This window comes from Ornithorhynchus anatinus, chromosome 8, assembly GCF_004115215.2.
Source record: "Ornithorhynchus anatinus isolate Pmale09 chromosome 8, mOrnAna1.pri.v4, whole genome shotgun sequence".
NCBI classification, from domain to species: Eukaryota; Metazoa; Chordata; class Mammalia; order Monotremata; family Ornithorhynchidae; genus Ornithorhynchus; species Ornithorhynchus anatinus.
Window position 1 is genome coordinate 17,461,050 of NC_041735.1, and position 136,155 is coordinate 17,597,204.

Consider the following 136,155-nt stretch of genomic DNA (forward strand, 5'->3'; position numbering starts at 1 on the left):
TCCCATGTAGGATTGGGAACGTGTGTCTGAATATGCCTCAACAATTAGAGGACTAGATACTCAAACCCGCTTCTTGTCAATCTGGGACAGTGGATTTGTTAATGCTTTTGGGATCTAAAGCTAATCTCACTGACTGCCCCATACTAGGGAAAGGTTCGCAGTCCAAGAAAGACAGATGGGCTTTGTTCTCTTGCGTGGAAGCCAGCACTGCTCCAGCTGCCAGGTGGTAAAGCACAACCCAGACACTGAACAGAGCTGTGATGAGCTGCAGGAGCCAGCATTTCGGCAGCTTGGGATCTGAGGGAATTTAACGAAATCCCTCCCTGCACATGTCTGTCTATCTCGGCACAATACAGCGCCTGTCACTTTAGAAGCCAGGTTCTCCAATGGGAGGGCTAGTCTCTGAGTTTTTCACAGCTAATTATCCTTTATTTATAACCCTGCTGTTTTTGAGATTTCCCCTCTGACAATAACTAGAAATTTCTCAGGTTAACTTCTCTTAATTATCTGTCACCCACTACGATACAAATACATGACCGTTTAGCATTTTTTTGTATTTTGTCAAGTGACTAGTACAAAATCTGGGTTGAGGCTATTATTTTCCTTTCTTTATCCCCTTCCTTTTCTCAATTCCTGTAAATCTCCCATCGTTCTCCTCCCCTCCCTTCCCACTCCCCACCTCCCCACCTCTCCTGTATGATCCTCAACATTTCTGTTGTTTGCTTCTTTCTCTTGCTACTTACCAGTATTCCTTCTTACCAATGTTTGTCCCCTCTCTGACCTTGCATTTCTATTCCTTTACTCCCTATATCCTTATTGTTCCTTCTTTATTACTCCTCTCCTAATTGAACTTCTCATTCTCCTCTTCATTCTCTCCTTCATGGAAAAAGCATGTTCCCAGGCATCAGAAGACCTGGATTCTAATCCTGGTTCCACCACTTGTTTGCTGTGTGACCTTGGGCATCTTCTCTGTGCCTTGGTTTCCTCAAATGTAAAATGGGGATTCAATAACTGTTCTCCCCTGTACTTAGACTATGAACCCCTTTTGGACCTGATTATTTTGTATCTATCCCCAGCACTTAGCACAATGCTTGGCACATAGTAAACACTTAACAAATACCAAATTACTATTATTTTCATTATTATTATCATTACCCTTCCCTATTTATGTAACCTCTGTGTTCTTTCATGTGACCTTCTCTTTTTCTGCCTGATTATTGTCTCAAAACTCTTTTTGTCTCTCCCTCTGCCTGGGAGAGTCCTTCTATATTCTGTCTCCCCTTCTTTTCTTGCTTTTGCACATTCTTTCCTTCTCTCTCTCTCTCTCTCTGTCTTTGTACTCCTCAAGGGAAGAAGAGTTGGATGTTTTTAGTCTTTCCTAGTGCTGTCTCTATTAATTCATTTCAAGTCTTCCCTGTACTGTCTACACCAAAATTAATTTCAAGCTTTATCCAGAAATAATTTTACACATATTTTGTTGTTTTTGCAACAAATAAATTCCTGAGAAAAATGTAATAAGCAAAAACCACAAACCAAAGGGCCCTACAGTGCCTAACATATTGCCAAGTACACAAACAAACAAGTCCTTCCAGGCCTTTCATACCACAGTATTTCACCAACTTTTAATTTAAGCCTATATAAGCAATGAAGATAATGCAGGGTAGTCCATGAGGCAACCAAAAGACCTTTCAAACTCTGAAATGAAAGAAAAAATGGAGGAATTTTAAAGGGACTCTTTCTAAACCCACTCTCAGGACTTTTTGTTTTTTGATAGTGCCTAATTTGCAGTGGAAACAAGACAAGAATCAATATGTAGTTCATCAAAACCACATCATTGGCTTGTTTGTTCAAGGAAATCACTACATAGCAAAGCATTCCATCACAGAGTGTAAAGGCCATATCTTTCCATACCAAATAGTAGTTCTTTTGAAGTTTTTGCTGCTCTCTGTTTCAGACTCATGAGTTAAGCCTTGGACATTTCTAATTGGTTATTCAGGAAGAAACTTTATTACATTTAAGAGCTTTATCATCCATGAGGAAATATACCCTGCAGGTAAATTGAGCTAGAATAAAAACTCTTTAAAATTCAGTTTTCAGCTGGGGATCTGTACCTGAGGAAAAAAATCTGGCTATAAATTGCCACTCTGCCACTGGCCTAAGGTGAAGTAATGCTTTTGGACAGGTGAATAGAGAATGCTGATTTCACTTCTGATTGCTACCTTGGTATCTTCTATAGGGAGGTCGGATGGCATGTTTCCCTTAGCAATTACATTTTTATTTTTCATGAGACTTTTTTATACTTTGTTATTCTTTTTCTCCAGAAACTACAGCCAGGGGCACACTATCTGTTTTCCAAAAAAGCCCTTTCTTAGCTCTATGGATCTGGTCATCTACCCAGAGTAGATAAGAGCAGGTCTAACCTGCCATTTGCTCACAAATAAGTGGAAACAAAAGAGTTGCTTGAAGATTGCACAGAAAAAACAAATCAAGTAATGAGACAGAGGTTAGCAGCTATGGCTAAATCATCTTGGTGTCTGGAAATCAGAGTTTTTTGGTTTGTTTGTGTTTTAATGGTATTTATTAAGTACTATGTGCCAGGCATGGGGCTCACAGTCTTAATCCCCACTTCACAGATGAGGTAACTGAGGCATCGAGAAGTCAAGCCCAAGGTCACATAGCTGACAAGTGGCGGAGCCAGGTTTAGAACCCAGATCCTTCTGTCTCCCAGGCCCATGCTCATTCCAGTAGGATATTCTGCTTTTACATGCAGAATTTGGGGAGAAAGGAAGGGAGCCTCTTTTTTGGACAAAAAATTTGGACTTTGTCTCTGAGAAGAGAGTCAGAAGCCTGAGTTCACTCTCTCAGCATACTCGTTTTGCAAACAATGACTTGCCAGGGTGTTCCTGGTGAGCCTACCCTGATGTGTCTTATTATGACATTTCCAATATTTTAGCTAGATAATAATAATGTGGCATTTATTAAACATTTACTATGTGCCAAGCACTGAGCTACGCACTAGCGTAGATATAAGATAACCGGATAGGACACAGACCCTGATCCACATGATGCCTATAGTGTAATGTTTTTCCAGGCAGGGTCAATTTGTACCGCTTTAGAATCTACAGGTAAAGTGCTTTGGAGGGTGAGTATTGCTTTTTCCTTCAATAAGGGACTTCTTTAGGGAAATTAGGCAAAGAGCAGCATCTATTCTTAGCCATTCCTCTGCTTAAAGACTGCAGGAATAGACTTCTGGAAGCTCTGTCATCCCTGGAAAACTGTGTCCATTTCCAGAAATTATTTTCCTCCATTTCAGATTTGTATTCTGAGTTTGTAGCCCTGTTGGTGACATTATAATCATTTCCCAGAGCAGACGGGTATAGCAGAGTGCTCTGTTTTACTCTCCTTGTTTGATAAGCTGGAAAAGAGAAATGAGCTGAAATTTTTTTTTTACAAACAAGAGCTATCTTCAGTAATAATGAGCCTCTATGGAGATTTATAGCTAGAGATAAGTGAACAGCAAACCAGAGGATATGTCACTGAAATAAATACCCTTTTTGCCTTTTGATTGTAAACACATAAACATGTCTGAAGTATCTCTTGGCTATCACACTGCAATGATCTCTCTGTAAAGTCAAAAAATGTGAGACATCAGATAAATGCTGTAATATTCTTTAGACATTTCATGAAGAAACTCTCATAAACTGAATATAAACACCACTTCCCTGGGTAGCAACACTGCCATAATGCAGGAGGTGTATATTAAGAGTGCTAAACTTTACAGATGATAGACATTTAGCCAACAACAATTTCGAAACCTAGATCTAGGAACACCTGTGCACAGTGAAAACTCAGTTTAGTGAGACAGATGGTGTGTAGTGGATGGTTGATAGATAAATGATAGATGGCATGTGTCAACCTAGGGATGCATAAAGTAAAGGTCTGCCTGAATGATCAAGTTGGGTGGGCTGTCTCCATTGACCAAGAATTTGCAAATCAGATCACTGCCAAATCTCCCCTCCATTTTGTACTGAGTAGAGATAGAGTCATTATCCACCAGGAAGCAGTCTCTTTGCCAGTTATACTTTACAGTAGGACTTCCATTTTAGTTAGGATTCTATCAGTCAGTGACAGTAATACCAATAAAAATGATAATAATAATAGCACTTGTTAAGCACTTGCTATATGTCAAGCACTGTTCTAAGAGCAGGGGTAGATACCAGATAATCAGGTTGAACACAGTCCCTATCCCAAATGGGGTTCACAGTCTAGGAGAGAGTAGGATTGAATTTCCATTTTACAGATGAGAAAACTGAGGCACAGAGAGGTTAAGTGACTTGACCAAGATCACACAACAGATCAGGGGCCGAGCTCAGATTAGAACTCAGGTTTTATGACTCCCAGGCCCTTTTTGCAGCGCACTATACTAAACACTTGGTAGAGCACAATCCCTTCAAAAACAGGGATCAATAGAAAGAAAATCTGATGCTGGGACAGCAGCAGGGTCTAGTGGGAAGAGTACTGGCCTGGGGATGAGAGGACCTGGGTAATAATCCGGACTCTGCCACTTACCTGCTGTGTGACTATGCAAATCACTTAATTTTTCTGTGCTTCTCTTTCTTCACCTGTAAAATGGGGACAAAATACCTGTTCTTCCTCTCCTTTAGACTTTGAGCTCCATGTGGGACAGAGATTGGGTCTGACTTGATTTCCCTCAGCACTTAGTATGGTGTTTAAGGCATAACAAGCCTTTAACAAATACAATTATTACTATTATTATTTGGGGGCTGAATTCCTGCAGAGTTCCTAATGTTGGTATTTATTAAGTGCTTACTATGTGCCGAGCACTGTTCTAAGCGCTGGGGTAGACACAGGGGAATCAGGTTGTCCCACGTGGGGCTCACAGTCTTAATCCCCATTTTACAGATGAGGGAACTGAGGCACCGAGAAGTTAAGTAACTTGCCCAGAGTCACACAGCTGACAAGTGGCTGAGCCGGAATTTGAACCCATGACCTCTGACTCCGAAGCTCGTGCTCTTTCCACTGAGCCACGCTGCTTCTTAGTTCCTGATGATGCCACCCATCAACTACCTTAGAACTATGAGTAAATCTCTTTATTTGTTGGTTATTAAGCTCATTAATAATACATATATTCCTTTTTTATCATTTGGATCACTGTCTCAACCCTCTTTACCTATGGTAGGCTTTGATATTTATGCCAACTTGTTTCAGGGAATCTGCAACTGCCATAGGCTGCCATGTTGGTAGGGTAGCTGTTGCGATAATCCATCTCCTCCCCGTCCTGAGAGCATAGATGTTGCCAAGTTGATACCCAATTAAATACCCAATTAAAACCCCACAGCACTTAGGTACATATCTGTAAGTTATGTATTATGTATTATAAATTATTGATTAATATTAATGTCTGTCTCCCCCTCTAGACCATAAGATAGTTGTGGACAGGGAACGTGTCTACTAACTCTGTTGAACTGTACTCTCGTGTACTGTACACGAGAAGCAGCGTGGCTCAGTGGAAAGAGCATGGGCTTTGGAGTCAGGGCTCATGAGTTCGAATCCCAGCTCTGCCACTTGTCGGCTGTGTGACTGTGGGCAAGTCACTTAACTTCTCTGTGCCTCAGTTCCCTCATCTGTAAAATGGGGATTAAGACTGTGAGCCCCACGTGGGACAACCTGATTCCCCTATGTCTACCCCAGCGCTTAGAACAGTGCTCGGCACATAGTAAGCACTTAACAAATACCAACATTATTATTATTATTATTATTACTCTCCCCAGACCTTAGTACTGTGCTCTTCACACAGTAAGCGCTCAATAGATATCATTAATGATGATGATGAAGAGAAGCAGCATGGCCTAATGGATAGAGCACGAGCCTGAGAATCAGAAGGACCTGACTCTGTCAGGGACCTTGAGCAAGTCACTTCACTTCTCTGTGCCTCAGTTACCTCATCTGTAAAATGGGGATTAAGACAATGAGCCCTAAACGGGACAGGCATGGTGTTCAACCTGATTACCTTGTATCTACCCCAGTGCTTAGTACAGTGCCCAGCACATAGTAAGTGCTTAACAAATACAGTTATTATTATTATTATCCCAAGAGTGTATTCCCATACACCACTCACCCACACATGCTGGTGGCTTGTCTGGGTTAGAGAACTGGGAACTGCAGAAAGTGTTAAAACATTTGCCAAGAAATCAAAATAAACATCCAGACTGTCAAACGCCCAAGTCCCCAAATCAATAGTATTTCTCAGAAATCTCTTGATTTCCTTTATTCTTGATGCCACAAAGGACTTCTTGGGCATTTTTGTGAAGTGACTTTCTCTTGGCTGACCAGCAAAGCAATCCTGGCATAGCTTGTCTGTATGTGCAATGCATCTCCTCGGGGTATGCATTTCAGGCTCCACTCTACATCCCATTAGCTCTCATTACTTTTCCTTAGCTGGCTTTGTGACACTTATTGAGAAGCTTGTGTCCTTCCCACCAAATCAATTTCCAAACTTTTTCCCTGGCCACTCAAACTTAGCCCGTAGAAATCATTTCTCTTATCTGTGGCTTAGAAATCATATACTCCACTCAGAAAAGGAAAAGGCAGGTTGTTGTTGCTGCTTTCATGCTTTTGAGATTTCTCACTATGCCACATTGCCCCCTCTGCCTGGGCCCCAACAAACCCTCTTTAAGAACTGCATTTAAGAACTATTTGTGTTCAAATCATTAGGCCTCAAAACATCCATTTATCCCATTCCCATTTACCAGTGTCATCCCTCTCCATCTACTCCCACTGCTCCTAACCTCACTAGGCTAGAATAATACAAATGTCTTTTTGCTGCATGTATACTTTGACATCCCCTAGAGCCTTAGCTTTCCATAAGGGAATCAAAAAGGATTAAAAAGGAGAAAATGGGCTATTATGATTTATTTAGACTTATTGCCTGATTTATATTATCCCACTTTGATTTCTTTTAGTTCCTTTTAGGTCCCAATGTTTATTTCCTAGGTGGCTCTAGGAGGATAGAGATAGAACTAGGCTAAACATTTAACTTATAAATAGACAATGTCTATAGACTCTTAGAAAAATGTCCTTTGGAAAAACTCCAACACAAACACTTTTCAGAAATAACATCAGTTTCTCATATTAACAGAGTTTGATGCCATTTATCTCCCTAATACATTGGTCCTCCATTTTGTGGCTAATGGGAGAGCACAGATTATTGCGAGGGAGTGTAGAGTAACTACATACTGTGGTCCGATGCAACTAGCTCCTTAAATGAAGCAATCAGAGAACGGGCTCCATGAGGATCCCAAGATTTTCCAGTGTTGATTAACTTCTAGAGAGCAGACTTCAGCTCTAGTATATGCCTATTCTGATCTAAAACTTCTCAACAAACCTGCCACTATCTCTCTGCTTCCTCCAGCTTCCTGTGACTCCTAGTGTGGTTTCTAAGCAGCAGGACTAAGACCAAACTCTATAGTCTTTGTCTTCTGTCCTCTGACCACTCTCCTCTCCCCTCCTCTTTCTGTTTTCAGCATATACCTGAACACCAAAAGCCCTTAGAAGGATTCCTTAGCTAAAGAAAACCAAGATGTTACAGTGGCTTTGAGATTGATGTGGTAACCGCTAGGTGGGCTTTTCATTTGTATTTCCTTATCCCCAGGCACTGAAAGGCAGACTCTGCTTGTATTTCCGAGCTGACATCCATTCAGCCACTTGGATGAAAGACTCCTTAATAGCTATTTAAACTTCAAGATAGACATGCAAACCAGGAAAGAGGCTTCAGCACTTTATTTTTAGAGACTGGAAAAAACCTCTACATAGCTGGGAGGTTTAATTTATTTAAATATTGTCTACACAAATGTAAGTCATGCTAGCTAGGGGGCCAGTATTTTTACCATCTTGGGGGCTTTTTAGAGTGGGCTAAAAAAATTCACGTTTTGCCAAATTCTTCCCTCTTTTACTCTCCCCACAAACCACGTACTATAAATGCAAAGAACAGAGAATGATAAATAAATTGAAGCTGTCTCCAGAAAAGAAAACAATTAGCACCAAGAGTCTGGGTCCTAAATTAAAACAGAAAATCTCATCTTTAATTTCTCTTTGTGGCTCTAAACTTAAAATGCTGTGACATAGCAGTAAACAGGTACAGAAGCCTGATTGGCTGTGCCTGCAGCCATCAGAGATGGTATAATTGTTTTGGTCCAAAGATTTCGGGAAGATCATGACTCTGAGGGAAAGAAAGAAAACAATTACCAAATACCCATAGGCAGCAAGAGCAGGCTTTACATGCACAGGACGAGGACAGGATTCTCTATCATGCACTGGTTTTTATCTGCCGTATTAGCACACGCTGACAAAAATACTATTGTCAGTTGCATTATGTTTGTACATGAAAATAGTTACTAGCACAATTCCATACATAGGTTTATTGTAAAGAGACAAAATAGAACAAGGAAGAGCACTGGACCCTAACGGTAGGCTAATTGGATGATCATGGACCCATCTCTTGCCCCTTTCTATGAATAAGATCACCTCTCCTCCTTCCCATTTCATGGCAAATCTAGAAAATTAACAGATATAATAGGACCCTGAGCAATTTGTTATTAAAATTCAAGGAAGCTCATTTAATATCTCTCTCTGTATTCCCCATTGGTGTCTGGGGCAGAAATTACACCCTCCTGTAAAGGAATGAAGACATTGGTCTCTGTCTGTCTATAAGATTAGCTATTTTACCTCACTCTCAATTCTCCCAAGCATTCAACCTAGTGTCTGGGCTCTTCCATTTTACAGAAGAAAAAACTGAGGTGATTATTTAAGGTTATGATTATTTAAGGTTATGTTGGAAGTCACACATTGAGTCAGTAACAGTTCTGAAATGAGAATTAGGGCTCATTCCCCTTAAGCTTCCCCCCTCCATTAATACCTGTAGCTTAGCTTATGGAGCCCTGTTTAAAATGGTCATGCAAATTAGCATTGCTTAACCTTTCTGCATCTTCCCCAGCTAGGGCCAGAACCAGAAGGGAAATTTGGGAGGGCTACAGAAACTTAAGGTTTTTGGATGAACATAATTTTATTAATCATAAAAATTGTGCAGCATGATACTTAATGAATATTATCGTTATTTTTGTTATTAATATTATTTCAACAGGAACCTAATTTCACTACCTTAAAATAAATAGCATTATGCCATTGAAGGACTTGAGAAAGATTTGGCCAGCTAGCAAACATTTGAACCTATATGTAAGATTGATTTAGGAAAAGGTTCTGCAATCACTGACAACTATCTTTCTGATGCTGAAGCCTGCCAGCTTTCCAGAGGAGAAATAAAAGGTTAAGAAGAAAGGCCGCTGTTACATTTAAATTGTTCAGGGTAGTCACAAGTGAAACACCAAATTGGAAAATGGATGAAGGGAATAAACTTTTTGCTTCCTAGAGTGATAATTGATGTAATTTGACTCTTTCTTTACAAATTGAACAGATGGAATTATTTGTTGCTCAGAATTAGATGAACTATTTGTGTGTTTGTCCCTTGCCCAAGAGCAATTCTAAAAAATATTTTTTTTCCTCTCCAGGTAAATAATTGGCAAAAAGTTTTCTCTCCCCATTCCACATTAACTGGAGGTTTACTCTCTATCAGCTTTAAACCTGTGCCTCAAATAAATTGGTGTACTCCTTCAGAAAGCAATTAAACATGCATTTTGCTAATCAAGCTGAATATCATTAGTAAATTTAATTTTTTCGACATTAAAGGGCAGTTAAACATCTGAAATGGGTCCTTGTTGAGAAGTTAACAATCTTGCCCTTGACCCATTTCTTCCACAAAAAGAGATGTTTTGTGTTACATCTTTTCTCTAAGTCTTAATACTCAGAATTGATTTAACATGTGTATGGTTTTACCAAAGGTTAATACCGAGCTATTGTTGGCTTGAAATGTTCTTAACATTTTCCTTACAAACTAGTCTACTCAATAATTTCACTGAGAAAATGAAATTTCTCCAATTGAACAATCTGCAGAAATGGTGTAATTAGAAGGCTGCTGCCCCTCAACACCAATTGAGATGACTCCAGCCCAGGAAAATTCATTTTTGTCAGTAGAAGTGTAGCCATTTACCCTTTCCTTAGTCTCTTAAAGATGCCCCCACAAAAAAAGATAAAAACTAGAGATGTTATTGAGGTGGCTGAAATAGACAATCTAATATGGGGAATTATAAAGAATATGGTGGAAGTGATTCACTGGAGAATTTGGTAGGCAATTGGGAATGGAAATAGCTGGGCAATACAGTATTTATCATATTTATGCTCTTACCTGTAGATAATTGGAAGAATGACTGAACCTAATTAACTACCCTCTCATTTTTAATGTCTTTTCCCCTTCTCCATCAGTTCCCTTCTTCTTCAGAGGTGGAGAATATTTTTATGATCATTGCTTTAGTTAACCTCCTCAAAAATCTAAATTCCTTCCAGAAAAAAAAGCTTCCCCTATTTTCAGACTGTTTATCTAGCAAGTTTGTTGGATGGATTTAGCGATGAGAGATTAATTCTCTTTTTGATTAAATTCCTCTATCCCAAGGGTTTTCCCTCAATTATCCTTTTAACTATAAAGCTGCAGTGTATGCTCAGGCTTAGTAGCACTTTAAAGGAACAATATACTTACTTTACAGCTTTGTTTCCTGTGGACAATTTTTTTTTCTCAATATAGAATATAGGTACATGTTTGTGGGTCAATATGGCCAAAAGAAATAGTGTGAGTTTGTGAGTATTTTTACACATATGTTCATCTTCCCTTTGGGGAGGAAAGACCTGAATTGCAGATCATTTGAAATTTGGAGTTATATGACCTGAGGATTACAGACCAGAGAAGGAGAATGAGTTCCCTATATATGGCTGTTTTTCACAGTATCAAAGGCAATCCCAACAGCAGACTCCAGGGCCCTGCTCTAGCTGCTTCTCCATGTTTATCTAAAAATTACTCTCAGTGATAGACAAGCCAAATGAATTCTGTAAAGTGATTTTCTAATCTACGAACTCATCATGCCTTGGAGTTTAAAATTAAATCAAAAGAGAAAGATTTTTTTTCTCCTACTGGGAAGGACAAGTCACATCTGAAGAGATGCAAATGGGACTGCTTATAGCAGTCTAGATAGTCCTGTTGCTAAGGCAACGAACAACTAAGAGGTGACCCTCTAGGGAAGGTAGGTATTCTCTCCTACCTCACCACTTGGGAGGAACGGAAGGTTATAATAGGAACAGAATTTGTCCCACCCGGATGACATCCCAGGGTTTAGTCCAAAGCCAACTCATGTTTATAGGGTATGATCAGGGCAAAGAATATATTGAAGAAGAGATCAGAAAGCTTCATCTTTGACCTCATGAAAGGTGGACAGTGAGCAGAGACCACCCCTCACCTTGATCAGTGGGGCTTCAGAGAGTCCAAATGGCTTTTCAATTTGTAAGCGAAGCAGAATCAGGAAGTTATTGTAAAGCCACTGGATCTGAACTTTTCTGAGATTCTAAGACTGTTTAGATCTAGAGAAGATGAGAAGAAAATGAATGTGCCTTGCACTAGGGGTTTTTTTTAACCTATTTTGTTCTTGAGTTAGGGTATGGTGGAACTGTTTTTGTTGGGGGTACACCCCTATCCATTTCCCCTCTACAGTGTTGAGCATGGGATCAGAAAGTCCTTGTTGGGTTCATGTAATTGAAGCCCAAGTTATTTTCCCTAGGACTTGATTAGAGGTCTCTTTCGAGTCATGTGGTGATGGATATCACCTTGTGATTCTAGTGTACTGTAGCTGGTAAATACTCCAGAGAGTTGAGTGTAAGCCCAACTCTCCTGATATAATATGGTTCTGGAGAAAAGTCTTGGCCCAGGAAGAACAAACCTTACAAGAGTTTTCTGTGAAGACTATCCCTCAGGTCTTGGCCTGTCAGGTCACCTTTCCTGAAGAGATTGGCCACCATTTTTTCCCTTTACTTCTGACATCCTCGTTATTTATCTTTGACTCTCAGAGGAAGGGTGTTAATATTGTCATTACTTCATCTTTTGAAAGCTTCGTATTTGCTCCAAGCTTTCCTGAAAATTACCACAGTAAGGCTTGGATCTTATCTTTAAGGAAAAATACTAATTTTGCTAAATGTCATCTTGTAAGGAACAAAGTAAAGCTACAGAATTATCCTTTCTTTGCTGGGGTTAGATGGCCACACATTCTTCTTTCTCCCATTCTGTCTTTTTTCCTGTCTCCAACTTTCTTCTAGTTTTCTCTTCCTGTTGCAGTCATCAAGACTCTGTACTCCTGAACATTAAGGATGTAGTTCCAGGTGTCTGGTCAGGGGCTCATGTGACTTGTCTTTGTGTGTAAGTGTGAACATGTATACGTGTATATTTGGTTTTGGGTCCTGGGTGTAAGTTTCAGTATCTTGTCATTGGTTATGGATTTTTTATTGAGACATTCATTTGGAAAAGGTTTCTTTTTTTCACATTCGTGGCAGTTAATGTGTCTGGCTTGGTCAATTGGGGAAGCTTTGTAATCAAATATTGTCAAAGTCTAGGTCTCAGCTTGCAGCATTACTAGGAATGAGTTAATGCAATTACCTCTCCTTTGTACCTAAAAGTAGGGGAAGGTTGGTATTTTGTATATACAGGTGGATCCACGTTCAGTTTGGGCAAAACATGAAAGAATACACTTTGCCCCAGGCTTGAACTCGAAATGAATAGGTACAAATGTACAGGTTACTTTTGTATGTTGTCCACAAGCACTTAGAACAGTGCTTGGCACATAGTAAGCACTTCACAAATACCATAATTATATATCATTATTATTAATAGGCATATCATTCATTTAACTCTGCCCTTTTTTCCTTTCTAACACTTAGCCTTTGTTCTGTAAGGATGGTCTGGGCCAGGATAGAAAAATAACACATTGGTCTTCACTTATAGGTTCCTAGCTTTTACTGCAGCAACAGAAAGATTTCACATAAACAGCCAGAGGTGCTTTTGGAGTAATGTCCAGGAAACCAAGCCTCCAAGCTGGGAGAGGCTGAAACTAAATCAAACAGAAAGTGAACACCAAACTAACGGATATATGCACTTAACTAAAAGAATGGAAAGAATAAAATGGGAATGAAACTTGTTTGCTGGCTCCTGTAATTATTTTTTTGGTTCCTATTACTCAAATATTTTGGATTTCAGCAAAACAAATGCATACGGTGGTTGGGAGAGGGGCCATAATTAGCCACTAACCTGTATGAGTCTCAGTGCCATCGAGTCTATAGCTATCTCCTTCAGAGCATAAGAAATGTCATTTGTGTCAGATCAGTGGTGTAACCAGCCTGGTATTCAGACTCTGAAAGAGGCATGAGGATCCTTGGAAGAACTGTGTGATGGCTGCCTTCCTTGGCATCAATCTTAACTTTTATAAGGATATAAAATCCATGCATTTTGTCTCTAGGGTTACTTTAGTAATCCATTATAAATAAGTCATCCTTTAATGTAGCCAAATCTCATTTGAATTACTATCTTTATTTGTTTGCCACCTATGATGTAAAGAAGTATTTCCTAGAAGTTCAATGGCATCCCTTCATTCTGATGTTGTAAGATATGAAGAACATTAAACCTGTGTCTACTATATCTACCCTCATGATTTTGTAGATTTGGTCATGTTTTTTAATGGCATCTGTTAAGAGTTCACTATGTGCCAGGTAGCATATTATGAACTGGAGTAGATACAAGGTAATCTCACTCTCCATTTTATAGATGAGGTAACTCAGGCACAGAGAAGTTAAGTGACTTGCCAAGGACACACAGCAGACACATTTTCTCTAAGCCTGTGCCTTTTCACACTGAAGAGTCTTAACCCTTTCATTTTATCTTCTTAAGGAAGCTTCTCCATTCCAATAATCACCTTTGGTTATCATGTTCTGTTTCTTTTCTGTTTTGCCCTTTTTAAGATAAAACAATCCAGCCTGACCACAGTGTTTTATACCTGTAAATGAGCCAGGGTTTCAGGTAGTGTCAAGTTATGCTTTTTGTTTTGTTTTCCATCTCCTCCTTGTTGCCCTTAAACAAGTACTAAGTAAGTATCCACAATTCCCACACACCAATCACTCAGTGGCCTCACAGGTACACATGTACTTTGAAATATAACTATTCACTCAATTGATGGTGGACCTCATGTATAAATTCTACAGAAGTCACTGGTTATTTGATTTAACAGTTTTCTCGTTTTGTTTTACATTTTGCTTCTTTCTGCATAGTTGAATCTTTGAAAATGAGTGGCCTTTTGCAGAGAACTTGAATGGCTTTCATTCTATTTCCAAACCAGCTACTGGTGATTGAAAGATTTCAAGCAAATAGCTCAAAATGCAAAATGAGGATGGCAAATTCAATACCTTTTCTTTTATTTTTCTGTCCTCTTGTCTGACTCATTCTCAACCATCCATCAATGAATTCAAGTCAGCAATATACTGTTCTGTTCTATCTAACAGGTTAATCCTTCTCTCCTCAGAAGGTTTCATCATCATCATCATCGAGTCTGTCCTGTATATATCTGGTTTTCCCTGTGGAAAGTTTTTTACTTTCCAGGGCTTAATTGATTAGGAGGAAGGTGCAACTACTGCCCTGTCCATGAATGATGTAGCCCACATATTTTGGTTTTGCTTCATCTCATAGTTTTATCCTATCTGCTTTCTGATTGTTGGGGGTTTTTTTGTTGTTGTTTGGAATGGATTCTTGAATTAGGATTTTGCATAAAGTTCCCTCCATTATTCTTTGGGGTATAGTCACCTCTGTGAAGATTATCAATTAAAACTATGATTCTTATACAATATCACTTACAGTAAAAAGGAAGGCAAAAAGAAGAAGCAGAGTCCCAGTGTAGCCTAGTAGAAAGAACTCAGGCCTGGTAGTCAGGAGTCCAGAGTTCTAATCCTACCTCTGCCATTTGCCTGCTTTGTGACTTTGGACAAGTCACTTAACCTTTCTGTGTCTCGGTTTACTCATCTGAAAATAGGAATTGAAAACCTGTTCTCCCTCTCCTTTAGATGGTGAGTTCCATGTGCATAAGGACTGTGAGTGATGGCATTTAAACCAGAGCTTGGTACAAAGTAAGAGCTTAACAAATACCATTATTGCAATCAAAATAATAATAATAAACCATTATTAATAATAAAAGTATTCTTTTCTTTTTTATGGTATTTGTTAGCACTGTGCTAAACAATGTTCTAAGTGGTGGTGTAGGTACCTACTAATTAGATCAGATGTAGGCCCTGTTCCACATGGGCCTCACAGTCTAAATAGGAGGAAGAACAGATATTTAATACCCATTTTACAGTGGAGGAAGCTGAGGAACAGAGATGTTAAATGACTTGCCCAAGGTCACACAGCATGCAGTTGACAGAGCTGGGATTAGAACCCAGACCCATGTGCTTTCCACAAGGCCATGCTCCTTCCTCATTCAGCAATAATTATCTGATTTTATGAGTCAGATCCAGAATATTTTCTTCTTCCTAAGGGTATTCACATTTGAATGTGATGGTCATTCTGACTCTAAACTTTTAAGAGTTAGGAAGGTTTCAGAAATAGGCTGGTAGCCCTGTGGTAGTGGACCAAGATCAACAGCACAAGCAGAGAAGGGAGAATGTGAAACATTAGTCGGTAAGTCATTAAATCTTCTAAATAAAACTTACTTGTTGATTAACAAGACTTGTAGTGGCTGAATTGCTTCTCAGAAAAGATATACAAAGGTCTTGTGCATTGCTGGAACAAGGTACATATAGTTTTCTATTTCTTTCATTTCTTCATTATTTTCATGATTTGATCCTTCCGGCCAGCATTCATTGTAAATCCATTTAGTCCTTGAGAGATTTAGCTCGAGCTCAATAGCATATGATCTTTTCTTCATTTTTTGCATTTTCCTCTCCATCCTCTTGCATGGTTTTCCAGTATAACAGCCTTATTTTCCCAATCAAATTCTCTGAATTGTGACTTCTTTGTACTGTAAACAGCTTCCCTGAAATTATATCCCCTTGCCTGACTCCTCTGGGAAGGTTATATTGCATGGGCTGTTGAACATGATGATCTCAATGTACTCGTCCCTTCTAGGTTCTCTCCTCTAAACCTCTATTGAGCCGATAAAGGTGAGCCAGAGCTTAAGTCTCCATGCTGGAGTTTTGGGGCCTTTGACCCATCTCCCAGTCAGCAGCAAGGGGGAAAATGAACCCGCTTTAGCATCCCACTCTGCCCAAAATGGCAAGGATGAAATCCAAATCTTGGGTGGATGATCACACTTCTCCACTTCTTGCTTTTTCCACTTCTCAGAAATTACAACCCTCCCTGGGGATCATGAATGGGAAGAGGCAACAGTTTCATTCAAAACTCAGATGCCTCTAGGTAGTGTGTTTCGATACACAGCCCACTAAGTGGTGCTATTTGTTGACAGCCGTGAGCCCAGAGTGAAGTGGTTTGCTCACAGGCAATATCTCCTTGAACACCGGATCAGTGGCAAATAAACACTAACTATTAGTTATCTTGGTGACTGCCTTTACCACTCTACTCCAATATAACAACTGGTCCTAATATATTTAAAACAAGATTAAGAAACTTTTGTAGTGTTCACTGCAGGTAGGACTAAAAGTCAAAATGGATTTAAACCAGAGCAGGTAGAATGGGGATGAGGAACAGGACCATGATATTTTAAGGTGCCTGGTCATTCTGATAAGACTAGGCTGTGGACTGTAACTGTACTGTAGGTTTTATTGCAAAGCCCATTATACAGCAAGCTTTTCTGTTAGACTGTAAACTCCTTGAAGGCAGGAATTGTGTCTACCAGGAGTACTGTATTTACCCAAGTGCCTAGTACAGTTCTCTGCACAAAGTAAGAGCTTAATTAATACCACTGATTGATTGACTAGACATTACACATGTGGTGGGGAGAAGCAAAACACTTCAAAAGCACTGTGGGGTGCAGGTGAAACTCCAGCTTACTCTGCAGTCCCAACAGTAAGAGGGTAATGACCACAGAAGCATGGCCTATTGGCTACAGCATAGGCCTGGGAGTCAGAAGGACACAGGTTCTAATCCCGGCTCCGCCACTTGTCTGCTGTGTGACCTTGGGCAAGTCACTTGACTTCTCTGTGCCTCAATTACCTTGACTGAGCCTCATGTGGGACATGGACAGTGTCCAACGTGATTAGCTTGTATCTACCCCATTAGATACAGTGTATCAATGCTGTAGTACAGTCCTCGGTACATACTAAGTCCTTAGCAAATACCACAATTACATTATTATTATTATTAAGTGAACAGTCTTGGCAAGAGACTGTGTTCTGCCAGCCCAAAAAGTGGGAGCAGCCCAAGCATGGGTCAGTTTTCAGGATCAGGTTCACTCCTGGCATACACACCGCTAAGGGGCATCCCACCCTCCACCCAACTGTGGAGACGTTAAGCAAAGAAGAAGCATCTTTTCCAAAATAATTCAAGCCATAACAGGTACACTGACACTTACCCTTTTGCCAGTGCACCATTCTAGACCTTTTTGCTTTTACTAATTGCTCTCCTAAGTTAAGGATTGAAGATGGTAAACTGGAAGAACTAGCTGGAGCTTTTGGTTTTGGTTTTTTTAATATGCTTTCTGTGATTTTTCTCCCTGGTGTAGCCAGGCCAGCATTAATAAAAGGAAGTGGAAAATTAAGATTCTTAGTTGGCTAATTCACCTAAAAGTATGTCACTGAGAAAAGGGTAGTTTTAAGATTTGAATTAACCAGATTGTTGTACAGACTTTATAGTCTCAGTTGAACTACATCCCTCTCTTCTTGGGTACAAGAGGATAATTATAATGTGTGCACATGTGCAGTTGGGCAAATGAGTTCACCTATAGGGGTGAACTCAGGGTAATGTTACTGTAGTGGCTCATTGCAAATGGAAATTAGCTCACATAGCTTCACCTTCCATGGGCACCAAGTCATCAGTGACCTTCTTCCTGCCAAATCCAAGAGCTCCCAATCCACCTTGATCTTCCTCAATCCCTCGGCTACCTTTAAACATTGTCAACCACCCCTTTCTCTTTGAAACATATACAATCTTGGTTTCAATGACATGTTGTTAAGTCCCAATAGCTCAGCCACCCCTCCCTGGCACCTCATCTTTTTCAAGCAGGCACCCAAGGGCAGCCGTGTTACACAGAGGCAAAACATGTTGGCGCTGGGAAGACCAGAAGGGAGAGTTATCCCATTCCCTGCATGAATGAGTGCTAGTTATCCCAGTGTAGGTTTACACATGCCAAAATCCCTCTTCTCCCCACTTACAGCAGGTAGGGCCTGGGACACCAGGGAGAATCAAACAACTTGTATGTTTTTTTTTAACCATGGAAACGAATCGCACTCTCAGGCATCCATGTAATGAAATGAGACTCTCTCATTAATGTAGGTTTTAGCCTCTCAGTCTTTCTCCATGCTTCAGAAAATAAACTTATTATTAAAGCTGCAGCAGCAGAAACAGCAGCAGAGCAGTGAAACCAACTCAAAGACTCTCACCAATCGAGTGGAGAAACTGGGTGGCAAAAGATTTCCCCCCAGAGAGTCCACTGTGGATTGTTTTGGGTTATTTTTATTTCAAATCTGACAAGGCATCAGGCAGTCAGCAGTGGATGAATCAGAAATCTGCCAAGTGTGTTTATAGCTTATTAGTTGGTACTTTAATCAAATATAATATAGACACAGTGCTCTCAGGGGTCAGTCCCAGGACTATTTTATTGACAGCTTTCAGAATTCTTAAGAGAAATTCTGCCTGGGGAAATTAGAAGAGAAGCAGGATAAGTAATGTCAAGGCAAATAGTTATGGAACCTGAGATTTTTCTTTTTTCTTATTGAAACACTGTAGGTCAACATGAATTCGGCCTGGCAGAATTCTGTGTGGGATTTGAGCTCTGGGGAAGTCTTAAGTCCCTAGTAGTTTTCATAGACAATGTCTTCCTAGTGACATTTTTCTAAGTGATTTTAAGTAAATGTCTTGGAATAATATTTGTGGTAAGTCGCCTTTTGGTTTTATGATTTTTTAAGCCACATGTGGACCCCTCCCAAAGTCCTTGAAAAGAAGACCAGCTTAACTGAAAGGTCAGATTTCCTCAAAAACATACAGCAAGGTTTAAGCCAAGGTTTCAGTCAGTAATGAGAGAGTGTGCCATTTTCAACTCCATGTGTTAAAACCAGCTTCATTTTCAGAAAGTGTTGTGGTTGTGGTGGCTGGATGAATGTTCAAAGGCAATTCTCTCAGTTCCCTGGTGACTGATGTGAAATCACTAGAGATACACCGTAGGTTTTTTTTGGTGGTATATATCAGGGGGAGGTGAGAAGGGTGTTCCCCAAGTTATTCTGAGGAAATGGAAACTTGATCCAGAGCTGTGAAAATTTTGAAATTTTTAATCCTGAGTCCTGCTAACTGCTCCATTATCTGTGTTAATGAGGGGAGAAGTGATTTAAATAATACAAAAGCCAGATACCAGAAATCAGGAAGAGGTAATTTGGGCCCTTAGCTGGACAGAGGGAAGACAGAGACTGGAGAGAGCCACTGTTATAATTCTGGATTCATTCATTCATGCATGCATTCAATCGTATTTATTGAGTGCTTACTGTGTGCAGAGCACTGTACTTAGCACTTGGAAAGTACAATTCAACAACAGAGACAATCCCTAACCAACAAAGGTCTCATGCAACAGGATTTTAGCCCCTTACACATTTTTAAAATTCAAGAATGAAACAGGGTAAGGTCTTCATACTTGACAATTCATACTTGACCCCCTAGAATTGCTTGTTCGGTCTTCAAGAGCCAAAAGGTGCTGTCCACTTGCCTTTATCAATTTTCATCTCTGCTGAATTGCACCAGATTAGTAGCTATTTTCTTTTTCTTTAATTGGCTAGAGTCAGATACAGCTAGCAGTGTAAGACAGGCAGATAGATTCCTTATCTTTTCAACTTGTCAATAGATTTGCCTTGTGCATGGTTTAGCCATCAGAAATTGAGCTGGGAGACATCTAAGGGAGGGGTTTCAATGGCAAGCCTGGAGGAAAGGAAGGGAAGTGTGACAGCCAACGCTATTACGTTCCTTTTACCATGGGAATATTGGATTTGGGAGCGGGAAAGGAAGGGGTAGAGGGAGAGAAGCATGAAGCCAAGGAACTTCTGCTTCACGGAAGGTCAGGGTGCCTGACATGTTTATGGCTGGAGAATCTAAAAGAAAATGCCAGAGTGAATGTTAAGTTAATGAAATTCAGGCCAGTCTATTAAGATAGTCTGTGGCATGAAGAGAAAGTGCAATAGCGTAAAGTACCTACTTCATTCAATCGGAGAGGCCTCGTCTTAAAGTATATTCTGCAAAAGACAAATTTAAGTGAACTATAAATGGCCTGTAAAATCACTGACTTTAAGCCAACAACTTTCAAATGGCCCGACCGGAGTTTTAAACCTTAAATGAAACTATGTTTTCAAAGTAACGATCCTGCTTCCATTTTCGCGGCAATTCTATTTAGAGGAGGGATGAAGAAAAGAAAGACGCGGAGGTCGAGAGGCGGGGGGAGGGAGGGGACGGAGCAGGGGGAGTCGAGGGATATAAATGGTAGGAAGCGTGTCCCTCGTGGGAGTGGCCAGGGATGCTGGAGTTTGGGGAGGAGACGCGATGAAGTAGCTCGGAGCCAACGGGAAGGAGGCCGATCCGCCCCCGAATTCCCGGGCCTGAGGCAGTTAATAATAATAATAATAATCATGGTACTTGTTAAGCGCTTACTATGTGCCAGGCTCTGTTCTAAGCGTCGGGATGGATACAAGCAAATCGGGTTGGACACAGTCCCTGTCCCATGCGGGGCTCCCAGTCTCCATCCCCATTTTACAGATGAGGGAACTGAGGCCCAAAGAAGCGAAGCGACTTGCCCAAGGTCACAGAGCAGACAAGTGGCGGAGCCGGCGTTAGAACCCATGATCATCTGACTCCCCGGCCCGTGCTCTATCCACTACACCAGGCTGCTTCCACTCCCACAAGAGTGGGTGCCCAATCCCCTCCTCCTCCTCTCTCTTCCGAGCTCCCAATGTCGAGGCCCGCAGAGCCTCCTCCTCTCTGTGCGCTGCACTCTGCGCTCTGCGCCTTTCTTTCTCCGCTCCTGGGGCGCTTAGTGCCTTGGACATTTCGCTCCCCGCAGCCTCTCCACTCCGGCACCTTTTACCCTTTCGATTCTGCATCCCCCAATCCGCTGGGCATCGTCTGTTTGGCTCTCTGCAGTTTCCGTGGAGCCGGAGCCCGTGCCACTCTCGTGTCTTTTCCCGGTTGAAGCCCCCTCTCCCATCGCAGCTCGATCCCCTCTTGGGCCCGTCCCGTCCCACGGGTGGAGTAAGAGCAACAGATTAGTTCTCCCTCCACCCTCCAACCTCAGGAAACTTCTCCCTTTCCGGACGGCCATTGTCCAGGCTCCCCGCCCTGAGCCAGGGGGATGGGTCAAGCCAGCCTGGCTGTCCTTTCTGAGTCTGGGGTCACGGAGAGCTTAGAACAGTGCTTGGCACATAGTAAGCGCTGAACAAATGCCATCATCAACATTCCCCTGGGTCAGCAATTGAGCTCCCATCCCCACTCCCTTCCTAGCGCTTAGAATCATAATCAGCATCGTGGCATGTTAAGTGCTTACTATGCGCCAGGCACTGTACTAAGCGCTGGGGTGGACACCAGCAGATCGGGTTGGACACAGGGCCTGCCCCCACGTGGGGTTCACGATCTCACTCTCCATTTTACAGATAACTGAGGCAGAGAGAAGTTAAGTGATTTGCCCAAGGTGACACAGATGACAAGTGGTAGAGCCGGGATAGCCGGGATTAGAAGTGCCAGCGTTTAGAGCATTGCTTGGCACATAGTAAGCGCTTAACAAATTCTATCATCATCATTCACCTGGGTTAGCAATTGAGCCCCCATCCCCACTCCCTTCCCACCGCTTAGAACAATGCTCAGCGCTTAGAACAGTGCTTGGCACATAGTAAGCGCTTAACAAATTCTATCATCATCATTCACCTGGGTTAGCAATTGAGCCCCCATCCCCACTCCCTTCCCACCGCTTAGAACAATGCTCAGCCCTTAGAACAGTGCTTGGCACATAGTAAGCGCTTAACAAATGCCATCATCATCATTCCCTTGGGTTGGCAATTGAGCCCCCATTCCCACTCCCTTCCCAGAGTTTAGAACGGCGCTCAACGCTTAGAACAGTGTTTGGCACATAGTAAACACTTAACAAATTCCATCATCATCATTCCCCTCGGTTAGCAATTGAGCCCGCATCCCCACCCCCTTCCTGGCGCTTAGAACAGCGCCTAGCGCTTGAAACAGGGTTTGGCATATAGTAAGGGTTTAACAAATACCATCATCATCATTCCCGAGTTAGCAATTGAGTCCCCATCCCCACTCACTTCCCACCGCTTAGAACAATGCTCAGCCCTTAGAACAGTGCTTGGCACATAGTAAGCGCTTAACAAATGCCATCATCATCATTCCCTTGGGTTGGCAATTGAGCCCCCATTCCCACTCCCTTCCCAGAGTTTAGAACGGCGCTCAACGCTTAGAACAGTGTTTGGCACATAGTAAACACTTAACAAATTCCATCATCATCATTCCCCTCGGTTAGCAATTGAGCCCGCATCCCCACCCCCTTCCTGGCGCTTAGAACAGCGCCTAGCGCTTGAAACAGGGTTTGGCATATAGTAAGGGTTTAACAAATACCATCATCATCATTCCCGAGTTAGCAATTGAGTCCCCATCCCCACTCACTTCCCAGCGCTTAGAACAGTGTCCAGCGCTTAGAACAGTGCCTGACACATACTAAGCGCTTAACAAATCATCATCACTCATTCAATCGTATTTATTGAGCGCTTAATGTGTGCAGAGCACTATACTAAGCGCTTGGAATGTACAATTCGGCAACAGATAGAGACAATCCCTGCCCAACAACAGGCTCACAGTCTAGAAGGGGAAGACAGACAACAAAACAAAACAAGTAGACAGGCACCACTACCATCAAAGTAGATGAAGAGAACCATAGATAAATTCACATCATTAATAAAATAAATACACCAATAAATATGTACAAATATATTCAAGTGCTGTGGGGAGGGGAAGGAGGTAGAGCAGAGACAGGCAGTCGGGGCGATGGGAAGGGGAGGAGGAGCAGAGGGGAGGGCTCAGTCTGGGAAGGCCTCCTGGAGGAGGTGAGCTCATTTTGCTGGGTTAGCAATTGAGCTCCTGAGGATGGACGGGTTGCAGGAGTCGGGCGGGAGAGGCTAGGAGAATAGAGGGAGTAGCCTGGGATCTCTGGCTCTGGGGTCGCTCCCCACCCCCATCGGTGTCTAGAGAAGAGCGTGGCTCTGTAGAAAGAGCTCGGGCTTGGGAGTCAGAGGTCATGGATTCGAATTCCAGCTCTGCCACTTGACAGCCGTGTGACTGTGGACAAGTCACTTAACTTCTCTGTGCCTTAGTTACCTCATCTGTAAAATGGGGATTAAGACGGTGAGCCTCACGAGGGACAACCCGATTACCCTGTACCTACTCCAGCGCTTAGAACAGTGCTCTGCACATAGTAAGCGCTTAACAAATACCAACATTATTATTAATACACTCCCGGAGAAGCCCTATTGGTGCAGCACAAGGCATGGGGCTCGGCTATATTCCAAGCGCTTAGTACAGTGCTCTGCACATAGTAAGCGCTCAAGAAATACTATCGAATGAATACTGTCGATTCTTCCGTGGGAACCAAACCTTAGCTTCCCGCCGTCAATCATCACTTAATTCCTTGCGCTCCGCAGCGGCCGGAGCGGTGGGCGACGCCGGAGACCCCCTATTCCCCCGCTCAGCCTCGTCCTCCCCGCAGGCGCTTTCTTCCCAAGGGGGTACAAAAAAAAAAAAAAGGTGGAGGGGAGGCTGCTTCCCGGACACTCGTGGCTGCCCCTCTGCCGAGCTCGGATTCTCTGTTGGCTTTTGAATTAACCGGCCCGAGACAGGGCGAGGTGAGCGCTGGGACCAGCAGCGAGTTGTGAATGGGCCGCGGTGGGAGAGTCTGGGGCTCGGACGGCTCCGCAGGAATCTCATGAATGAAAGAGGGACTGCATGAATGAATGGACGGATGAGTGCGCGCATACACCAGTGAATGCATGCCTAATACTAATAATAAGTGAATGCATGCATAATAATAATGAAGAATAATTATGGTATTTGTTAAGTGCTTACTATGTGCCAAGCCCAGTTCTAAGCGCTGGGGTAGATACAAGGTAGTGAGGTTGTCCCACGTCGGGCTCACACAGTCTTAATCCCCATTTTACAGATGAGGGAACTGACGCTCTGAGAAGTGAATCGACTTGCCCAAGGTCACACAGCAGAGGAGTGGCGGAGCCGGGATAAATGACTAAATGCAGGAGTACTTGAATGGACGAAGGGGAGGCAGCCTCCGCGCTGGAGGGCCAGGAGAAGGAGCGGGCAAAGGGAAGGGAAAAGGTTGAGGGAGGGGAGAAGAGACAGGGTCGAACAGGTGGGTGCGAAGAGGTGGCCGCTGAAGGCTCCCCTCCACCCCCCCGCCAAAGACGGCACCCCACATTCCCCCCGACACACACATATGCCAGGGAGAAGGGAGGAAAACGACAGCTTTTATTGTCAGTTTCTTACACCGAGCTCTGGCAGCGCAAGCATGCTGAACTCCCTGCCCTGGGCCAAGCCCGAGCTCGGCCTGGGCCGGGGGAGCTGCTGGGGTTTGGTTCGAGAGGTGGGGCTGGGAAGGGGCAATTTGGACTCTTTGGACCCGGAGCTGGATGCTCCGCACATAGAAAGCGCTCAGTAAATAGTATTGACTGAATATAAATCTCCCGGACAGGCTCACGGAGCCGGAGCCGACACCCCTCTTTGGGAAGGGGGAGAGGACGGGGAGGGAAGGGGGTGATGGAAGGTGAGGTGGCCTTCCTCTGTGTGTGTGTGTATGTGTGTGTGAGAGAGTTTTGGGGGGCTTAGGGGGAGAGGGGTGTATCAGTGTGGGGTGTGATGCAAGTCTGGAGGGGTGTGGAGCGATGGGCTTGTGGGTCCGCTTCTGAGCGCGGATGAGCGGATCCTCTCCGAGCTGCAGACTCCTCCCCACTCGGGTTGGCCGGGGGCGAGCATCCCCTCCAGAGCCCATCGGAAGACGGCCCCTTCATCTTCCTCCCCCTCCTCCTTTTCTTCCCTCCTTGCTCCTCCTCCCTCTCCTCCCCGCGCTGCCTTAAAACGCGCCCAACTTTCCGTTTGACCAGTGAGTTGCCGGCAGGTTCTGCAAGAAGGCGCTGCTGTCCGAGGTTGAGAAAAGGCCGGTGGGGAGGAGGAAGGGACGGAAAGGGAGACCCAGGGGCTCGCCTCCCACCCTCTTCCTCCACGCTCTCGGCCGGAGCCCCTTCCACACCGGCCCGGGATGCGCCCCAACGCCACCGCCTCGGTGTCCCCCTCGCCCGCGGCGCCAGGCTCTTTCTCCCTGCAGCCGTCGGGGATGACTCCGGCCGGGTACGGCAACGCCACGACCAACGTCTCGGAACCCCTGGTCCGGGGCCCCCCTCAGGAGGATGACCTGGACGTGAACACGGACATTTACTCCAAGGTGTTGGTCACGGCCATCTATCTGACCCTCTTCGTAGTGGGCACCGTGGGCAACTCGGTCACCGCCTTCACCCTGGTGCGCAAGAAGTCGCTGCAGAACCTGCAGAGCACCGTCCACTATCACCTGGCCAGCCTCGCCTTCTCCGACCTGCTCATCCTCCTCCTCTCTATGCCCATCGAGCTGTACAACTTCATCTGGGTGCACCATCCCTGGGCCTTCGGGGACGCCGTCTGCCGGGGCTACTACTTCCTCCGCGACGCCTGCACCTATGCCACGGCCCTCAACATCGCCAGCCTCAGCTTGGAGCGCTACATGGCCATCTGCCACCCCTTCAAGGCCAAGAGCGTCATGTCCCGCAGCCGCACCAAGAAATTCATCAGCGGCATCTGGCTGGCCTCCTTCCTGCTCGCCATCCCCATGCTCTTCACCATGGGCCAGGTCAACGCCAGTGTCGACGGACTTCGCCCTGACGGACTCATCTGCACCACCATCGTGGAGACGTCCACGGTCAAGACTGTCATCCAGGTGAGTCTCCAAAGGTCTATCCTCTTTATCGGTATCCTCCATGGTCCTTTCTGTCTTCTGCACTCCGATGGGCTTTTTGGAAGGCAGCAGACTGATTAACCTGACAAGGGATGTGCATTCCCCTTGTGAGGAGGCCCCACTGACCCAGGGATTTGGGGGATGGAGTGTGGGGTGCCAAGTAGGCTAAACTTTCCAGCCTCTCCCCACCCCTCTTGCAAACCAAGCTTGACTTCCAGGGACCCATGGGGCTGGGAAGCAATCAGGGTGGAGCAAAAGTGAGAAGCGAGTACATCGCCCGGCGCTATCCTTGCTTTCTCTGCAAAAGGCCCTGCCTCATGGGAGAAGTGAGTCAGTCCTACTGCTCTTTCACAACTTGAAGGTAGGTTTCCAGGGATGTGAGGTTGGTAAGTTCCCCATCACCCATGCAGTGTGGCCAGCAAAGGGAATGGGGCTCTGCGTTTCCCCCACTACATGCTACACTGGGACTTATTCCTTCTCTGAACTTCCTTCTGACCCTTGACACCCTTGGAAACAGGAGAAACTGCAACTGTTGCCTCTCTCCCTGTTCCCTCCCCACTCTCCAGACTTAGGTCTTGGGTCTGAATTCTGATAGGAGAGTTAAAGCCCTACAGTATCTCAGAGCCCTTCTGAGTATGAAACCTTCCAGTGCCAGTAAGTGCAAAACACCTGAGAAAGCCTCCCAGGCTCTCAAAAGAGAGGACACCAAACTCCCAGACCGTATTGTCATTCCTCTTGAAATTCTCTTTCCTTCTATGCTCCACCTTTTCCATATGAAATTAGGGTTTCTGATCAAATAATACAAGCCATTTCCAACCCTCCCCACTGCCTCCACCCCATAAAATCATGCTGGTCTACTTCTTTGGATCATAACCCATTTTGTGTCTCTTTTTTCACCAGAATATGGTTGTGCCCCCAAGAAGGGGGAGGGGAGGATCAGACGAGGGAGGGGAGGATCAGACAACATATAAACGATAAGTTACGGTATTTGTTCTAAGTGCTTACTATGTGCCAGGCACTCTACTAAGTGCTTCGGTCGATCCAAGCAAATTGGGTTGGACACAGTCCCAGCCTGCCATGGGACTCACAGTCTCAATCCACATTTTACAGATGAGGTAAATGAGGCACAGAGAAATGAAGAGATTTGTCCAAGGTCACACAGCAGACAAGTGGCAGAGACAGGATTAGAATGCATGACTTTCTAACCCCCGGGCCCATGTACTATCCACTATGCCACACTGCTTCTATTCTCAAAGTACAGAATATATTGATTTGTTAGCTGTCAGCTCAGAGTGAACAGTAAATTCTCAATAACTAAGGATACTTCTGATTCCAGGAGAAACCCAATCAATAATCTGAAGTGACAGAAGAAAAAAAAATGTACAAATTGTCTCCAAAGGTTAATTTTCAGACTGTTCTCACTAGGGTTTTCTCTTTAATTTCCATTTTCTTCAGAAAAGCTTTACCTCCTACCAGATAGTAAGTCAAAAAATGCAGGGTTTTAGTTACTGAAATACTTCTGAGGTTAGTGAGTATTGACAGCAAATGGGCATCATATCACCTAAGGTTAACTATCAATCCCACTGGAACTCGGGCAGTGCGGGGAGATTTGAAGTAAGTTTCTGAGTATCTCTCTAGAGAACAGTGTTTTCCTGAAGATGTCCTGAAATTCTTTGGCTGAATATTTTCATTTAAACCACATCACTTCTCAAGTATTAGCAGGATTCATCCACTGTCTACTAAGACAGACCTTACCAAAATGTTCTCTGGTGGACATGTCAGCTGTCCCAAGGAAGTTTATGGAATTTGGTCATGGGTATTAGAAAATGGTAATCACATTTAGGAATGACCTGACTCAGTGATAAGAATACTGAGCAACTTGAATAATTACTGCTTAATATAGCTGAATACTTATGGGCTATTTAACATAACCAGAGAGAACATTGTGTGGTGCCAACCAGACAAAGCAGGACATTCATTTTATGATGTAGTTGGTAATCTATGCCAGTATTTCCCCTGCATGCCTGAGGTTCTGGAATTTATGAACAAAGATTGGGTGGCCCCAGTATAAAAAAAAAGTGATTTAATTGTTTTCACAGAAAGGAAATGAAAACCTGCCCATACTGTGCAATTAACAAAAAGAATAATTGAGGCGTCATTGTTTTAGTTGGCAGTGACCTTGTGAGATCATCCTGCTGTCTCTAGGCGGGATTGTACGTAAACCACCGTGGGTAGGTGACCATTCATTCTCAAGATCTCCAAGGAAGGACTTCCTCAGCTTCCCTCTGTAACCTGTTTCAGTATTTACTTCCCAAGAAGTTTGAAAGCCCTCTGCTGTAATTTAAGACCATTATCTTGTTCCAGGGGATCTTTACAACTTTACTGCAGGGCACCCAAGTTTGGGGTTCTTACTTCAATATTTCCTTCTCCCCCAAACCTGAGTTAAAGCTTCTAGACTGTATGTTCATTGTGGGCAAGGAAAGTGTTTACCAACTGTTATATTGTACTCTCCAGTATTTAGTGCAGTGCTCTGCACATAGTAAGCACTCAATAAATATGATTGATAAATTCTGATGGCTCTAGTCTGGGCTGGTGGAATCAAGCAATCAGTGTATTTTTGAGGATTTGCTGTGTGCAGAGCACTGTACTAAGTGCTCAGGAGAGTACAATGCAACAGAGTTGGTAGACATGTTCCCTTCCCATAAGGAGCTTACAGTCTAGAGGAAGGGCCCTGAAGAGGAGAGCTCATCTCCAGTGTTCCCTTTAGTTATCTATTTGCCCAATCCCAAACAACTCTTCACCCATTTTGAGGTGAGGAAGAAGTCAAACTGCTCTCTCCTCTTCACTTCCTTCTCTCTAGAGACACCATAAAAAAGCTTGCCTCCTTTCTAGCTCTGCAAAGACTCTTCTGGGAGAGAGAAAGAGACAGAGTAGAAAGAAGGGCAGAGAGTATGCCCCTGAGTGAAGGGTGGGCTAGCTCCTCACTCTAGGCTTCAAGGCTCTACATCACCTTGCCCCTTCCTACCTCTCCTCCCTTCTCTCTTTCTACCACCCACCCCGCATGCTCCGCTCCTCCGCCGCCCACCTCCTCACTGTCCCTCAGTCTCGCCTTTCCCGCCGTCGACCCCTGGGCCACGTCCTCCCGCGGTCCCGGAACGCCCTCCCTCCTCACCTCCGCCAAACTGATTCTCTTCCCCTCTTCAAAACCCTACTTAAAACTCACCTCCTCCAAGAGGCGTTCCCAGACTGAGCTCCTCTTCTCCCTCTACTCCCTCTGCCACCCCCCCTTTACCTCTCCGCAGCTAAACCCTCTTTTTCCCCTTTTCCCTCTGCTCCTCCACCTCTCCCTTCCCATCCCCACAGCACTGTACTCGTCCGCTCAACTGTATATATTTCCATTACCCTATTTATTCTGTTAATGAATTGTACATCGCCTTGATTCTATTTAGTTGCCATTGTTTTTACGAGATGTTCTTCCCCTTGATTCTATTTATTGCCATTGTTCTCGTCTGTCCATCTCCCCCGATTAGACTGTAAGCCCGTCAAACGGCAGGGACTGTCTCTATCTGTTGCCGACTTGTTCATCCCAAGCGCTTAGTACAGTGCTCTGCACATAGTAAGCACTCAATAAATACTATTGAATGAATGAATGAATGAAAAGGTAGCTGAAAGAAAGGAGACACTGGTCCTGGGGGCATCTTTTATCTTCAACACTTACTGTGCTTCTAGGAGTCTTTGAGGCCCCTTAGAATCATGGGACTTAGACCAAGGCAGGAATTTTGGCTTTCAGATGGGCCTGGCTCTGAACCTGGGTTCAGATGACAGGGGAGGAAAATGATTTGGTAATATCTGTTACAGTTAATTTATGATTTTTCAAGGGCCTGATTACCCCTAAAAGTTGTGGATTCATTGTAAGCATCCTGAGGGAAAGGTCTGTGCCTAATCTCTATGCCTAGATGAATTCTGTGCTTATGCACCCTGTGCCCACTCCATAAGTACTTGTTGACTGACCAAATTTTTCAGAATTCTTGCTGCTTTTCTCCTACTGCCAACCCATTTCATATCCATTCACAGAAACTGAAAAGAAGGTGAAATCCCTCAAGACAGTGCATTTTGCTCCTTGGCAACACCTCTGATAAAAGGAGATTATCAGTGAATTTAATTTATTCTTCTCTTCTATTTACCATGGAGGGTTAGTCTTTATGGACACTATAAAATTAAACTCCAAATTCCCCCTGTTGTCAACATCAGCTAATAGAGTAGCCTAGGAATTAAATGAGGACCCACAAGTCTTGAGGTTCATTTGCCATACAGGGGAAGCCAGTGCAGTACATTTTTGAGGGGCTGGTTTCTATGGGGGTTTCTATGACTCCTGGACATTAAATTCCATGAGAGCTGAAGAGCAAATAGCCAAAGGAAAATGTAAAACCACTTGCTAGGATACCTGGCATTGTATTAACAAGCTGTGTATTTGGGGAACTTATAGCTGATTTGGGCTTAGAAACCAGCGAAGCATGATGCTGGAAGAAAAAAAAAACAAACCTAGGTGAGACCTTGATTTTTAATCATGTGCCAAGCTCATTAGTCTGAGTACATTAGTCAGTACAGTTGCTTGATCCACAACAACGCAGAGCAGTCAAGGTCCAGGGTCATGCCTGACACACTTTGTACCTTCCTTTTTTCCTCCCTTAATGAATCAAATGGATTTGAATCAAGGCATCATTGCATTGGGAATGATTGTATTTATTCTCCAAGTGAAAATAGCCCTACTGACCTCTTTACTTTAAGGACTGGAATGGACAGTTGTGGGTTAACTGGTCATAACTGTATGATTTTCAGTCTCCCTAACACATGTCTAGAATAGTAATTATCTTCCTGAAAACAGTTATCTGAACACCTTCTACTGGAGCCTACTCAGTCATGGCACAAATGATTTCTTTTAGAACTGTGCTGGCATTTATCAAATGTACTTAGGTACTTGTGTTCTTATGCACTTTTGTACTCTGTATACTTATGTTCTTTGTGTGGGGTAATGGCAATATTGATCATTTTATTTTATCATCAGTAAAAATGGAGTGCCTCCTTTCTTTTTTTTAACGGTATTTGTTAAGTGCTTACGTTTACCAGGCACTGTACTAAACGGAAGGGGCAATGGGCATTTCTGGCAAGTGGATTTCTAGGTGGCTGATAAAGACAATTAGCCACAATATTAACTCTTCCTCTCCCCATCACCTCCCACTGCATCATGATTCTAGACCACAGAAGACCTACCCAGTCCTATTAACAAAACAGCATCTCTATGTCCTAGAGATGTAATCACTAGGGCTGCTTGGGGTTGTTATCTAATTGCTGCTATTACCTATGTCTTTTTGCTGCCTTTGAACATGAAAGGCTGAGACTTTGTGATTCATTGATTTTTTTAATGATGATTAATTATGAATCCGGTATACTGGATCCTTCAAATAAATCCAGTCACAGGGAGTCAGTCAATTTTTTGGATGGTTTCATATCCTAGGTCAGAATAAGACTATTTCATGTAGCCCAGTATACAATGAATAAAGTATTCTATGGAATACTGGAAATCTGCGAATATATCTATATTTCTTCTGTCTGCAGAACACCTGAATGCAGTGTTCAATAAGTGGCAAAAGTGGATACTATCCCTGTGCACTTTCTTTGTATACGGATACCTATACTGAATTGGAAAATATTTACGTTCATGTTTCTGAAAAGTTCACATTATATAACAATTACAGATAGAGATGTCTTTTGGCCCATGAAAATACAGGATAGAGTAAAACTATTCACCTAAGAGAATCATAATGCACAGAGAAAATAGTCTCATATCCAAATTTCTAATAAATGTATCTGGCTGCAGTCATACATATCAGAACACAACTCAAAGGTTAAATCTGACACATATTTGCAAATCCATAGGACAGGTTTATTTGAATGGCATGTGATAGATATTTAGAACAGTACCCAGAGCTTAGAACAGTGCTTGGCACATAGTAAGCACTTAAATACCATAATTATTAATATCCCAGAAGGAATCTATATCCATTAGTTCCCTAGATCATTAGCAACAGATTGGATCAATACGAAAATCAGTTTCTTTATGCACTGTTTATCAGTTTCTGACCCATTCAAAAGACAGATAAGACATATTTCTACACTAAGGGGTACAATGCATTGAATTTGGTTTCCCCTTAAAGTGCGTATTTGCATTCTCAAAACTACTGGCTGGAACCATGTTTCAAGCTCCCTCAGATTTGTCATTTTTGCAATGTGGGGGGAATGTAGTTCCATCCTCCAGGCCCGCAGGTTCCAGGTGACCACAGTTTCTCAGCCTTGGAAATACATAACAATATGAGCAATGTCATGTCAGATCAAACCCCTGTCCATCCAGCCTGTCTCCAAAGGTGACTACCTAATTTTTTATTTATCAACTTTCTCTGTTTCATTTGGAATAAGTGTTAATAGTCTTGAAAAATCAGTCAAGAAAAATTAGCATTTATAAAGCATTTACAATGTATGAAGGATTGTAGTAAGAACTGGGGAGAACACTTGGACATTAATTCAGAGCTGGTCCATGACCTATAAGGGGCTCATAAAAGCATTGGTGGTGGTGGGGTGTCATTCAGGAAAAAATATGAGGCTAAAGTCAGTAATTCAGAAACAAAAGCAAAAATTGTTAGTTCATTACTCCCTTGAAAAGATGTAAGCTTGTTGATGTCAGGGAATACGTCTACCAAATCTGTTGTGTTGTAGTCACTCAAGCGCTTAGTCCAGTGCTCTGCACTGGGTGAGCAGTCAGTAAATATCATTGATGATGATGTTGAAGATTGGACCTTGTCTCTTCACTGCTCCAGCCAGGGTAAAATATTCCCCGTGTTCTAAGATTATGAAGGAAAGGTTCTCCTCCACTTCTGGAATTTGGGAAATATCCTCTTCCAAGGCAAATGGGAGGATCGTGATGACTACCCCCATGAGGGTGTGGGAGCACCTGATGTCATGCTTCCGACTTGCCCTTCATAAAGAATATGGGAAACTTGTCATTTGCTTACCTCATGTGTCTTTCTGTTGCTTATTTCTTTTGCTTTCAAAGGGGAGATTTCTAAGGAAGTGTATTATTTTTTCTAATGAGAATGGTATTTATTGAGCAGTTATTGTGTGCTGAGCACTGTAGTACTAAGTGCTTGTGAAAGTACCGTACAATAGAATTGGTAGATTCAATCGCTGCTCTCAAGGAGCTTACTAACTCTGTTTTGGGGTTTACTCGTTTTTAAGAAAAGTACCTAGGATGAAAGATTGATTTCTGGCCGGTGTGCTATGTCTTAGCTGGGAGTGACTAATACTTACTTCATATTTACTTCATACCTAACAGTCATCCTTGAAGCTGGGAAGAAATGAACTAAGTCGTTGACAGTTGTGGCTTTGTGTCACCTCACAGATGCTTGTACTTTGGTGATTCTTTCATCCTTCTTGGGATGATTTTGTATAAGAATATTCTTCCTAAATAAGAGCTGGAAGCAGAGGAGAAACAAAAAGGAGAAATGCAGTGGCATAATAGCTCATTTGAATTTTTTTCTCCATTAGCTAAAAAAAGAGAATGTGATGGAGATAATTTCATTATCCAACGTGCAAGAAAGAAATCCTGTTTGTTTGTGCTAGTCTTTATGAAGCTCTTTATCTTTCCTTTTGCCCTTAAAGTGTTTTCCCAGGCTACCGTGGGAGCCAATAGCCAGTTCTTTCACTTGCTGACATTTAAATAGACTCTTCCCTTTCTCTTGTCCAACGTGAATCTTAAAGGGTATCATTTTGTATAATCACAAAGGAGTTCTGAGGACAAAATACAGGTGCAGAAAAATGATGCTTGCAGGTCTCTAAAACACCAGGCTTACCAAGTAATGGCACTGTGTCTCAAAGCCCAGGTGTTTAATCTTGAAAACATTCTCTCCTCACATTTCTCCCCCAGGCTGACATATTTATGGTCTTATTTTTAAAGAAAAGAGAAGCCCATTTTTTAGGTTAGTTTTCAGGCCTTTCACAATCTTCCTCCAGAATTCCTTCCATATTTATTAACTAGAAGAAAAGTCAAATCCACCCTGCAGGGTATCTAGGCCCCTCATAGGGGAGCCATTAGATTTGCAGTGAAGAAATGTGATTTTTTTTAGTTAACAAAAAGTCATGGACCAGAGGAGGGCTAGATTTTACACAGGCCTCATATAGAGCATTTTGACTTTAAATGTGGCCTTTCTTTTTTAAAGGAAAAAATATTAATTCTTCCTCATTTTCTCACCCACAGATCCTGATCCAGTCATTTTAATTTATAAGCCTCAGTTTCCTCCCTCTACAGTACTCTGCACCAGAGGGTACACAATGCATTTTATTGACTGGCAGAGAGGCAAAAGAACCTTTTCCCTTATGTTTTAAACATATTTTATATTGTACCATTTTTAACCTCAACCACTCTGAATTACAACTCTCCAACCCAAACCTTCTAACTGGCCATCTCAACAACTTCCCCATCACCTTGAACAACTTCTCTCCCTGCACAGAGAACTCAGGTTTCTTGACTCTTTTCACTTAGCTCCTCCACTTACCCAAGCCATCATGCTCCACTTGGACTCCCTTCCAGAACTCCCCTCTCTTAATGCTCAAATCCAAGCCCTCGCTACCACCCTTTCTAATCAATTCAACTCCCTTGTATCTCAGTTGATCTCGCACTGCCAAATCACAACCTTAGATCATCTCCACAGTATATGTTTGTTGCATTCCTCCACCCACCATTAGTGGAAATCCAGGCACCAGGCAAACCTCAACTGCTTCAAATTCATCCTTGCTTGCCTTAACTCTCTCCTCTCTTCTAAACAACACTATTTCTCCTCCCTCTTCGACTCCCATGCCTGCTTTCCTCACTATTTATTCCAGACCTCCATCTCCCTCCTGAAACCCCTGATGCCCACCCCTGCCCCGATGATCTCGCCACCTATTTTGTTCACAAAATTGAAACGATTAGACACAAACTTCCTAAAGTTCCACCCCCACCTAAATTCTTTCTCTCATCCTTCCCAGACATTTCTCAAAGGGAGATCTTCTGTTTGCTATCAAAATCTATGCTCTCTATCTGTTCTTCCAACAGTATCCTTTCTCAGCTTCTAAAGACCCTTGCTCTCACTCTTCTTCCCTCTCTGCCATCTTCAACTGCTTACTCTCTGATGGTTCCTTCCCTTCAGCCCTCAAACATGCTCACAAGGCCCTATGCTAAAAAAATCCCTCTCTGGTTCCCACTTATTCTCTCCAAATATCACTCCTGTCTCCTTAATGCCATCCCTAAACATAATAATAAAGATAATTGTGGTATTTTAAGCGCTTATGTGCCAGACACTGTACTAAGTACTGGGGTGCATACATGCAAATCAAGTTGGACACAGTCCCTGTCTCACATAGGGCTCACAGTCTTAATCCCCATTTTCAGATGAAGTAACTGAGGCACAGAGAGGTGAAGTGGCTTGCCCAAGATCACACAGCAGATAAGTGGTGGAGTCAAGATTGGAATCCATGTCCTTCTAACTTTCAGGACTCTATCCTGGACTATCAGGACTCTATCAGGACTCACTAGGCCATGCTGCTTCCTGTCTGAACTCCTCAAAAAGGTTGCATACTGCCACCTCTCCTTCTCCTCATTCCCCCTCTTGATCCGCTACAACCTGGTTTCCTTCTCCTTCACTCTCCTGAGACTGGATCCTGGAATGGTCAACTCACCAACACTGAGGCAATATACAGAACACAGCCTCATTAGATGGGATTTGTTAGAAGAAAAAGATGATAGCAGGATACACAAGCAGCTTCTGATTGGGGAACTGAAAAGGAGCATCTGCAAGCAACGAGGGCAGAACAATTTATTTTCATGACAAAATTAAGCCTAGTCTTAAACAGTGTGATGTAGCAGTGGACTATGGGACTACCACCACAGCTGATAGGCCAGTCAGTTAGGCAGTCATCAGGAGCAGAACTGTTCTTTTTGAGCAAAGTTTTAACAAAAATCAGCATATGAAGAGTCGGTCTTGAAAAGACAGTCTGCCAGGACAAGCACATCAACTCAACAAGAAACTATATGATTGTAAACTAAATACACATGTACAATGAGGATTTAAGCTTCATTAGTGTGTCATTTGGAGATGGGAGACAACTATAGTCATGGTCCACCCAACTCAGAAAAGGATGGGCATAGAAAGAAATAGTTTGAGAGAAAAGGGCCTTAGTGCTTCTTGTTCCCCATCTGAAGCTCTGGGTTCCTAACTATTTCTGTACCTTATGGCTTTTCTCAGCATTTCCCACTAATATTCCTGAAACTGATTGGTTATAACACTTCTAGGTCTCTTTCAGTGTTGCCTGATGGAGAGACAGTGATAAAGTAAATGAAAAGTTATTGCATCAGACGCTTTCCATGTCAACCTCTTAATAACCTAAATATTAGCCTAAGTATTCATCCTTGTAAGTTCATGTTAATCCATACTAATGTGAGTTTAGAAGCTCTTTAAATAGTCAAAGTGTGGTCTTATCTATTTATATCAGTCCTGTTTGAAATATGATAAAGTATCCAGGGTTACAGAGTGGGGAAAGGAGTTTCTAACTTTAAGTTAAATAGCTGGCTATAAAGTGCTTTCAAATAGAAGTTTGGATTAAAAATTGGCAGACTGAACATGGTTCAATTAAGAAATGTTACCAGAAGTAACAGGAGCACAATTTCAAAGTACTATTTCAAATCTAAACTGTACTCTTCTACTGGGCCTGCATTTTTTCTCCTTTTGTCATAATGTTTTAACAAGTACAATGTCATGAAATTACCAAGCTATGACTTTCCTGTTGCATTTGTCAGAGGTCAAAGTCAGTTTTGGTTATGTGACTTCTGAAGTTTTTAGAAATTCAGCTCATCTAATTAAGGGCCAAATTTCTAATATTTTTAAGTTATTTCAAATCTTGGTTTGGGGGGTATCCCGAGGAAATTGTCAGTAAAGGAATGTTAGAGTCTGTTTAGAAAATGGAAAGGAAAACTTGGGGAAGTTTTGTTTCTTAATCAACCATTGTTATTTATTGAGAGTCTCAATTGGACATTCAGTATAATTAGATTCCAAATATTGCAAATATTTCTATATCTGCCTCTTATATTAGAGTGAAGTTGCTTATGGTCAAGGAACAAGTCTTGTGCTTCGGTTGTATTTCTCAAGCACTTAGTAAAGTGCATTGCTTTCAGTAGGCACTCAATAAATAACATTGTACAAAACACTATTACTATTTGTGCAAAACACCATATTAAGTGCTTGGGACAGTACAATGGAAGCAAGACAAAAGTTCCCTGCCCTTCAAGGATCTTACATTCTAGTGGAAGACACAGGCAGAAATTATTTACAAACGTGGAAATAACAGGAAACACAGGATATAACAAGTAATAGACAAACATTGCCTTAGAAAATATATATCTATCTATATTTATATATATTTAGTTATGGTGGATCTCTAAACTATAGAATAGCTGCAGAAACCTTCAATCAATACCCGTGTCTTCATTATCCAGGAACCAAAGACCCTAAACACCTGAGGCAGGGTTTATTGGTCCACTGAAGACTGTTTTCTGCAAAAACTGGGTGTATTTCCTGATACTTTTTGCAAAGAACGCCTCACTCTTCTATGGTGTTTACAGAATAACTCACTTCACTTGGCCAATAGAAGCAGCAGAATCAGCAGTTACCTCCCTTACTCCAATCGTCTAGGACCAAGGTAATTTAACATAAGATCAAAGCATCAGAGCAGACATTTGAGGTAAGACTTCTTATGGCCAATCTGCTTTATGCTCTCCAGAGAATTCTTTAGTAATGAAACCAGGTTCAGTTCCCTAGAGACTGGAAAGACCTTGCTATCAAATAGGACACAAGTTACCAGAACACCTTGGTGGAGTTTTTTTATTTTCTGAAGTAACTGAAATTATCTTTTTTCTATTTTTTAATAAATCAAAGACTTACCTCTTTAGTTATTCAGCCACGATTCTAGGATCTTCTTGTCATTTCAGTAAGCCCTCTAAAATTGATTTATCCTAGGAGACAAGTCGGAGGTGGCTGGAGGTGTGTGAAGAATGCTGTACACAGCTCTTTAAATAAATGAAAACTGAGCTAGGGCACTCTAGATTTAATCTCAGGGTAGGAAGAATCATTTTCTCTTAACAGTATGTAAAATAGAAGCAAGAACTAGACATTTTAAAAGTTATCACCAAACTGAAACCTGGGACTGAGTCAGTCCCTCCTTGAGAAGAAATGAGGTTCTGTTCTCAGGAAACCCACAATTTCAGGCCATCAGTGGAATGACTTGGGAACTAATCAATCATCTTGGGGGAACTGAAAAAGTGAAGGTGCCTCCCTCAGCTCTTAACTCCCTTAGAGATTTACATACACACCCTCACTCTTGGTTTAGCCAAGCAACATCCCCATCACCAAGTACCATCACCATGTACATATCTATAAATTATAAATGATTTACATATATCAACATCTGTCTCTCCCTCTAGACTATAAGCTCACTTTGGGCAAAGAACATGTCTACCAACTTTGTTGTATTTTACTCTCCCCCCAATGCCTCATAGAGTGTTTGGCACACAGTAAACACTCAATCAATACCATTGATTGATTGATCAATTGACCATTAACAAATATTTATTAAACTTCCATTGTGTGCTCAGAACAATTCCTAAAACATAAATAGTCCTCTGGAAACTTGTATGGAATAATAGGACCCTTGCACATAAAAATTCATCCTTTAAAAGTTTTGAGGTCAACATATCCACTTGTTTCTAAAAAAAAAACAACCACCAGTAATAGTCTCAATTTCCCCTCTTTCTCACTCTCCCCTTTCTTCAATTTTAACAGCTTTTCATCACTGACTGGGGACATGGGTGGCCTGATAAAGCAAAGTGCCACTGCTTTAGGGTGCATTCTCCATTTTTAGCTGTCTCTGTTTGGAGCTGTTAAAGTAACTATGGGAAACAGGTTTTGTTCTGCCAAGTTTAAATAAGAAACAGGAATACTTAAAGATGAAATAAAATGAATCTGATGAAATAAAATGAATCTGAAATAAAGATGAAATAAAATGTTCTTAAGAGTGCATTACGAACATCACACAGCAATACTTCTTAGGCAGTTTGAAAAAGTTGATAGTGAACATTTGGTTAAAATTCAGAGTAGGGAGCAGCACTTTCAGAAACCCTATGATAAAGGGACAAGATGAAGCAGGAATTCCATAAGCTCATAGAACAGGATGGAATCTGGAGAAATGATCTAAATTCTGTTACCATGGCAGCACACTGTCTATCCATAAAACGATAACATGTATTTGGAAAACTGAATCATGGAAACTAGTATGTACTTTGTGAGGCTGTCAAAGTGAGTAGCAGTATGGCACCAGACTTCAGACCAAACTGAAGATATGTGGAACTTTATAGTTACTCTCATTAAGGTTGTGAGACCTGGACCCACCAAAAAAAGCCACTTCCAAATTCTGGATCAGTTTCATAATTGTTTCTTTTGGACTCTATTCAACATATCCAACAATGATTGAAGTCAGTCTGCTAGTACTGAAGATATTCTCACCTCAACTCAGCTTCACACTGTATGGAGAATGAGAGACAGTTATAATACCTAAACAGCTGTTTTATGGTGAGTTGAATTAGAGCAACCAAAAGCAAAGGGGCAGCATGAAACATTTTAAGGATGCCATAAAGCACAGTCTTTAACAATGTGGTGCCTCTGGTGAAAGCTGGAAGACCACTGCAGCCATCAGGAAAGAAGGGTATGACTCAATCGAGAAAGGAGTGGATTTTTGGAGCAGATGCTTGGAGGGAATCATTGAATCAATCAGTCAATTAGGGGTATTTATTGAGTGCTTACTGTGTGCAGAGTACTGTACTAAGCATGAGGGAGATTACAATACAACAGAGTTGGTAGACACGCTCCCTGATCACAAAGACAAGGGGAAAAAGAAGAGTGTCAGGCACTGAAAACAACAAATACAACTGCACCACAAAGGAGTGCCTTTATTTACACAGTGTGGTAGGAATGCTGTTTCTCCATTAGCATCTTCAGCCACATATGATCTCCAAGGTATACCTGTCAGATACTGTACTAATTGCTGAGGTAGATGAAAGTTAATTAGGTTGAACATAATCCATGTCCCACATGGGACTCACAATCTTAACCCCCATTTTATAGATGTAGTAACTGAGGCACAGAGAAGTTAACTGACTTCCCCAAGGTCACACAGCAGACAAGTGGCAGAGGGCAGATTAGAACTCAGGTCCTTCTGATTTCTAGGCCTGTGTTTTATCCACTAGGCCACATTGCTTCTCACCATTAATTAAATGTCACTATTAATGGCATCCTCTTTGATTTGAAGATGTCGTACTTTAGCCTAATTGTCCAGGCCTGTTAACCTTTCAATCAATCAAAATCAATACCATTTGAGTGCCCTATATGTCCAGAACACTCTACTAAGCACTTGGGAGACTACAATAGAGTTAGTAGACAAGATCCCTGATCTCAAAGAGTTTGCCTACCAATTCTACAATCATTTCTATCACATTTCTCTGGACTTTGTCCAATTTTTTCACATCCTTTTTTAAATGTGGTATTTTAATGGTTAAAGAAGTAATCAGATTCCCTTGCCCCACCATCGACATGTTTCTCAAATGCTTTCTAGAAACCATGAACCTCTCTTCCTAGGTGCTCTAGAAAATGAGCTTTCTGTGAACACATTTCTGCCTTTAATAGCAACAGACACAAACACTAATACTTGAAACCTGGTTCTGTCAGAACATCAATCAACTACAAATTTCTCTCTTTGAAAAATGATCAGCATCTTCTGTTAGATAAATCATCAAACACCAAACACTTGAAGGCAAATCATGTAAAAGCAAATCCTTGAAACCTTGAAAATCTGAAATCAGTCTGTCTAAAAAAACATTTTTTTAAAAAAGTCTTTGGAGGATGTAGTGGAAACTTCTACTTTACATTTTTTGGCATTTTTTTGAAACTCAGAAAAGTTTATGATTTGGTTTCTTTTCTACTGTTTTTCATTAGATCAATTTTAAGGACTCCATTCAAGTATAGAGAAATCTGGGCTCTAGTTCAGAATTTGCCTGTGTGAGACCTCCACTTAGAACAGTCAGAAATGAAATGTACCTATGAAATGAGACAATGAAGAAACTTTTATTGGTCCCAATCCTGGTAATATTTAAGCAAATTTAATTGGAAATTGCAGAGTCTATATTCCATCAGTTTATTTTATTATTAGTTCTGGTTTTGATTTTTTAATTTTTTAAAAAAGCCAACCATTCTGGAAAATCTTCAGAGACCATAACTAAATCTGGGGTTTCAAACGGAAAAATCTAAGCTCATCACCCACAGTTGTGGTCAACAATAAGAAGGGTAGGAGATAAGACAAGAAGTATTTTGTACCTTCAAAGTTCTGTTATTAAGCTCTCCTCAAGAGCTTCCATAACAATTTTAAAAATGAGAAAATACAGAAAAGAAATGAAGGATTTTTTTTATCGCTTCTCCTTGGGTTCAGTTGGAAGCATTAAAGATGCACCATATGCTGATTGTGGACTATGATATCAATGTGAGTATTTTTAATAGATTAAATATTTTCCTTTTAAACAAGCTGTCAGGGAAATTAATCATCTGAAGCTTAAAATGGTACTAACTGTATTCTAGGACCAGTAATTACCTGGAATTTTCTGTTATGTTTAAGTATCTGTGCACTGAGTTTCTCAAGCATAGTGGGGTAAAACCTCAGTTTTCTACTATCATTGTAGTTCTGCCATAGATTTTTTCTTTCCTTTTTGTTATTGAAACAATTATTGAACAAGATCTTTCTTCATTTTAGAGGGTTTGCTCCTCTGCTTATGAAGAGTTCTCACAATAAAATATCAGGTATAATTATAATAATAGTATTTGTTAAACCTTTACCAAGTGCCAAGCTCTGGAAGAGGTACAAGAAAATCAGATCAAAGTCCCTGTACCACATATGTTCACAGAATAATAATATTGATAGTAATAGTAATAATAATATTTGTTAAGCACTTACTATATACCAAGCAATGTAGCAAGCTTTGGGGTAGACACAAAATAATTAAGTTCCACATGGGGCTCACAGCCTAAGTAGGAGGAAGAAGAGGTTTTGAATCCCCATTTTACTGATGAGGGAACTGAGGCACAGACAAGTTAAGTGATTTGTCCAAGGTCACACATCAAGTAAGTGGCAGAGCCAAGACTAGAACCCAGGGCCTCTGACTCCCAGACTTGTGCTCTTTTCACTAGGACAGTCTAAACAGAGTGAGAAAATGGGTATTTAGTCCCAGTTTTACAGATGAGGAAACTGAGGCCCAGAGAAGTTCAGCAACTTACTTGTCCAAGACCTCACAGGAAGCAATTGGCAGAGCTGGGATAAAGGGAATATGATCCATTGATTGAATGATTGATTTTCCAACTTTCTTCCAGTTCTCTGTAGAGAGGGAACAATTTAATAGTATCATAATAACTCAAATGATGCAGCACAGCACTGGACTGTGGGAAGCAAACAACCACATATACAGTGGATGAGATTTAAGCAGCAATCAGAAAGAGGGCTGCTCTTTTCAGGCAGTAACTTCAAGAAAATCAGAATTATGAAGGCAGAATAAACACCTAGGCCAGACACCAGAAATGAAACGTCAGAGCAAAGCATAATCTTTACATTTGCCCAGAGAGAAAGTATGCTAAAGTTAAGCAGTGCACGCCTATATCTCCCATCAGTTACAGTCTCTCCAAACATGAAGAAGCAAAATAGATGGCCTCTAAATACTTGATGACTATCAGAGAAAAAAACATTCCATATCAAATGCAGTGAAGAGTTACTGAGCCACCCCTACCCTCTCACCCCTGCCCACAGAACATGAAATTTCACTCTTTGTGATCATAATATTCCTTTATTTTGTAGCTATTGATATCCTATCCTGGCAGACCAAGGCCATGATTCACAGAACTTTCTCTCTATCCATTCAAGGATTAGTGAGTAAGCTCCCTGTGGTGATGATAGCAATAATAACTATTTTTAGGCAACAGAAATAGTCTAGCATTGTTCCATCCGCCCTTACATGACTTCCAAGGTAGGAGTTTTGTAATTTCTAGGGTTCCAGAAAGGGCAAAGGGGTATGTTTCTAGTTAATGTATTTGTTTCACTGACTAGTTATTGAATAGTCACCAGTAGTTTCCTTGGCCAAAGCCTGAGCCTCTACTGTTAAAGACAGAGCATTGCTAGATCTCAAACCAGCAACGTTTCCCATTTCAGAGCTCTGAGATATTCAACAGAAGGGTTTGGATGAAAGAAAAATGTATTAGGCTAGAGGCTACTCACACACCATGAAATAATAGGGTTGAACCCAGGAAGATGGCATTGGAGCAACTGCATTTACTTAGAGGGGAGTTTTTTTGGCCTCCATTAATAAATATTAATTCTAGACTAGCAGTTTCATTTGCTCACATTCTATTGGGCTAGGAGCCCAAAATATATTACATTTGAAAAAAATTCACAATTGTTTTGGCTTCCCAGCTGCACATCTTGAATGGCTGATGCACTGCTTGAAATTGAAATGACCCAGACACATGAGTTCTCACATCTTGTCATGTTGGTGCTTGGAGACTCTCCACCCTGCCCAAAAAAGGAAACCCTGCCCCACATGATCAAGTATCACAATTTCCTACAGAGACTTGAACCTCATCATTTCTAAACTCGTTTCTTCAGTCATGTCAAGGGCACTTGTGATCACTGAGGCCTAAATTCTTGACAAGTTAGAAAAAAGGAAGCATTTTTAAGCTATCCAAGAACAAAAAAAGATCACTTGAAGAAATGCCTTAAACGATTCTGAGCATGGTGCTCAAGAAGCCAAAGGACATTTTAACAAACTTTCAAACTAACTTGCATTTAAAGAGACAATATGCATACAGCATTTCAGCACCAAGGACTTTACTTTTTTTCTCTTTTCTTCTTTTCCCAGTGAATATTTCTCAATCATTAACAACCACAAAACTACTATGAAATTAAGTTGTACCAGATCATTAAAAAATGATGGATTTTCAAAAATCAATGCATACTTTGAAAACAGCTAATGTCTGTGACAAAATTCTGCTTTGGTCTTCCTGTCATACAGAATCTTCACTTTTTGATTGCCTGTTTCATTGGTCTTTGATTAGTTACAATAAAAGATGACTACCAAGTCCATTTTCATTTTTTGACAGAAAGAAGAATCTATTAATTCCTGAATCTAAGAGACAGCCAATCTTAGAGAATAAAGCTCATTATCCAATGATCTGGTTTTGTGGATATCACTTCTAAGACTCTGAGTGGAATTTTCCCAACAACCTCCCTCTCTGCTTGTGAGCCAGTGTGAAAAATATATAACTTGATTTCAGGAACAAACTTCATTTTATTGATTCCGTCTGCTTCTTAGACCTCTAACAATGTCTCAAATATGACCCAGTTATCATTAGGAGGATTGGATTCTAGAATTTTTTGATGCATTTCAGAAAAGTAGGATTCAGTGAGCCCCATGTGGGACAGGTACTAGGTCCAAGCTTGGAACAGTGCTTGGCACAGAGTAAGCACTTTACAAATACCATAAAAAACTACCAATGAATCAATGCTATTTACTGAGCACTTATTGTGTCCCAAGCACTGTAGTAATAATAATAATAATTGAAATATTTGCTAAGTGCTTACCATGTGCCAAGCACTGTACTAAGTGCTAGGGTAGATCGAAGACAATCAGGTCAAACCCTATCTCTGTCCCCCATTGGGCTCACAGTCTAAGTAGGAAGTAGGACAGGTATTGAATCCCCATTTTACAGATGAGGAAACTGAGGCACAGAGAAGCTAAGGTCACACAGCAGGCAAGTAGTGCACTGCAATTAGAACACAAGACATATGACTTCCAGGCATGTGTTCTTTCCACTAGGCTACTGTACTAAGTGCTTGAAAGATGACTTACCTTATATCTACCTAAGTGCTTAGTACAGTGCTTGTCACATAGTAAACACTTAACAAATTCCATTATTAATGCCATTATTAAATAGGTTTAAGTCCTATAGAAATAAAAGGTATTTTTGGGGTGTCCACTTTTTTATGGTATTTGTTAAGCACTTATTATGTCCCTGGAACTGTTCTAAGCACTAGGCTAGGATTACAAAGTAATCAGGTTGGGCAAAGTCCATGTCTTACATGGGTCTCACAGTCTTAATCCTCAGTTTACAAATGAGGTAACTGAGGCACAGAGGAGTTAAGTGACTTGCTCAAGATCACATATGGCAGGCATTTGGCAGAGCCGGGATTAGAATCCAGATCATTTTGACACCTAGGCCCATGCTCTATCCATTTGGTCATGGGGCTTCTCAATTATCCTGTTCATAAAGATAATAGTCAGGGATATGGCCATAATTTTAAACATTTTTGATCTGCAATAAAGACATTCTCAGTAATTTATCAATGAATGTCTTGAATATTCCAAAGATATGTTATTAGGTATTTGGTACATTCTGCATTAGTGATATTGTCTGAGGTATTAAGACCACAGTGGCCAAACCACACTAGATTCAGAATGGGCAATGTAGGAACTACAACAATCTTATGCAAAAATTAGTCATTTTAGGCCCAGCTTAGAAGTAATAAGAGGAAAATGAGGAATAAAAAATACTGGATGGATAGGGGGAAAAAATTTCTTGCTGATGTGCTTCACCTGACAAGTGATTCACAACCCCAAATGACTCATTAGTTGTACAAATCTCATTTCTTTTCAAGGGGGATATTATGCGCCTTGACACTCAAGAGAAGATATTAAAGCTAAAAGACTGTGGCATGGAGATCTTTAGAGCAAACATCAAAGTAACATTTTTATTCGGGCCCCAGAGACAAGATGATCACCTATCCTGATTTGGCATGGCAATATCCAAATTTCAAGGTCTATTCTGCCTCCTCTGGAACCAAAAAACCTTAGAGGAAGAAAATTGGAAGGGGTCACATAGAGAAGAAGCAGCTTGGCTATTTGGATAGATAGCACCGGCCCTGTGTGGGTAAGAGGGGGCTGGAGACAGACAGAGGGAAGGAGTGAAGACTGAGTTGCTCACGGATGCCATCTTATGAGGAAGGGTCTAGGGATCTAGGGCTTGGTAGGCTTCCACAACTACTGAAAACAAGTGAAAGAGAAAGCAACAATAAAAGAAGCAGGTGAGTGCTACTTCTGTCCTTTGGTCCCAACTGCTCCCCTCTCCTCTTAATACCTCTCTTCTTTCTTTTTCTGTGACTATTGTTTTCCCCTGCTTTCATTTTATCTTTCTCCCTTTTTCCTTCTCTCTTTGGTTCTCTGACTTTTCCCCCTTTTCTATACCTCCTGCTCCATCCCCTACCTCTCCTTAAGTGACCTAGTTTCTGGTTGTCTTACCCATATAAGATAGAAAGGGTGTATTTAAATGATCCAAAGCTGTTGTTTTTTGCTTCTAATACCTGTATCTTACTAGCTAATCCTGGAGTTTATGGTCCAGCTACTTCAATCCTTACTTTGTTCAATGCAGTGCAGAGTGAGGTTTTTGTCAAATGAGGTGTGATCGATTATAGATTTCCTTGAATGTAAGGCCCTCCTTCCTCAGTCTGGGCTTTTAATCACTGGAATTGAGCCATGACAAGAGCAGGCCTTACAACATCTGATCTGCCAAAAGCATGTTTATTTTAACAGATTAACATATCCTGTACCTGGGATTTTACCAGGGGGAATATGGGTAACAAGAAACAGAGCATTTCACCAGAGATATTAATTCATTAAATATATACAACACTTCCTGGGAAATATTTAACTTCTTATGATGTTATTCATCCTTAATATTTTATAAAAAATAAATAGACGGCAAGTCTTTAGAGTCTGCTCTCATTTATCACACAGAAAATATCAACATCCTAATGCAACTCAGATTGTGGTTGACAATGTCATTACTACAAATTTGAACTTTTATGCTAGAAAAAATGTCCAGATTGTTTTTTCCCATAAAAGAGCCAACCTCACCATTTCTAGGCTACAAGTCTAGTCTTCTGTTTGGACATGTTCGCCTCTTTTCAAAATGAAAGGAAACATCATCTTATCCTTATTTCCCTCTACATGTCCTTGGCTGGGGTAGGGGGGTATGAATGCCTGACTTATCAGTAAATTCCAAGATTGACTGATTCTGTATTCTATTTGAAGTTTTAGGGCATATTTTTACAGTTCTCCAGCACTTTTGTATTTTGATCCTTGAGACCAGTTTTTGCCATTCTGTTATTTCCCTTTACCAAAGGAGTCAATATATAGGTGGTAGTGACATTCCTACTTTGATTTATTGCTTAGCATTGTATGTTTTAAAAGATAAACAGTAAATAAAAATAAATTCACTGAATCCTTATACAGTTTTCAGGTTCATTTTCAAGGATATTTATGAGCATGGCGGAGAGCAATAGTTTTTAAGCCCATCACTAAAATTCAATTCTGGAGTTCATAGTGGAGTTTCAGTTCCAGCAGAGTATGCTTGAGACCAGATGGAGACAAGTCACTCCCTATTCATCTGAAAGTGAGCAGCTTGCTTCTGCCACCGATAATAAACAAAAATAAATAATGCCCTTTTCAATTACTAATAATAATAATAATAATAATGTTGGTATTTGTTAAGCGCTTACTATGTGCCGAGCACTGTTCTAAGCGCTGGGGTAGACATAGGGGAATCAGGTTGTCCCACTTGGGGCTCACAGTCTTAATCCCCATTTTACAGATGAGGGAACTGAGGCACAGAGAAGTTAAGTGACTTGCCCACAGTCACACAGCCAAGTGGCAGAGCTGGGATTCGAACTCATGAGGCCTGACTCCAAAGCCCGTGCTCTTTCCACTGAGCCACGCTGCTTCAGAGTCCCATGCTCTCATGGATAATTCATTTTCCAGCAATTTAATCCAAGAAACAACCTCTAAGTATTGGAAGAGGCTCCAACAATCAACAGAAGTAGTTGTTTCAGATTTTTGATTAGTTTTTCATGCTGATAATCTTTACTGAGCAATGGCATACAGTTTTCACTCCTTCACAGTGCAGTTAGTTTTAAGGAATGCAGCTGAAGAAACCAATAAAAATTAAAGGTGATGTGACTGTAGGACTGTGTTCTTAGGGCTTTTAGTAATTTGAATGAGACAGCTGAAAATAAGAACAGCTTTCTAGATTAGTTATCCTGAAAAACTGAATCAAAAGCTGGTATTATTGCAAGGATTTCTGGGAAAATCATACCTGTTTCTCTCTCCCCACCCAGGGAAACCAGAAATCTATGTGCTGTGTAATCAATAACCTATGTGGAGCTTAAATGCCAGAGTTACAAATGCCTTATGTCCAACTCAACTAAAAAGCCTCAAATGACCTGAAGATATGCACCAGTTTCAGCTCTGGAACCAAATGTTTTAATAAATGTCCCTGGGACAAATTGCTTTGAAAATTAAACTAAAGGCACCCTGCCAGTCTAAAACTCCGATGATCACTTTTTCTGGATTTTCATTCTTTGGCATATAGAAAGGATCTGAAATAAATAGAGATCAGATCATCTGGGCTGAAGGCTGCCATTTGAGTAATCTCAGTTTAGAAATGAAAATGAATCAGCATTCCTGTTCTGTTCCTCCAGAAAAGGAGCAATCAATCAATGCTAGAACATCTACTGGGTGTAGAGTACTGGATTAAGCCCTTGGGATGATACCATAGAATTAGTTGAGATGATCCCTGTCCATAAAGAGTTTACAATCTAGTGGGGGAGACAGACACTAAAATAATTCACAAATAGGAGGAATTAACAAGAGGGAATACGGACATGACTTTAAGCTTAAATAAAAGAGTATGTAAGATAGGTCTAAAAGTGCTACAGGAAGTTGAGAGGACTTACATTGCTTTGTGACACAGAATGCTGAAGTGGCAGTTGGATGATATAAACTGGGGAGAGTAGAACTTAATCTGGGAAGATTCTCTCCTCTGCAGTCTCGCATTTCCTCCTACCTTCGGGGCATCTCAACTTGGATGTACTTCCCAGAACTCAAAACTGTCATATCCAAAATAGATCTCCTTATTTTCCCACCCAAAATCTCTCCTCCTCCCGTTTTTCCCATCACTGTAGAAAGCACCACCATCCTCCCTTCAATCTGTCACCAAATCCTTTTGGTTCAACCTTCACAACATCACTAAAATCTACCCATCCCTCTACATCCTAACTGCTACCATGTTAATCCAAGTACTTAAACTATCCTGACTTGATTACTACATCAGACTTTAGGCTGACCTCCCTGCCCCGTCTCTCCTCACTCCAGTCCATACTTCACTCTGCTACCCAGATCATTTTTCTACAAAACCATTCAGTCCACGTTCCCCACTCCTCAAGAACCTCCAGTGGTTACCCCATCCACTTCCACATCAAACAGAAAGTCCTCACCATAAGCTTTAAAGCAAGCACCTTGCCCCCTTCTATTCATTCAATTCGTTCAATCGTATTTACTGAGCACTTACTCTGTGCAAAGTACTGTGCTAGGTGCTGGGGACAGTACAATATAACAATAACAGACACATTCCCTGCCCACAATGAGTTTACTGTCTAGAGGGGGAACTTTCCTACCTTACTTACCTTCATGATTTCCTACTACAATCCAGCCCACCCACTTAACTCCTCTAATGCCAAACTACTCACTGTACCTCAATATCATCTATCTTGCCTCCAACCTCTTGCCCACATCCTGCCTCTGGCCTGGGACACTCTCCTTCTTCATATTTGGCAGACAATCACTCTACTCACCTTCCAAGCCTTGTTAAAAGTACATTTTCTCCAAGAGGCCTTCCCCGACTAAGGCCTCATTTCCTCTTCTCTCACTCCCTTCTGCACTGCCCTTGCACTTGCACTGCACCCGACTCCAAAGCCCATGCTCTTTCCACTGAGCCATGCTGCTGCTCAAAATTCACGAAGGCCCCAGCGAGATTTGAACTCGCGACCCCTGGTTTACAAGACCAGTGCTCTAACCCCTGAGCTATGGAGCCTCCAAATATAAATATAATATAAATATTTGGAGCCTCCAAATATAAAGGTAACTACAGTAGTTAAGCACATGACCACGACTCAATAGAAAAATGAACCAGGAAGAAATTCACCTGGAAAAATGGTGATAATATTAGTCAGAGAAACCAAGCAGAACATTTTGCACAGGACTAAATTAGCCATTGCTCTCCTTGCCTCTGGGGATGGATCATTTATCTCCAGGGGTGAACTTAGTCTTACTTCAGCTGAAGAAGCAGATGAGATGGGAGTGAAATAAACCTGCAGCAATTTTAATTAAGGTCCCTGAACTTCATCAGACAAGTTGGCACTTGGTAATACTAGTAACGGATCCATTAGATTGGGTGAGCTGCTGGTGTCAGGAACAACTTCTCCTGAGTCAGTTCATAGAAAGCAATACTTTGTAAAAGTGCTCTAGCTGAGAATAGCATGAAATATCCCTGGACTGCCTTGGTGTGCACTTGTCAGCTGTACAGCTATTTTCAACATATCCCAAGATTCCAGTGCCACAAAGTGGGATCCAAAACAACAGAGTCTTCCATTAGGGTCGATGGATGAACGTGGGTTCTGAGATTTCAGGATCTAGAACCTGAGCCAAAGAATTGATGAAAGTGCCATTGGTTTGTGCTGCTGCACAAACTTGTCTCTCAACTCCGCCAGTCTCAGGCAGGGAGTTCAGTGAGCAAGTAGGCAGGCAGGGATGTAGCATATTGCAAGTGCACATCTAGTCTTCGCCCATATTAGCCAGCTACAGGCAGAACTGGGCCAAGAACCAGGTCACCCAATTCATAGAGCAGTGCTCTCCTGAAACCCTTCCTTCCTACCTTCTACTCCCTTGTTCTCTTGACAAGGGGCAGACTCCTATCCAGTGCTGAAAGTAAAAAAATTTACAAGCCTGGGAATCAGAGGTGGGTTCTAATCCTGACTTTGCCACTTTCATTCACTCATTCGTTCATTCAGTCGAATTTACTAAGCGCTTACTGTGTGGAGAGTACAGTACCAAGTACTTGGGAGAGTCCAATATAACAATAAACAGACACGTTCCCTGCCCACTTGTCTATTGTGTGATCTTAGGCAAGTTTCTGCACTTCTCTGTGTTTCAGTTTCCTCATCTGTAAATGGGGATTCTATACTTGTTCTCCCTCCTACTAAAACTGTGAGGCCAATGTGGGGCAGGGGCTCTGTCTGACTTAATTTGCATCTACCTCAGTGTTTAGTACATTGTTTGGCACATAGCAAGCACCTAACAAATATTATTTTTATAATTATTATTAACTGCTGAACGGAACTCATGGATGGCAAGCAAGTTTTCCTGTTGATGGGAAAGAGAAAAGATGGAAAGCCATCCACTGAAAGAGATGCAGGGCATGGCCAGGACCTCAAAGAGGAGTACAATGGAAGAAGTGGGGTTTGGGCTGCTTGTCCCCAAAGAGACAGCAGATAGCAAGGTATCCTTTCACCTGCCTGGTTCCAGATGGACAGGATTGCTTCCCCAACCCTGTCCAAACTCTCCACTGTCCCAGAATGTCTGGTTCCAGCTTACTTCCAGCACTGAGCCCATTTGTACTGATGAGGCAGGCATGATCTGATTTACTTATATCTACCCCAGAGGTAAGTACAGTGCTTTTTTTTAAAAAATGGTATTTGGTAAGCACTTACTCTGGGCCAGACATTGTACTAAGTGCTGGGGTAGATACAAGTTACACAGGTTGGACACAATCCATGTTCCACAGTCTTAATCCCCATTTTATAGATGAGGTAACTGAGGCACAGAGAACTGAAGTGACTTGCCCAAGTTCATACAGCAGACAAGTGGCAGACAGAATTAGAACCCAGGTCCTTCTGCCTTCCAGGCCCATGTTCTATCTACTAGACCTTTCTGCTTCTCAGTAATTGGCATTAGTTGGCATCCCCATTTTACAGATGAGGTAAGTAAGGTCACACAATAGGCAAGTTGCAAAGCCAGGATCAAACCCAGGTCAATCAATCAATCACATATAATGAGTGCTTGCTGTGTGCAGAGCACTGTTCTAAGCACTTGGGAGAGTACAATATAACAATATAACAGAGTTGGTAGTCACGTTTCCTGCCTACAAGTTTACAGTCTAGAGGGGGAGACAGATGTTAATATAAAGAAAATGTATATCCTATTGGGCTCAGAAAGGGGCGAATAAAGGGATCAAATCAGGAAATGGAGGTTTAGTCAGAGAAGTCCTCTTGGAGGACTATATGCCTTAAATAAGTCTGAAGGATGGCAGAGTCCATCTGACTCCCAGGCCTGTGCTCTACCTACTAGACCATGCTGCTTATCCCTCTTGGAAGCCAACTCTTCCCTCTTTGAAGTCATCTATGGAAAATTAAAATGCTTTTTCCGTGTCCTCAGTTCCTGTTGTCCCCTTTGCTCATCAGCAGGAAACATCCTCCCTCTTTTGTTTTGCCATGAACTCGGGTTGATTTTCTCTCCCCAAAGTTGAGTACAATGGCTTCACATCCCTGATGATACAATGGCTTCACATCCCTGATGACTGGGCAGCCTCGATACTGGAGTTAGTACAGGGTCCAGGTTTGTGGTTTCCTGGCAGAGTGGAGAGAGGTACTCTTAAAGTAACTTCCCAAAAGACTCAACTCCAAGGCTCCATGTGAAAGGATAGGAATGGACCTTGCCTTCAAGGTGGTTACTATACAAAATGGGAGAAAGGCAGGTAACCCTACACTAATATATTTAATTCCTATCCTCTGCCTTTATGGATATGAGCTATACATTTCATTTGTATAGTCAATTCCTTAGTTATTTTAATCCTAATTAATTTGAGTTATTTCCTGTTATATCATTTTTCTTCCACCTACCTCTATTTGCAAATATTTTTTGGCTATCTGTCCACCCCATTAGATTGTCAACTTTTGAAAGGCAGTGATGGTGTTATTTTCTTCTGTTTGACACTCCTGAGTGCTTACACACTTAGTGGAAATTTAATAAATATGATTGATGATCATATAGTAATTACTATGATGAGTTAAAAAAGAGAATCATTGATAGGCTGGTGGGTTTAAGAATTGAGGGGGTTAATCAGGGTAGATTTCCTGAGGTTGGCTGTCCTTACCTGTAGTTTATTTAAAGGAAGGGTAGAAAGTGGTATCATGAACAGGAGAAGCCACTGTTTAAGTTATGATTGGGTCAGAAAAGTACAGACCATCCACACCTTTCTCCTGTCAGATCTTTGTCTAGCCCCCACAATCCATCACCTACTTTCTTTATGAGACCCTGTCTGGCAATATTCTCCTGAAAAGTTCATCAACTAGTTTAATAGATCATGCTGTGGTTTATCCCCACCCCATCTTAAAAGCTCCTTGAGGATCAGGTGAGCTGGCCATCAGTGAGGTTGGTTTCTTCTGAAGTCTGGTAAAAGATGGCCTCTCCTTCAACGTCAGAAGTTACGCAGATGGTGAGTGGAAGACAGGGAAACATATCGCTAAATCCCTGCAGATTCCTGGCTTCTATTTCTTTTTCAGGGTCAGGGGAATGACATCTTTGAAATGGAAAAGGAATAGAAGAAATTTCAGCTCTTATTTTAATGAGAATTATATTATCTTCAGCCAAACTGGGGATGGGGAGGAACAGAGCCAAACCTGGAGAACAGGACTTTAGTGTCATTATACAACCCAGTTTATAGTGTTTTCCCTTATGTTCTCTAGTTCCTTCTAGAAGCTGCCCACATTGTTATCCATGCATAATGGTTCAGCCACCACCTTTCCTTTCTTCCTCAAATTGCTTTATGTCAGGAACTGTTTTATTAGCCTCTCTAGCATCAACTGCACCGCCTGGGTGTCTTCACCACTGAAGGGCTATTTCATAAGCACGGTGGGGTTATGTGACCAGTTTGATTCATTCTTCTGGCCTGGGGAATTTACAGTTTCCAGCTTCCTTTTCTCCCCAACCCTCCCCCCTTGCCTTTTAATGGTGTGTGTTAAACGCTTATTATGTGCCAGACACTGTACTAAACCCTGGGGTAGACACAAGGTTAGACATAGTCCATGGCCAAAATGGGGCTCAAAGTCTTAAACCCCATTTTACAGATGAAGTAAATGAGGCACAGAGTAACTATGTGACTTGCCCAAGATCACACAGCAGACAGATGGTGGAGCTGGTATTAGAACCCAGGTCCTCTGACTCCCAGGCGCATGCTCTTTCCAGACTAGTACACACTGCTTCCCTTCTGTATATATCCCTTGTTTGAGGGTGAATGAGTGGCCAAGCTCCATAAGTGTTGAGGGACACTGCTCCTGGAAGAGTGGCCATTTGGGGATTGACATAAGAAGGAGTTCTGGGGCAGTCAGTCAATCATATTTATTGAGTGCTTACTGTGTGCAGAGCACTGTACTAAGTGCTTGGGAGAGTACAATACAACTGTAAACAGATACATTCCCTGCCCACAATGAATTTTCAATCTAGAGAAACTTGTGGGATAGGTACCCTACCCACCTGATGACAGAATACTGTGAAACCTGGCAGGCTCCTTTTTCCATTTAACCTTTATTGAGTTTTCAGATTCAGAGGACCTCAGTGACTATTTCCTTCCTTATTAAACTCTCCTTACTTATGCCAGGCCCCACCCTTGATAATGATGAACTAGCTAGCACCGAGAAATAGTCACAAGATAATAAAGAAGATGGCCTCTCAGTTTCTAAGTTATAATTCCCTTTTTTTCCTGTTGTTCCCTTTTTCCACTCATTACTTTTATACTCCTCTTTTGCAGAAATTCTTAACTTGCACATCAGAATTCCTGAGTTTTAAAAAAGAAAATGAATGGCATTCATTAAACACTTACCATGTTCCAGTCACTGTACTAAGCATGGGTACAAGCTAATCAGATTGGAAAAGTTCCATGTCAAACGTGGGGTTCACAGTCCTAATCCCCATTTTATGGATGAAGTAGCTGAGGCACAGAGAAGGTAAGTGACTTGTCTGAGATCACATAGACGACAAATGGCAGAACTGGGATTAGAGCACAGGTCCTCTGACTCCCAGGCCTCTGCTCTTTCCACTAGTTCAAGCTGCTTGTTTAATGGCCTCTCCACTCTGTGTTAGTAGATGTAGTTTCTTATACACAAACACACACGTGTGCACATAACAGACTTCCTCTCTCAATAATGAAGTGCACACAGAAGACAAATGAGGTCCCTTGAGGAATGGGGTGGATGATAATGCTCTCAGACTCTCCCAACTCTCCAGAAGTCAGGCCTCAGTGACTGCAGTATCTGGGCTGTCTTGGGAAATCCCTGTCAAATCTGCTTGCCTTCAACTTTGGGGCTTTGGGCAAAGGCATCAGGCAGGTGAGATGGTGGTGATTTCAAGGCCCTCCCAGAGAAGCTGTCCTCTCAGCCTGCTTGAGCCTGAAATCTTCTAGGCTCAATTGCTTAGCTCCAACTCCTCCCTTGACCAGTCTCTTAGTCCTTCCCTTTGACTCTCAGCATCGTTACTGGGTACATGCAGAAAAGAAGATGCACATGCATTCTGAGGACAGATGCCCTAAAGATGCTCTTTATAGAGACTGGTTCTCAAGAGGGACCCTAGAGGGATGGGGCTATAGTTATACCCTTAGATTCTCTTAGGAGAAAGGAGGGTAAATAGGAAACATGCATAAAGGTGTTGAGAGGCATGCTATGGAGAGATGAGGAAGAGAGTAGGACATCGAAAATTTTGTGGGGACCTGAAACTTTTGCCAAGTGAAAGAAGCTTTTAACTTGTCTGTCAGGCTGAGTCAGTTCACTCATGCAGAATAAGCACATTTGTAAGGTAGTGTATAGGTATCAGTTTTTGGTTATGATAGTTGTCATTGAAGTCACTAACAATATTTTGATCTGAAAAGTAAATAAATTGTGCATGACAAATGTTAAAGTGAGAGATGAAAAATGTATTAGTTGCAGAAATGCAAAAGGATGTATCCATTAAAAAAAAACAATGTGAACTTTGAGTTAATGTGCAAGATACATTCTTCACAGGATAACAGACCCTTTTGACAGGGTTGATTGAGAAACGCCTGTTAATTCTCAGCTGTTTGTGCTTCATTTAGTCCAATCAGGAAAGCTGGCTGAAGTTACCAGACCACACTTATAAACCTAGATCTTCTTGGAGATTAGAAAATGTTATTTTTGAATAATTGTGGGTATTGTCCCGTGAAAGTTCTATACATGCTCCAAATGCCACGAAAAATGCATCAATGTATGGAGTGAAACCCATTGCTAGTAACCAGGCAGATCTGAATTCATAGCAATGAGAGTATGCCTCTTTAATCACTCAACATTTTAGGTTCACTGGTGCAAATCAACCATCCCAGAGCACTCAGCCTCAGGCTTTGTAAGCGGCTTTTAGGATCTGTGATAAGTACCCTCTGGGGACTCCAAGCATGTAAGATTGCTGGTTACATATAAGCAGACACTCCATCATTCTGGGCCAGCTAGAGAATCACATCAAACAGTGGGTTCTCCAAGCAGCCGAGATGGGGATGGGCAACTCTGAGCTTGCCATACTTGGGAGCACTGACAGGTGATCTTTCCTGGGACCCAGAGGAAAGGATTGAGAAAGAACTGAGAAGAGAAAACCAGCTGGCTTTGGCTCATTCTCCAATGCAAAGTTCTCAAACCCACTTGCTCTAGGAGGCAAGTCAGGTCATCCATTCATAGTGACCTTAGCATTTACATTCATGTCGTGCCTCATGCATATTCTTGACATATTAATTTATCCTTATTTATTTAGCTATTTGTCTTTTCAGACTTTTACTATCTAAAGCCTGCGGCAAATGGCCTAGTAGAAAGAGCATAGAACTGGAAGTCAGAAGATGTGGGTTTAATAACCCAGATGTGTGAAGGTGCCTGCTTGCCTGCTATGTGAATTTGGGCAAGTCATTTATCTTTTCCATGGTTTAGTTTTCTCATTTGTAAAATGGGGATTAAATACATTCTCTCCCTCCCCATGTGGGACAGTACTGTGTCTGCTGTAATTGTATTACATATGCCCCAGCCCTTATGTACAGTGCTTGCCACATAGTAAGCACTTAATAAATACCACAGTTCTTATCATTACAGCCATAGCATTTTACTACTATTTTGTGTCTATCAAATGGCTCAGATACAGGGTCAGCTTCTTGAAGGCAGGACTGTATGTCTTATTCACTTGTATTTTCCCAAGTGCTTAGTGTAAATACTCTGCACACAGTGAGCACTCAATAAATATTGATAGATTGATTATATCATCTGCATCAATTTACTGAGTAACCTCAGGAAACACTTCCAAGCATTGGGAAGTCTTAACCATTTCAGAAGGTTGGGAGACTTGAAAATGAAGTGCTTGTGCTGAAGATACTGGTGGTGGGAAGTCACTCTGTCAGGGTTTATACCAAGCCAAGGAAGATCTCAACCTAATATAATAAGACCATATGGAGCCATCTCCGTTTGAGGTTTAATTTTCTATTTTTAATCACTTTGATATATTTCCCAAGTGAAAGAGATCCAATTAGAATTTTAAAGAGAAAGAAAATATTGACAACTGCTGACATGCTACATCACTTTGAGATACAAGGGCAGAGACCCTCCAAGTTTCTGTCCTCCTCCCTTCAGGCAGGGTTTATTAAATCATTTTGATGGTTTGAGAAGGAATACTTAAAAAAAATTACATCAATATGAGAGAGCATATCTGATGTCAATTTTCCTCTCTCCCCCAATACTAAAATCTCCTCTTACTCATCACCTGTGCTTGTCCCCCAGCCTGGAAGTCTCTCCCCACATAAATCCAATAAGGCACAGCTTTCCCCACATTCAGGGCCCTCCTAAAATTCTGCCTCCTCCAATAAACTTTTTCCAGTTAGTTGCTTGTTTTGTTAAATAAAAAAATGGGATTTGTTAAGAGTTTACTATGTATCAAACACTGTTCTAAGTGCTAGGGTAGGTACAAGTTAATTAGGTCAGGCCCAGTCCCTATCTCTCATGGGACTGATAGTCTAAGTAGGAGGGAGAACAGGTATCCCCATTTTTCAGTTGAGGAAAAGTTAAGTGACTTGCTCAAGGTCACAGCACACAATTGGCAGAGGAGGGATTAGAACCCAGATCCTTCTGACCACAAGGCCCATTGTCTCTCCACTAGGCCATGCTTCTGCTTCCCAGCATTCCAAGTCATACAAACAACAATAGCAATCTCTAGCTCCTTTGGTTTACATCCATCCTGAAAATTTTTATATATTTGATACTCAATTTCCTTTGATTACTCCACTTTTTTAAAAAATGATATTGTTGAAGGCTTGCTATGTGACAGGTACTGTACTAAACGTTGGGGTAATCAGATCATTAACAAGATAATCAGGTGAGACACAGTTCCTGTCCCACATAGGGCTCATAATCTTCATCCCCATTTTACAGATGAGATAACTGAGGGATAGAGAAGTTAAATGACTTGCTCAAGGTCATACAGCAGACAACTGGAAGAACTGGGATTAGAACCCAGGTTCTCTGATTCCCAAGCCCATGCTCTTTCGTTGCTCTCCCTTGCAGATATTTTCATATCTATTGCCTCCATTCTAGTGTAAACTCCCTGTGGTAGAGAATGTGTGACTTGCTCATCTTGCACTTTCCAAGTGCTTATTACACTAGTTTGCACCTAGTGGGAACTCAGTAAATCCAATTACTACTACTCTACTACTACAGCCCAGCCCACCCACTTTGCTCCTCTAATGCTAACCTTCTAACTGTGCCTCTATCTCATCCATCTGGCCACCTATCTCTCGCCTATGTCCTGTCTCTGGCCTGGGATACCTTCCCTCCTCATATATGACAGACAATTACTCTCCCCCACTTCAAAGCCTTACTGAAGGTACATCTCCTCCAAGAGGCCTTCCCTGACTAAGCCCTCCTTTCCTCTTCTCTCGCTCCCTTCTGTGTCACCCTGACTTGCTCCCTTTATCCATCTCCCCTCCCAACCTTATAGCACTTATGTACATACCTGCAATGTATTTATTTATATTAATGTCTGTCTCCCCTCTGGACAGTAAGCTCGATGTGGACAGGTAATGTGTCTGTAATATTGCATTCACCCAAGTACTTAGTACAGTGCTCTGCACACAGTAAGTGCTCAATAAATATGATTGACTATTTCTATTAAGGCAAGGTGCTGGGCCTGTCACTAAGGTTCCCTGCTTCATCTTGGTAATGGCTAATCCCAGCTCTGCCAATTGTCTGCTGTGTGACCTTGTGCAAGTCACTTAACTTCTCTGTGACTCAATTACCTCATCTGTAAAATGGGTGATTCATTCATTCATTCACTCATTCAAGATAATGAATAAGGGATAAGACTGTGATCCCCGTGTGGGACAAGGATTGTGTCTAACATGATTATCTTGTATCTACCCCAGAGTTTAGTATAGTGCCTGACATGTAGTAAGCACTTAAAAAGCTTGTCTTGTCTTATGCTATTGAGTCAGCTCTGACCTATAGCAATGCCACAGACATGTCTCTCCCAGAACCCACCACCTCCATCTACAATCATTCTGGTAGGGTATCCATAGAGTTTTCTTAGTAAAAATACGGAAGTGGTTTACCATTGCATCCTTCCGCGCAGTAAACTTGAGTCTCTGCCCTCAACTGTCTCCCATTCCACTGCTGCCCAGCACAGATGAATTTTGACTTAGAGCAGATTGCTTTCCATTCCTTAGCCACCGCCCAAGCTAGGAATGGAATGGGTATGCCTCTGCTTAACTCTCCCTCCCATAGTCGAGACTGGTAGAATGCTGGAAACTCTCCAGGTGAGACCCTGAGAGGAGTACTTAACAAATACCATGAAGCAAAACAAACAACTAATAATGGAAAGGCCTCCATATTTCAACAGGGAGTTCAAAAGCAAGTTTTCTTGTGTAAATTGATTTAAAGAATGATCAAAGCTTTTGGCTTTAGCACAGAAAAAAAAAGACAGTAACAAAAACAAATTTGATTTTTCACCTGGTGGTCTCAGGGTGTTATTTGCTGCAAACAAAGGAGCTGATGATTGTTTGGGGAAAAAAAAATAAAACACATACATACATACCCCTTAAAAAACTCAGTGCGGGGAGATGAATATTTATAACAACATTGGACTTGCAAATTTCAAGAATTTAAATGCCATAAACAGTGTTTGTAAAATCTTTTCAGAAGATGTCAGAGTAAATTAATCTTGATTACTAGTCATAACAGCGGAAAATTATCATCTTCAGTTTTCTGAAAATTCCCAAGAACCAAGCCCCCTTTGAACCATTGCCCTTTAAGTCAAATATGCTAGACTGAGGAAAAATAATTTTAATTTAAAAAATGACTGCTTATCCCCTAGAGAACTAATTAGTGAAAAGCACATGTTCACACCTGAGCACCTTAAATGAGGCTTTTCTTTGCAGAGATTTTTTTTTTTTTTGCGCCCCGGGGTTCTGCTGCCCAGGTAAGCACCACCCTGCCCTTTTGGGGAATTCAACCTTGCATTTAAAATAGCCAGTCGGAAAAGTTCTAGTAACATTATCCTTTTTCCTGTGTCTTCCAGGCCAAAGTTCTCAAGTTCAAAACCAGGTCAACACAAGCAAATTGTTGTTTGCTCCCTTCAGAGTCCAGAGAGGAGTTATTGTTTCTATAACATAATTTCCATATTAGAGAAGGAAAAGTACTGCTGTGTTCGCACATTAAAACAACATGTCTCTGATGCAGACCTAGCTCTCACCAAGCTTTTGCTCAGCCCACTGACATTCTGTCTTCTGTAGGAAGTAAAGTCGTTCCTTGTTTTCCAAGCTGGGAAGGTTAATGTCCCCTGGTACACTAGTGTTCAAAGCCAACTTTTAGAAATATTGCCAATTTCATTCAGATTTATGCAAATCAATATAATTATCGCACAATGGAATTTGAAAGGTGTTTCAGATTTGACAGAATCTTTTGCTTCCTTCAAAGGCCTATGGCATTTAAGTTAGACTTCAGCCTTCTGCAATAAAAACCCCCAGCATTACCAGCGCAAAAGCACTTGGAGTTGAACAAATGAACCAATTATGTCTTTGTGACAAACACATGATTAGGATGGAGATTAGATTCCATTCATGGGTGGATGGATTGTTCAGAGAAAAATCATAATGAATCCAGTCAGGCAGTTTTAGTGATTGAGTCTGATCTATCCAGAAGTCTGTTTAGAAAACAGAGCTACCTCCTTAAGGGTAATATAATAATAATAATAATAATAATACCTATTCCTGTAATAGTATCTTTTCTCTGTGACATTCAAAAGCTTGCAAGCCTCATTCTACTAATCTCCAAAATGCCTCTGTGAAAGAAGCAGGAAAACTGTTGTACCTTCCTTTAAAAGTAAGGAAAAAACTGAGGCTCAGGGAGGTTCAATGTTTGCCTAAACTGGCATTATAAATCTAAACAGAAAGAGGTACCACGCCCTCTCACCGCCCCCCTCCACACACATTTTGTATTTATTAATTCAAAACGTTTCCCTAAATTCCAACCATAATCCAGAATTGGTTTTGATTCAGAAGTATTGTAAACATCCTAAATGAATACATTTTCCAGACTGGTATGTTCCACAGGGGGTAATTATTTTTGAAAATCCAGTATTTGTGAAATTCAGTGAAGCAACGCAAGACTAGCATTCAGTGATTACCACAAGAACCCTCTATTATTTTGTCTACTTTGGAATTTCGCAGATTAAGAAAAAGCACAGTCTAGTTCCTGAAACCTGAAAGTGGTTTGTAATTAAATAACTTGTCATCATAGACTCACTTTTCTAACGAAGTAGCTCAGCCCCTTTCCTTCCCATACAAGAAGGGCATATGCAAGACATTGAGTGGGGTATCGCCCTAGAGCGGTTTTGCACACAAACCTTACATTTGAGTCCCCTGGCTTCCATGACATCTTCTCAGGGACCTATGGGATTTGTGATGGAATGAGCCAGATTGTCTCCCTTGCCTTAAATCCTTCTGTGGAAGTAATTTAGTTGTTTTCTCTCTTTCAGCAACTAGGGAACCACTGTGCACATCAGGCAGTATGGACCAAATTGTACTAACTTAGTCTGCTTGTCCCGGGAAAGGATGAATTGGTCTTCCCAAGAGGCTAATTCTCCTGCAGGGAGGTACTTCAACACTGGGGGTTAGAAATGAACCCCATATATATTCCTACATTACCATCAGTTGGGTTGGGTTTATCTCAAGGTTCTACCTGACACAAATGGAAATGTCTTTGATTAAACACTGTGGAGCCCAACCTGGAGAACCTGCAGCAGAGAGTCAACTTGGAAACTCAAAAAGGGGAATGCCAATAATTGACTATGTTTTCTTAGGGCAAGTGGGACAGGAAAGCCTTCCTGAAAAATTCACTGGAAACACTGAAGGTTCCTGTATAAAAAAAAAAAATTAAACAAAACGCTATTTGACAGCCCTCTTTTATCGATGATATCAGACAATATCAATGGTCAATGACTTGGCTGAATTATGGCATGAGTCAGTTCTTTGAGGAAACCGTAATCGTTATTACTAATGTATTTGTTAAGTGCTTACTGTGTGTCAAGCACTGTTCTAAGTGATGGAGTTGATACAAGTTCACTAGATCAGAGACAGTCCTTGCCCCCCATGGGATTTACAGTCTAACTAGGAGGGAGAACAGGTAATGAATCCCCTTTTTACAGATAAGGGAGTTGAGGCACAGAGAGTGAAGGAATTTGCCCAAGATCACAGACCAGGCAACTGACAGAGCCAGAATTAGAACCCAGGCCCTCTGACTCTTAGGCCAGTGTTCTTTCCTCTAGGCAATGCTGCTCTTGTGGTTTGTTTACACTCTGGGATGACTCCTCACCAGAGAAACTTTGGCTTCTTTCATGAAGCATCTTAGCAGTGTCCCTTACCCCCCTACCCAAACCCATAGAGAAGTAGCGTGGCTCAGTGGAAAGAGCCCGGGTTTTGGAGTCAGATGTCATGGGTTCGAATCCCGGCTCGGCCACTTGTCAGCTGTGTGACTTTGGGCAAGTCACTTAACTTCTCTGTGCCTCAGTTACCCCATCTGTAAAATGGGGATTAAGACTGTGAGCCCCACGTGGGACAACCTGATTCCCCTGTGTCTACCCCAGTGCTTAGAACAGTGCTCGGCACATAGTAAGCGCTTAACAAATACCAACATTATTAAACCCTGAGCCCATGGGATGAAGCAGGTATTCTCAGTGTCTGGAGGCCAAGACACAGAGAGGTCAGGAGTTGCCCAAGGCTACATAACAGTCTTCGATGATGCCAGGAATGGACCCTAGACTGAATGACTCTTGGGCTTGACTCAGTCTTCTAGGCAGCACAGAATCTTTTTACTGCTAGTTAAGATCATGAATTATAAAGAGCATTGATCCCCAGACTCTCTTACACAGATCACTTAGTTGTGTGGTTTGGGAACCAAATATGAAGTATCCTAAAATCAATAGCTTTTGGAGTACATTCAAGCCTATGGTGGAATACTTTCCCGATGGTAGTCGATAGCTATTCTCTGTATCTCCAAGGCCAAGGAAAGAGGCAATGAGTTGAGATTGCAGCAAGAGTGATTTAGGTGAGATCACCGGTGAATGAACTTAATTATAAAGGTCAAAAGATCCTGGGCTTTGCTACTGTATCGTTTTTGTGGAATTTTAGGGAGAATACAGAGAATTAACTGGCTGAGATGGTTTATAATAATGATGATAGTACTTGTGACATGCTTACTATGTGTCAAGCACTGTTCTTAAGTGCTGGGGTAGACACAAGGTAATCAGGTTGTTCCACGTGGGACTCACGTTCTTAATCCCCATTTTACACATGAGGTAACTGAGGTTCAGAGAAGTTAACTAACTTGCCCAAAGTCACACATGTGACTTTATGTGCAGTGTTGCAGTACTGGGCAGTACTGAGCACAGGCCTGAGAGTCAGAGAGCCTGGGTTCTATTCCTAGCTCCACCATTTGTTGGCTGTGTGACCTTGGGCAAATCACTTGACTTCTCTGTGCTTCAGTTGCCTCATCTGTAAAATAAGGATTAAATCATATTCCCTCCTAGTTGGACTGAGAGTCCCATGTGGCCAGGGATTGTGTCCAACCCACATATTTTGTATCTATCCCAGTGCATAGAACAGTGCTTGGGCCATAGTAAGTGCTTAACAAATACCACTTTTTTAAAAAAGCAGAGGAATGAACTAGTTGACCTATCAATCAGTCAATAGCATTTATTAAGTACCTACTCTGCCCAGACCACTGTATTACAATAGAGTTAATAGATACTATCCTTGCCTTTGAGGTATTGTTTAACAGAGGACCTCTCAATCTCTTTCCCACCCCTAAGATTTTATGATTTAGTGCATGGTAATAACTGATTGTAATATATTTAGGGATGAGAGAGGGAGAGAGACTGAGAGAGAGAGAGAGAGAGAATCCAAGAGACCAAGACCAAAGAAACCCAGGCTCCAGAATATAATGATAATAATTATAAATAATAATTGTGGTATTTGTTAAACACTTATTTGGTGCCCAGCACAATATTAAATGTTGGGGTAGATTCAAAATAATCAGAACAGACATGGTTCCTTTCCCATAGGATGCTTGCAATCCGGAGGGGAGGGAAAACAGATGTTTAATCTCCCCTTTATAGATGAGGATACTGAAACACAAAGAAGTTAAGTGACCTGCCCAAGATTACACAGCAGCCAAGTGTCAGAGCCAGGATCAGAACCCAGGTGTCCTGGCTCCCAGGCCCATGCTCTTTCCACTAAGTCACACTGCTTCTAATCATCTTTGTGTACAACTAAACAACTTGTCTTCAAGCACCTTAACAGTGACTCTTCTTAGGAGAGAGCACCGGCAGTAGTACAGATACAAAAGAGAAAGTTTCAATAAGACCAGTTTTAATAGAAAATATCACGAAACAACCCAACTTTTACTATCAAAGACTAATAAAATGATAAAAGAAATATTCATTTTAAATTTTAAAAAGGGAATGGAACCTGGAAATGCCTCAAACATTTCCTGAACCTAAAGAAATTCTTTCCTGTGCATTTCAAATTATTTCCCCTAGAATTTCATTTTGAGTTGATTAGATATTCGGAGCCCCTTATAGGCTAATCTTGTGACAGACTGGCTTTTATCTTTCTTAGTACAATTTTATGTTCTTGGGTAGAGAAATCGTCATACCCTAAGGTCAGGCTTACCATATAAGTCTCTTTATAGCGATGAAATGAGAAAAATGTTTTCAATCTTTCTGAGCTTCCTTCCCTCAGGTCAGCAGCTTGGTGCACCATAGTAATTACTCTGGGGAGCTGTAGGGTTCTAATTAACAAACTCTTACCTAGATTGCAGTCTTTTTCTCTAGAAGTGACCATCAAGGAATGCTAGTCACAGGCTATCGGGTGTACCTAAAACTTCTCAGCCATCTGATTTCTTTGTGCCAGGCTTACCGGCACACACAAGAGTGTGAAGCATGTAGCGTAAGACAACCCTTTATAAGATATGGAAGTGTGAGTCCTCCTGGCAGGAAAACAATAGCCATCTCCTCAAATCCAAAGAGACCCAACTTTCCCTGACACTGGGAAGGGTCCTAACATATAATGCCATTATTTATCTGATGGAGGATAGGAATCCTGGTGAATGAATCCAAGGGACCACCTTCTTAGAGCTGGAAACTGAAATGAAGGCAATTCAACTGGAGGTAGAGGGCACAGAAGAAACACTAACTTAATGAGCCATCTCAGAAGGATTTGTCTCTCAAAAGGATTACCTATTCCAACCATGGACTTAAGATTAAGGTTGTGTTTACATTTATTTTCTGGAAAATTCAGTCCCAGAACAGAGATCTGGTCTCAATTATCTGGATATTTCAGGAGAAGGTATTCTGCACAGTTTCAACAGCTAAATATTCAATCAATCAATATTATTTCTTGAGCAACTATTGTGTATGGAGCTCTGTACTTAGCACTTGGAAGAGTAGAAGACATGATCCTCCATTCTGATCTCCCAACCTCCTGTCTCTTCCTGCTTCAGTCTATACTTCACTCTGCTGCCCGGATTATCTTTCTACAGAAACACTCTGGGCATGTCACGCCACTTCTCAAAAATCTCCAGTGGTTGCCTATCAACCTTTGCATGAAGCAAAAATTCCTCACTATGGGCTTCACAGCTCTCCATCACCTGGCCCCCTCCTACCTCACCTCCCTTCTCTCCTTCTACATCCCAGACCGCACACTCGGCTCCACTGCCACTAACCTCCTCACTGTGCCTTGTTCTCGCCTGTCCTGCCGTCGACCCCTGACCCACGTTCTACTCTGGCCTGGAATGCTCTCCCTCCTCACAGCTGCTAAACTAGCTCACCTCCCCCTTTCAAAGCCCTATTGAAAGCTCACTTCCTTCGGAGGCCTTCCTAGACTGAGTTCCCTCCCTTTTCCACTGCTCCTCCTCCCCTCCCCATCGCCTCCCTCCCTCCCTCTGCTCTACACCCTTCCCTGCCCCACAGCACTTGTGTATATTTGTACATATTTATTATTCTATTTATTTTATTAATAATGTGTATATATCTATAATTCTCTTCATTTTGATGGTATTGATACTTGTTTTGATACTGTCTACTTGTTTTGTTGTCTGTATCCCCCTTCTAGACTGAGAGCCCGTTGTTGGGTAGGGATTGTCTCTGTTGTCAAATTGTACTTTCCAAGCACTTACTACAGTGCTCTGTACACAGTAAGAGTTCAATAAATACAATTGAGTGAATGAATGAATTGTTCGTAAAGAGTTTACAGTCTAGCTGGGGAGACGAGCAGAAAATAAGAGGGAGAAGTTGCCAAATAATATAGTATGTAAAGCAATATGTACAGGGATCATGCCTACCTATTATATTGCATTTACTTTCCCAAGCATTTGGTACAGTGCTCTGCACACAGTATGCACTCGATAAATAGCACTGATTAATAGTGAGTGCAAGTATGCTCGGTGATGAAAGCATCCATCAGGATTATCCTCATAGAAACTGATGTCTCCAAAGATCAACTCAGGAGCAGAGGAGAGAAAGAGTGAAAGGTGCTTAACTTGCTCAAAAAAGCTAAGGCAAGCTCAGGGTGGTAGGTGACTTCAACTATTAATGATAGTGGGTGGTAGAGATGTCTGACATGGACTTCAAAGGAAGAGAAGATGAGAGATGAAGGGGACATATAATGATAGGAAAACAGCATTGGATGGTAAGAAACAACATGGCCTTGTGGAGAGCACAGGCCTGGGAATCAGAAGGTCCTGGATTCTAATCCCATATCTGCCACTTGTCTGCTGAGTGACTTGAGCAAATCGTTTAACTTATCTGTGCCTCAGTTACCTCATTGGTAAAATGGGGATTAAAACTGTGAGCCCCATGTGGGGCATGGACTGTGTCCAACCTAATTAGTTTGTATCTTCCCCAGTGCCTAGTATAGTGCCTGACATGAAGTAAGCACTTAACCATTACCATAAAAAGGTGACTTTTCCATTATTTATATTGAGTTGGGAGGAGTGGGGGAAGGTGAGGTCTCCCTGGGATAGAGAAGCAGAGGATCCAGTGTCACCAGGTAAGAACAGATGTGGAATGAATGGTGGATGTGGAAGAGTGACTGAGTCGGGAACTAGTCAGAGATGAAAGGGAGTTTGCCCAAAATAGAGTGAGGATTCCTTAGGTCACATTTAGATGGGGCATGGGTGCAGCTGGCAAGGGGGTTTGCAAGAGGTGGGAATGGGTTAGATGAGAATGAGACAATGGGTTGCAATGTGGGATGGGTGGTTTGGGGCAGTGGCAAGAAAGGACAGGAATAGGGTGAGCACAGAGTGGGAAATTCATAAGTGATTCTATAAAAATGAACCAGAGTACACAGGATTTAGGAAATGCAATTTTAGTGAGGATCCTCACTGTAATTTAAAAGCTTCCAGTTACTCAGCAGTTTGAGAACTGGAGAAATGGAGAAAGGATGCATTTAAAGGTAAAAGTAGCAATGATGAAACTATAAGAGCTTATATTAATGGTGTAAGGCCTTTAAAATGTCTGGAATGTATTTTTTATTCTTAGAAATTACTATATTCTTAGAAAGAGGGAGAAACATATTTGTAATATTGAAAGTGACACACTTCATTCAAGTGGGTTGCAAAAGTGATACCACCACTTACTCTGGCCTGACAGCTTGTTTTGTTGAAAATGCTTTAATGGCAAGTTGGTATATTGAATTTTCCATATTTTCTCTAAGGTTATGTTAAAGTACCCAGTCTAAGCATTTATTTGGCAGGTGGCATGGAAAATGGCATCATTCTAACCATTACTGAATGTGTCTTAGGTGAAGCAGAATAAATCCCATTTCAATCAAGAGTCATGTGCTCAAAAAAATGGGTCATTAATTAATCATTTGCCTGATAGAATGTGAAGAAAGCTTTTTCAAGAATGAGGCTGATAAAAACCTACACTAGAATGTAGTTGTTTATAGGAAGCAGAATGAAGTAGTTGAAAGAATACAGGCCTGGGAGTCAGAAGACCTGAGTTCTAAATCCTGCTTCACCACTTGTCTTTTATGTGACTGTGGGCAGGTCACTTCTCTTTGCCTTAGTAACTCAACTGTAAAATGGGGATTATTCTATGAGCTCCATGTAGGACAAAGCCTGTGTCCAATCTGATTTAGCTTGCATTATTATTATTATTATGGTATTTGTTAAGTGCTTACTATGCGCCAAGCACTGTTTTAAGCGCTGGAGTAGATACAAGGTAATTAGGTTGTCCCATGTGGGACTCACGATCCTAATCCCCATTTTACAGATGAGGTAAGAGAGGCACAGAGAAGTTAAGTGGCTTGCCCAAGGTCACACAGCAGATAAGTGGCGGAGCCGAAATTAGAACCCAGGTCCTCTGACTCCCAAGCCCATACTCTTTCCACTGAATCACGCTGCTTCTCTGCTGCTTGCATCTACCCCAATATTTAGGACGGTGCTTGCCACATAGTAAGTGCTTTAACAAATGCCATAAATGACAAACAACAAAATAAAAAGATAGAATGGAGGTGAAATGCAACCAGCAGGAATTCTGTACCTGTGAAAAATGATCAGATAACCCTATACAGAGATACAATGAGGAAGATAGACCTGGAGAGATTTGCCTGGTTCAGTGTCAGCTACTAGCTGGGTGAATGTGTGCACCAAGACTGATGGACACCTCCACCAACTGGGATCATAGACTTCATAGCTTCCTCTAGTCAGCCCCTGGAGATGGTCAAAGGTTCTTCTTGCTGCCTAATCTGACTTCTCCAGCTCTAATTTGAACCCACTGAACAACTCATGTTCAGCACTCCAAGAACCTGGAGAACTCAAAATCCTCTTGGCTAAAACACTTCAGGTACTTGAAGTCACCCATACATTTCTCTTCTACAGGCTAATTTATTCCAATTATTTTAACCTTTCCTCGTATGACATTTTCCATTTAGGCCATCCTTTTTAGTCACTTTTCTCCAGATTCTCTTCAGCTTCTCCATGTGTTTTTTAAATTGCAAGTGATCAAAACTGAAAATAATATGCAAATAAATATCTGAGAAGTTCAGAAGGTTTGGAAGGAATAGCATCCTAGATCTGCCCCTGCCTAATCTGGATAATATAGTCCATATTGGTTTTCAAAAGTTGGCACTGCACAGTTGACTTGTCCTGCTTAAAAATGGCCATGGGCCCAAATCACCTTCTCCTGAATTGGTCTCTAATCAGTCTTTCTCCAGACTTAGATTCATCTTTGTTTTTTCACCCTTGACTTGTTCTACTTTATTATTATTAATAGTAATAATAATAATAATGGCATTTGTGAAGCACTTACTATATGCCAAGCACTGTTCTAAGTGCTGGGGTAGATACAAGGTAATCAGGTCATCCCATATGGGGCTCAAAGTCTTAATTTCCATTTTATAGATGAGGTAACTGAGGTACAGAGAAGTTAAGTGATTTGCCCAAAGTCACACAGCTGACAAGGGGCAGAACTGGGGCCATTGTGCCTTCCAAAGTGTTATCAACCCTGCCCAATTTAGTATCATCTGCCAGTCTGAGGAGCAAACTCCATACAAATCATCACAGACTGATTTCTGAGGGACATCATTGATTATTAACTCTGAAGAGACAGGGTCAAAGATGTTTTGGACAGAAGGGCAGAGAGCAGAGGAGCCCAGGAGCTTTCTTCTCTGCTTAAGCATTCCAAGAAAGTTAAATTTACCTTTCAGTCAATAAACAATGGTATTTATTGAGCACTTACTGTGTGCACAGCACTGTACTACATACTTGGGAGAGTACAATTCAATAGAGGTGGTAGAAATGTTCCCTGCCCACAACAAGGTCACATCTACAGCCTTTATTTTAGAGTTAGTGTGTCAGACCAAATTCCTTCAAATTCTCCCATCAATGAATCAATTGTATTTATTGAGTGCAAACTGTGTGCAGAGCTCTATTACTAAGCACTTGGGAGAGTACAATATAACAGAGTTGGTAGACACATTCCCTGACCACACAGAGCTTACAGTCTAGGTTGCCAAAGAACTGCTACCCAGTTAAAGCTGAAGACCTTGTCCAGGGAATAATTTCTCTTGAAATACAATTATGGATGTGGAAAGAAGAGAGCTTAAAGAAGACTTGCTGTTAAAGCTAATGATACAAGCAGTAAATGGAATCATAGACCTCCAAAGGCAGAATGGTTGGCATAAAGGATGATGTTGTAGTCAAAGCAATTTGCACTCAGGTTATGTTTTCCTAATGAAAGCTGGATCTCTAGATGTCAAGACTCTGGCATGGCATACTTTGACTTTAAAATCCCTTAATAAAATCAACTAGTATACTGAAGACTCCCTCCAGTGTGAAGAAATGTCATTATCACAGACTGAAATTGCTATTTCCATTATACATCTTTTTTCAGAATAGGTAGATACAGTTTAAGCAATCAAAGCATGTGGGAAACTTGGCACCCGACTCCATTGGAGCTTCATTCAGTACAAAGTGAGGTTTTCCTCTGAGTCAATCAACCCCCTGGATAGCTTTGATTGGCTTGGAATACAAATCAGGTAGTCTGAGCCAATACTCCTGCCAACTCTTCCAAAGCATCTCAGTCTATACTTTCATTAGAAAATTTTCATAGCAAGTAAAATCATACGACACAGGAAAGAGTATCTGGGCTTGCCAGTTTGATTTATTTAGCTGTGAAGACCTTTGTGAGGAAGCCTGAAACTGAATCCCAGAATGTTACATGGAAAGTAGCTGGGTACAAGAAGCAGAGTGGCCTAGTGGATGGAGCACAGGACTGACCCCGGCTCGGCCACTTGTCTGCTGTATGACTTTGGGGAAATCACTTCACTTCTCTGTGCCTCAGCTACCTCATCTGTAAAATGGGGATTCAGACTCTGAGACCATGTGGGACATGGACTGCGCCCAACCTGATTAGCTTGTATCTACACCAGCATGTAGTACAGTGCCTGGCACATAATAAGTGCTTAACAAATACCAGAAAAACAATAGGAGAGGCAGAGATAGGTAGAGACAGAAATAAAGTTAACTGTCCAGTACCAGATCAGGGTATCTCTGCTGTGGCTTTGTGTGTGTGTGTGTGTTTTCCTACTCCTCCCTCTAAACTCTTCAGAGATGGTTTCTCCATGATCTGGTTGGGTGTGGGATAGCCTTACCTGCCCACTGTGGACTGTTATTTCCTAGCTCAATTTTCCTTCCCTTACAAATATGTTCAGGATGAGGAAGCCTATGGTGAATATATGGTGAAGACAGGTAATCCCAAACGTATAAACTAATTGTGCGTGTTCTGATCCAGTAGGAAAAGATCTACCAATCCAAATGGTGTATTGGTGGAAAAGCAATCTCAACCAGTCAGTCCATGATATTCAGTGCCCACTGTCTTTGTAGAAAGCATTACTCTAGGCACTGTTGGCTAACAGACTGACCGTTTTCTTCCTTCCACAGCTCAAAAGTCATTGGTCCACTTCACACTTATCAATACATCACAGTCTTCTGTTGCAGGGATGGCGACAGGGCACCCAGTGAAAATTACATTCAAAGCTGTGAACATGATAATCAAATTCATCAAGAACAGAAGCTAAATAATAATTCTATTGAAATAAGCTGAGAGACTGGAAATAATGCCAGATGTCCAAGAAAAACAACAACAACCAACTTTTCCAGTGGGCAATAATTAGAAATTGGGAGAGAATAGGATAATTGCAGAACTGAATAGGCAATTACATTGAAACAAAACATACCAGAGAGTGTGGGAAGGGAGGCAATTAGACAGATGCCAACCAGTGATGATGACCTACAAATAGAATAATAAAAGGAAGCTTCAAATTTCGGGGAGGGCTAAATACATCTTCCTGTGATTTTCAGTTCACAAAAGACTATATAACACTAATAAAAAACTAATATATGTATAAAATTTCATCTTTCATTGAATATCTGGGAATTTCTAGTTTTGCCTAAATGTTTATTCTAAAATATGAATCATGTGGATTCATTACTCTGGCTCAGCCAGTCAGCATTCTGAGAACACTTGAATAATCTTAGTAAGTATGCATAATCTTACTCACAACACCTTAGAAGTTCAGCCAATGATTTCTTCAAAATCAGAATGATTTCAGAGTTTTGATAATAAACACTATTAATAATTATGGTACTTGTGAAGGACTTACTATGTGCCAAACACTGTTCTAAACCCTGGGGTAGATATAAGTTAATCAGGTTGGACATAGTCCCTGTCTCACATGGGGCTCACAGTCTTAAGTAGGAGGGAGGAGGATGTAATCCCCTTTAATAGATGAGGTGAGGCAAAGAAAAGTTAAGTGATCTGCCCAAGGTCATACAGCAGACACATGGAAGAACCAGTATCAGAACCCAGATCCTCCATGCTGTTTCCATTAAGCCATGCTGCTTCTCAATTTCATTCTTCCAAGTTTTTACTATCATAAAACACATCACTACACTCTGTGTTGCCCTTTCTTTTTTCTGCTTCTCTCCAGTCTCTATAAAATTTCAAGAAACTGAATTTTTAAAATATTCAGCTTACCCCACCTCTAAAACCCCCATTCTGGAAAGAACTCTTCAACAATTTTGGTAAAATGGAGCCAAATGCTTGGTGTAAAAACTTAATTAGGCTAAATGTGATGTCATTGATATCACTGGGCTAAATAGCATTCTTAACAAGTTGGTAAAGGAACTGGCCAGGGTCAGTGTAATCATTGGACAAGCTGAACAATTGCTCTTGATCTTCTGCAAGGCCAAGAAGGCCCTAAAAGACAGATTCGGTAGCCATACCTTCTCCCGCACTCTTCTCTCCTTCCTCCACCACTTCCCTTTCTCTCTGCCATGTCACTACTCTGGCCTAAACATAGCTCCAGAGGAGCCAGGGTAAGGAAATAAATAGAGACAGGGGTGCCCACATACTTTGGGGTGCAGTGGGCGGAGCAAATTTTGACCTTTGAGTTCCTTGGCTTCCACTGCCCATGATGCATTAGAATCTTTAGATGGTTCAGACATAAGCCAAAGAAAAATTTAAGTCAACAAACACACAGTCAGTATAACTGTACCAAGATCAAACCATAATGCAGGCTATCAGCTCCTGAAACAGGGTCAAATCTCCTAACAATCCAAGCTCTTTGCCGTCTATTGGAGTTTAATGGCTGTATTAATCCAGGTGTATTGCTGTTAAAGAGATTCCCTGCTGATTTATAAATTCCAGTGATTTTTTTTTTGAAGCCTGCAAGTATTTGAAAGCATGGCAACCAAATACTTAGCCTACAAGTCTCTTGCTAGCCTCAGGTACAATTTGTAAAATACATCAATGCCTTTATTTTTAAGAACAATGGGCTCCATTTAAAATCAATGCAAAAACATTTGCCTCTACATTTTAATAGACTAAGCCCTCTGAGGTATTATTGAAGTAGAGAGCCCACAACCAAGCCAAAGTGCTAACTTTTACATTCCTTTTAAAATTGTTCTTAAGTTGAACCTAATTTTAGGGGAAAGTTCTTTTGAAAATGGATCTTGTCCATCATCCTGAGAGGGTTTTCTAAGAGCCTGAGGGTGTGAGCCAGCCCATCCAGATGGAAGAGGATAAGTTTCTGTTGAGTAATTCCATTTCCCCACTGATTTTTCTAATTTGATTGAGTCTCCTCTGGGTTGGAAACAGGCAATCTTTGTCATGTGTGATGTTGCCAATCCACCAGTGAAGCAATAATGAGTTGACAGGATGTATCCACCAAGAGATTTTTGATTTTAAACTTGGCACTTTCACAAGATTTTTTCCATAAAAGTGGGGTCAGGACTAATTTGTGAGAAAGAAAAGAAAACAAGAATCCAATCAACAGATGTGGCCAGCTCAGAGAAAGAGGGAAAGCAAGGAGGCTTTCTTTTTGGAAATGAAAACAAGGATAGTTTGCCTAATTTTATTCTACTACACTTGGTGGGGAAAGGGGCACTGGAAACCAGTACTTTTGCTTCTCAAACAACTCACTGGAAAAAAATGCAGGTATTCAGAAGGGCCAATCACCTTCTGATCATCCAGACCTGCTTTGAGAGTAAATGTTTGTAAATAAGGCAGCATCATTTAATATATGCTGGTACTGCTGTGCTGAATCAGAGAGGTACGAGGGAATGGAAACCTTGTTCAAAAATAAGTGAAATTCCTATCAGCCCAAGGGCATGACTTCCATCACTAATTTGCAAAAAATACCTTAAACTGATACACAGAACTAGTTTATGCTGTTCTCATTAAAATGAAACTCTACCCCAAGAAAGTTTTTAACTAGCATCACTCTTCAAAGACCACTTAATCCAGGTCGATAATACTGAGTGCTATAACAATTCCCCATCCAACTCTCTGTTGACAGAAGCATCATTGTTTCCATTAGCAAATCAGGCAGTGGTAGTACTGTGGAAAGAATATGACCTAGGTTGATCTTTATCTGACAAACGATAGTTAGGTTCCCCTTCTTGTAGACTTCTAGTTCTGTTTTCATATAAAGGAAAAGAAAAAGAAGAAATAAAATGTGTAAAAACAGAAAAAAATGTTCAGATTACAAGGTCAGTTGCAGTTCAGATTTGTGCTGACTAAATTCACCCTATATTTCCATTAAAACTTAGTTAATTTAGCATACTTCTAAAAAAGCACAAAGAAAAAAGCTTATTAAATAAAGTTTTAAATCTCTAGCAAACATCACTGCTGTTGCAGTGCAGCAGCCTGTTTGGAATGGTTTAGGGTTTTTTTTATTCAGTTACTGGCAAAATTAAACCAATTTGATGAAGTTGTCATTAATTCATATGTTTTTATTACCATGAACATTCTTTGAGGCCAGAAGCATGTGGGTCAGGGCATGCAAGTTATACAGTGTCTTACCAACAGGAAATCTAAAGTTGTGATAGTACTAATCAAAAAAGTATATTTATTGTTCCACAATGTACATTTGTTAAATCTCACTTCCTTTCGGCCAACAGGCTACACAAATGGGCAGTCACGTGATGTCTTTCTGATTCTTTCATACACTATCATGTCTCTTCACATAATGAAAATAGCACACCTCAAAAATATAAGTCAAGCTGTGTTACAAAAGCTTAGTGCATGCACAGAAATTGTGTAGGTGAGCCAGAGAGGGCAGGGGGTTGAGTTTATGCACATCGCTCTGCATAAATCTCTCCACTCCTCGAAACCAGTCCCCAGTTTGCAGTCTCTGTTCCACCCAAGCTCACTTTTGTGCTGGGCCTCATCCTTGACTTCCTCATCCCTGCCCTTTCTCCTGCTTGCCATTGCCCTCTAAATGTGCCAGACCACAACTCTCCTCATCTCCACAACCCTTCCAAAATCCCATCTCATCCTGGAGGCTTTTCCCAGTTCATTTTTCTTCTACTTGTAACATCCTCTCTACTCCCATCTAAGCACTTTTGCAGACCTTTAACATTTTTAAACTCACTAGATTTCACTGCATTTTTGTCCCTATCAGTTTCCATATTATACTATTTGAACATATCCTTTCACTGGCTAATTATTTTACATCTTCCTCCTTGGCTAAATAGAACATTCTTGTAAGCAGAGATCATATCTTCTTCTTCTTCTTCTTTTATATTAAGTTCTTTGAAATGATTAGAACATTACCCTATTTATTTTGTTAATGAAATGTCATTACCCTATTTATTTTGCTAGTGAAATGTACATCGCCTTGATTCTATTTAGTTGCCATTGTTTTTACGAGATGTTCTTCCCCTTGACTCTATTTATTGCCATTGTTCTTGTCTGTCCGTCTCCCCCGATTAGACTGTAAGCCCGTCAAACGGCAGGGACTGTCTCTATCTGTTGCCGACTTGTTCATTCCAAGCACTTAGTACAGTGCTCTGCACATAGTAAGCGCTCAATAAATACTACTATTGAATGAATGAGTGTTCTGCACATAGGAGGTACTAAAAAAATACTATTGCTTTATTGATACAGTGAGAGCCTGGTGCCCTGAAGGCTTGTGGCTGGTAAATAACTACTGGTGGGGTAGTAAGAGAAAGGAAGAGATGTAGAGGCACGGTATAGTGGATAGAGCAGGGGCCTGGGAGTCAGAAGGACCTGGGTTCTAATCCTGGCTCTGCCACTTCTCTGCTGTGTGACCTCGAGCAAGTCACTTCACTTCTCTGTGCCTCAGTTACCTTATCTATAAAATGGGGATTAAAACCGTGAGCCCCATGTGGGACAGAGACTGTGACCAACCTGATTAACGTTTATTTACCCCAGCGCTTAGAACAGTGCTTGACACATAGTAAGCACTTAAGAAATGCCCTCATCATTATTATTATTAGCAAAGATCTACAGGGTACAAAATAGGGACTCTAGCTGCAATGGGAGCTGTCATTTGAGATCAACAACCAAGATGCAGATATTGCTGCTGCTATTTTGTTTTCATTCCCCCCTTTTGGGTACTACAGGGAAGCCAGAAAAACCTCAGTTGTGGGCTTGGGATAATGTTGCGGGGAGGGCAGGGAAAAGTTGAGGTAAAATACATTAGGTTATGCTGCTTATGCTACTTGACTTTAAAATCCTCTACCTGATTGTGCTGAAGATTAAAAGACAGTCCCAAAGCAATCAAAAATAACAGCGGGGCCTATTCATTTCTTGAAATGCTTTCAAATATAAGGATGCTCTCCAATAGGCCTTACAATAATTTCTTCAAATTATTTCCAGAATTCAGAGGATATGTTATGTATTTTGGGTGAGGAAAAACATCCAGTTGAAGTTCTTGAGTTGTGTCATCATTTATAGACTACTTCATCTCATTCAGAATCAATAATTAATGCTCCCAGCTCTTAATATCAGAACTATCTATTGCCTTGTATCTATTTATGATAATTCCTGTTGTACTCAAGAGTAATATAAATGTACAAAGAAGATCTGCAGCACATCTATGGGCATTTCCTGTTACCCAGGATGGACTCCTTCCTTAGTCGTAGTGAAGGCTAACCTAATTCTGTGAGAAATCAGCTGAGAGAGAATCAAAGAAAATTTGTTGAATAACACGGATCTTGGTCCATTCACTGATTTCAGGCATATCCAAGGGTCTCCATCATAAAGCAGTTATAAATCTTTGGCTATAAATCCTTCCTTATAAGGAAGCTGGCAAAAGTACTTTTAAAACCTGAAAAACTGCAACAAAAATACAGCTGACAGTCTCTTTACATAGAGGTTAGGACCAGGAAAAGATAGTGAAAAGTGAAGCCCTTTGAAGCAAAATTACTTTTACAAAGTAAAATGGGGAAGGAGGAGAGATTTTTAGTCCTTCTGAATAAAGAAAAACTCCCTGATACCTGTTCTTAGAAGGACAGCTGTATAGAATTCATGAAATCAACAGTGCAGTAGCCTCACTGAACAGATCGTATGATCTCGCCTCCAGCCAACTTAAACTTCAGCACCTTGCAGGAGTTTCTGCTGCTTGCAACCATTCCCAAAGTAAATGATTCGCATGTACAATATGTTTTCCTGAAACTGCCATGATCCTTATCCTTTCCTCTTGGCTGAGGATAAGCAACTTTTAAATTAGCAAGGAGACAGATAATATTATCCCCGGCCATCAGTGTTGGGTGGGGTTTACAAGTCCTTGTCTTTTTGCTGGATCATCCATTGAGTCAATCAATAGTATTTACTGTGTGCAGAGCACTGGGAGAATACATCCCAGGAGGATAACATGATCCCTTCCTCAAGGAGCTTAAAATCTGAAGAGGAAAAAGATTAAAAATAATTTATGGATAAAAGGAGGAGTGCTTAAATAGTAGCATATGTAAATCAATATATGCAAAAGTTCTATGGGAGGTTGTGAATGCATAAGTGTTGAAATGCTGCAATCAATTGGTAATATTTATTTCAATAGAATTTCTTAAATGCTTAATACAGTGGGCATAGCTCATGTCCCACGTGGGGCTCACAATCTTAATCCCCATTTTACAGATGAGGTAACTGGGGCACAGAGAAATTAAGCAACATGTCCAAGGTCTCACAACAGACAAATGGTGGAGCTGGGATTCGAAACTATGACATCTGTACAGAGCACTGACTTAAGTGCTTGGGAGAGTACTGTAGAGTCGATAGACACAGTCAAGTCCTGAGATGATCCTAGAGAGAATGTGTTCTAGGGAGAAGAAAAAATTGTCAGGGAAAACCTCCTGAAAGGAGTTCATGACAACATAGCTATTTTATGTATCTCTAATTTCTGCAAAACACCTCAAGAGTTCACGATTCACAGATATCACAGTGATACACTCTTGTACCAGTTTAAATTACAACTTTCCCCACATCCATTCTATATTTTCTCTGCTGGACTGTAAAAATAAGACTTCTGAGTAGCAACTTCAAAAAGGATGCTGGTTCAACTCTCTTGGCCTCTACCACTTTGGGGATTTAAAAAATTGGAGCATTGGGTAATGTCAAAAGTTTGGACCTGGGGACTCCCCACAGTTCAAAACTCTGAGCTGGGTGATCTTGTCTTCCTTTGGCCTTAGCCCCTAGCAGCTCCAACTGAACTGTAATCATCAGGAGAACAAAATAGAAGCACAAACTACAATTGTCAGATATAATTCCAGCCCTGGAAGCTGCATAAAAACAAGTTTCTTGAATTGCTGCATCTCTTTCTGGGGTATCTCTGGGAGTATACTGGAAAATAACTGGCTAATAAGGCTCTGTTCCTTAACATGTAACAAACATACTTAGTAAAATCTCTGCCACTCTTTATAAACACTCGAAAGAATAATTCACACCTTCCCTTTAAACATACAATGGTAAATTAGCTGCAACACAAAGTTATTCCCTCAACTGTTTCTGTAACACAATACGACTAATTAAAGAAAAATACCCAAAGTGTAAATTTGAGTTGGCTGGGCTGGATAAAAAAAAATAGAAGAAAATTTAGACACTCCCTTCCCCCAGCATCCCCTTCCTTTAAGAAGATGAAAAGCAGCAGAAGAATTTAAAAGGATGAACCCATGTCTGGGCTACAGGTGGAGCCTAAAGTTCTGGGTCAGAAAGAAGGATGGAGGGAATGAACAAAGAATAGTAGAAAGATGAGAAAAGACGGTAGGGATGGCAAGATCTAAAGAAGAATAAACGACTTTCTCCCTGGTACTCTCTCCCCCTTCACATCCAACAGACCATCACACTCCCCACCTTCAAAGGCTTATTAGAAGCATACCTCCTCCAAGAAGCTTTCCCTGACTAAGCCCTCATTTCCTCTTCTCCCGCTCCCTTCTGCATTGCTATTGCCCTTGGATTTGGTCCCTTTATTTAGCCCTCCCTCAGCCTCCCAGCACTTATGTACAGATCTTTAATTTAGTAATTTAGTTGTCTGTCTCCCCCTCTCAACTGAAAGTTCAGTATGGGCAGGGAACGTGTCTACCAACTCTGCACACTGAAAGCAATAAATATGCTGATTGACATATGATTGATTGATACAGAAACTAACCATTAGTTTTTTGGGAAATAAATGCAAGAGATCAGAAACCTCCAAATGCTTAATCCTAGCAGGGAACCAACTTTCAATTCATCTATTTTCCCAATATGAATGAAGCAGCGTGGCTTAGTGAAAGGAGCATTGGCTTGGGAGTCAGAGGATTTGGTTCTAATCCTGACTCCCCCACCTGCCTGCTGTGTGACCTTGGGCAAACCACTTAACTTCTCAGTGCCTCAGTTACCTCATCTATCAAATGGGGTTTAAGACTGTGAGTCCCATGTGGGAAAACCTGATCACCACGTATCTACCCCAGTGCTTAGTACAGTGCCTGGCACATAGTAAGCACTTAATAAATACCATTATTATTATTTATTATGGGTACACATCCACCCAAACACTCTACACCACCCCCTCAAAACACAAACCAGATTCCCCACCCCTACCCCCACTCTCCTGACAATCAATGACCCATCCCCTGCCAACTATAATGGATCTGCAACAGATTTGAATCAAGATCTATGAGAGTAGCCTTTACATCCAGATGGAAAAAAACCTCATCTTTTATACTGGCTCTCCTAACATCAGAGATAAGATTCTGGATCTTCACATGCAAATATTTAACTCATGATGAAAATATGAGACTTGCTGTTTTACTTCTTGCTAACTAGTGTGCCAGATTTGGGGATTTCTGCTATGTACATGCTTCCTAATTAAGTCACGGTGTTTTGTTTGCCCTGAGCCAAACCACTTGTAGAATCACTGTTGAGTGCCTTTTCTCTTCTCAACACAGGTTTTTCCCCAGGAGATTCTTCCCATCTAGATTATTTTGAATTGCAAATATGCAGAATCGGCAGACAAATATAAGTGGGTTAAAATTTGTGATAATTGCCCAAAGCATTCTGAATTTTGAATATTCAATCACTTTAATGGGTAAAGAGAGCCCTTTATGGGGTTTTTTTTTTAAAGCAAATGTAAATAAACAATGGATCTGTTTAGTATTATACAGGTAGCGTTGGGATGTCGAATTCTTATCAAATTCTTGTCAAGAGTAGTTGATTGATTGCAATTAGGTCTTTGCCTTTCAGGTAGCTGAACCAATTTCCCAGAGCAGATATAGGACAGGAGCTTCAGCTCTGAGAACCCAGGGAGAGTAAAGATTTTTCTTAAGGTGGCTTGACAGAATGAAAAAGGACTTTACAGATGAGACCAGGGAAGGATGAGAGTGACAGGTGACAGGCAAGATGGATACAGCTCTGTATTTTATGGATTCCTGGTAGGCAACAGACCCAAATGGGACTCTGAAATAGGGGGCATCAGACTGTGCAATCTACCATTCCCTAGTATGGGGAACTCAGGGGACCATGTTCTGCTGGGGCTTATTTCTCTAATAACTTATCCAATGAAACCATTTTCTTTTAGGGGACTTTCCCCAAGAAGGCTGTTCTAAATCCGTGTGGCCTAGTGGAAAGGTCATGAGAATGTAAGTTCACCACTTGTCTGCTTTGTACCTTCAGGCAAGGCACTAGATTTCTCAGTGTCTCAATTCCCTCACCTGTAAAATGGGGATTAAATCTCTTCTCCAGCCCTCTTAAACTGTAAGCTCCACCTGGGATAGGGACTATTTTGTATCTACCCCAGCATTTAACACCATGCCTGGCACATAGTAATTGGTTAATCCATACTATTATTTGTAGTAGTAGAAAAATTGCCCTAAAGTTTAATTTACCTTTGGAGATGAACCTAAAAGGTCATGCTCTGTCTATCCCAGAGTTCCCCCTTATCAGAGGACAGTGGAGTTCAAGATTCCATCCTATGAGGAACAATTTGTAAGGATTTGTGAAAACTCCTAATGCTGTAGCTTTCAGAGAGAGAAGCTCCATTGCAGAATAACTTTAAAATATAGAAAAGAGTGTTTGAATACAAGCAACTGTATTTGATAGGCAAAGGGTTTTATTCAGGTAAGGTGATCTAGGGCTACATTCTCTTCTCAGTTTGCTTATAAATCAGAACTCCCCATTCTGACTGTAAATGACTGTAATAATCTTTTCTATGAGTTAATTGCTACCTTTTGTGAATAGACAAATGGAGTTGGTCATTATCAAGTTAATTTTTTTTGTGTAAGTAGTCAGTCTGGATAATTGAGACCAAAAAAAAAAGCCTGTTTTGGTGCCTGCATTGTGCTGTCTGACTTCCCACAGGATTAGCTGAATCAAATTTCTCTTTTAGGTTGTGCTTCAAAGACACTGCCATTTTGACTTGGGCCTCAACCATTTCCTCACTCCTTTGTTACCAAGGATCAATCACTCAATTAATGCCTATTTATTTATTATTTACTTAATGCTTATTGTATGCAGAGCCCTGTACAAAACACTTGAGAGAATACAAGAGAGTTGATAGACATGTTCCCTGCCCACAAGGAGCTTAGAGTTTAGAGAGGGACACAGACATTAAAAAAGATGATAAATATATAAATAAAAGCCATGGGGCTGAGGGTGGCGTGAATATCAACTGCTTAAAGGAACAGATCCAAGTACATAGGAAATGCAGAAGGGAAAGGGAGTAAGGGAAAAGGGGCCTTAATCAAGAAAGGCCTCCTGAAGGTGATGTGATAAGGCTTTAAATGTGGGTAGAGGGGTATTACGTTGTATGTGAAGAGGGTGGGAGATCCAGGCCCAGGGAAGAATGTGGATAAGGGGTCAGGGGTGAGATAGATGAGATCGAGGTATAGTGAGTAGGTTGGCATTGGAGGGAAAAAGTGTGCGATGAAATAAGGTAAGAGTGCTGAGCTGATTGAGTGCTGATGGTAAGGAATTTCTGTTTGATGTGGAGGTTGATGGGCAACCACTGGAGGTTCGTGAAGAGGGGAGATGTGGACTGAACTTTTTTTAGAAAAATGATCTGGACAACAGACTGAAGTTTGGACTGGAGTGGGGAAAGACAGGGGCAGGAAAGTAAGCAAGGAGGCTGATGCGGTAGTCAAGGGAGGATATAAGAGCTTGGATATCTGTAGCAGCAGTTTGAATGGAGAGAAAAGGGTGGATTTTAGCTATGTTTTGAAGATAGAACCAACAGGATTTGGTTACAGACTAAATATGTGAATCAAATGAGAAAGATGATGGGCTTGTGAGACCAAATCTACATGTTGGGAAAGACAGGGGGAGGATTGGGTTTGGTTAGGAAGATGAGTTCTGTTTTGGACATGTTTAGTTTGAAGGGTCAGTGGAACATCCAGGTAGAGATGTCCTGAAAGTAGGAGGAGATGCTAGACTGCAGGGTTAGAGAAGTATATTGGGAATCATCCACATAGAGATGATCTAGAGATGGTAGGGACTATATGAAATAGTCATTTTCTAAAAAGAAAGTGCTGTTTGTTCCCAACAGTTTTCTGCAAACAGCTAACACAGCAACTCTAAGTAGTGAATCTGTTCGGGAGTGACGGTCAGTCAGTAAGATTTTACCTGGAAAACTTCCCTCAAAATGACAAATAAAAATATAAGGAAATGATGGTTTTGGTGAAATGTTTTGTATGAAGGAATCAGTTCCCCTGCCTAGACTAGGCCAGTAGCAAATTCAAATTGGTGTAATGGAATAAGCACCATTTGAGAGGCAGAAACACAGAGTTCTAGCCTAGATTGTGTTGTGCAAGTCATTTGACCTCTCAACTTCAGTTTTTCCATCTATAAAACAGGATGAATAATAAGTTTATCCCTACTTAAATTACTCCTTGGCTTCAAAACACTTTTTCCTGAAATACTTGGTAATTTCCCAGACTAGCAAGGTAAAGGCTGAGAGAAGATTTAATGGACTTTTACAATAGAGTGTAAAAAAATTTACCTGAGGATCCTTGGCAGCGAAAATGTGAAGCCAGGAAATTATATCCAGGGAAAAATGGCCAAGACCAGAAGGGAAGCTTTCTGAGGAAGTTTCTTGAATTGAAAAGTTGATTAGCTCCCATTTCTAATTCTAAAGAATTGGTGGACTGCAGTAGGGCCTAACTTGATATTTAACAGTCTAGTTTAACTGCTGATCCTTGAAGTGACCTTTGGGTAGTTGCACTGGGAACATGTTTTTAGTCTTTTGGCATTAACTTTTGGAGAGAGAATTTCAGAAGAGTCTCCTCCCCCGCCTCCCAAAAGGCAACAGCTGTAATTCAGGAATACTCAGATGCTTGGAGGGACACCATGACCATTTGTGATGTTTACTTTAGTTAACTTAGTTGATTAAATAAATGGCAACAGAAATTACAGTTACAAATCCTCCAGTGGTTGCATTGAAAAGTAAACAGAAAAGACATTCTTCCTCAACTAATGTGGATTTGTTTTGCTCTCTTCCCACCAAAAGTATATTTGTTTTGCCCTGGACAGACTTTTGGTCTCTGATTCTTACACCTAAACTGAAGTGGTTATTTCCTTTCCAGAACATCAGTTTGGCGTATTATAGCAGAGCAGAATAAGTTTCCACACGCTCTGAGAATTTACTCATCTTCCCCTCTTCTTGCATTGCCTCTTTACCCACCTAACCCTAATCCTAACCCTATTCCTAACTTGCTTTGATTCTTGACTGCCCTTTTGGCCCCAAATCCAAATTATCCCCATGTGAGAGGGACTGGGTCTGGTCTAATTAATTATCTTTTATTTTTCCCAGTGTAAATTCTTTATAAGTATCCTAACAGAGGTCCAAATGAAACCTCTAGACTGTCCAAGAGCAAGAATTTCTCTTTCCTTTCCATTTCCTCTGCCGAATACTAAATGAGTAGTTCATCTGTGGGTTGCAATTGAGGGAGAACTTCAAAAATGAAGAATAAAAAAAGAAAGAAGAAAAGTCAGTGAGAGAGACACTACTGTCCCAATTACCATATAAATACCAAATTGTATCCAAAAGGAGTCAAGGGACCTCCAAGTCTAATCAAAGCCGAATGAGCAGCCTCCTTGACAGAATCCATTTCAACTCTCCCTGGAACCACTAAGGTAAGTGGCCCATCTGCTCTTTCAAACTGTAGCACAGAGAAGCTGATGACAGTCTTATGGGGCTCTCTAAGAAACCCCTTCAGAACAAATTGGAGAGAGGGTATGTGGTTGCAAAAGTGTTCAGAAATAGAGTTAACCAGGGCCTGTGGCAGAAGGTGCTGAAGGTAAAGAGATGGAGTAAAGAAAGGAGGACTCTATTTGCCAGTGTCAAGAGTCCTGAAGCTGATGACTTCTCAGATCGACTAATCCTCAGACAGCTAGGTCATCCTAGGACTGACATTAAGGACCTTCCTGAACTCTTGACAGAGCTGGGGGAGTCTTCAAGTTTCTTTGCTGCTTCTTGTGGTTTCCACCTGCATTTTAGGCAAAAGTTCCCAGGCAGAGACTTTGCAGCTGGTAAATTCTCAGGTTTTCCACAGTGCTTCCCAACAACTTAAGAGATCTTCTTTCAGTCACCAAACAAATATTTATTGAATGCAGTGCTAGTTAGCAATGATAAGGGATGTTCCTAGCTCAAGGAGATTATAGTCCAAAAGAGAAATCAAGATAGCCAAAGTAAACAAGTGACATAAATCTGGGAGGTCAGTGCAATAGTAACAACAGTGTGTTAAAGAAGATTGAATCAGGGCTTTATTCCATCAATTTCTTCATTTTTTTCTCTGTCTCCTGGGTTGTTTCTGATATCCGGCCCTCTTCCAGCAAACCCACCAGACAAATGGCAAGAGCTGGGATTGTAGATATTTTACTAGGTGACCCTCAGTGGAATGGTTCAGGCAAGGTCCACTGAGATAGAGGGCTGATTTCAAATTGCTCTAAATCTCTACTTGCAACATAAACACAGTGGGTGCCTTAGGGGTGGGTTTCTGTGGGACATTTCCACTGAAAATTTACTTATAAAGGGCTCCTTTAACATCTCCATGTTTACAGATGAAGATACTGTTGCCCGGGGAGGTGAAGAATTTATTCAAGGTCAAAGAGGAGAGCTGAGACTCGGACTCTCTTTTTCCATTCAGTTGCTTGGCCTCTGTTTAATCCTTCTGTACAGGGAGGGAAATACACTTGCCAGCTAGCCTCACATACTTATATTCCAAAGTTCATTTGATTATTATAGTAATTATCAGGGGGAAGGTCTGACTAGCTGTCTTGGCAAGCTCTAGAGTTCCTAAACAGAGCAGTCTGATTAAAACCCAGTGGGTAATGGTTTAGTAAAGAACAACCACACTTAGAGTATATCACTGCCTGGGATCAGAAAGAATCATTATGATAACCAGATAATTAGCTGCTTAGTCTGACAAGGCACAATGGGCCTTGACCATAAAGAAAAAGTGGAATTTCTGACACCTTTCTGCAACAAACTTTAATGGGGAACTTTAGCCCATAGAGGTCTTCCATGATCTTTATTTCTAGAATCCCAGAGACTTTGTGATCACCCCTTAGACTGTAGGAAAGCAGTCAGGATTATAGAAGGCTTAGGTGAAAAATCCTTGAATATTATGGGGCCTCTGCTCTCAGGGTTTCCAACTGGAAAAACAAAGTCATTGTTTTCACCACAGAGTTTGAGTCTGGACTCTCAGCCTTGCTCATCTAGGTCTTCAACAAGTCCTTGGAGCTTGAAAGTAAGGCTGAAAAGACCCTGGGTTGGATTTTCTGACCTTTTACTTTAAAACCTACCTGCTACTCGCAAACCCCTCTCCAATAGCTCCCCAACCCCATAGCCTCACCTGCTTTTCACTTAAATACTCAAGATGAAAAGTTTATACCTGACACAAAAATGCATCCAATACTTCCAATAACTGACTCAGAAACAGGCTCTCCCTGACTGAATATTTCCCTCCTCCTCTTCAAAAGGTCTCTCCCCTCTACTGAACATTCACCTTTTTCCTGAAGTCTTCCCAGATTAACCTCAGCTGACAGCAGGTGGTCTAATGGCTTCCAGCTATTCCCTTAGCATTTATTATCACTGTGGCCTCGTGGAAAGGGCACAGGGAAAGAAATCAGGAAATTTGGGATCTTAACCAGGTCCACTACTTGCCTGCTATGTGAATTTAGGCAAATTATTAATTTCTGTGTGCCTAGGTTTTCTCACCTGTACAATAGGGATTAAATACTTTTTCTCACTCCCCCTCGGGCTCTGAGCTCCATGTGGAACAGGGATTGTGTCTGATCTGCTTCTATTGTATCCACTGCCTTGCTTAACCTGTAGTAAGCGCTTAACATGTCACAACTATTATTGTGTATTTTTCTGTATGTGTGGATATGTCTCTGTTTGATCTCTTATGGTGTTTTCATGTTCCCTGTCCTTATCATTCCTAAAATGTTTAGATATTTCTTGCACCCTTAGTAGACTGAAAACTCCTCTAGGCAGGGACCAAAACTTGCCTCTCCTTTGAACTCCCCACAGTGGATACTATACCCAATGGGACATCAGTCAGTACTTCTGAAAGACTGCTAGTTAATGTAGTTCAGTGAAACCAGCTGCCTACACCTGTGTTCTTTAAGACATGGCGGGGTGAGGGATACTAAGACACAGCTTTGAGGAGGGTAAAAGGATTTTTCAGATGGTGAAGCTACTATGACCCTGGAGAGTAGCAATTTCTTTTCCTCTCACTTGCCACCACCTCTGGACCGATGGTTCTACAGGGTAGCTTTACTCTACAATGCTCTCAGAAATCCAGGCAGTAGGAACATGTCACCCCAAAGTGAAAGACCAGTAGGCCCTGGGATAAAGAGTGAGTGGGAATTTTTTTTCCTGCAATATTTGTCACCATTAGTTCTCTCATTTTATCAAATTAAGACTTCCTATCAATTCCTTTGTGAAAACTTCAGATGCTTTCCCAAGCAGTTAATGAGTCTTTCTTCAGGAGCACAGTTGAGTGATTTTTTCACCACATGAACTATCACAGCTCTTCAGCACTAATCCACATGGGGGATTAGGAGATAAAGCCCAGAGCAAGAGGAAGGAACAGTTTAAAGATAAATAGACTAGTTTTACAGCACTTTCAGCTGCATCCTGGGTCCAGAGACAGCCCTTCGCATTTTCCACATTTTGGGGTCTGAATTTCAGACCAATTGCAACTGAGAAACTTGGAATAGCATTCTTTATCTTCAGGATACTGTAAAACAATGTGTTCTAAAAGGCAGAAAGGCACAGTGACTAGATTATTTCTTCATAAAGTAGAATGGACAAATTTATATCATTTCAATTGTGAGCCCCATGTGGGCAAAGGAACATTCATGTTATTATCCCAGTGAAGAAATACAGTACTTGACCCAGGAAAACAGGGAAGATAGGCCTGTGGGGTTAAAACCAGGTCTAGACCCTGAGTTGGGAACTGAGGAGAGAGGGGCTGTTAGCCAAGACTTTCGATAATAATAATTGTGGTAATTAAATGCTTACTTTGTGCCAAGCACTGTACTAAGCATTGGGGAAATACAAGATAATAGGTCAGACATAATCCCTATCCTGTCACAATCTAAAAGACAAGGAAAACAGACATTTAATCCCCATTTTACAAATGAAGAAACTGAGGAGTGGAGAAGTTGTCACTTGTCCAAGTCACAAGCAGGCATGTGGCAGAGCTGGGATTAGAATTTATGTTCCCTGACTCCCAGATCTTTGCCTTTTTTATTAGACCTCACTGCTTTATACCCTGGAATCCAGGGAATAGTCTCTTCAAAGTCCCTGGCCATTGGGGCTGGGTAGAGGCTGAGATTGGTATCCCAATATCTGAAAAACCTTTTCTTGAGTAGAGGAAGTCCTCTCCCATTGCTGTATGTGTGAGCTGATCTGTATGCTGCAGTGGTCTCACAACAGCCACTGCTATGCTGGATTGTTGTGCTGCATTGCAGCACTGTTCTAAACATTGGGGTAGATAATAATCATCATAATAATAATGTTTATGGTATTTGTCAAGCACTTACTATGTGCCAGGCTCTGTTCTAAGCACTGGGGTGGATACAAGCAAATCAGATTGGACACAGTCCCTGTTCCACATGAATCTTGTAGTCTTAATCCCCATTTTAAGATGGGGGAACTTTAAGATGAGGGAACCCACAGCCACACAGCAGACAAGTGGCAGAGCTAGGATTAGAATCCAGGTCCTTCTCTCAGACCCGTCAGTAGGCCTTGTCACTCCTGCTATTTGAACTGCACAGCAACCTGGCTAGTATGCTAACTATTCACAAAATCAGATGCCTTGACAGCTTGATTCAGTAAATGGTCCGGACTCATTCTAAAGAGATCCAACCCTTGGCCTTGCCCCTATAACCATCTAATAGCTGCCTGAGTTACAAGAGAAGCTGAGAAGCAGCATGGCTCAGTGGAAAGAGCACGGGCTTTGGAGTCAGAGGTCATGGGTTCGAATCCTGACTCTGCCACTTGTCAGCTGTGTGACTGTGGGCAAGTCACTTAACTTCTCTGTGCCTCAGTTACCTCATCTGTAAAATGGGGATTAAGACTGTGAACCCCACGTGGGACAACCTGATTCCCCTGTGTCTACCCCAGCACTCAGAACAGTGCTCTGCACATAGTAAGCACTTAACAAATACCAACATTATTATTATTATTATTATTAAGAACAAAATCCCCAGTAAGTCACTGAAACTCCTCTGCTTTGCCTCTTCTGAAGGTAACTGTTCTAGCTGCTTCCTTGCTCATGAGAAATGATATTTTCAATGTTTTGACATTTAAAATCTATGTTGGATACATTAGCTCTGTCTAAATTACATCCAGGCTGCAGTGACTCATGTCAAATTGATTCTGTTTCAGGGTGCTGGGGACATCACAAACTGCTCTGGATCAACTGGGGTTTTCTTTGGCAGTAAAAACTTTGGGAAAACCAGTTCCCTGCTGATGATCCCCTCATTCTCCTATGTTCCCCTGAACTCACTGTCCCGGTGGTGGCTCGCTGATTTTTCTAAGTAGACATTCCAAGGGGACTGGGAATAATGGGGAAGGCAGCTCATTCTTTACCCAGCACTTATCACCTTAGCATTCTCGATATGACATGCATACTAAAAAGCTGAACATAAATCATAGCTCCCTGGTGCTGTCATGGTATTAGCTGAGAAGTCAAGCACCCAGAATATAAAGAAAATGGAGATCACAGTTGTCTGATACTCTTTGGCAGGGGCAGCCCAGAAGGAGGGTTACAAAGGAAGCGCCATTAACCTCACCTGGACACCAGAGGCCTACAATTGTCTTTATTTCTAAAAGATACAGCATTCCCCCACTTGCCATCAAGTGCTACTAATCCCAGCTCCACCACATACCTGCTGTGTGACCTGAGACAAGTCACTTAACTCTCTTTGCCTCAGCTTCCTCATGTGTAAAATGGGGATTAAATACCTCCTCTCTGTCAGACTGTGAGCCTCGTGTGGCACAGGGACTGTGTCCAATTAACTTGTATCTACTCCAGTGCTTTAGTGCAGTGCTTGATACATAGTAAGTGCTTAACAAATACCAGTGAAAAAAAAGGTCATTTTCCCTTCCAGGACATGCACTTTGTTTCGTGGATTTCTGTAGAAGTTTCCACAGGACACCATTCTGTTCTACTACATTTCACAGACCATACATCTATTATTTCCAAGTTGTCAAAGGAACCTCCAGGATATAGCTCACTGTGGGCTGGGAATGTGTCTTTTTATTGTTATATAATACTCTCCCAAGTACATAGAACAGTGCTCTGCATACAGAAAGCGCTCAATAAATATGATTGAATGAATGAATGAATGAATGAATGAATATCATCAGCAGCCACCCTAGAAATGGGGCAAGGTCAATTCACATTTTGAGGGCAAAAAGGACCTGTACAGCCTGATTTTTATTAAAGCTCTTTCTAAGCCTGGTAGAGTCGCACTAGATTACAAGTCATTAAGTAGTCGCTTACTTCAGCAAAATGCACTTGCAATCTGAATTTCAAAATGGAGCATAAGCTATTGAGAAAACATGCAGCTTTTTCAGGTTTTAATTGAAGTATAACGTTATGGACTATATGAACAAAAAAAAAAGGTAAGATATTTTACAAAGGAAAAAAATCAATCTAAAAAGGGATAAAAAAAGACCCACTTGCAGTCATCCTTCACCTTCCTCTGGGGCAGTCACATTCGTATGTATCAAGACCAGTGATGTGAAAGCCTCAGGACAGTTTTATTAATGATGCTTTTCCTCTGTCAGCACCTATGAATGGAGTTTTCCTTTCTCTACAACATGCTGAACAGCAAAAGCATAGAGCACCAAAGCAAAAATCAGTGAGTAGTGTATTCAGGCTTGATGAGTGAGAATTGGGCTGCATTGAAGAAAAAGGTGCATTTTCAATCAATCAGTCAAGGACATTTATTGAGCACCTGGGATAACACAACAGAGTTGGTAGACATGTTTCTGCCCCACCAGGAGCTTTACAAATCTAGAAGAGGAGACAGACATTAAAATACATTATAAATATGTACATAAGTGCTGTGAGGCATTTGCTATTAACTGAATAACAGACTATCTTTTGCACAGATTGGCATCTGTTAATTGAATCAACAATTTGGGAACTTTAGGTTTTGAAGCTGTAATCAATCAATCAAGCAAAGGTATTTATTGAGCACTTACTGGTGCAGAGCACTGTACTAATGCTTGGGAGTGTACCATATTGTATGTAGATACAATCCCCACCCTAAAGGAGCTCACAGTGTAGCTAGGAAGTCAGATACTAAATAGTTTACAGATAGAAGAAAAGAAAAATAGAAATGTATATCTTCTCCCACTCCCTTCTACATTGCCCTAGCACTTGGATTTGCATACTTTATTCACCCCACCTTCAGCCCCACAGTACTTATATACCTATCTATAATTCATTTATACGTCTGTTTCCTCTCTCGACTAATCTCCCTGTAGGCAGAAAATGTGTCTATCAACTCTGTTATAGTGAACTCTCCCAAGCACCTAGTAAGCACTCAATAAATATGATTAATTGATAATATGATTAAGGGCTTAAAGAGTATGCTATGTAATACTGTGGGGTCAGAAGCGCTATGGGTGGATGCGAATGCAAAGTGCTGAAGTGGTAGGTGGGGAAATAAAATCAGGGAAGGAGAGAAGCTAAATTAAGATCTCCTGGTAGAGACATATGCAGAATTATATTTCAGAAAAATGTTCCGGACAGCAAGATGAAGCATGGACTGGAGAGGGGAGAGGATGTAGGCAAGACCAGTGAGAATGATAAAGGTAGTCAAGAAGAGCTCTAATTAAAACCTGGATCAACATGGTGGCCATTTGGATGGAAAGGAAGGGGAAAATCTTAGAAATGTTGTGGAAGAAGAATTTATAGGATTTGGCAACAGCCTGAATATTAAATAGAGGGAGGACTCAAGGAAAATGCCAAGCTTTCAGACTGTAGAGAAGGGGAGGCTGGTGATGGTATCAACTGTGATGGGAAAATTGAGAAGAAAGGATTTGGGAGGGAAGATGAGGCATTCAGTTTTAGACATTGATCTTAAGGTGCTGGCAGAATATCCATGTGGAGATGTCCTGAAGGCAAGGGACAATGTGATACTTTAGAGAAGGAGAGATCCTGGGACTAATGAACAGATTTGGAAGTCATCCACATAGAGGTAGAAGGTAAAGCCACAGAAGCAAATGAGATTCCCAGGGGGATAAGTGTAAAGTCAGAAGAGATAGGAAGCCAGAACAGAGGCTTAATTATTAATTTAATAATAATGCTGGTATTTGTTAAGCACTTACTATGTGCCAAGGACTGTTTTAAGCACTGGGGTAGATATAAGGTAGTCAGGTTGTCCCATGTAGGGCTCACAGTCTTAATCCCCATTTTACAGATGAGGTAATTGAGGCACAGAGAAGTTAAGTGACTTGCCCCAAGTCACACAGCTGACAAGTGGCAGAGCTGGGATTAGAACCCGTGACCTCTGACTCCCAAGCCCATGATTTTTCCACTGAGCCACACTGTCCCACTATCCTGAGCCATATTATCATATAGACAGTAAGGACCTTATTGGCAGGGATCATATCTACCAATTCTGTTATATTGTACTTTCTGAAGTGCGTATTACAGTGCTCTGCATACAGAAAGTATTCAATAACTACCATTGATTAATTATCCCTTCAGCCAACTCTATCACTTATGAACTTACTGACACACTCCTTAGAATTCATGTATATACAGCTACTGAGTTTATTTAGACCACTGTAGCAGTAAATATTTTTGTGTTTGTCTTTCACACTAGAGCGTGAACAAGGAATGTGGGGGCAAGGAATGTATTATTTCATACACCCAAGCAAATAGGCACTCAATAAATGCTGCTACTCCTCCTCAAGAGACACATGCAGTCAGGGGGTGAGAGGCAGAGGAAGAGCGAGAGAAAATGGACTAAGAAGGAGAGGCCAGAGAGGAAGACACAGAACCAGGAGGGAACTGTCAGTAAAACGAAGGTTATAAAATGTTTTGAAGAGAAAACTGTAGCACTGCAATAAATGTTATTTTAGCACAAAATCTGAGGCCTGGAAGGGGCTGCTATAAATCTAGTTCATCCCACTGCCTCCGGCAGGAGTGCAATTATGCTATCTACACCTGGCTGCAGAGTGACTGACTATTTTTAAAGATTATTCCACTTCGCTAAGCAGCCCATTCCAGGGTACAGGAAAGGTAACAATTGCCTTGGGCTGAAGATTGAGTCTTTTCCCTCTTGGTATGTCCTCGGTAGAGATAGAGAAGTATTGGACCTCAACTACTAAATAAAAGCTGTTCTGTGCTTTGAAAACCATTATTAACAATAAAATAATAATGACATTTATTAAGTACTTGCTATGTGTTAAGCACAGGGCAGATACAAGTTAATCGCATTGGACATAATCCTTGCCCAAATGGGGCTCACAGATTAAGTAGGAGGGAGAATAGGTATTTAATCTCCATTTTAAATATGAGGAAACTGAGACCCAGAGAAGTTAAGTGACTTACCCAGGTCACACAGCAGGAAAGGGTGGAGCCAGGGTTAGAAGTCAGATCCTCTGATTCCAAGGCCCATGCTCTTTCCACCTGGCCACACTGCTTCTCAGTAACTCAGTAACTCCTAAATAACTCCTTAATAACTTCCCTTTCAATCTTTTCTTCTGTAAGATGAAGGATTCAATTCCTTTCTAGAGTGGACACTATTTTTCCAACCTTTTATCCTGTTCACTGCTTTCCTCCAAAGTAGGAATTTGCCTACTTTAATTGCTCTCTTTTACAGCCATGCTGTAAGGTGCAACCGATGGTCCCATGATTTCTTTTCATTCTGGTCTCCCCTTACAGGTCAATACCTTCATCTCCTTCGTGTTTCCAATGGTGGTCATTTCAGTTCTGAACACCATTATCGCCAACCAGCTCATCATCATGTTCAAACAGGCCGCCCAACAGAACCAAGTGTGCACCATTGGAGGACAGCAGACCATGCTCAGCATGTCCATGGAGCCCAGCCGTGTCCAAGCCTTAAAGCATGGAGTCCGGGTCTTACGTATGTATTTACCTTGGCTTTATGGGAGAAGTACAGTGTATCTTTCTTTAGACTATCAATCAGTACAATCTATTGAGCACCAACTGAGTGTGGAGCCCTGCACTACATCATTGGAAAAGTACAATGACATTAGAAGGCATGATCCCTGCCCTTTAGGAGTTTGCAGTCTACTGAAGGAGACTGCAATCTTTACAAATGTAACTATCTTTGCACTATGGAAGAGGAGAAATGGGGATATTTGGGGGTTCTTCTGGACCTACCAAGTAGATTTTCCCAGCTGGAGGTGGAAAGGAATAATGCCTTTGAAAACTACAGCCTTGCAGGCTTTAGTGGAAACAATGGGAATATGGTGTTATGCATTATAACACTACTCAAATCTTTTTTATTTAAAATATTAAAATATGCTATTGCTTGGCTTCTGTCTTTGATTTTCAGTTATTTGAGAAAGGGGTTGTTTTGAAATTTTCAAACACCCTAGTACCTCGTCCAGTTCTGAACAAGTGAGTGTTCAATTAGCAAATGATTCAGACCTCAATATTTGGCTAGAAATTTACTTATAGAAGTAGCAGTTATAATGGTATTGAGTCAAGCACTGAACTAAGCACAGGAGTCAGCATAAAGTAAGTGAATTCAGACAGAGTACCTGAGAAGTGTGGCCTAATAAATGAAGCATGGGCCTGGGAGTCAGAAGGACCTGGGTTCTAATCCTAGCTCTGACAGCTCTTGTCTGCTGTGAGTCCTTGGGCAAGTCACTTAATTTCTCTGTGCCTCAATCAATCATATTTGAGTGCTTACTATGTGCAGAGCACTGTATTAAACACTTGGGAGAATACAACAGAATTAGCACACATGTTCCCAGCCCATCTATAAAATGAGAATTAAGACTGTGAGCCCCCATGTGGGATACGGGACTATGTCCAACCTGATTAACTTGTATCTACTCCAGCATTTAGTCAAGTGCTTAGCACCAAGTAAGCACTTAAATAACATTTTTTAAAAAGGAGGCTCACAATGCTTTCAAAACCTCTTTCTCAGCCTTGTTTGAGTGTTCTTTGGTCACCAGTTTAGATGATACTGAATACCTTAAGCTCACTGTGGACAGGGAAAGTGTCTACCAACTCTACTGATACTGTACTCTCCCAAGCACTTAGTACAGTCCTCTGCACACAAAAAGTGCTCAATACAATTGATTTGTTTGAAATCATTTTTTTTTCTTTTTTTGGCTGCAGAGTAGTTTTAATGTTTTCATTTGAGCTGTGTTGGCAGAGGCAGAAAGAGTCTGAGGAAACACACTGGCTTAACCAGCTTTTCAAAGAGAATGTAACAGGATGCTGGTTCAAATAAATTAATCAGTCAAATTATCAATCTCCTATTTTCTATAAAAATAATTTGTCATAACAATTTAAAATACTGTTCCCCAATTTTTTTCCTGTGGGAGGATTATTTTTTCCCTCATATTTCATAAATAATGGTATTGGGATTGCAATTGCTATAAATTTAAACACACAAAGAAGGACTATTGCAGATAATATCTCCACGATAGCTCTAGCAATCTCAATAGCAAATGTTTGCGGTTCGAGAGCAATATGTCACCAATCCAGCACAAAATTATAAGGTTCCATAACTACAGTTTATTAATCAATTACAAGTCATTCAAGTATCATATATATTCCCAAAATATTCTTATTTTCTAACCAGCAGCACAGTGGGCTGCTCTGTGGGCAGATTCAGAAGCCAAAGCAGCTACACAGCCTGACTTTATCTCAGTTATGGCCATGTGCTCCACTAAATTTCATTCCTGGATTTGGCAATTTAAATTACCCACATTGGTGCTAGGTAGAACGTGCTTTCTGTACTGTCCTGATAGATTCTTGTACTCAGGATGGTTTTGTTCATTAAGCCTAATGTGGTAGAGTCAGTTTTTCATGGTTATTTCTGTTTTTCTATTATCAAACTTTGAACCAAGTTGCACCATTGACTCTCTCAATTCATTATTAGAAATAATTGGGGAAGGGCAGGAGAGCATTGTTTGCAGTTCTGAAATATTTAGTTGCTAAAAAAAGCCTACCAAAGTTCCAAATCCACAAGTAAGCCAGTCTACATAAACTTTCATGTTGTTTCTCAGCAGGAAATCCTGCTATCGAGTTTTATTTTTCTAGTGGTGTATTTCAGGGAAGGGCAAGGAAGGTGTAAAGAGGACTGTTAAGGAGAAAAGCCAAGCAAGAAATTTGATTTCCAGATTAATACTTGTCCTGGCTAAGCACTTGATATTCACTCCACCTCCAGCCTGACAGCACTTTTTTTTTTAATCTATTCCCTCTATCTGTAATGTATTTGAATGTCTGTCTCCACCACTAAACTGTAAGCTTCTTGTGAACAGCCATCTACTGTTCTTTACTCTCCCATGCGCCTAGTACAGTACTCTGCACACAGTAAGTGCTCAGTAAATATTATTGCTGGATTGCTGCTGTAGTTAACTTCAAATAATACAGTTCAGACTAAATATATTCTATTTAAAGTTCTTTCCTGACATTTAGCTGTTTTCTTACTAGAGCTCTGGAAACCACCTTAACACTTTAGGGAGAGAGGGGAAGAGATTGGAAGCAAGGAGGCGAGAGAGGGTGAAAGAAAGAGGGGGACAGGAGAGTTGAGGGGAGATGTGGGGAAGGGAGGGGGAGATCACATATCTGAGTTTGGAAGCTTCAACTGCTTTCTCAAAAGTCAGTGATAAATAATGGTTTGAAGCCATCCCTTCCCATTTAGAAAAACTGGTTACAGAAAATGTATGATTTCTATTCACCTGATTGAAGGTTTCTGTTTGGGAAGCTGAGCTGTGTTTCTGAAATTCAAGCAGTATTCAGGGAGTATCTCGAGATGAGGAATTGAGAGAGGAAAAAAAATACACCTACCAAACAATTGAAGTTTTATTTTCTAAAAGAGTGAAATAACAAAGAAAACTTGAATCCCACAGCAGAAGTGAGATGGCTTAACCTCACACCTGTCTTTCCAAGTCCCCATTTCCAAAATCTACCCTGGTTTAAAAGCCAACTAATTATTTCACAGCTTGTCAGGTTCAGAGCAACTGAGGAGCAACTAGCAAATACAGTTGTCTGCAAGGCTCATTGGGAACTGGGCTTGCAAATGTTCTAGCCTTAAGAAGCCTGATAATGAGGAGCAAAGTAGAGAAAAACTCAGTTATCAGAAAAAGATGCTACACAGGCATGTGGCTAAGGGAAAGACTACCAGACCATGAGTCAGGAATTCTAAGAATCTCAGATATTTATGATGCTCTGGGAGAGCTTAGGGGAAAGGGTATTAGGTGATCCCAAACCTCAGTTTCCCCACTTGTTTCCTACCTCACAGGAATGTTGAAGGAATAATATTAATAGATTAGAAAGTTTAAAAACACCCAGCTGGATTCCCTTCTGCCTCAAAAACAATCATATTTCAGGAAACAGGTTCTTTTTTTAAAATACATTTTAAAGAAAACTGCCTAACTCACCTCTCTGGACTTCATAAGCTTAATAATTATTATAAAACTCTATTGTCATCTACCAACTCTATTGCATTGTACTTTCTCAAGTGTTTAGTACAGTAGTCTGCACACTAAGTACAACTGATTGATCAATTGTACAGGGGCAAAAGCAGTTTGGCTCAATGTCCCAAAGCAAATTCTCACAGGCTTTCCTCATAGGGTGGCCATTTGTTTCATCTTATACTGGACACTCAGGTTTTCAGGTGGTCTTGTACACATACAGGAAGAAACCTTTATGTTCAGTATTTTAAGGACCGAGCCTCCCTCCAAAGTCCATGAATCAGAATAATGATAATTAATCATTCTGGTACTTACTAAGCACTTACTTTGTGCCAGGCACTGTTCTAAGCACTAGAGTAGATACAAATTAATCAAGTTGGACATAGTCCCTGTCCTAGGTGGGGCTAACACTCATCCCCATTTTTTACAGATGAGGTAAGTGAGGCACAGAGAAGTTAAGTGACCTGCACAAGGTCACACAGCAGACGTGTGGTGGAGCCAGGATTAGAACCCAGGTCCTTCTGACTCCCAGGCCCATGCTTTATCCACTAAGCCATGCTGATTCTCTGCCCCTGTATTCATAAGGACCTAGGAATGTAACACAAAACTTCTGGAGAAAGTGGGGAGTGTGGGAGTGGGGTCGAGGATTCTCCTGCAGAAACATTTCAAATCCAAGTCGCCTCTGAAGGACTTCTGTGAAATGGTGTGTACGTCCTTACTGTGCTGGTCTAAGGGCCTAGCATAAGACATGTGAGATCACATGTGACCGGTAGTCTCAAGAGCCTATCTACATATATGCCACTTGGGAAAATGTGAATAAACAGTGTGGAGAAAGCTCTTTCTAGAAAACTGCATCTGCACAAATATATACATATACACTCACACACAGTGGATACATTTATAAAAGAAACTGTCAGCAAAGTTTATAGAAATGTTTTAAAAACAAAATGTCAAAACTGAGCCTGTTTGCCATTGGCCTCCTAAAATGGTTATAGTTAAGTATAAAGATATGCACCTAGCAATCCTTAATTCTAAAGACTCCTGCAAGAGAGAAAGGAAATGCAAGGGATCTAGATGCATAAATTTAGAGATCAAAATTTGGTCATAAATTCCTCTCTGAATTAAGCAACATGACCTAGTGTAAAGAACACAGGCCTGGTAGGCAGAAGATCTGGGTTTTAATCCCAGCTCCACCACTTGTCTACTCTGGGATCTTAGGCAAGTCACTTAACTTCTCTGTGCCTCAGTTACCTCATCTGTAAAATGGGGATTAAGTCAGTGTGCCCCACATAAGTCAGAAACTTTGTCAACCTGGTTATCTTCTATCCTCCCCAGCACCTAGTACAGTGTCAGAGTCATAGTAAGTGCTTAACAACTACAATTTTTAAAAATTAACTCTAATTGGCAGCGGAATAAACACACAAGACATGCTCCACTTTGGTAAATGATACCCTTCAGTGGGGAAACAGTCCTGGTACACAGACCTCTATAGATTTTCCAATCTGGTGGCCTGAGGAGCATCAGGATTTTAGCTGATTCACACCTTAGTTCTTCACCAGCTTGCATGAGTTGATGTGGCCTGGAGATAAAGAACTTTAGGGAAGGAAATGTTGCATCAATCATTCCAGCTGGGGAAGGCTTATCTCTATCAGATGCCCTTCCCCTGACCACTGCTGAATTGTTTGCCTGAACACAATAGGGGAGAAGGCAGTCCACTCTGCCACCAGCTGAAAATAAATCCCCACCCTATCAGCCAATTGCCTTTCCTGACTGATTTCTACATAAATAATAACTAAGGATTCAAAGTGTAAGAAGCTCTTCCACTTATTTTTATCACCTTGGTAATGAAGATCTGCATTGCTGGTAAAGCCTTGATAGACTGGACAGCATCACTCGCCAAAGCAAAACTGAGAGGCTGGACACCTGCTGAAGCAGAAAGTCTTTTCACCCTTACTCCTTTTCCAAGGTCAAGTCTCTATCCCCGCCTCTCCACCAACCCGAAATTAAACCCAGGAGAACCGCTGGTGATGGCCAGAAAAGTTTACTGTCAAATTAGAGCTTCATTTATAAAAAAGCAAGGATTTCTAAAAAAGCAAGATTCTTAGCAGAAGAGCTGTATGATAGAATACAACAAAAGATGATAAGCAATGCTATCCAGAGTTTGCCCAGTGGTCAATCCAACCCAGGAATCTGCCTCTGTCATTAGCACTAAATGGTCCTTGGAGGAGGATAGACTCTGTGAAAGGCAAAACGGGAATGTAAAATGACTAAAGGTCAGTGGTCCACAAATGAATCTTCTAAATGTTCAGCTAATGCTAATTGAATTGTTGGCAAAAACCAATTACAGTTCCCTCAAGCCAGCTGCCAGAAGCCATACTGAAATGTAGGGCAACATGGGCTCTATTCAATCAATCGATCAATCAAAGCTATTTATTAAGCACTTAAAGTATGGAGAACACTGTTTCAAAGCCTTGGAGAATTCAATAGATATAACAGATCAAAAGATGAGATCCTTATCCTTATAAATTTATAATCTAGTGGAACTGAGCCCTTAGGACTAGCTCCAGTTGCCTTTGAAAATTTAGCATTTACTTTAATATTCTAGGTTTAAAAAAAAAATCAGTGTCAATCTTTTTTTTTGTATTAATCGACTACTCTCTATGTGCACAGCACCAAATTAGGTGGTTGGGGTTCATATAAAAAATAACACTTGCTCTCAAGGATTTTACAATCTAATAGGGAGATATCTCCCGTATGTGGCAGCAGGTATTTGCAAAGATAATTATTTCAGATATAGAACCCAAATTCTACATTTGGTTTGCTTTTTGGTTTCAGTTTAGAAATCAATTGATAGTATTTGCAGAGTATATACTCTGTGTAAAACATTCTGTCAGGATGTCAAGTATTTAATTCAAACTTCAGTTTGTCTTCTCAAAGATTCCTTGCCAAGTGCTAGCTAATTCATGCAAACCATTAACAATAACAAAAAGTCCCAAAACACTCAGCAGGTTTATTCAGTCAACAAATGAATTCACTCTTCCATTTTATGGTTCAGACAATGATTCACCTCCTGTTTTGCCCTCCCATCTTGCTGGCTTCCCTTGATGCATCTGGATGCTAACCGGTTCCCATTTTTCTGTTAGTGTGCGTGGGCAAATCACCGCATTCTGTTAGCAGCCCATTCGTCTTTGGAGAGAGAGATTTAAATAGCCTAATTAAAAAACAGTCTCAGTTTTGCTCTTGATCCTGGAATTGTAATCATGGATCATCTTTTAATAAGCTAGAGGCATATTTTCACAGTCTGTCACTTCTTTGTAACTGGAGTACCACTCCTGCAAGGACTATTGTATGAGCTTAACAGAAAGCAAAGCTGTATAAGGGGGCAGGGCAGCTGACCAGTGATCATGGGTCTGATTTAACTCTGAATCAGAATTGCCATCTCTCTGGGGGAAGTTTCATTCATGTAAAAGTAAACCTTAGGTTGTAATCCAATTTCTGAACCTCTGCCCCAGACTAATCAAAACACTGCCTGAAGGCCCAAGACAGGCTGGCCACCTGTGAATCCTGGTAATTAAGGTAGTCTACGCAGATTGCATTCAAAACAAAATTTAGAAAAAACCCTTCTGCTCTTATGTTTTTAATTAACTTGGAGGATTTCAAATGCCTTTTAGTCATGAATCCAAGATTTTATTCCCCACAACTGCTCCTTTTCAGTAGAGGCCAGCTAATTTGAAAAGTCATCATCCTAAAGAGAAGGAGCCAAGAAGTTCTAGAATGTTTGCCTCATCACTCTGAGGCCAGATGTTACAGAGGCCCACTCTCTGGATCCATGCTGTTGAGATAGGCAACAACTGGCATTTAGTGTCTTTAGTAATATGGCATTATGCCTACCCGGCCTGGAACCTTTGGTGCATTTCACCTTCAGAAAATAAAAACATTTTCTTAAGGAGACAAGATGGAGAGCACTTTTTGTCCCCAGTTCCCTGATTTTTAAATTGCCAGCAAATGCCCCATGGCTACTCTCACTTTAAAGGAATGCAACAGGTCATGAAATTCACAACAAATCAGTTTTCCTTCAGAACGGAACAGAGCTGTTTGAGAAGAATATGGGTATGTCTAAAAGCACAAATCCAGAGGGTGCCAGCTGGAGGAAATTTTCAAGATTTCAAGGGAGTTTCTATCACCTTGAGCTGACTTCAACTCCAAAACAGCAACCAAAAAAAATATATATATATATACAGTGGGCCTCTGCACAACCAGGCCAACCCCAGCCAGAAAACAGCAGAAAACACCAAAGTAGGGCATATGAAAGCAAGGGCAATTGTCTCAGAGACCACCAAACCCTTATACCTCTACTACTTAACAAATACACCAATATAGAAACCAATTGGGCCCTCTCTTTTCTTCAATATTGCTGCCAAAAACAGATTTACTAGTTCTGTTTCCCCAAAATCAACCCTATCACCCTGCTGACTCACCTCTCCAATCACTGTAGTCTAAGGAGCTGAAATGATAGTGAAAAATTCATTATACACTGGCTGTGAAGTTTAAAAAAAAACTACAATCCAGATGGCCCTGGCTCTTAAAACAATCCAGTGCTATTGTGAGTAATCAAAATAGGCTTTCAGAATAAACACAGTAAATTTAATTGATCTTGGGAAATATTGAACAGCTGGAGTATTAAATCAGCATCACAGTGAGAAATAATTGGGTAGACCAGAAATGGGAGGTGATATGCTGTAGTTATTTGTGATCAAAACTTGTGATCAGAATTTGGAGTTTAAGGCTTATATAGTGGCAATTATATATTCAACTTCTTTTGAAATCCATTTCTTCCTGATGTATTTGAACAACCATTTGTTAGAGCCTTGTTCTTTCTCCTGTCCCGGATTTTGTCTAAATATTTTTCTGTGTGGATGTGTGCATGTGTGTCCCATTAGATTGGGAGCTCCTTGAGGGCAAGTAATATGTGTTTCATTTCTGTTATAATCTCCTAAGAACTTAGTTCAGTGCTCTGCATTCAGAAGCACTCTTTAAATGTGATTAATTGAATGACTGACATTATATTTTAAGAAATAATAATAATAGGAGATAGACAATATGCAGAGCACACTATTTCTTATTTTGATTTTGGCCCTTCCCTAGTGTTAAAATAAGTTTCTGCCCAAAATTTGAGTTAGTGAGTCAAGGGAGTTCATGTACAATATATTCATAAATAGTATTCATAAATTTCCCCTCCTACCTCACCTTGCTTCTCTCCTTGAACAACCCATCCCGCACACTTCGGTCCTCTAGTGCCAACCTTCTCACTGTGCCTTGATCTTTCCTGTCCCGCCCCTGACCCCATCCCGTGGCTTGGAATGCCCTCCCTCCTCAAATCACAATTACTCTGTCTCCCTTCAAAGCCTTATTGAAGGCACATCTCCTCCAAGAGGCTTTTCCAGACTAAGCCCCACTTTTCCTCATCTCTCACTCCCTTCTGCATTTCCCTGACCAGCCTTTGCTCTTCCCCTTTCCCAGCCCCACAGCACTTATGTACATATCTCTAACTTTATTTTATTTGTAATTAATTCATTCAATCGTATTTATTGAGCACCTACTGTGTGCAGAGCACTGTACTAAGCACTTGGAATGTACAATTCAGCTACAGATAGAGACAATCCCTGCCCAACAACGTGCTCACAGTCTAAAATGGGGAGACAGCAAAACAAAACAAGTAATGATGTCTGTCTCCCCCCTGTAGACTGTAGGTTTGTGTGGACAGGGAGTGTGACTGTTTATTGTTGTAATGTATTCTCCCAAGTACTTAGTACAGTGCTCTGCATACAGTTAGCGCTCAATAAATACGATTGAATGAATGAATGACTCAAAGACCATGAATTAGATTCATAATGATCTTGACAAAGGGACTTGTCAAAAGCCAAAGAACAAATTTCAATAAATATGTGAGGTTATTACATTTTGAAAGAAAAGATAACTCCTCTCTTACAATATGGAGATTGATGGGGATTGATGGATTATCTTTCACTACAGCTGAAAGAGATCTGAGTCATAGTGGGTCTCTACATAACAATAATAATATTTGTTAAGCACTTATTGGGTATCAAGCACTGTTCTAAATGCTGAGGTCGATACAAGTTAATCAGGTCAGACACAGTCCCTGTCTCACATAGGGCTCGCAGTCTAAGTAGGAGGAAGAACAGGTAATGAATCCCCCATTTTACAGTTGAGGAAACTGAGACACAGGAGTTAAATGACTTGCCCAAAGTCACACATCAGGCAAGTGGCAGAGCTGGGATTAGAACCCAGGTCCTCTGATTCCCAGGCCTGTACTCTTTCCCCTTGGCCATGGTACTTATGACGTGATCAACATCAGTTCAAGTCAGAAATAAGTAAAGAAAGCACGATGTCAGAATGCATAACACAAGGATATGATTTAGAAACTCTAAGGTAATTCTCCTGCTCCACTCAGTACTCACAGTGGTTTAGAAAAGAAGTGATTTTGATTCTAAAATAATCAGTGCAATATCTAAACACATAACAAGCACATTAACTCATTAAAGGGACATTGCTGCACACGATGGACAAAGTTCATTAAAAGGATACCAATTGTTGATGCTGAATGTGAAGCTTGGCTCCCCACTGATGGAAGGATGGTTTCAAGCCACTTAATGAGAGCAATTTAAAATCACTTAGGGAAGCACATGCAATTAGCTAAACATTCCCATCTCTGCATATTTGAATGTGGCTTAAATACTCACGTTCTGAAGCCAGTTCTACCAGTTGTATACACTGGAAAGGAAGATATACGGTGATGATCAAATTCCATTGAAATATTTCACGTGTTGCAAAGAAAGTCAGGCCAAAGGAACAGCTGAACACCCAATAACAACTGCCCACTTGGCACTTGCAGCCTTAATTACATTTATAATGGTGAAACAGACCCCAAATTGCTTTTCCTTCCTCAACCTCAATCGGTCCCTCTCCCCCCAAGAATGAAATTTTATTTCATTTTCATGCAGCCCTCAATCAGGGAATAGAAGGTATAAAGCCAACCTTGAAAGCTAGTGCCCACATCTTCTCTTAGTTCTGCACCAGGATGGTGAAGGGCATATTGAATAAAAGATGATTGAAAGAGGAAAAGAACAATAGCTGGGTGGTTCATTAGGATTTGGCTAAGGTGCCTTCAGAAATTATTATTCATTCTATTTGTTAACCATTTACTATGTGCCAAGCAGTACCCTAAGATTGAAGTAGATAAAAGTTAATCAGATCAAATTTCCCTGATTCTGGATAAAAATGTTCACTTTTCTCAGAAAGCTTTGAAGCAAAATTTTCTGGTGAGAGATCAAAGAGCTGCTTCTCAAGCCAACACTCCAGATTTTAGTGATGTTTTCCTGGACTTTGTCTCTAAACTTAAGCCTGTGAAGCACTACAACCTGTGTTTCTGCTTATCAGCATTATAAGATGTTTTGTAGAGTGCTTCCATTACCACATTCCTGCAATTACTTTCCTTTTCCCCCAGACATAAAATCAGAGCCAACTTGGCATCTGTGAGAACTTGCCCATTCTAAATATCTCACTGCAATGTCACAAAGGAAAAGACTGCTGAAAACCTCAGCTGCAGATCATGCAGAGAGAAAAATACTTCAAATATTCACTCACACACACATACATTCCCACCCTGTCCATTCCACTTCATGCCTATTCACTTCACCAGATGGGGCATTGCCTGTGGCTACAAAAGCCAAATGTATGTTTAAGACAATTTTCCAGGAGAAAGTTGGTTTGGGCCCAGAAGTGCACAGGGCAAACTGAAATTAGGGAAGATCCTGGAGGCTTAAACCATCAGTACCACCTCAACTCTGACATCAGTAAATCCTCCTTACTGACATTTTGGGTTTCAAATTTTCCACCCTCTACAGAAGTCCAGCTCTACCACCACCCTAGTGGTTTCAAGATCATCCTCTAAAGGTCACGCAGGTTGGAAGTAGAGTATGAGGGTACCGAGGAGCTTTCAGTACCTCCAAACAGCAGCTGTCCATCATGTAGTCTGTTAGGGCAGAAATGAAGGAAAAGGGGAGGGTCTGAATGGAGTTACTGCTGCAATTACTTATCCACTTCCCTTGCATCATAGCATACATTTAGGATGGAATGAATTGCCTGGCAATGATTGGAACTGTTTGGGGAATAAAGCAATTGAAGTATAGCTTTAAGGGATGAATCCTGTGGTAGGTGATAACTTCTGCTTTCCAGAGAGGGATCAACATTTCTGCTTTCCATTTATATAAATTTCTTCAAACCTTCTTCAACCTTTTTAAGTTTTTTTAAAATGTCAGTGCGCCCCACTATTTTCTCCTATTTTCTCCTCTAGCCCCATCCAGGACCCTAGGGTATTTTCAACTTAATCTATCAGTTTTATTCCTTGTTCTACATAATTCATTCAACCATATTTATTGAGCGCTTACTGTGTGCAGAGCATTGTACTAAGCACTTGGAATGTACAATTCAGCAACAGAGACAATCCCTGCCCAACAACAGGCTCACAGTCTAAAAGGGGGAGTCAGCAAAACAAACTTTAAAATCTGGCAGGAAAAGGAGGGGTGATTACTATCTCATACCAACATATCCCCTAACATATATGGTCCTTCATAAGTATAATATGTGCTTACTATGTACTAAAGCCTTTACTGAGAGATTTGCTTTAATAATAATGTTGGTATTTGTTAAGCGCTTACTATGTGCAGAGCACTGTTCTAAGCACTTGGATAGATATAGGGTAATCAGGTTGTCCCACGTGAGGCTCACAGTTAATCCCCATTTTACAGATGAGGTAATTGAAGCACAGAGAAGTTAAGTGACTCGCCCACAGTCACACAGCTGACATGTGGCAGAGCCGGGAGTCGAACCCATGACCTCTGACTCCGAAGCCCATGCTCTTTCCACTGAGCCACGCTGCTTTACATACTCCATAGAAGTCTTTCCAGTCTTCTTTCTCAAAACATGGATTTAAGGAAAATATTGATGATTCTTTATTTGAGAAATACAGGTTAAAACAGAGTTCATATAAATAGAAGGCTTGGGAAGCCTCTTAACTGAACTCTCTCCAGCTCTTATTGTTAAGAACCCTGAGCTCAAGTATGATCTCAGACACCAGTTTCTGGCAAAAATCCGCTGCCACATTGGGCACTGCTCAGTCTCCAATTATTTTACAAATCCTAACAGCCCCAGTGCTATGAGGACTATTTCTCTTTCTATCAATGATTTCCTTTGTCAGTTTCCCTCCCTCTTAAGGTTGATATTTTTTTCAATAAAATAGGGGAAAAAAAACAACCTCTTTCTAAAATCCCATGCTTAAGATTTGACACTGTTAACATTGGCATTGCATTCATCAGTTAAGTATCTCAAGAACAGCTATCCCATAGATATTAACTACAAATAAGGATTTAAAGCAACACACTGAACAACCAATGCAGAGTAATAGAGTAAGTACTTGTGAGAGTACTGAAAACTTAAAAGACAGAATCCCCGGCCTCATAGAGCTTACAATCTAGCAGGGGAAACATAAAATATTAAAGATAAGGAGAAGAGAATGGAAAGACAGTTGGGTGGCTAAGTGCTTATAGAGTATGGTGTGAATGTTGATGAGTGGTTGTGAGTGATATACTATAGGTAGAAGTCCTCAATATTTCTAAATATGACCTCAAAGTGAATTTTTCTCATTACTCTGTTTATTGTTACAATACATTTTTGGTCACCAGGAAGCTGATCAAAGATTGTATAAACATTTGGAAGAATGTGCAATTTAGCTGGACTTGTTCCCTGAAGAGGGATTATTCAAGGAATGGGGTCCACTATTAAAAGTTAGCTTTGCCAAGATGATTGAAACTTTTCTCTGTTGGTATGGAAGTCATTTCCAAAAAACCTACAGGAAAATGGATTGCTTATTTCCCAGCATACAAAAGAACACAGCATTGAAAGAGTCCTGGATTTTTGTTTCCACGCTACAGGTGCTGTAGTTATTGCCTTCGTGGTCTGTTGGCTTCCTTACCATATACGACGCCTGATGTTCTGCTATATCCGTGAGGACCAGTGGACACCGTGAGTATTTTTTAGTGTGATCAGGTATTGATTTTGGTTTGGATTTCAGATGTTCATGAAGAAGCCACTAAGTAGACCCTTGAGAGTGGATTTTTAGAAATGGTGAAAAAGGTAAATGATTGAAGAGCGATAAGCAATTCCCTGTCTGTAGTATACAAGAAAGTAATGTTAGTTATTTAAACCAATTCATTCATTCCACATGCAATACGGGGAGCTTTATTTGAAATTTTGATCCCTGATTTGCCCAAAGTGTTTGCAATCATTCCCATGTGAAAAAACAGCTTATATGGACAGGTGTCCATTCTTTCCCCCACCCTCATGCCCTTATACTCTTCCCCCAATCAATTCACTTATTAGTGACTCTCAGAAGACTATCTGGGGCTTATTATTCCCCTCTTCTCTTCCATCTCAAATTAATTCTGCTTCATACCAGTGTTTCCTCATCACTAGTACAGGGACCCGGCTCTCTGATTGAACGCAGTATGTTTCTGTAGAGAGTGGTGTCCATGTACTATCTTTGGCCAGGCAGAATAAAGGAAAGGGGATTTTTCAATTGAAAAAATCTGGGATGCATCTTTTGCTACATTTAAGATTAAATACTGTAAATCATTCAGGACCAGGATCTCATGGTATGGGCCCAGATTGGGTAGCAGGAGGACAGATGTAATGATAGAGACATAGAAATGGATTCAATGACAAGGGCCCAGATTCAACAGTGGGGACACAGATTTGATGTCAGGGGCACAATTTTGACTTTGGGGGTGTGGTTTTGACCTCAGGGGCACAAATTAAATGACAGACAAAAGCAATAGAAAACCTCAACAGACAAGTCATGGTTGTGTGACTGGTAGCCTGAAAATGAAGAACTGACAATCCATTATCTCCCCAGTTCCCTCCCTGTCGCTCACCTAACTGGATTTGAGCAGAACCACATACTTTTCCCTGCATCAGGAAGTAACATAGAAAGTGGAAGCAGTGTGGTTTAGTGGAAAGAGCACAGACCTGGAAGTCATAACACCTGCTTTCTTATCCCAGCTCTGACACTTGTCTGCTCTGTAACCTTGGGAAAATCACTTAACTTCTCTGAGCCTTAGTTACTTCATCTGTAAAATGGTAATTACATCCTACTTTCTCCTACCTTAGGCTGTGAGTCCCACTTGAAACAGGGATTATCGTGTGTCTACCCTAGTGCTTAGTACAGTGCTTGGCACATAGTATACACTTATGAGAAGCAGCATGGCCTAGTGGATACAGCATAGGCCTAAGAGTCAGAAGGACCTGGATTCTAATCCTGGCTCTGACACTTGTCTGCTATGTGACCTTGGGCATGTCACAACTTCCTTGTGCCCTAGTTACCTCATCTTTAAAATGGGTATTAAGATTGGCAGCCCTATGCAGGACAGGGACTGTGTCCAACCTGATTAAATTGTATCTACCCCAGTGCTAAGTACAGGCCCTGGCACATAGTAAGTGTTTAATCAATATTATGAAAAAAAATAATAACTTCTCTTTGCCTCAGTTACCACATCTGTAAAATGGGGATAGACTATGAGCCCCATGTGGGTCATGAACTGTGTCCAACCTAATGAGCTTGTATCTACCCAGCACTTAATACAGTAGCTGGCACATAGTAAGCAACCTGCTGTGAGTTCTGTTCAGCTGCCTGTTTTCAGTTCCCTGGCAGGCCGAGTTCCTTCGTTTATTCATTCAATAGTATATATTGAGCGCTTACTATGTGCAGAGCACTGTACTAAGTGCTTGGAATGTGCAATTCAGCAACAGATAGAGACAATCCCTGCCCATTGATGGGCTTACAGTCTATCAAGCTTTGTTTTAGAAGAGGAATATTTCTTCATTACCCACAAGAACTTCAATCTTGTGTGCGTGCTTTGCCACCTGGGAAGGATTGGTGATACACCAGTACCCCCTCCATGCTGAAGACCAAGCCCTTCAAAGCCTCTGACAATTATGTCCTTCTAATGTTTGCTTTGAAGAAAGAAAGTAAATGATAGCAGACTACATATTCTATGATCTTCTCTTTATGAGCCACAGTTGAATTTTTATCATTCACACCTTAGCTCTGTTGAAGTACGTTATCAATAACCTTCCCTCCCCTATTAGTAAAGGAGACCAGTAAATGCTCAAGGGTCAGGTCAATCATTGTCAGAATTAGCATAAGATGTGCCCTTCTAGGTATTGGAATCTATGACAGACTTTATACATGCTAAATGGTTTACAATAGTGGTTGCCCTCACAGCTTCCCTTCAAGGTGAGGCAGTATTATTATTCCAGTAATCAAATAATAATAATGGTACTTACTATGTTCCAAGTACCATTCTAAGCACTAGTGTAGATACAAGTTAATCAGGTTGGACACAGTCCCTATTCTACATAGAGCTCCCATTCTTAATCCCCATTTTACAGATGAGGTAACTGAGGCCCAGAGAAGTTAAGTGATTTGCCCAAGGTCATAGAACAGACATGTGTCACAGCTGGGATTAGAAGCCAGGTCCTGACTCCCAGTGCCTGGGATTAGAAGAAATACCCTTCCTGTATCTGGGTGTCTCTGCCCTTACAAACTTCCTACTCTTCTCACAGTCTCTGTTCCTGATCCTTTGAAGTGCTGTTCCCTCACTTTACTACCTTTATAGCTGGACTCTTCCCAGGGGCTGGCTCTGATGCTCTTCTCTCCCTAGCTGTTCTGAGCCAGACCCTGAAGCATCGACCTTCCTGCCTCACTGGCCCTTCTTCCTCCTCCTTGCCTCTGCTCTGGCTATTCCTCCCAACCCCACCCTCCCCCTGTCTCAGGTCCCTCAGACAAGTGCCACCTGGGAGCTGTCTCTGAGCCAGAGCACTCAAAGTGACCATTAGAGTGACAACTTCTATTTTATAACTAGAGACAGAATAAAGACACTGCAAGCTCTTTTCTAGTGGGCATGGGGTCAGCAAGGGAGGATGATAAAAATTCTATACTTTATTGGCTCAAGGTTTCCTGATCCTGGATTTGACCATCAGTTCAGAGAAACTTCTCCCTAATCCTTCATGCCTCCTGATCTTCGTTCCTCATCTAAAAAATGAGGAAGATAATCCTATCTCAACTCACAGAGGTAGAAGGTAAATTGACCATAATATACTTAACAAACATGGTTTGTAATGACATTTTACAGTCAGTCAATTCCTGCCTGTCTTGCAGAAGCACTGGAGTTAGCAAGGGCTTCAACCAGGGAATCAAAATTGTCAGTCCTCTCAGTACCAGAATTTTGGATTGATTAAGATCAGGCCTGTTGTTGAGTGGAGCACATTTCCTCTCAGTGGTCTGTGCTTAACAAATAGACCTGAGGCACACAGGCAGGGGCAGTTTGTTTGCTTATGAAAGCTACTACATTTTATTAGACAAGGACCGGGTGGGCTGGGGGTTGGGGGAGATGCAAGAAGTGGAGGGAGGAAATACATGCTTTCCAAGCCAGCAAGATAGAGCTCAAGAAGCTGTTAGTTATACTGGTATATAAGGGTAGACTTAGCCAGATCTACAGATTAGGTCTTCTGAGTCAATCCATCACAGATCTGCCTTGCTTAGACCCAAGAGGACAACTGCTGAAGGACTGACTATCCATGTTCCCATGGTCCTGTTTTCTCCCTCTCAGTAGCATAGGCTTGCAACCAGAACTTCAGTTCCTCAGTTGACCTCCAGCTTGTAGTTTAGTAATTTTGGTCCTTCGGTAAGCTACCATTACCATGGAATGAGATGAAGTACTAGCCTGTGTGCTGCTTAATCCCTGACAACCATAATATGTCTGATCCACAGCCACATCCCACTGAAGATGTCTGACCTTTCCATCCAACAAAGTATTAGCCAAGCAGGGTAAAACAGATATAGCACAATCTGTAATAGATTTATCGTGTAGGATTGATTGTCCTCCATATGCTAGACACCCTTCAGGATGATGTTTCCTGCACTAAGAACTTCTTGTCTTATGTTCAGTCACATTATGATTTCTACTCAGAATGTGACCTCAAGGTGATTTAAGAATCGTGAATACCCAGTCCACTTCTAGATCGGGTCCTGTCCAAAGCCTCCTTCTGTTTGCCTCAGCTTCTCCCTATCTCTGGGGCTCATGAATCTTCCTAAACAGATTCATAGTTATTAAATACTTTGAGAAGCTAAGGGGCAAATCGAAAGAATTGCAAGTCAAATTCTTCCAACTCCAGAAATGTGTTTTGACAGGGCCCAAAAGATATAGATGGGGAAAATGATCTAGGTAAGAACTAGCTCTAACAAGAGACTCTACTTATTTTCCCAGCTTCTGATTGTTCTATGCTGACTACTCAATGCTCTTCACAAGCCCTGAGCAGGGACGACAGACCTCAGGAGTCCTATTAAAATTCAAGAATAATCTTGGGAAATAAAAGGTGCTGAGAAAGGGGCCATGGGAGCCTTAGCCCACCCATCCTTCTGAACCAGTTCCTGAACCCATTCTGAGTCAGAAGGAATGGGAGAGCTTCTAGGGAGAGCTTATAATCATTATTATTATATTTGTTAAGCATTAGTATATGGCACATAGTAAGCAGTTAAATACAATAATAATATATGTCAAGCACAGTATAATTACAAGATAACTATGAGAAGCAGCATCTCTGGCCTGGAATGTCCTCCCTCCTAAAGCACGCCAGACAATTATTCTCCCCCAACCCTTCAAAGCCTTATTGAAGGTATATCTCCCCCAAGAGGCCTTCCCAGTCTAAGCCGCATTTTTCCTCATCTCCCACTCCCATCTGCATCACCCTGACTTGTTCCCTTTGCTCTTCCCCCCCTCCCAGCCCCACAACACATGTATATATCTGTAATTTTATTTTTCATGTCTTAATTTGAATTGATGTCTGCCCCCCCCCCTTCTAGATTGTGAGCTCATTGTAAGCAGGGATTGTCACTCTTTATTGCTGTATTGTACTTTCCCAAGCACTTAGTACAGTGTTCTGCACACAGTAAGCGCTTAATAAATATGATTGAATGAGTGAATCTAACCTGAAGGCCAGTGGATTCAGAGTCTGTAGGCTGGGCCAGCCTGTGCAAAGTACTGTATGAAAATACAGAAAATACATTGTGGGTCCTCCCTACCTCTGATCTACTACCCCTCCAGCCCAGTAATTTTTCCCCTTTTAGATCTGCTAGAAGCCTCGCACCGAGAAACCTTCCGATGAGAAACTCTTCTCAAAAGAAGGTGGTGCCCTCAGGCATAATTATGCTTTACTGAACATTTCAGCCAGCTGTTTTCTTCCCTAAAACAAAAGTTCAGAAATATAAATTCTTCCTACCTATTCAGTCACATGTCTTCAGAAGAGTGGGCTAGAGGACCAAGTCTGTAACTAAGCATCACCTAATCAGGCCTTTAATTAACAGGTTATGCTGGTCTTGTTAAGATCCTCTGCAATTTTAATCACCAGATTTCTGAAGTATTGCTATATGGATAGTGGTAACCAAACTATGTGCTTCCTATGTAAAGAACAGAAGATGGGCTCAAACTGCAGCAGGAAGGACTGTGGTTAAGGATAAGCCCTGGAATAGTTGGCCAAGGTGTGGGGAATTTAGGAGGGAGATTTGGGGGAAGGAAGAAGGGTAGAAATATTGTGGAATCTTCTTCCCTGGAGCTCTGTAAGAAGAGGACCTATACCTATTTCTACTGGGATATTTCAGGAAATCCTGACTAGAATCAAAGGAGTAAAGAATCAAAGGAGTAAATGACCAAGGAAGAGCCCTAATATTTTGTTTTGCTTATCATTACACCATCTCTTAGCAATCACCATATTTTTGAGATTTCTCTCTCTTTCTTCTTCAGATTCCTCTATGACTTCTACCACTACTTCTACATGCTGACCAATGTTCTCTTCTATGTAAGTTCAGCCATCAATCCCATCCTCTACAACCTGGTGTCAGCTAACTTCCGCCAGATCTTCGTTTCCACCTTGGCTTTCCTTTGCCCTCCTTGGAGGAGAAAGAAAAAAAGGCCATCATTCCCCGGGAAATCCAACAGCATTTCCAGCAACCACACATTTTCCAGCAATGTGACCCGGGAGACACTCTACTAGGACCTCAGAAAGACAGCCTTGAAGTAGGGGTGGAGCATGTCCTGACCTCATTCCACAGCTCATCAGAATGAAAGGGGCCAGAGAAATCCCCCCTTCCAGAGGTCTCATCCATTACCCAGTAGGTTGAATATCTACAGAGCTATTTTTCACTGAAGCAGAAGACTTCATTCTGTAACCATACCAGGGTGATTTTCTTTTTAAATATGTTGGCCTTTTCCTTATTGTGAATAACATCTACCTATTGATTTTGAAACTAGGGTCCTGGCGTGAATTTAGCTAAGGAGTCATCTAGAAGCTGATGCATTTCTTTTACCTTTTTAGTATTGAAATTCAGAACCACCAGTTTTACAAAGTCAATTCCTGCTAAATGCCAAGATATTCCCCAATCTTCCCTCTTTTCAAATCCCAGAATGAGACCGTTCCTCTTGGAGACACTAAACAAGGTGGTTAATGAAGAGTAATTAGTTTTCAGTGAAAGGGGGATCTTCTTTGTTGCTAATCTAATGGATATTTACAGAAAGGGAGATGAAATAATAAACAGCAGGATTTGCACTCTCAGGGACCAGAGTAGTTTTCTGTAGAAGCAATTCTGAATTTTAGTGAAAAGGGCGAAGGAGCTCAGGGGAACCGACTCAAGAGAAATAACCAAAATAGAGAGAAAGCTGATCTGGTGGCCCTGGGACAATGATCCAACAGTAGCTGAACCACCTGCATGACAAGGGAGCAAAATATAGAGGAAAAATAGAATTGTTGAATCTGAAGAGGAATGTGATTTTTAATAACTCAGCTATGGTATTACTTCTGAGGCTAAGGTGAATTAAGAATTTTGGCCCCCCCAGCAAAGGAAAATTATCATCCAGAGGACTCAAGGGACAGGTGTCTCCTAAGGCCTCAGAAAACCCTGGGGCTGGAGAAGCAGTAGTAGTTCACCACCTTGCTCCGACCCCAAATTCTCAGCCATTGACAGATTTTAAGGGCCTGAATTCCAAAGGGACTAAACATAAGAGATTGACAATTGTTCCCAAATCGTTCAACTCCCAGTCCAATAATCCCACTGTCCAGTAGCTGAATGAGCAATTCTCTTACAGATATCTGGTGTTTGTGCCTGTTCAGCTGGGTCAAGGGAAGAGAGGGACCCACAGGTTTAGCCTTCTGTTAGAGGGCAGCGGCGGGCCCTACTAAGTGTTCAAGGCCCTCTCTCCTCCCCATTTTCCAATCCTGACAATCTTCCAGTCTGTCAATGGGCCAGAAAACACCTGATTTCTCTGGATGATAATCTGGGGTCCTGGTAAACATGCTGGAAATGAGCATGCAACTCTGCCCTTTGGACCCGATGGCATGCCAACAATCTCTACTCTACTTTGCTCCCAATCACCATCTCCAAGCCAAACCTCAGTGTCATGGGCACTGTGAATGATGGAGGGAAATGGTGCTGGGAAAGGACTATGAAGAGGGAAGAATTTGACTTGGAGATATACAAGCCACTGATACATTAATCCTCCACCTTTAGCACCAAGAGCTAAGCCTAGAAAGGTCTGCCTGGCTACAAAAAAAGGAGATGCCCTCCACATTCATAGTACAGTCTTGCAGATAACTAGAGGCCTAGAGACAAAATAATTGATGTCAGCCCAGTGGGAAAGATTTTTCTAGATCTGTCACAGCCTGGGAAGAGAAAGAAAACTGGTTAAAAATATTAAAAAGTCAGTAAATGGGTATACATTTTTTTTTTGTACAATTCATCCAGGCAGTGCCTGGCTGGCTATAGATCCAGCTGCTGTTTTAATTCTGTATTATAACTAAGGTCTCATGCAGTAAGTGAATCTTATGCTCCTTTTCCTATCAGGCAGGGTGTGAAGGGACTGCCAAGGGTTAAAAGCTCAGCAGTTCATCCATCATGTGCTGTACCCTGGCAGACAGCTCAGATCTAAGTTCTCATGGTTCCTGTATCCTGGGCAGAACTTAGCTGCACTGCTCTTTTCACCACATAAAGGAAAAACTAAAGGTTTGAGTTTTTCCCCCAAGAATGAAGATTCTTTCTCTTCTTAAGCACCCTGTTCTCCCATGGCCAAAGACTATTCATTCAATAGTATTTATTGAGCGCTTACTATGTGCAGAGCACTGTACTAAGCGCTTGGGATGAACAAGTCGGCAACAGACAGAGACAGTCCCTGCCGTTTGACGGGCTTACAGTCTAATCGGGGGAGACGGACAGACAAGAACAATGGCAATAAACAGAGTCGAGGGGAAGAACATCTCGTAAAAACAATGGCAACTAAATAGAATCAAGGCGATGTACAATTCATTAACAAAATAAATAGGGTAACGAAAATATATACAGTTGAGCGGACGAGTACAGTGCTGTGGGGATGGGAAGGGAGAGGTGGAGGAGCAGAGGGAAAAGGGGAAAATGAGGGTTTAGCTGCGGAGAGGTAAAGGGGGGATGGCAGAGGGAGTAGAGGGAGAAGAGGAGCTCAGTCTGGGAACGCCTCTTGGAGGAGGTGAGTTTTAAGTAGGGTTTTGAAGAGGGAAAGAGAATCAGTTTGGCGGAGGTGAGGAGGGAGGGCGTTCCAGGACCGCGGGAGGACATGACCCAGGGGTCGACGGTGGGATAGGCGAGACCGAGGGACGGTGAGGAGGTGGGCGGCAGAGGAGCGGAGCGTGCGGGGTGGGCGGTAGAAAGAGAGAAGGGAGGAGAGGTAGAAAGGGACAAGGTGATGGAGAGCCTTGAAGCCTAGAGTGAGGAGTTTTTGTTTGGAGCGGAGGTTGATAGGCCACCACTGGAGTTGTTTAAGAAGGGGAGTGACATGCCCAGATCGTTTCTGCAGGAAGATGAGCCGGGCAGCGGAGTGAAGAATAGACTGGAGCGGGGCGAGAGAGGAGGACTACTCTACTTAGACTACTTAGTATAGTGCTTAGTGCCTAGACTACTTAGTATAGTGCTCAGCACAGAGTAAGTGCTTAGGAAATACTACTACTGGTGGTGGTAATCTTGTCATGGTCTAAATGACCAAAAAGGAAAATTGGAATAAATTGGATTGCGACAATCCACTGGGAGGGAGGAAGTGAAGGAAAGGAGGGAGAGAGGGAGGGAACTGTTTGTTGGTTGGTTTAATTTGTGCCACATCCCACAATCCAAATAGGAAATTCTAATTATGAAATTCCTAGTTCCAAAAGGTTGGTATCTCCGGCTGCTTTAGAAAGCATTCCATTAATTAAATAAGATGAATGTGTGTTTTTTTTATTTGCTTCAATAAAACCAGACATTATGCTGTTTACCGGTTTCTTTCTCAAACTGCAGGACAGAACGAGACAGTCAGTCTGCCTCTGAGGTCCCATTTTGTTGAATAATCAGAGGCAATGTAATAGAGCATAGGACTAGAGGCAGGGCACAGGGTTCTAGTCACGTCACTTCACACTGGAACTCTAAGAAGCCATTTGATGCTCAGAGCTCCAGTTTCCCCAGCTGTAAAACAGAGATAGGACCATCCCCTCCTATCCGGTGACTGATAATTTACCAGATGCCGCTGGTAAAGCCCTTTCAAGTTAGGAAGATTAATGAAGACAATCACTTGGGCTGAGATGACTACTTAGACGACATTGAGCAAGCCAGATAGTTTGCCTCGTTTTCCCACTCTGTAGAGTGAGGTTGTACACATATTTACTGATTGATTGACTCTTCCTCCATAGCCCAGCCAATTGCCTAGAGAGAGGCAAAATATTTTCCTCAGATTACACTGTCAAGGCTCACACTTCTCCAAAGTAGATATTCATCATCTCTAATTTGTGAGTGACTTGATTGTGTGTGCATATCAAATGACCCAAATGAAATACATCTGCTAAAGAGTGCTCAGTATTTCAGTCCTGTGGCTCCCATTCACAGAAGCAAAAGTTACAGGAGCACATGTTGGAAATGTCCCCTCAGGTTTAAACTTTCACATCCTCGAGAAGGTAGTAAATTCCAAGTCTAGTAAAATGGGTTCGTTCATACATTAGCTCCTCCGTAACAGAATAAAAAGTCCTGGATGAAGCTTGATCTCACCTGGGCTACTTGTCCTAGCTTCTCCTTAATGACCAGGCAGCTCTATCAATATTTTATTATACTTTTGAGTAGCACAGTGGCAGGATCATGGAGAGAATCTGAAATAAGAATAAAGTTCCCTGCCTTGATGCAAAGTGGAGAGCTATCCCCCACCTCTAAGCAAAAGGGTAAATACATTCTGGGTATAAGCTGTACAAAAGGGGCAAGAGTTAGCCATCTGTTCACGAGTTTTAATGTGTTTGCTTTCACTAGAGACTCCTTTAAAGCCAAAACAAGCATATTTCTCTCTAGTGAATTTTGTGGCCTTTTGGCTAATATGCATGTGAGATGCTAATGGCTGGGATTTAGAGGCCAATTCCAGCCTATAGAAATTTGTATTCCTTATATCTTCACTGTTCTTAATAAGGTGGCTTTCAGCAGATCTGACAGTCAGCAAAGCCTACAGACTGTCCCTCAGAAAGCAATTTTCTTCTGGCATTTCTGCCCTGCTGTAGTAGTACGGCATCATAAGAAAGAGGAGATCAAAGGTTTCTTTATGTTCTGGTGTTCAATCTTCAAAGTCTTAGGAAAATTAGCTACCTGGAAGAGTGGCGATAAAGAAGCAATGGGTTAAATAGGAAGAATGTAGACTTGGAGTTAAATATTCCAAAAAAATTCAGCTAGAGTGTGGCTATTGCCCACATGACCATAGAAATGCAACAATTTTCCTTAATTGTTGCAAGACCTAGTAAGAAGCAGCATGACCTAAGGAAAAAGCATGGGTTTGTGAGTCTGAGAATTTGGGCTCTAATCCCTGGTCCTCTCCCTGCTGTGTAACCTTCGGCAAGTCACTTAGGTACTCTGTGCCTCAGCTTCCTCATCTGTAAAATGGGAATTCAATACCTGTCCTGTCCTCCTGTGAACCCCGTGTGGGACAGGGACTGTGTCCAACCTGATTATCTTTTATGTCCAACCTGATTATCTTTTATCTACCCCAGTGTTATAGAACAGTGCTTTACAAATAGTAATCATTATTACTAATTGTTGTAACTTGGGCAGCTACTGAAGGGGGCACCATTTGGCAAGAGGCACTCACATATATAGCATGACCATGACTTCCTTACTTGAGTCAATATTATTTAACTCTTTTGTCAACTTTATAGTGGGTGGTTACGTAATTCTGTAAAAATGAACTGTTTTCTCAGTTTCAGCTTTAAAATCTCTGGGCTTTTACTTAGGCAACAAAATAGTTCATCTGAAAGTCAGCTCGTGTTTCTCCTTCACCCTCCTGATCCCTTCAGTTTGTCAAAAGACAACCTGCTCATGTTGTGTGTGTAGTGAAAATATTGAAAAATAATTGCAATTACTGTAATTTAAAAAAACAAAACATTGAATGTATTTTTTAAGTCTGGTTTCTTATGGAAGGCATGTCAAATTATGGTCTGTCAACACTTCATTTCATAAGTGGATGTCATTGTAAAGTTTGGGAAATGTTTTACATGATAAACTTGCTGCTTTCTGGTCACTTTTATCCAACTTGAGCAAAGGATAAAAGATGACACAATTAGAGTTCTCTGCATTAATTCTGTTAATCCCCAAAGGTCAGAAATGAGAGAGTTCTAATATAATTTAGTAAAAACAGCATCTAACTGTAAAATATAAAGCCATAGGAAATGAGGTTTCATTCATTCAGGTGTTTGCCTTTTGGAGAAACTTTTCTAAATGTTAACTGTTTATCAGAGATTATGAGTTTAGGAATGTGTGTGACTCACATCTATTATTTATTGTGGTAAAGGGAAATTTGTAATGGAATTCTGGTACATTATCTGATGTTAAGTTTTGTATTGCCTTGTTGTCTTAATGGTTCCTAGTAATAAATATCTAAATGAATATCGTGACTCTGCTTGAGTGCCCCTTTGTTATACAGAGTGCCTGGTGAATGGTAAAGGAGGGCACCATGTAACAACTTCTTTCACAGACCACAAGAAGTGACTCTCTAAAAGAGTTGTGATGGCAGCACATTGCTATAACTGATCAGCATGGGGATTCAGGATTGGTAAATTCAAATCATGAAGCTGAGACCAAAAAGAAATTAGGTTGTGGAAAATTAGCAGATATTAAGCATGGCCAAGGGCTAACAGCATGTGCTTGGGAACCAGAAGACCTAGGTTTAAATACTGCCTCCTCCACCTGCCTGCTGTGTGACCTTGGGCAAGTCACTTAACTCCTCTATACTTCACTTTCCTCATAATAATAATAATGTTGGTATTTGTTAAGCACTTACTATGTGCAGAGCACTGGGGTAGATACAGGGTAATCAAGTTGTCCCACGTGAGGCTCACAGTTAATCCCCATTTTACAGATAAGGGAACTGAGGCACAGAGAAGTGAAGTGACTTGCCCACAGTCACACAGCTGACAAGAGGCAGAACTGGGATTCGAACTCATGACCTCTGACTCCCAAGCCCGGGCTTTTTCCTCTGAGCCACGTTGCTTCTCTAGCCACGTTGCTCATCTAAAATGAAGATTAAATACCTGTTCACTCTGCCACTTAGTCTGCAAGTTCCACGTGTAAGGGACTATGTCCAACTTGATTACCTTGTATATACCCCAATGCTTAGTACAGTGCTTGACACATAGTAAGTGTTTACCACAAATACTACTATTATTATTAATAAATAATAAGAGCAGAGTGTCAAACTGAACTGAGACTGCATCTCTTCAGGTGACTGGTTTTCTCTGTTGTCACATGTATCACTAGTAGTGTGCTAAAAAGTGTGCAAAGTGATTTTTAACTCAACTGCCTGGGCTGAATTCTGCCTACTAGCAGAGGGATGGACTAAATAACTTCTTAAGCAGGATAGCCATTCATCTGGTTTTGTGCTGAACAGTCTGATTTTACCATTGGCCTACCCTTATCCAGTGCTAATAGCCCAGGATATTTCTGCCTTGTACTTTAATTTTAAATACCCATTCTCCTATCATCTTGACACCTGCCTCTGAGTCCCATGTCAGATACCACAACCATTTACACGAGACTGGGAGGGTAAAACAACATCTTTGGAACAAAGGGGTTGTTGGGGAGGAAGAGAGGGGCAAAGGAGTGGGGTATCCCAGTAGACACCCTAGGTTTTCCAAATTTCCACAAAAGGTTGACATAATGCCATTACATTACACCAAGTAACCTGCAAAACACAGATAGAATAGTGTATGCCTGTTACTTCCAGGTCAGTAAAGGGTTGTTCAGTATTCACAATTTCACTCTGTGGCCACCCTACATTTGAAACTCCTTCTAGCTTAGAATTCCAGTTTACCCCAGCTCCAGAAGCACAATGCTGCACTCTTTCCTCTGTGGTTTCCCAAATAGTTAGGAGATTACAGAGCTCCATTTTCTCTTCTCTGCTTTAAATCAACATTTAGCAATTATTAAGATGTCATTAGCACCTTTCCTTGAGGAGGTGTTTTTGATGTCTTCATCTTGGTTGTTTCCTTTTCCCCAGAAGCCCAAAACAGGTTCAAATTTCTGGCTGTTTCATCTGCCTATTTGCCATTATCCTTTTTCCTAGTAGCAGTGGATAAGTTTTCTATTAAATACTGAAGGTCTTAGAGGAAAATAACCCCAAACAGAGTAGGATCTCATGGTCATGAACAGAAATTCCTCTTCTGCTGTGTGTGGAAATAAGGGACTGGGAAAAGCAACCTCTACTGGGAATGGGTTGCAGTGAAGTTTATTTTTTACTGAAACCCACTACAAGTCCTCTGATTACCTAAAGAAAGGGTGTTGTGTCCATACTTAAGATGTTCTCATCTAGGCCATTTTGTTCATTCATTCAACGGTGTTTATCGAGCACTTGTTTTGTGCATAACACTGCATTGAGTGCTGGGGAAGAATATAATCAAAGACTAACAAGATTCTGTCCCAGAGCATAAGTCACTCACAGTCTAAAAGAGAATCTGGGAAGATAGCAAATGGCAATCAATAAATCAGTGATATTATTGAAAGTTTACTAGGTTCAGAGCATTGTACTAAAAATTTGGGAGAGTACAACAAAATAGACTTGGTAGACACATTCTTGTCCCTCTTGGAATGGAACAAGATTTGGGGCTTAGTAGAGACAATCAATATACGGAGATGACGGCAACAATAAACACAATAAGAGCACCAGAACATTGTGTTTTAAGGAGCTGTTTACAGATTTATTAGAGCCCAGCCAATCCAGAGTCTATTAGTTACAACCAAAACCTATACAACATTCCAAAATCTGGAGGCCCTGTGCTGCCTATTTTGAGTCCCAACCAATTTAGAGCAGGTTGTTAAGACTGTAAACTCCTTGAGGGCAGGGCTCATGCCTACTTACTCTATTGTTCACCCCCAAGGACTTAATACAGTGTTCTGCACCAAATAAGCTCTTAATAAACCACAGATTGACTGGGAGTGAAACTCCAGACTGATGTTATGGGAGAGGGGAGTGAACTCCCAGTGGGTGGTGCTCGGCAATTCAGTGAGGTAGGTGGCCGAGGGTGAATGCTGCCTTTATATGAGCCCCTCTTGTTCTCTCAAAATGACAAGGATGGCTGCAAACCCCCTCTGTGGCCCTTTTTAAATTTTTTTTTAACAAAACACACCTTTCCACACTCTACTGGGTGTTCTTGCAGTCTCCATTCCACACCAGGGTGGTAGAGGCAGAATGGGACTCCCCTCCTCCCACTCCCAAACCTCACCTGGGCCTCTTTCCATCCCTGAGGTGCTGGGGGTCCCAGGCAATGTGGACATCAAGGGAACTGCTGAACAGGGAAGGGATGGAGCAATCAGATTCACTCACAGGTGCTGGGCTGTCCCAGTGTGTAGATGGGTGGACTGGGTGGTAGAAAGGGATGAGGATATTCAGGAGAGCCCTGTGGTTGACCCAGTGGAAAGAACACTGTTTTGAGAATCCTCTAGACTGGGATCTCGTTGTGGGCAGGGATTGTCTCTCTTTATTGTTATATTGTACGTTACCAAGCATTCAGTACAGAGCTGTGCACACTGTGAGCACTCAATAAATATGATTGCATGAATGAATCAGAAGACCTGGGTTCTAGACCTAATTCTATCTTCTGGAAATATGCCATCAATAGGGAAGGTGTTTTGAACTATCTAAGGCCTTCTGAGAGATGAATGGGCCAAGGAAGAATCCTGAAAAACAGCTGATGTGAGTGGCAGATCACAAGGGCTTTCAGGACAACCCCCTGCTGAGACACTGCACTGCAGCTCAACACTGGCACCGTATATAACTGCAGACAAATGCACATCATTAATAAAATAAATAGAACAATAAATATGTATAAATATATACAAGTGCTATGGGGAGGGGAAGGGGGTAGAGCAGAGGGAGGGAGTAGGGGTAATGGGTACAGTGTTCTGCACATAGTAAGCGCTCAATAAATACTATTGAATGAATGAATGGGGAGGGGAGGAAGAGCAGAGGGAAAGGGAGGGCTTAGTCTGGGAAGGCCTCCTGGAGGAGATGAGCTCTCAGTAGGGCTTTGAAGAGGGCACGAGAGAGAACATGAGGGGCACGCCACAAACCATTAGCACTGTAATCTATCCCTTCACCCAGGTTCCTGGTCCTAAAGCCTCTACACTAAAGCACATTCCACATGCCTAGAGACTCTTCTCTCTCATTTCCCTCATTCATGTCTTGATGGAACATTGAATGCTTTGGTCTGAGACTCTATAGCTTCCAACTGCTTCACAACTGATGCCAGTTAAAAATAAAAGTATAAATAAGATACTAGTTTGAATTATTTCCCTTCTCAACTCAAGGCTGAACAGTTGTTCCTCACAAGGGAAGATACAGGTGGGTCTGAACCTCATATATAGCATGGTTTCATTGAGGAGAGGGAGAGAAAGAGAGTGAGTGAGTGTGTGTATGTGCGCGTGTGTGTGTATGTGTGTGTGTTTTGGAAAGAGAAAGGGCCCTGAGCCAAATTGGCAGGGACCAAACTGACACAAGAGAAAGGAGTCAGGCCAACAAGCTTTAATGGTGACCGGCAGGGAGCCTGGGGTTGTTTACCCAGAAAATTTCCTACTAATGTGAAACAAGGAAACAGTAACCTATCCCTGAACCTTCAGGAAGCCATCACTTGGTACAAGCAACAGAAACAGATTATGGACTAGAAAAATTACAACATTTGACCATTTTTTCTGTTCCTCTTTCAGTTGCATTTGGCACTCAGCCAACTCTCTCCCTGCTACTTATCCATCCTCTTCTCTCATTACAACCCAGCCCACACACTTTGCTCTTTAACGTCTACTTATTGTGCCTCATTCTCATCTCTCTCACTTTTGACCTCTTCTCACTTCCTCCTTTCTGCCTGAAACTCCTTCCCAGTTCACACTCAGCTGATCACTACTCTCTGTCTTCAAAGCCCTTCTGAAATTTAATCTCCAGGAGGCCTTCCTTGATGAATCTCTAATACTATTCCAATACTTTTTCTCTTTCCTCCTACCTGACATTAATTTTAGACTCTGACTTCCCCACTAGAATGCAAGCTCTTTGAAGACAAGATCATGTCTACTACCAAGCACCTAGTACAGTGCTCTGTATAGATTAAGCTCTCAATAAATTCTATTGATTGATTTTTAAAAAAACAAAAACAAATTGGAAGTCCCTTCTTCCAATTTCTATTTAATAACCAAGCGGAAATATGAGCAGCCCCCTTGCAAGATCCCTTTCAGTCCAATGGTTCGACGATTCAGATTAAAACCCAGAACATATTTTAGTTCCTGCCAGGCTACAAGGAACAAGTCTGTTTCCAAGATTGATTGTGTGCAGAAGACTCTCTCTTCTGTTCATTATATACATTGGAACGGTGAAGGAAAGCCATTTATCAAAACCATGGGAGGCATTTTTTAATATACTGTTTTCTCATTTCACAAACACACTACATACTCATTGCAGCTTAATTTAAATTCATCTGTCAGAGGATTTTTTTTTAAAGATTTGGAGTCACCACTGCAATTTCATAGAAGTCTCAGTTGTTTTAATCTTAAGAAAACAGGTCATTTTCATCCTTCATTATGCCCATTAAAGACAAGACAACCACTATGGCAGGGAGACATCACAAGAATTTTCTATACTCTGCATTCTGTTTGGCCTCAGTTATATCTTTGCTGTCACGAAGAGTTGACTGAGAACACTAAGACCCAACTCCTTGTGGAAGACAACATGGCTGCAGTAACTGGGTCTCAATAATCCACTGGAGTTCTTTGAAGGGGATAACAAGGCCGTGGGTTGAGATGAACCAGTTGATAGCATAAATTAAGAATCCCAAGAGTCTTGGACAAAGTTTCATATCAAAGGCTTTATTATAAGCTAAGTAGCTATTGAATTGGATGGGACAGGCTGTCGTGGATAGAACACTGACTAAGATAGGAAACTAAGGGCAAGAATGGCTACATTTGGTTATGGAGAATTTTACCAGTGGGTTTCTTCAGACCCTGAGGTTTGGACTGTTTTTATTTAATATACTCATGAAATATCTGGAAGAGGCACTACACAGTGAAATCTCCAAGTCTGTAAATAACCTGAAGCTCTCCCAGATGGTAAAATGCATGTAGATACAGTAAACTAGCGAAAATGTCCTTAAGCTGAGTGGGCAAAAAGAGACATGGAATTATCTTTATTTTAGGATGGGCAAGTAAATACTACTGGGATAACCTTCTTGTTCAGAGAGGTACAGGACTTGAATGGCTGGGGAGAGTCTGATTTAACTTTAGCAGCGAGAAAGAATAACCCTTTAGGTTTTGGTTGCTTTTGCATATTTTGGCATACCTTTTTCCTTCTGTTGAGGAAGAGACCTTATCCATAATCAACAAAAATGTTCAACCGACCCTGATGCTTGTTCAAAAATATATTCAAACAGATTCCAAAGCTAGCTTCATTCCAGGGTCCTGATAACCAATCAGGTGAATCTAAATCTACACTTTGAACCTGTATTTTCTAATATTTCAGACAATACCCATTTAGCTGGGCAGTTCACAGCAGGTAGGTGACTGATAGAGCTCACATGCATTAGATTTCCTACTCTGAAATTGTAGGAAGGCATGAAAACTTCATCTTAATTTTCACTGCAGCACAAGTGGTGCTCTGGAATACCCAAAATAAATCTTACCTTTAAAAATATGACGGCTTGATAGAACCCGTTTGTTTCTTCTTAATGGGATGTGGAGTAGGGTCAAAGAACTGAAAATGGTATTACAGATGCAAAAGGAAGAATCTGGATCTACATTAAAGAGTAATGAGCCATATTTGATGGAAAAGGCTCACTGCCATCACTTTAAAAAAAAGCCCAAGAGGGAAATTTAGGGGAAAAAGACTGGAAAAACCTTAATGCTTCACTTAGCTAATTGGATCTGGGCTAATTAGCAACTTCCAAAATTCATGGGCTCAGAAAAGTGACCAATGGGTTTTCCCTATTCAAACAAACTACTGACCTAGCACAAAAATAATTTTCTCTTTTCTCATTAGGGCATCACGTGTGTCTGAGACCAGAAAGTAGTCCATAGGGGATCCAGGCATCTCATCTGATCCTGCTTAGATGTTGATTTTTGCATGAAGTCCCCATTTTTCTGTGAGTTACATCTGAGCATTAACAAGGAAGCAATGGGTGGCTGAGGAAAGGCAGAGATCAAACACCAACAGATCCACATCGATCCAGCTAGCCCAGTGCTATTCAGATGATTGTTGATAAAAAACACTCTTCAGTTTTCAAAGATCTGGCCTGCCTGGGGCAGCTGTGGAGCTCTTTGATAAGGAATTATATTGATGAATTCCATCAATGTCACATGATGTCAATGTCAAGCATGAATGTATGAATAATCAAACTAAGAGACAAAGAATTATTCCATTTGCATTAATAAAACACTGAGGGGAAAACATTTTTAGTAGACAAAAATTACTGCTAATTCTAGTTATACAATAGTGGAGTGAACACAGGTCTCGAGGTCAGAAGACCTCTCCCACTGGGTTGGTGGGTGGCCTTCAGAAAATTACTTATCTCCAATTTACAGATGAGAAATCTGAGGCTCTTAGGTTGTGAGCCAAGACCTGTGTCCAGTCTAATTACCTTCTATCTACCCCAGCACTTAGCACAGTGTTTGACACAAAGAAGCACTTAATACACTTAATAAATTCCATAACTAAAGAGTGAAATACCAACCCAAAATGCACTTGATTTTGTTTTTTTAAAAAAATCAGACCTGGAGTAGCTGGAAGCAGTGTAGTGTAGTGTTTATAGCATAGACCTGGGAGTCTGAAAGACCTGGGTTCTAATCCTGATCTGCCACTTGTCTGCTGTGTGACCTTAGGCAATCACTTAACTTCTCTGTGCCTCAATTACATCATCTGTAAAATGGAGATTAAGACTGAGTCCCATGTAGGACAGGGGCTGTGTCCAACCCAGGTGCTTAATATAGTGTCTGTCACATTATAAGTGCTTAACAAGAAACATAAAAAAGTTGAAGATTTCCAGTCAATTTCCAAGAGAATCTAGAGCACTAGCATTCTTCGTCCCCAAGGTATCTACGCAACAGGAAAAAGATTACAAGAAACCTTTCACTTTAGTGTAGTGGAATGATATTTATCCTTTTCTCATTCACTGCTCTGGAATCGTGGGACACTGCTGGGTCCTTGTGTGAAGCTAGGTCAGGGGTGGAGGGAAGAGTCTGTGTGAAATGTTGATTGCTCTATTACATCAATAGGCCATTTTTAAGTGATTCTCATTTCATTTGTAATCAGAAATGGAATTGTTTCCTGGACCTGGCTATGAGAGATAGAGTGTTCCAATTAATCTCAACACTGGCTACAGACCTTTCAAATTGCCTAACAGCTGCAGAATCATTGCAACCAAACCTGGGCAATGCAGGAAGATGGTGATATAAAGAAAGTGTGGATAATCCATAGCTTATCATCACTGCTTACTCAATTGAACCTATACACCACTGATATGGGAAGGCTAACACAGACTATATGGACTATGGGGGGTGGGAAGAAGGGGGCAAGAGGTGAGGAAAAGGGGTGCTCTGTAAGTTTTGACTCAAAGCTTAGCACTAAATATAAATATTTTCAGCATCATCAGCATTATTAGTATTTAATGAGCACCTGTAGGGGAAGCATTGTATCATTTGCTTGGGAGCACACAATGAAAGTACAGTTCAAGGAGCTTACATTAAAATGAAATTGTAACTTTTAAATGGGTTTATCTTTAAAATGGAGAGTAACATTATGCCATATATGGAAAAGCAACAAACATTTCCAATCAGAGAAGGACTGCGTTTATGTTATTCTTTACTCAGTTGAAACTGATGCAGGTAGGGCAAAAATAAAAAGAAATACATAAGTAAAACTTCTAGAAATCAGTTATACAGATCATTATCAGTTTTTTCAACTTCATTATAGCTTTCGGTCATTGTAACAGAGGCAATGGGAAAAGAACACTCTTTTTCATCTTTATTACCAACGGTGCTGAAGCTTTTATCTGAGGTTTCCATTAAAAACTGCTTGACAGTGGTTAATCTACCATAAACCATATGGAACCCCATAAGAAGCCCTTATGATTATCTAATGGCTCAAGAGTAAGACTAGAACAAAAAATGATAAAGAGAGTGAAATACTTAGACACCTGGTAACCAATTTGGGGTTCAAGGAGAGCTGGAGACAGAGATGGGATGGGAGGGGGAGAGAAAAATACAGAGAAATATAGAGGAGAAGAGGAAAAAAAGAGGAACAGAAAGGAAAAAAGAGAGAAGGAAAGAGGGAGAGCAAGAGAGGAAAGAGGATAAGAAGCAGAAAGAGGGGCAGAGAGGGAAGCCTTTCTAATTTATGGCCTACCAGCACTTCAGCAGCAGTGCCACCACAAAGACCAAACAACAATAAGAACTGTAGTGGAAGCACTATCAACAGAGATGGTCCTGATTGAACTGTCCCCCTCCCTGGTTCTCGACTGTTTCTAGCCTGCCAGAAACCAGTTACTACAGCTATGACAAAATCTTCAAGATATGCCAGGAGGAGAGAAAATAAGAGAGAGAGGAAGGAGAAAAATGAGGAGAAGGAAGGAGAGGGAGGAAGAAGAAATTAGACTGTCTCTGCTTCATTTTTTCCTGCTGAATCCCCTTCTAACAACCCAGGTAAAAGTTGGCCTGTCAAAGGACTCCCTTACTTAGAATGGAATCTGGAAAAAAAATGTGACCTAAAGTGTCCACATTAGGATAGACCCATATTTTTCTGCAATAAATTGGGTTCTAATCCCAGCTCTGTCACTTCTCTGAGCCTCTAATACTTCATCTGTAAAATAGTGAACAAGACTGTGAGTCCATATAGGGCAGGGACTGCGTCCAACCTGATTAGCTTCTATCTACTCCAGCACTTAGTAGAGTGCCGGGCACATAGTAGACACTTTACAAATACCACAAAAAAAACCTCATAAATTTACATCGCATCCTTCCACTCTCTCTGGGGTTTTCTACAAAATTTCCCAAACCATGAAGTCCCTGGCCAGGTTGTAATGACCATATTATAAAACCGCTGGCCCTCTGGGATTGAAATCAAGCTGAAAAATCACAGGGAGAAGATAGACAGGTGGATGCAAGCAGCCTTGTTTGATTGAAAAGACGGCTCCATTAGACAAAGTGTATATTATCTGTTACCTGAAATCTTACAAACTGTTACATTCACTTCTTGTCAGATGCCCTTCAAGTCAATGGAAAGTGCCTGTTTGTGCGGGTTGTCTAATTTCCTTCACTATACAGTGAGTTCCTCAAGGTCAGGGATACTATTCTTCCTCTCCTTCCCCATGGTGCTTAGTCCAGTACCTAGTGGGCATTCAATAGATGTCAGGGACTGGCTAGCTACCTTAGAGGATGCTTTTGAAATACTTGAAAGGAATAACCCTTCAAGTAATCCATTTACTCCACGCAATTTCATCTCCTCAAAGGGAGGTAACTGCACAAACCATAGTCAGTGGCTTGCAGCCAGTGTGGGAAAGGGCAAAGGGGACTGCACTTCTGTGATGCACAACATGAAGTATAAAAGATCGTCTCTGCTAATCTCTTCATTTAAGATGGTAGCATAGCCTTGAGAAAACAACACTGTCATCTTTATTGAAAATGGATCTAAAGCAGAATGATACCTTTTGTCTCCTACTCTAATTTAGGCAATTTTCTGTGAGAAGTGAGCTCACAGAAGAGAATTGTGTATTAGGTAATTACTTTTCATCTCCAGCGTATTGTTCTGTTAAACACTTTTTCTTCTGAATGGAGAAATATCTTATTTTGATATTACAAGATGAGTCTCTGGCAGTAAACCTGGCAGCATTCACCCCCAAAACATTGAATGGTGAGCAGATTTGGGCCAAGTCGAAAGTGTCTATAGCAAAACAAGAATGCTCTTTCTTTCTACCCTTATTTCATTCTGTTTTCCAATGGAACTGGCTGTTTTCAAGGGTTGTTTTCACTACAAAGTGGAGAAATTCATTATAAACCAATAACATGTAGCCAGGTTTTTTGTTATTGTTCATTCTTCATAAAAGGATCTGGAGAGTTTCTCCATCCCCTTTTCTAACTGCTTTTGCCCCTTCTCTTCCTCTCTTGACACACTGAGGACCCACAAAATCAGAAGTAAATGACCAGCTGAAGGATGAAGTTTTGCATTCAGAATTAGACTCAACCCTCCGGAACACCTGGCCTCTGCTTTCTGAAACCTAATTGCATGACTTGAGACACAAGGAAAGAAACGCTGAAAGCCTGTACAGTGTACTGTGACTAGCCTTGAAGTCAGAATCATTTACTGAAATGGAAGAGACTATGTCACGGAATGCTGCTTATACAGCTCTTCGATCATAACAGTGATTAGTGCCAGAGACTAGCATGCCTCTCTCTCTGCAGCTTAAATGGGACAGTGGCTATTTTCTTCGTTCAGCAATCGCTTCAAACGCTTTTGTTAGGCCCCAGAATAGAAATGTCATGACAGTGGCAAGGATGAAAAACTGCCCAGGGACAATTTGAGAGAATCTGAACAAGGCGAAGGCAACATCGAAGGCTTGGGTCTTAGATTGGGGTTTGACTGAAGTTAAGAGGGAAAATCATTCCCACCTGGGCCAAGGGAAGTTGAATGGTTGGGCAAGGCCAATACCAAGGAAAAGCCTTCCCCTAAACACTCCCTCACAGATTTACTCATGAGAAAAGAGAGCATGCCATGTGGGTAGAAATGAAAATTGACAATGAATAGACTAAAACAGAAAATGTTTAGTCTAACAAAATCAGATTTCACTTTGAGAGAGTTTGTTTGATAGGTTCCTTGGATGTGTTTCTAAATGATCTTTTAAATGAGAATCTTTTTCCTTTGCTTTTCAATGAACTGTGACCTCTTCCTAGGCCTCACTGTCAAGCTGGCTGGGCTGACCCTGAAAGATCAAGTGATTCATCTGAAGATCTGGCAGGGTTAAGGGAGCATCACACAGAAAATGACCTAGAGATTAGCCACAAAGCAAGGCAGTTAAAGTTGTGTTATTGCCATGGAAGTGACTGATTAGGTCATTTAAGTCATTCAAATTACTGCACCCCACACCTACAACTGCATCTTCCTATGGAAAAAAAATTAAAGAGCCTATAAATGGGGATCTACAAATATGTAAAATGGGAATAAAACACCTATTCTCCTTCTCCTGACCAGACCTGGACAGGAAGCAGGTCTGATCTGCTTCTACTGTATCAACCCCACTGCTTAGTATAGTGCTTAGCACATAATAAGCACTTAAATACCACAGTTATTATTACTCCCCCTCCCAAAATGTATGCAGTCTCTTTTCCAAAACAGATAGAGGAAAGTAAAGATTCAGCTTCCCAAAGGGACATCCAGCTTCCCAAAGGGACAGCTGCCCAAGAATCCAACTCAGCTTTTTGAGGTGCAGGCCCAGGCATGACAGATTCTGATGCTTGTCTTCTATCACTCCCCTTAATACTTTCCTCAAGAAAGCCAGTCAGCCACTTGAAGGCTCCCCAGAAGCCAAAAGCCAGACTCTGTGATTTAATGTGCTATTCATCAGAAGAAACCTTGAGAAAAGGGCAAGTATGAAAAGTTAACAGATTTCTTCTTTGAAAACTCTATTAAGACCAGGAGCCAGGTAAAATCTAAATTTTTATTTCTCTATCTGAAAATGAAGGCCTGCTAGTAAGATTTCCTGACACTCTGACCAACAAGAACAAGCCTCAACCCCAAATTATGGGATTAGGGTGAAACATAAGGAAACAAAATGTGCATTCTCATCCCTTCTCTACAGCCCAAGTTATTTTAATTTAAAAGACCTAGCTGAGTCATGGGCAGGGGAGTACCCTTTACCCATGACATTTACAATTTAATAATTAATAATAATTATGGTATTTGTTAAGCCCTCACTATGTGCCAAACATGGTACTATATGCCGGTGTAGATCAAAAATGATCAGACAGGACACAGTCTCTGCCACATGGGGCTCACAATCTAAGTAGAAGGGAGTATAACAACCTCCATTTTGCAAAGGAGGAATCTGAGGCACAGAGAAATGAAGTGACTTTCCCAAGGTCACAGTACAGGCAAGTAGAAGAGCGGAAACTCTAACCCAGGTACTCGGACTCCAATGCCCATGTATTTTCCACTAGGCCTTCCAGCTTCCCTTATCCTCTCAAGGACCAAAGCCTCCAATTTATTAACATCAATTAGTCCCTGCCCAACCCAACCTAACCCACAAAGACTGCTCTTGAAAGGGTGCTCGAGAGTACCTTGTGTGGCTAAGACCTGGGCTTTGCCTCCTAGCAAACTACACACTAAATTCAGGAGACGGCAGAAAAATGCAGGGGAATTTGGGCTCCGTTCTCAGAGGGAAGGTGGGAACCTAAATCACATCCTTAATGCAGAGCCCTGAGCAGGAATTCAGGACCTAGTGATTGGAGGCCTGTGACTTGGGTGAAACTAGAACAGATTACACCCATCAGATTTTCTTCATAGGGGCTGGGATTATTTGGGAATATCTACAATGGGCAGAAAAGGGCTTCCCATCTCCTCTGAGTCAGCAAAGCATTGATCTGCAGCAAGAGAATAAGACCAGTTCAGACAAAAAATATGAGAAGTATGATGCGAATATGGAAACTCTAATTCCCCAACTCAAGCAACTTTGCCCATTCTAGCATCCTGCTACAGGCAGCTGGTAAAGAGGAGCAAACTGCACCTTGTTTTTATTTGCTAATTTCAATTACTTTCCTAGAGGTCAGTCCAGGCAGTTGAGATGGTTAGAAGGGCCATGGGTATGTTTGCATGATAAAATAGACTGGACTAGCTATTCTCAGCCAGGGATTAAGTTTATATTTTGCCACTGTTTGCCTTAAATCTGCCAATACTTTATTTTCTCCTCTGTTCCTTTCTAGCCCATTCACTGACATTGTTCCAGTGCTGTGAAATGGGGAACGGGGAGGTACCCAGTACCAAGGGAAGGATGAGGAGGAAGAGAGAGGATTCCAGAAATCTCTCTGACCAGTGAAGTAAACACACTTCTTTCCCACAAGAAATCTAAAGGATTATGACAAATGAGTCCCTGAGGCCAACCCCCACCTCCTATGGCCACCTGGGGCCCACCAAAGGAGCCCCTAGAAGAAATAAGAGGGTTTGTGTGAGCATTAGAGAGTCATTACTGACTTGCCAACAAAAGATTTAGGGGGAATGTAACATAATGGGTTGAACTATGTTAAACTGTTGGAGTTTCACCTGTGAGTCATTTGACAGGTTGAAGGTCTGTCTGTTCACTCTTCCCTTTCACTCTAGTTTAATTTTGCTGTGAATCACTACTTTAGCTGGTTTGGGGCAAACAGATAGATCAAGAGGCAAAAATGACTGGAACTGAGGAGAAAATATGCCTGCTAAGGCCCCTCCACAGAACAGAATTCATCAGCTACCCCAGAGCCCTGAGGAAACAGGAAGAGGGGAACAGAGGAACCACAGAAATGGTTCACAGTGCTTCATGTTTTCCAGGAGGTCCATGGGTGTGAGGAACATGTGAATGTAGCTTGATTGTCTTTCTTTGTGTGGCCCATGGCTGCAGGTTATGAGTTGTGGTTCATGTCACATAAGGACTGGACCTTGAGACCTAAATGTTAATCCTCAAGTCCTTGAGAGGTCATCTAGTTCATCCCTCTGCCTTCAGGCCAGACCTAACATAGGCCATGACAGACTGGCCACTTGAGATTCATTTCCCATTGTCTTATCCCACCCATTATAACCTAACAATATTAATAATTGTGGTATTTAAGTGCTCTCTATGTGCCAAGAACTGCGCAACACGCTGGGGCAGTTACAATACAAGTGGGCAGCGTAGCTCAGTGGAAAGAGCCCAGGCTTGGGAGTCATGGGTTCTAATCCCAGATCCACCATTTGTCAGCTGTGTGACTTTGGGCAAGTCACTTAACTTTTCTATGCCTCAGTTACCTCATCTGTAAAATGGGGATTAAGACTGTGAGCCCCATGTGGGACAACCTGATCACCTTGTATCTTTCCCAGCACTTAGAATGGTGATTTGCACATAGTAAGTGCTTAACAAATACCATCATTATTATTATTAAGTGAGACAAAGTCCCTGTCCCACATGGGGTTCACAGTCTAAGTAAAAGGAAAAGATATATTGACTACCCATTTTACAGATAAGGATATTAAGGCACAGAGAAGTTAAGTAATTTACCCCAGGTCACACAGTAGGCAAGTGGCAAAGCAAGGATTAGAACCCAGATCTTCTGGCCCCCAGGCCTGTGCTCTTTCCATTAGGCCACACTGATTTTGGAGTGAAAATGAATCAGTACCTAAGACTACACACAAAAACATGAAAATTGCACTGAATCTAATCTCATCTCTCTCATTCCACCCACACACTCAATCTGTCACCAAATCCTGTCAATTCTACCTTTACAACACTGAGAAGCAGCGTGGCCTAATGGACAGAGCATGGGCCTGACAGTCAGAAGAACCTGGGTTCTAACTCTGGCTCTGCCACTTGTCTACTGTGTGACCGTGGCACATCACAATTTCTCTGAGCCTCAGCTACTTCATCTGTAAAATGGAAATTAAGACTGTGAGCTCCATGTGGGACATGGATTGTGTACAACCTGATTAGCTTGTATCTCCCCCAGTGCTTAGAATAGTGCCTGGCATATAGTAAGTGCTTAACAAATACCATTTTAAAAATTGTTAAAATCTGTCCTTTCCTCTCCATCCAAATTGCTACCATGCTGATCCAAAAATTTATCCTATCTCACCTTCACTACTGCATCTGGCTCCTCACTATCCTCCCAACCACCTATCTCTCCCCATTCCAGTCCATACTTAATGGACCTTGGACCATTTTTCAACAAAAACATTCAATCCATGCTTCCCCACTCCTCAGAAGTCTCCAATGACTGCCCATCCACTTCTACATCAAACAGAAACTCCTTGCCAGCAGCTTTTAAGCACTCAATCAGCTTGTCTCATTCTATCTTACCTCACTGATCTCCTACTATAGCCCAGCCAACACACTCCACTCCTCTAGCACCAGCTTACTCACTGTGCACTGATCTTATCTATCTCCTCGCCAACCCCTTTCCCACA

General features: G+C 41.4%; 1 protein-coding gene, 1 long non-coding RNA gene and 2 other non-coding genes across 4 annotated transcripts; 1 reads left to right on the forward strand and 3 right to left on the reverse strand.

Moving 5' to 3' along the window:
• Positions 1 to 25,204: 25,204 nt before the first annotated feature.
• Positions 25,205 to 116,629, forward strand: NTSR1 (neurotensin receptor 1). Its single transcript, XM_001506315.5, has 4 exons — positions 25,205 to 26,162; positions 94,572 to 94,773; positions 108,319 to 108,409; positions 114,244 to 116,629. The coding sequence occupies exons 1-4, from the start codon at positions 25,455 to 25,457 to the stop codon at positions 114,491 to 114,493; spliced, it is 1,251 nt and encodes a 416-aa protein (XP_001506365.1). The 5' UTR covers positions 25,205 to 25,454; the 3' UTR covers positions 114,494 to 116,629.
• LOC114813775 lies at positions 32,292 to 39,446 on the reverse strand. The gene is made up of 4 exons (XR_003761521.2): positions 39,349 to 39,446; positions 38,207 to 38,277; positions 33,543 to 33,706; positions 32,292 to 32,530 (listed from the first exon to the last, which is right to left on the reverse strand). It is a non-coding gene; the product is annotated as an uncharacterized LOC114813775 (long non-coding RNA).
• TRNAT-UGU lies at positions 50,257 to 50,329 on the reverse strand. The gene has a single exon. It is a non-coding gene; the product is annotated as a tRNA-Thr (tRNA).
• LOC114814040 lies at positions 60,014 to 60,151 on the reverse strand. The gene has a single exon (XR_003761783.1). It is a non-coding gene; the product is annotated as a small nucleolar RNA SNORA7 (small nucleolar RNA).
• Positions 116,630 to 136,155: the final 19,526 nt, after the last annotated feature.

Bases quoted from the DNA above. Each gene is read 5' to 3' on its own strand.
- NTSR1 (XM_001506315.5), top strand. From the start codon at position 25,455: ATGCGCCCCAACGCCACCGCCTCGGTGTCCCCCTCGCCCGCGGCGCCA. The intron at 26,163-94,571 runs GTGAGTCTCCAA...CTCCCCTTACAG, and splicing joins CGGTCAAGACTGTCATCCAG to GTCAATACCTTCATCTCCTT. The intron at 108,410-114,243 runs GTGAGTATTTTT...TTTCTTCTTCAG, and splicing joins CGTGAGGACCAGTGGACACC to ATTCCTCTATGACTTCTACC.